General features: G+C 38.7%; 3 protein-coding genes across 14 annotated transcripts; 1 reads left to right on the top strand and 2 right to left on the bottom strand.

Annotated features, from left to right (window-relative positions):
* Positions 1 to 3,079: 3,079 nt before the first annotated feature.
* LOC130705018 (zinc finger protein 33B-like) lies at positions 3,080 to 15,396 on the bottom strand. Its single transcript, XM_057530612.1, has 5 exons — positions 15,382 to 15,396; positions 9,998 to 10,124; positions 9,636 to 9,731; positions 4,808 to 5,376; positions 3,080 to 4,654 (listed from the first exon to the last, which is right to left on the bottom strand). The coding sequence occupies exons 1-5, from the start codon at positions 15,394 to 15,396 to the stop codon at positions 3,527 to 3,529; spliced, it is 1,935 nt and encodes a 644-aa protein (XP_057386595.1). The 3' UTR covers positions 3,080 to 3,526.
* A 23,854-nt stretch (positions 15,397 to 39,250) lies between these two features.
* On the bottom strand, positions 39,251 to 61,159 carry ZNF248 (zinc finger protein 248). 6 transcript variants are annotated; one of them, XM_057531286.1, is made up of 7 exons: positions 61,065 to 61,155; positions 60,128 to 60,181; positions 59,290 to 59,391; positions 59,156 to 59,197; positions 50,700 to 50,826; positions 50,325 to 50,420; positions 39,251 to 45,676 (listed from the first exon to the last, which is right to left on the bottom strand). In XM_057531286.1, the coding sequence occupies exons 4-7, from the start codon at positions 59,168 to 59,170 to the stop codon at positions 44,187 to 44,189; spliced, it is 1,728 nt and encodes a 575-aa protein (XP_057387269.1). In that variant the 5' UTR covers positions 59,171 to 59,197; positions 59,290 to 59,391; positions 60,128 to 60,181; positions 61,065 to 61,155; the 3' UTR covers positions 39,251 to 44,186. The 6 variants fall into 6 exon arrangements, with proteins under 6 accessions (XP_057387269.1, XP_057387270.1, XP_057387268.1 ...); XM_057531287.1 differs by lacking the exon at positions 60,128 to 60,181 and having other exon boundaries at positions 61,065 to 61,159; XM_057531285.1 differs by lacking the exon at positions 61,065 to 61,155 and having other exon boundaries at positions 60,128 to 60,838.
* LOC103005219 (zinc finger protein 33B-like) lies at positions 60,844 to 126,419 on the top strand. 7 transcript variants are annotated; one of them, XM_057531281.1, is made up of 6 exons: positions 81,975 to 82,058; positions 83,103 to 83,255; positions 84,546 to 84,604; positions 103,631 to 103,757; positions 104,014 to 104,109; positions 122,363 to 126,419. In XM_057531281.1, exons 3-6 carry the CDS (start codon positions 84,590 to 84,592, stop codon positions 124,573 to 124,575), a joined length of 2,451 nt encoding a protein of 816 aa, XP_057387264.1. In that variant the 5' UTR covers positions 81,975 to 82,058; positions 83,103 to 83,255; positions 84,546 to 84,589; the 3' UTR covers positions 124,576 to 126,419. The 7 variants fall into 7 exon arrangements, with proteins under 7 accessions (XP_057387263.1, XP_057387262.1, XP_057387265.1 ...); XM_028163638.2 differs by lacking the exon at positions 81,975 to 82,058 and adding an exon at positions 82,142 to 82,286; XM_057531282.1 differs by lacking the exons at positions 81,975 to 82,058; positions 83,103 to 83,255 and adding an exon at positions 61,166 to 61,289.
* The last annotated feature ends 17,760 nt before the right edge of the window (positions 126,420 to 144,179 follow it).

Below are 144,179 nucleotides of genomic sequence, written 5' to 3'. Positions count from 1 at the left end.
AACAATCAGAAAAAATCTCAATTTTGGAATGATCTATAATAAAATGACCTGAATTTTTCAAAAATGTCAATGTTATGATATACAAAATATAGTGGGGGATTGTGCTAGATTAAAGGAGTGCGTGTCCTTTTTTGATATCACCTTCTTAGTACTTGCAAGGGACAGGACAATGAAGATCTCTTTCTCTCTTAACTAAGATGCAAACATAATTACAGAACACTGGGTAATTTATTAGACTATTTATTTCTTGCACTAGAGCATTAAGAGTGGAAAATCTAAAAATGTACCCAAGTACACAAAGCTGATGATACTTAGACTCTCTCTGATTCCTTTACTGTAAAAAATTTCCTCTAAGAAAATCTTAAAATAATCTTTTGGATAATGCCATATGCATATATCCCTTTGGCAATTTTATTAGGCAATCTTAGCATGGAGCAGCTCAAACATACCAGGACTCTATAACCAGTAGTGTTGAGTTAGGACCCTATAGGAACAGGCTATCAGCCTATATTCATCTCTTTACAGGTAGATGTTGACAAATTTTATGCAGATGGTGAGAGGAGTTATATATTTCTTAATAAACAAATATTTGCTGTAGACTGGAACAAAGAACAAATTTCTCAGCTTAATTCATTAAAAATACATAAAGTTCTAGGACACTTCAGCATTTAAACTACTATAATAGGAAGTGGATGAATGGACCATGAGCTTTATCTTTTTTTTTTTTCCTATTGTGCTTAAAAGCTGCCTTGACCAATAGAAGAAAAGTGTGGAAGGCAGATATATAGTTTAGTATATTTGGGTATCACTAATTTTCTCCCCTTCAGAGAGCTCTTGAAAATGTACAGTATATTTTAGCTCTAACAAAAATATCCCTTGGGCCTGAAAAGTGGCCTATGTATTTGTTTCTCTTGTACTTTGCTGTTTCTTTCCATACTATGTCAGTGGTCATTTATTATATTAAATGTAAATGCACTGATACAAGAATTTGAGCAAATGTCTAGCAGGTTCAGCACAATAACAGCTTCAGGTATACACATATCTGTCTCTTATGTGTGGGCTGCTTTTTTTTTTTGCATACACTAATTGAAGAGGTGGAGATCAGCCTCTGTCTTCTCTGCTGAACTTGAAATAGCTACCCATCAATGGAGGTGAGACAGATGGATTTCAATGGGATGTTGTCATTATGAAAAGCACACACCCTTTCCCAAATAATTAAAATCAGTTAAAAAAGACAAGAAAAACCAACCATCTGAATGAAAATTAATTTTACAAATGCAACATTTTAAGTCCATTAAAATAAAACAAGTAACAATGACAACAAAAGGATGGGAGCATGTCAAAAGGGCACAGGAACCAACCTGAAAGAGCTCTGTCAGGCAGTCTCTAAACAGCTGTGAGTACCTCGGCTGTTCGGTGGGCTTTCCCTGTGCCACAGATTTGTCTGGTAAGGTCACAGCAAGCACAGATGGACTGAGACTGCTGTTACCTACACAAGATCACCATGGTGTCAGCTGTCTGCGCCTCCTCTCCCAAAGGATGGTGGCAGAGCAAATAGGGCCATAGAATGGGCATCATGAATGGCTGGGGTACTCTCTTACAGAGGAGCCAGTGCTAGACTGTAGCTCTACCCAAGGGAGAAGGGAACAAGTTGCGAAGTCCCATAACTAACTGGAACTAGAGAGGCAGATGAGAAACTGTCTCATGGAAGCTTCCCACATAATAGGAGGTGAAAGAGAAGCAGTCTCGTGACAGCTCCCCATAAAATGCGTATCTGCCAAGACTCAGGTCAACATGCAATTGAGTCTGGACTACGAGGCCTACACGGAGACACGCAAGATTTCCAGAGTACTGTGGTATAGATGTTCCCCTATAAGCTTCCAATGGTCAAAGCCAGAACAGTTTGAACAACAAAAGGAATAACCCAGAGAATAAAGTAAATATCCATGAGGCCATAATGGTATAAATGATTGGATAAATAAATGAGAAAGAATAAACTTTCCTTTTATAAGATTCCAAATAATTTATGCATACTCCCCCCACCTTCCAGGAGATGGAGCTTAGTTCCCCACCCCTTGAGTGTGGGCTTAGTGATTCACTTCCAAAGAGAAGAGTATAGAAAGGGAAACACAGTAACTTTATAGTGAGAAATCTGGCAGACACCACCTTAACCATGTGATCAAGGGTAACATCACCAGGGAATAGTCAGGTTTCTATCTTTACACCCTCACCCGATGCAATGAGGGTGCCTCATCTCTGTGGTATTCTTCCCCCAAATTCATAACCCCAGTATAATTATGAGAAAACCTGAGATATTCCAGAAAATATTTGACAAGTATTCTTCCTAAGTGTCAAGGTCATAAATAAGAAGGAAAGACTGAAAAACTGTCACAGACCAGAGGAGACTAAGGAAACATAAAAACTAAATGCAGTGTAGTATCCTGGACTGGATCCTAGAACAGAAAAAGACCGTTAGTGGAAACTGGTGAAATCAAATAAAGCCTTTAGTTACTAATATTGCACCAATGTTAATATCTTAGTTTTGACATATATACCAAGGTTACGTAAGATGATAACATTACGGGAAACTGGGTGATAGTCTCTGGACTGTCTTTGCAATTTTCTAAGTTTAAAATTATTCGAAGATAAAAACGTTATTTAAAAAAGCATGTGAATGCTGCGTGGTGTAGAAAAAAAAAAAAAAGCTACACTAACAGTTCTGATGCATCATTTGGGCCAGTACCCCCTCCTCTACCCATTTAAAAAAAAAAAAAAAGCATGTGGAATCATAAACCTCTTTATTAAAAATATTGTTCAATAACAATGACAAATACCATATAATGAGGTCAGCAAAATGTTGGAGAAAAGGAATTAAAGTATAATATTTAAAATTTGCCAAATATAATAAATATATAGTGTGTTGAAAGGTATTAAGGCAAAATGATGTGGAGAACTCAGTGGGAATAATTCTTACTATCCTAAGGGTATATAAAGTCTATACCCACTTATTCTAGAATTGCATATGCAAATCCAATACATGTATCATTCCTGCGATGAAGCATATGCATACATCAGCTCAGTTTATATATGCTTAATTCTATGCCTTGATCATTTAACTTATTCAAATTTTAAAGGACTTCCTATTTTTCAACATTCCCATATACATATCAGAATATTGGCTTATATTCTATAAAATATTTCACATTACATCTGATATTAAAACTGTGATGATATATTATTTCTTTGTATATAGTTTTTCATGTTAAGATTCCTCTAAATGGATTCTCTGATGTAAAATTTTTTGAAATCTCGTCAAATGCTAAAACATATTCAAACTGTCTACAAAGCTTCAATCATAGACTAATAATCTGATGTACAATTAGTTATAGCTACTTATAGAAGTGGATTTTTTAATGTATTTCATTATATGATTCTTTGATGATCAATGTTTCACCTCATCAGTTCTTTGCCATACCATGAATTTGATTCATGAACTTGATTTTGGGGTTTTTGAGATTTAAAATATTTAAAGACTTCTTCTCCCAGGTGTGCTATCTGATGTACTATGGAGTTTGCCTTCTAGCAAGAAAGATTTCTTATATAGATTATACTCATAGTTCTTCTTTCCTTTTGGAATTCTCTGGTATTTAGTAAGGACCAAATTGTGGCAGAATGATGTACCACATTTATCACATTCACAGGGCTTCTGTCCACTGTGTCTTCTGCAATGTTCATTAAGACTTGATTTGTGACTGTAGGTTTTCCCACAGTCAGTACATTCATAGGGCTTCTCTCCTGTGTGTGTTCTCTGATGTACTTTGAAATTTGAATTGCTACTGAAGGTTTTTCCACACTCAGTACATTCATAGGGTTTCTCCCCAGTGTGTGTTCTCTGATGTTCAACAAGGGAAGACTTGTGGCTGAATGTTTTCCCACATTCTGTACATTCAAAGGGCTTCTCTCCTGTATGTTTTCTCTGATGTACTGTGAGGTGTGAGTTACCACTGAAGGTTTTCCCACATTCAATACATTCATAAGGTTTCTCCCCAGTGTGTATTCTCTGATGTACAGTCAGTTTTGACTTTACACAGAAGGTTTTCCCACATTCAGTACACACATAGGGTTTCTCTCCTGTGTGTGTTCTCTGATGTTCAGTGAGTGTCGACTTGTGACTGAAGGTTATCCCACATTCAGTACATTCATAAGGTTTCTCCCCTGTGTGTGTTCTCTGATGCACGGTAAGTGTTGACTTCACACAGAAAGTTTTCCCACATTCAGAACATTCATAGGGTTTCTCCCCTGTGTGTATTCTCTGATGTCTAGTGAGGTGTGCCTTGTTGTAAAAGGCTTTGCCACATTCATTACATTCATAGGGTTTCTCCCCTGTGTGTATCCTCTGATGTTTTGTGAGGTGTGCTTTTCTGTTGAAGGTTCTGCAACAGTGATTACATTCATAGGATTTCTCTATGTGAGTTCTCTGAATATGGCTGAAATGAGACTTCTTGTATAAGGCATTCCTACACTCAGTAAACTCATAAAGTTTCTTCACTGTGTCAATTCTCTTATATTTAAAGTTCGAAATCTTAAATGCTTGTTCACATTCATTATATTCACTGGATTCCTGTCCTGTATGAGCTCTCTGATGTTCAGTGAGCTGTGCTGTCTGGATTACAGCATTCATATTTTGAGGATACTCATGGGCTGTCTCCTTTGATTGATTTCTTTGATGTACAATAATGGTTGATGAGTAACCAAATGAATCACATCCAAAGGGCTTCTCTCTTGTATGTGCTCTGTGATTTAAAACTTTTGACACTGTGCAGGATTGCCCATGTTCATTGCTTCCAAAGGGCTTTTGTATATGAGTTTTCTCATATATACTGATGACTGACTTTTGGATGAAAGTGTTTTCATATTCATTACTGGGTTTTTTTCCACCATGGGATCTCTTTTGGCTATCAGAGACTGCCTTGTAAAAGTGTTTTCCAGATTCATTAAATCCACAGTCTGGCTCCAAAGTTTGAAGCTGAACAAGGTATTCATTATGACTGATATCCTTCTCATTTTTATCATATTCATTAATTTCAGCAGACAATTCTTCAAGCTTAGTATTGAAACGTGACTTCCCACATACATTACCTTCATCAGTCAACTTTCTTACACAGTTTCTATTACTGATCATTAATTCTGAAATATATTTCAAACTTTTCTTATATGAATCACATTTAGAGTTCACTTTTCTTGAACCTACAGGATTTATACCCATAGTAAATGCTTTTGCACATGAAATATTTTTCTCATTAATCAGTGTTTTGTTTTTGATTAATAACTGACTGGATTGTTGGTCTTGGATGTTCTGGCCTCTCCAGACTTTTTCTAGAACAGAGGAAAATTAATCACATCTGATGAATCTTAAATTGGTTATGAATTGGCTCTACAATTGTACTTAAATATGATTAAGTTTTGGCTTCAGGCCTAGTCTCCCAGGAAGAAAATGCAAATGCCTCTTAATTAGTTGTGTTCTGTCTATCTACCTATCTATCTATCTATCTATCTATCTATCTATCTACATCAAAAACCCTTTTGTAGTATTAAAAGAGGGGAGAAAATAGACACTAAATACAAGTATTTGGTTTCTCCAAATGTGACCTTTAATGCTAGGTAAGAAATAAGCAGACCAAGTGGTGATCCTTGCAACAAGATCAAATATTTAATAGCTTTATTTTGAATGCTGATACAGTCATTTCAGTCTATCAGAGTTGTTTAATACTAAACATGTGCTAATCATGAATTCCCATTTTTTTTCCAATTTCAATATTCTAACTTACCTTTTTATGCAAAGAAGTCTTACTCCTGCAATAGTGTTACTTCTTAACTCAATTTTATATCTTGGTTAACACATCTCTGATTTTTATGAATTTTAGTAGGGCAAAAAAAGGTTTCTTTCTCAACTGACTCCTCTATCAATCAATTATATAATCATCGAATATATAGTTCTGTTACACAAGAACATTAGGAAGAGAAAAATAGACGCACTTATCTAGTATGATTATAAGCAAGGTAAGAAAAAGAAACTCATAAATCAACATATGTAACTTTTAGTAGACCTCCTAAGTGCAAATGGAAGACAAGAAGTGAAAGAACAATAACAACATCTAATACAAATTAACACATAACCTATTTAATTCTCACAACCTTTGAGATCAGTTCTATGTCATCCCCATTTTACAAATGAGGAAACTAAGGTATATAAAGATTAAGTAACTCGTCTAAAGTCATACAGCTAGAGTAGTAAAGAACAGTCCCTTGAAAGCAATTAAAACTTGAACTCAAAATTAAAGATTTAACAAAACTATTAATACAGTGAAGAACCACCTCACACCGGTCAGAATGGTCATATTAAAAAATCTACAAATAACAAATGCTAGAGAGGGTGTGGAAAAAAGGGAGCCCTCCTACATTGTTGGTGGGAATGTAAATTGGTGCAGCTACTATGGAAAACAGTATGGAGGTTCCTCAAAAAACTAAAAATAGAGTTGCCATATGATCCAGCAATCCCATTCCTGGAACTATATCCAGACAAAACTATAATTCAAAAAGACACATGCACCCCTATGTTCATAGCAGCACTATTCACAATTGCCAAGACATGGAAACAACCTAAATGTCCATTGACAGATGAATGGATAAAGATGATGTGGTACATATATAAAATGGAATACTACTTAGCCATAAAAAAGAATAAAATAATGCCATTTGCAGCAACATGGATGAACCTAGAGATTATCATACTAAGAGAAGTCAGTCAGAAAGTGAAAGACAAATACCATATGATACCACTTATGTGTGGAATCTAAAATATGACACAAATGAACTTATCTACAAAACAGACAAAGACTCACAGACATAGAGAACAGACTTGTGGTTGCCAAGGGGGAGAGGGGGTAGGAGAAGGATGGGTTGGGAGTTTAGGATTAGCAGATGCAAACTATTATATATAGAATGGATACACAATAAGATCCTACTGTATAGCACAGGGAACTATATTCAGTGTCCTGTGATAAACTGTAATGGAAAAGAATATGAAAAAGGATGTATATATATGATAACTGAATCACTGTACTGTACAACAGAAATTAACAGAACATTGTAAATCAACTATACTTCAATAAAATAAATTTTTTTAAAAAATTAAAGATTTAAGGTTTCTGGGGAGGCAAAAAAAACTTTAATAAAAGATGTAGGGACTTTCCTAGTGGTCCAGTGGCTAAGACTCCACGCTCCCAATGCAGGGGGCCCAGCTTTGATCCCTGGTCAGGGAACTAGATCCCACATGTCACAACAAAGAGTTCACATTCCGCAACTAAAGATCTCACGTGCTGCAACTAAGACCCAGTGTAGCCAAATAAATAAATATTTTTAAAAAAGATCTAGATATATATCAGGATATTTAAGAATATGGATCAGATGGAATTTAGCATGAGTTTTGGGCAAATAGAGAAAAATAAAATTAGATTAGGAAACACAGGACCATAATGATAGTCCTTATAAAAAAGAGAATTATAAATTTTGGAAATTATAGTAAGCATATTTATCTTCTTAGGCTAGTATCAAGATAAATTAGACAATTTTGGTAATCGAATCTGACAAATGAAATAAGAACCCGGGTATGTGATAATATGGTTCTGGTTTTGGTTAAAATTCATGACAACTGAGCACACTGAGGGAACTTAGGGGAATAAGAACAAATAACAGATAATGAAATAAAATTTATAAGAGAGAATGGCAGAGATGGAAGTTTCAAGATGACTCCATACCTGCAAACAGGAGGATAACAGCCTAATGAATAAAGGGGGAATATGGAAAATGAGTAGACATTATAAAGTAAAATATAAAATGGAATATAAATGACTTTAGTCTCTGACATTCTGAAAATCAATGAAGTGGTCTACTAGAGCTGATCTTCAAACAGGTAAAATGTTGATTTAAAAGGCAGAAGCAAGATAAGGCAGATAAGAGGCAGCACAGAATAGCTGTAAAGAGTACAGTCTCTGGAGCCAACCTTCTTGGGTATGAAATCTAGATGTACCACTTATTAACTGGAGGACGTTGGGCATGTTACTTAATCTCTTTGGACTTCAGTCTGTTTACCTGGAAAAATAGTAACAGTATTTATACCAGGGGATTGTTGTGAGGAGTAGATGAATTAATATGTATAAACTGCTTAGAACGGTGCATATTGTAGGCTATAATACAAGTGTTGATTATGGTGATTATATCACCATCAACTTTGGAGTCATTAACCTAAGAGAAGCTTAAGCCTTGAAGATGGATTAATCACTTAAAAACATCTGAGAAGAGCAGAAGGTATAAAACAGAGCCTTTACAGACATCTTGAATAGAACAAATGATTGCATAAATAAAAATGTACTGATTTAATTAATGTTTACTGTATGCTGTATGATGAGCACTGGTGTTGGCTGGTAAACTAGACAGACAACAGAAGGGTAAATATTTAGGAAAGGTGAGTGTGATCAAATTAGTTCTGCTCACCAAAGGCAAGTTTAGGGGTATTTTAGAAAGGGTTTTGCGTGCTATCAAATAAAGCACAAAGGTACAGAAGGTAACTATCAATTTGGGCACACACACACAAAAAATAGCAATGAAATCTTAACAGCAGGTATAAAAGAGAAAATGAACTGTGAGTCAGGATACAGAAAAATATAAGGCATTTTACCACAAAAGGAAAGAGGGAATGATTAGGGAAACTTGAAGGAGCACAAAAATCATAGATGTTTAGTAATTTCTAAAGAAGATATCTAAAAATGATGAAAGTCAAAAGGAGTATATGAAAATAAGAGGAAATCTGGCAACTGAAAGTGCTACAGAAAGAGAGGAATTGTGAAGAAGTAAAGATTCAAGATGCAGTAACCTAGAATTAGATTTGTGTAACGTCAGAGTGCAAAGTTTCTCTATAAACATTAAGCATAGAATGAACACACCCTGTGAGAAGGGTGATATTTCAAGGTGTTAATTTAAGTATTTTAGCAATGATGGCTGGATAATCCTCAAATTTTGAAAAGGTATGAAGTCTCTAAAAAGAGATTTCCAAAAATGTTTCAAAGATCTTATACTGGGTTGACTAATGTCTCCCCCAATTTCATGTCCACCCAGGATCTCAGAATATGACCTTATTTGGAATGAGGGTCTTGGCAGATGTAATTAGTTAGGATGAGGTCATACTGGATTAGGGTGGGCCCTAAACTCAGTATGGCTGGTGTCCTTATAAGAAGATGACACACAGAAGGCAGGCCACGTGACAATGGAAGCAGGGATTGGAGTGATACAGCTATACGTCAAGGAGTGACAAGGATTGCCGAAACCACCAGAAGCTAGGAGGAGGCAGAAAGGACCCTCTCCTAGAGTCGTTGGAGGGAGCATGGCCCTGCGGACACGATTTTTTACTTGTAGCTTCCAGAACTGTGAGAAAATAAATTTCTGTTGTTTTAAGGCACCCAGTTTGTGGTGCTTTGTTACCACAGCCCTAAGAAACTAATGCAGATGTTAAACAACTCACTGTCCATTTGAGATCTAATTTCCACTAGCTTCCATCCCTTTGGTACACAATAACTCACCTGGAAGGCTCTGGTTTGAGAACTCTACCTCTGTTATCCACGGCTCTTCTCCTTGCTCCAACTGGGAGATCACATCTGGTTTGGGTATAAGACACCCTGTCAATGGGAAATGACACAGGACTCTTATCTAGACACTTGAGCTTCATGGAGCCTAAAGACGGTCATGCATGATGAGGGTGCTTATTTCAACCTTGGCAGGGTAGCACCTCTCACCAGAGGCGAAGACGCTGACATCCTTTCTAGAGCCCCAAAGCAATTAAGAATTTTTGAACCCAAACCCTTAACACTAAAAACAATTCAGCTCTTCAGAGGTTTGACATGTTTCACCAACTCCAGGAACTTACACGGGAAGCTCCGCTTACCCACTGAGACCAGGTTGCTGTAGTTCTCCAGCATCACATCCCTATACAGGATCTTCTGAGCTGAGTCCAGCCACTGCCACTCTGCCTGGGTGAAGTTGATTGACACATCCTTGAATGATACAAGTCCCTGTAACAGTATATTTTGTTCAGTCTGAATTGTTAACAATTGGAGAATGTGAAAAATATGTGTGAGGAATAAAACTTAAAAAAATATTTGATGCATACTATATATGCTGTTTTCATTTTTATGGGAGAAATAGATACCTTATCAACATGGTGATTAATTGCTGAATAAAAAAAGCTTCTATTGAGCTAACTACTCTGTACATGGAAACATTCTAATTGCTCAGAAAAATCAAGAACAATAAGCTTATATTCTAGTGGTAAAGTAGATATACAAACATCTATTTACAATAAGGTATTAAAAGAGCTATGTTAGAAATGCTTACAAAGTATAAAGTATAGGGTCTTCCCTGGTGGTGCAGTGGTTAAGAATCCACCTGTCAATGCAGGGGACACGGGTTCGAGCCCTGGTCCCGGAAGATCCCACATGCTGCTGAGCAACTAAGCCCGTGCACCACAACTACTGAGCCTGCACTCTAGAGCCCGCGAGTCACAACTACCGAAGCCCGTGTGCCTAGAGCCCGTGCTCTGCAACAAGAGAGGCCACTGCAATAAGAAGCCTGCGCACCGCAACGAAGAGTAGCCCCTGCTCACCGCAACTAGAGAAAGCCTATGCACAGCAACGAGGACCCAACACAGCCAAAAATAAATAAATAAAATAAGTAAATTTATAAAAACAAAAAAGTATAAAGTATAGTGTAGACATAAAGGAAGGAAAAATTAGTTCCATCTGTTATTATGTGGCTGTTATGAGGCTGAAAATCTTTGAGTAGTTGTATTATGCAAAAATATGCATTAGCCTCCACATGGTCAAATGCATTTTGTGTGCATTTAAAATGTATTTTAAAAGTTAAGTCCAGGGGAAAGCAACTAGCATAGTTTGCTAGGTCAACAGGGTGAGGGGATATCGTAAGATAAAGTACTCAACAGGTGTTCAAGGGCCAGACATGGAATAATTTTGAACCAGTTCCTATAAATCCAAACATCCTTTGATCACCACTCCATCATGTGAACTGATACTGTTTGTACATATTGTACATAAGTACATGTAATGACAATCCAAGTATTTAATGAAGCTTAATCACGTTCTCAATTTTAGATAAAAATTTAATATAAATTGTAATATCTTCTTCAGAGACCCTGATGGATAGTCTTGCATATCTCCTGGGATGTCCACCTTCCATTCTGAAGACCCCCACTCCAGAAAATGTGAAAACAGTAAAAAGATGTGAATAAGCCCTGGCCTTACATAATTTCAGATTTAACATTCTAGAATGGTGGTTCTCAACTCTGGCTGCACATCTGAATCACCTTAGAAAATATATAAACCAGACTCTATAATGCTATTTTTTAAAAGAAAAGTTTGAAAGTTGTCAAACACACAGAAAGACTGCAAAAATAAAATGTGTACAAAGAACACTCGCATACCCAGATTCACTTGTTAACGTTTAACCCCACTTATTTTATCATTAGCATGTATTCTCTCTTCCTCTTTACCTATAAACACACGTTTGCTAACACACACTCACATTTTTTTTCTGTACTATTTGAAGGTAAGTTACATACATCATGGCCGTAAATATTTCAGTATGAATTTGCTAATAGGGATATTCTCCTATATAACCATGGTACTGCTATCAAATTCAGTATATTTAACATTGGCATGGTACTTTTATCTAAGTTACCTTTCTTATGTCAGTTCTGTTAATTGACACAATAACCTCTTTTATAGCACCTCCCCCTTCCAAAACAGATCCAGTCTAGGGCAAAGTATTGCATTTAGTTGTCATGTCTCTTTAGCCTCTCTTGTTCTGGAACATTTCCACAGCTTTTGCCTTTTATGACATTGGCGTCTTTGAAAAATACGGTTCCCCACTCTTTCTAAAAATGAGAATGTTCATTTTCGACTTGTCTGATCTTTCCTTGTGGTTAGATTCACGTTACTTGATCTAGGTTGGAAAGTGCATAGGTGATGTTGTTCCCTTCACAGGTATCCTATCTACAGCATATGCTGCCACTGTCCCTCAGTGGAAATGCTAATTCTGCCCACCCGGGTAAAGGGTCGTTCGATTTCTCCACTGTATAATTACTGCCTTTTTACCTCCCTTGGAACTAATAAGCAATCTTTGGGGAGATTTTAAGACCATGAAAATCCCCCAATCCTCATCAGACTGTCCGCTAGATTTAGCATGAATTGATGATTCTTGCCTGATATGATCTTCACTATGATAGATGCAAAATGCTGCTTTTCCAGCTTCTGTACTCCTTCCACATTTACCAATTTGCCCTTAATCTACCATAAGCAAGAAACCTCCTTTCTGCCAATTTATTATAAGTATAGACTCACAAATTCCTATTTTTCCCAGTGAGTTATAATTCATTATTGTACTTAATTATTTTGGTGTTCAACTATCCCAGAAGCCCCTTCAAGCTGACATGCCCTGTGATTACTTTGAATACTTCCTTACTTTAGGGCATAACATGATGTCCCAAGCTCATCTTACACCCATCCTGCCCCAGCTCTGGAATCAGCCATTTCTCCAACGAGTCCTGGTTCCTTTCAGTGGGGAATGGTATTAGACACCAAGCTCTGGATGCTAGGTATGTGCCACAATGCTGTTTTTTATCCCTAACTTTTTCATTTGGATTTTCAAATTTAAAGAAAAATTGAAAAAACATAAAATGAACACTTGAATAATCACCTAAATCCTTTTTGCAATATTTGCTGTATCTCTTTCTACATATAATTATACCTTTCGCTGAATCACCTGAAATTTGCAATGATTGTGAGATTTCATCCTTCTATACATCAGCATGTATGTTCCCATACATCACATTCACACTTAAGGAGATTAAGTTAATTCAATAATATAATCTAACACACAATCCTAAATTAAACTACTCAATTGTTTCAAAATATTTCCCCAATCTAGAATTCAATCCAGTCTCACATATTACACTTAGTTGTTATGCCTATTTTATCTTCTCTAATCCAGAAAACCAGACTCCCTATCTTTTTTCATTTGTATTGATTTTTTAAAAGAATCCAGGCCAGTTGTCTTGTAAAATATCCCATATTCTGGGTTTGTCAGATTGTCTCCTTATAGTTAAATGCAGATCAGCTTTTCATATTTTGGACAAAAACATAACAGGGGTTATCACATACCTCTTATTGAAACATACAGGGGAACTAAACACCAGATTGTCCCTCTATTGGTGAAACTGAGTATGATTATTTAGTTAAAGTGGTGATCACCAGCAATCTCCATTGTAAAGGTACAGTTTCTCTTGTAATTGATAAGTAATCTGGGGAGAGTGAGAGGAAGCAACACTTTAAGACCATATAATTAATTAGCCTGTTCACCTTCAACCATTCAGTCACTGGTTTTAGTACCAATGGATGATTCTTGCCAAATCAATTATTACTGTAGGGCTTGTAAAATGGTGATTTTCTTATTCTCATTCCTTCTGTATTTGCTAGCTGGCATTTTTTCCATAAAGAAGAGCTTTCTTTCTTCTATGCGTCTTCTGTATCACTAGGAACTCATGAAATTTTTTGGTTGTTGTGTAATAATCCATTAAGAGTTATTCTTTTCGATGTTAAGCTGTCTCAGTATGGTCAATGGTGGCCTTCTATGTCCTTTTATCAAGCATTTCAGTACATTCTTTTTTTTTTTTTTTTAGTACATTCTTGTTTCTAGTATAAAATGATTTTCCAGAATGACTTTATACTTCCCATGTCCCAGAGTTAGGTTTCTTTTAGTGGGGAAGAGTATTTGGAAATCAAGATCTAGCCACTAGGTGTGCAAAAGATGGGTTACTACTCCTAGGCCCTTTCAGAAGCTACAGCAGGAAAATATTTATTATTATTATTATTTTTTTTTAAATCATGCATTCATATTGAGTCCTCCAATTTAAATCCAGTAACAATTTCCCCATTCCATATGTGTAATTTCCCTCTAATAGAACCCTGGTTCTCAACTACTTCAATATATTTACCCATTCATTTGATACAAAATAGTTTTAGAATTATAATACCAATACCAGATCTACTAAGTAAAGTTAAAGATTTCTTTGCAGTTTTTAACTTATTTTAAAATAATTCTAGACTTAGAGACAAGTTGCAAAAACAGTACAGTGAGTTCCCGTATACTCTTCATCCAGTTTCTCCTAATATTAAGATCTTAATTAACAAAGTACAATGATCAAAATTAAGAAATTAACATTGGGGGAATTCCCTGGCGGTCCAGTGGTTAGGATGCCATGTTCTCACTGCCAAGGATCCGGGTTCAATCCCTGGTCAGGGAACTAAGATTGAGCAAGCTGCGTGGTGTGGTCAAAAAAGAAAAATAAAAAGAAATTAATATTGGTATGCTATTAACCTATAGCAAACTATAGTCTTAATTTAGATTTCACCAGTTTTTCCATTGATATCCTTTTTTTTGTTCCAGAATCTAATCCAGGATTCCACACTCCAAGCAGTTCCTTGTTTTTTCTTGTCTTCCATGACCTTGACACTTTTGAACAGCTGGTGACTATGGTTCCCACTACTGGGTGCATAATGGGCATTGATAATTTGGCCATGTGCAGTACTGAACACCATCACCACTTAAAGGGGTATGCACCCTAACAAAGTCAGATTTAAGCCATTATGGAAGGCTGGTGCATTCCTGACTGCCTCCAGGGTTGCCCAACCCATGGCACACTGTCCAGCAGAAAGCATACTGCATACTAGGTGGGGAAAAAGACATTATTTTGTTAATTGAGGACCTGCTGCAGACAGAAACGTTATAAACCACTCTTTCACAATTTAAAAGCCTGGTTTGAATGGTCAAAAAAGCCTCTGGGGCATGGAGACTGACAGTGGATTATCACAGGCTGAATGCCATGCCAGATATCATCACTGTCCCTGAGACAGTGGCAGCCCATACCAGAGAACCGTACACTGTTATTCTCAGTCCTCATGTGGGATGAGGATAAGGACCATTTATATTCACATGGAACAGCCTACAGTATATCTTCACCATGCTTCTGTAGGGATACCTCAATTGCCATTCTATACGCTCCACTGGGGGATGCTTGATGTTCAACAAGCCCAAGTTCCCACAGAAGTTTTATTTATATATTTTTGTTAGTTTTGGGGGTTTAAAATTTTTTCCAGCTTTCAGGTATAATTGATAAATGAAAATTGTATATATTTTTTGATATACATATACATTGTGAATGATTCCTACAATCAAGCTAATTATCACATTCATTACCTTGAATACAGTCATCCCTCAGTATCTGTGAGGATTGGTTCCAGGACCCACCCCCCGTACCGAAATCTGTGGATGCTCAAGTTCCTTATATAAAATGGCATAGTATTTGCATGTAACCTATGCACATCCTTCTGCATACTTTAAATCATCTCTAGATTACTTATGATACCCAATACAATGTAAATGCTATGTAAAGGTTGCCAGTGTGCAGCAAATTCAAGTTTTGCTTTTTGGAAATTTCTGCAATTTTTTAAAAAATTTATTTATTTTATTTTATTTATTTTATTTTTGGCTGCGTTGGGTCTTCGTTGCTGCACGTGGGCTTTCTCTAGTTGTGGCGAGTGGGGGCTACTCTTCGTTGCAGTGCGCAGGCTTCTCATTGTGGTGGCTTCTCTTGTTGTGGAGCACGGGCTCTAGGCACGTGGGCTTCAGTAGTTGTGGTGCACGGGCTTCAGTAGTTGTGGCTCGCAGGCTCTAGAGCACAGGCTCAGTAGTTGTGGCGCACGGGCTTAGTTGCTCCGCGGCATGTGAGATCATCCCAGACCAGGCCTCGAACCCGTGTCCCCTGCATTGGCAGGCGATTCTTAACCACTGAGCCACCAGGGAAGCCCTCTTCAATTTTTAAAAGAATATCTTCAACCCACGGTTGGTTGAATCCACAGATGTGGAACCCATACTTACAGAGGGCTGACTCTGTAGTTACCTTTTTTGTGTAGCGAGAACACTTAAGATCTACTATCTTAGCAAATTTCAAGTGTATATTACCATATTATTAACTATAGCAACCATGCTGTACGTTAGACTTCCAGAACTTACATATCCTGCATAAATGAAACTTTATATCCTTTGACCAAGATATCATTTCTCCTAAACCCCAATCCCTGGCAACCAACTTTTTTCTCTCTGCTTCTATGAGTTTAACTTTCTATCTATCTAGAGTTTAACTTTCTATGAGTTTAACTTCCTATCTATCTATCTATTACACTTAGCATAATGTCCACTAGCTCCATCCATGTTGTCACAAATGGCAGGATTTCCTTCTTTTTTAAAAAGCTGAATAATATTCTGTTGTATATGGAATTTCTTTATTCATTCATCTGTTGATGGACACTTAGATTGCTTCAATATCTTGAATGTTATGAATAATGCTTCAATAAACATGGGGCACAGATTTCTCTTTCAGGTACTGATTTAATTTCTCTGGGCCAGAAGAGGGATTGCTAGACAAGACGTATGGTTTGCAAATATTTTATCCCATTCCATGGGTTGCCTTTTCATTTTGTTGTTTCCTTTGCTGTGCAGAAGTGCTTTTTAGTTTGATGCACTCCCACTTGTCTACTTAGGCTTTTGTTGCCTGTGTTTTGGGGGTCATATTAAAAGAATCATTGCTCAGACCAATGTCAAAAAATGCATGGAATCTATAGATTCCTTTGGGTAGTATAGACATGTTAACAATATTATTCTATTAATCTATGAACACAGAATATCTTTCCATTTATTTGCATGTTCTTCAGTTTCCTTCAGCATTTTACAGCTTTCAGTGTACAGAACTTTCACCTCCTCGGTTACATTTATTCTTAAGTATTTTATTCTTTTTAATGCAATTGTACATTGTTTTCTTAATTTACATTTTCAGATTCAGTGTATAGAAATGCATATAATTTTTTTAAAATTATTTATTTATTTATTTATTTTTGGCTGTGTTGGGTCTTCATTGCTGTGCGCGGGCTTCCTCTAGTTGCAGCAAGTGGGGGCTACTCTTCGTTGCAGTGCACGGGCTTCTCATTGCGGTGGCTTCTCTTGTTGCGGAGCACAGGCTCTAGGCGTGCAGGCTTCAGTAGTTGTGGCACGTGGGCTCAGTAGTTGTGGCTCGCGGGCTCTAGAGCACAGGCTCAGCTGTTGTGGCGCACGGGCTTAGTTGCTCCGTGGCATGTGGGATCTTCCTGGACCAGGGCTCGAGCCCATGTCCCCTGCATTGGCAGGCGGATTCTTAACCACTGCACCACCAGGGAAGCCCACATATAATATTTATGTTGATTTTGTGTCTTGCAACTTTCCTGAATTTAGTTCCAACACTGTTTTGGTGGGGTCTTTAGGGTTTTCTATATGTAACATAATGTCATTTGCAAACAGAAAATTTTATTTCTTCCTTTCTGATTTGGATGTCTTTTATCTCTTTTTCTTGCCTGATTTCTATGGCTAGGACTTCCAGTACTATATTGAATAGAAATGGCAAAAGTGGTCATCCTTGTCTTGTTCCTGATCTTAGAGGAAAAGCTTTACCCTTAACAACACTGAATATGAGGGTAGCAGTGGGCTTGTCATATATGGCTTTTATTATGTTGAGGTACATTCCCTCTCTACCTAATTTGTTGAGAGGTGTGTTTTGTTTTTTTTTAAAATCAAGTAAGGGTGTTGAACTTTGTCAAATGCCTTTTCTGCATCTATTGAAATGATCATATGACTTTTTTGTTCATGTTGTTAATGTGGTACACCACATTGAGTTACATATGTTAAGCCACCCTTGCATCCCAGGGATAAATCCCACCTGATCATGGTGTATGATCCTTTTAATGTGATATTGAATTCAATTTGCTAGTATTCTGTTGAGGATTTTTGCATCTGTGTTCATCAAGGATATTAACCTATTGTTTCCTTTTCTTGTAGTGTTCTTGTCTGGCTTCAGTATCAGGGTAACACTGGCCTCGTAAAATGAGTTTGGAATTGTTCCTTCCTCTTCAATATTTGGTAAGAGTTTAAGAAGAACTGGCACTAATTTTTCTTTAAATGTTTGGTAGAATTCACCAGGGAAACCATGAAGCCCTAGGCTTTGTTGGGAGGTTTTTTATTACTGTTTCAATCTCCTTATTCATTATGGATCTGTTTAGATTTTCCATTACTTCATGATTCATTCTTGGTATAGTGTGCTTCTAGGTATTTATCCATTTCCTCTATCTAATTTGTTGGTATATAACTGTTCATAGTAGTCTCTTACAATCCTTTGTATTTCTGTGGTATCCATTGTAATGCCTCTTGTGACAGTTTCTGACTTAAAGCCTATTTTCTCTGATATAAGTATAGCCACTCCAGTTCTTTTCTGGTTACCATTTTCATGGATTTTTTCTCCCATCCCTTCACTTTTAGCCTATATGTGTCCTTAAAGCTAAAATGAAGTCTCTTGTTGGTAGCATATTGCTAGATCTTGTTTTTTAAAATTCCATTCAGTTATTTGGTGTCTTTTGATTGGAGAATTTAATCCATTTACCTTTAAAGCAGTTATTGATAGGTAAGGACTTACTATTGCCATTTTGTTAATTGTTTTCTGACTGTTTTGTATTTCCTTTGTTCCTTTCTTACTCTCTTGCTGACTTGATTTTTTTTTTTTTTTGTAGTGCTATGCTTTGAGTCCTTTGCCTTTTGTCTATCTACTAGAGATTTTTCTTTATGGTTAACATAAGGTCTACATTAAACATCTTATAGTTAAGATAGTCTACTTTAAGCTAAGAACTTAACTTCAATCACATACAAACTGTAACGCATGTAGGGTCAAACAAAAGTAGCAATGGATCCCCACAGAAGTAGTAAACATGAGCAAATCCAGTCTCAGAAGACTGACAGAGTGGGAGGGGGATCGGAACATTAAACTTTCTTCTTTTCATTCCTTTGCTTTTCCTAGATGACAACACCCTGAAAAGAATTAGCACAGCTGTGGCAAGAGGAGGCAAACTTAAACCGTGGTAGATTTATCATCCCAGAATAAAGTCTCTTTCAACTTGCAATTCCACTGTAATGGCCTGGCCAATGCATAATAACTTGGACCTTCTTCAAGCTATCATTGGGTCAAATCACTCGGTGACTCCCTTGATACAGGTCCAGATGCAGGCACGCTCTTGAGTCCCTTGCTTTAATATTACCTACATTGTGGCAGGAAAAGATCCCCATACCAGAATGGGTAATACTGATCTGCAATGGCACAATGGACCAACAATTTTCCCTTCCTGAAACCAAATGGCAAAAGTAGATTGAGACAGTATATAACTGGACTAGTCAGCATTATGACAACAAATCCTCATAGGTGTCATCTGCACCCCTCCAGGTTATGTATTATTTTGTGGACCCCCAAAGGCAATAAAATGTCTGCTCCTGGTGGGAAAGATCGTGTTGCCTCAGAGTCTTAGGGCCCACCGTCCACGTCAGCAATCACATAGAGGGCTAGAGGGGACTCACTCTGCTAACCCACTGCATAGTGGCTAATGGCACCTTCCCAGGACCACAAACACTTAGTTCCATTCTGCTCTTCATGCCCTCATACCTGGCATAGGCATAAATGGAAAAATGGTATACAACTTGCCATTGACTACTGCAGAGACAGCTAATGCTATAAAACGAGCAAAGAGATTTGAATAGACATTTCTCAAAAGAGGGTACTAATAACAAGCACATGTAAAGACGTTCAACTGCATTAGTCATTCAGGAAATCACGTCAAAACCACAATGAAGGGGCTTCCCTGGTGGCGCAGTGGTTGAGAGTCTGCCTGCCCATGCAGGGGACACGGGTTTGAGCCCTGGTCTGGGAAGATCCCACATGCCGCGGAGCAACTAGGCAAGTGAGCCACAACTACTGAGCCTGTGCGTCTGCAGCCTGTGCTCCACAACAAGAGAGGCCACGATAGTGAGAGGCCTGCGCACCGTGATGAAGAGTGGTCCCTGCTTGCCGCAACTAGAGAAAGCCCTCGCACAGAAAGGAAGACCCAACACAGCCAAAAATAAAAAAATTAATTAAAAAAAAAAAACACAATGAAATCCCATTTCATACCCACTGGGATGGCTGTAATCAAAAAGATGGACAATAACAAGTGTTGTTGAGGACGTAAGAAATTGGAACCCTTGCGCATTGTTGGTCATAATGCAAAGTTGTACAGCCCGTCTATTGAACAGTTTGGTAGTTCCTCAAAAATTTAACCATAAAGTTACTATATGACCCAGCAATTCCATTCCTACTCCTAAGTATATACCCACAGAACTGAAACCATATGTTCATGCAAAAACTTGTACATAAATGTTCACAGCAGCGTTATTCATAACAGTGAAAAGGTGGAAACAACCCAACCTAAATGTCCATCAACTAATACTGATTAACTAAATTTGATATATCTGTACAATGAAATGTAAGAGCCATAAAAAGGAATGAAGTACTGATACAGGCTACAGTAATGATGATTCTTGAAAACTTTATGCTAAGTGAAAGATGCCAGACACAAAAGACCACACATGGTATGATTCCACCTATATGAAAAATCTATACAGACAAAAAGTCAATTAGTGGTTGCCTAGGACTGGGGGGTTGAGGAAAAATAGGAAAGTAATTGCTTATGGGTGTTTCTTTTTGGGGTGATGAAAATGTTTTGAAATTAGATAGTGGTGATGGCTGCACAACTATGTGAATGTACTAACAACCACTGGATTTAACACTTTAAAAAGGTAAATTAAAAAAAAAAAGGTAAATTTTACAGTCTGTGAATTCCACCTCAAAAATTATTTTTAAAAAAACAATGTAAGTTTTCCTACATACTAATTTGGAAAGATCTCCAGTATATGTTTACATGTAAAAATTAAGGTAAAGAACAAGGTATTATATAGTGTGTGTGTATCCTTTCGGGTAAGATGGGTGTACAAATAAATACACATACGTCAAGTTGGTGGAAGCCCTTTGTGCTGAACACCAAATCATCCTAGTTAAGGTTGATGACAACAGGAAACTAGGGGAATGGGTAGGCCTCTGTAAAATTGACAGAAAACCCCATAAAGCTGGTTGTAGTTATGTGGTGACTGAGAACAAGGATGTCCTCAAAGAGTACTTCAGATTCAAGAAATGAACAAATAAAAAACTTGGCTCTTGTTCCTCAGAAAAAAAATAAACCCATCATATACGCACACACATACATATATACGCATATTTACACGTGTATATGTATTCACACATATATACATACAAATACACATAAGAATAGAAATATACATTTATGTATATATATTTATCTATCTAGATATAAAATCATATTTACTTGTCTCTGCACTTTAATAAAAATGGAAAAATACACATACAAAAATTTCTTCCCTATAACTAGAAGGGGTTATAGGGACGGGGTTGCAGGGATAGGGACAGACACACGAGGGAGAATCCACCTTGTGTATCTATATATATTGTTTATATTGTATTGATTTTTCCAGTGTGAATACATTACCTAATCCATACACACACAGAAAAAAATACATATAAAGAAAAAAAAGCCCATGATAGCTTGGTATACAGCAATGGCTGGCATCACTACAGCAAATGTACGTGTCCTCTTCTCGCAGAGTATCTGGAGAACACTATCTCCATTTGAAAATATCAATCCTAGATCCACATGCTGAAATTTTAGGTTTTCAGATATTTGACTAGCCAGAACACAGTCTTTCTGTTTGTAATCATCAGCTTCTATATTATATACAATTTAATAACTGATAAAATTGGAATTAAAATTATCATTAAATATTTTAAAAATCGTAAGTCTTTTAAACACACTGATGCAAATAAATTTGAAAACTTAAATATACAATTTTTAAAATAAATATGCATCAAAAATTGAACCAAAAAGTTTAGAAAACCGGAAAAAAACAGTAAACCATTTAAGAAATAAAATTAGTAATCAAAATCTATCCTTAAGAGGTGTAGAAAAAAACACTGGGTATAATGGACACTCAAAACTTAGGGCATAGGAAGGAACTTACCTAATGGGATAATGGGTGTATACCAAAAACCTACAGAGAGTATCTTAATGTTTGCTAACAATTCCTGAGTTATCTCTGAAAATCAGGCATAAGGTAAGGATGTCAGCTATCAGGCAGTAAGACCAGAAAAATGGTAAGAAAGGACAAGATGAACTTAAAAAAAAAAGGAATTAAACACTAACGGAGTAAATTAGAATGCCCAGAAATAGATGTATGCAGACATGGTAATACACTGAATGATAGCTGTGGCATTATAATTCAATGGGGAAAAGATTAATAATGAGTTGGTGCAACTGGCTTTATGTGTTAAAAGGTAAAGCTGGATTCCTTCCACATCTATCTACAATAATGAATTCCAGATTGATTCAAGGCTTAAATATTTTTAAAAATAGTATTAATATTAATTAAATAAAAATAAAGAAAAATAACATTATCTTGGGTTAGAGAAGAATTTTAAAATAAAATTCAAAAGGAAAAAAATCAAATGGAAAAGATCAAAAGATCAGCCTACATAAAAATATAACTCTCATAATGCCAAAGCCACTGTAGATATAAACGTCAAGGGACAGACTTAGAGAAAATATTCACACAAAAAAATAATAGACAGGGCTTCCCTGGTGGCGCAGTGGTTGAGAATCTGCCTACCAATGCAGGGGACACGGGTTCGAGCCCTGGTCTGGGAAGATCCCACATGCCATGGAGCAACTAGGCCCGTGAGCCACAACTACTGAGCCTGCGCGTCTGGAGTTGCGCTCCGCAACAAGAGAGGCCGCGACAGTGAGAGGCCCGTGCACCGCGATGAAGAGTGGCCCCCACTCACCGCAACTAGAGAAAGCCCACGCACGGAAACGAAGACCCAACACAGCCAAAAATAAATAAATAAATAAATAAAGTGTAAAATTAAAAAAAAAAAAATAATAATAGACAAAGAATTACTGTCTAAAATACACAAATTTATTAAAAATTAATAAATATAGAAAAATATAATTAAAAAATGAAGTCATTCACAAAAGCAATGAAAAGCCAATAAAATATGTGATATACAAGCTCGTCAGTAATCTCAGAAATGCAAATTAAAATGATGAGCTTTTCTTAGAAATTAGATTGGCAGTAAGTCTAAAGTCTGACAACACCAAGTGCTGGCAAAGAAGCAGGGTAAGTGGCAGTCTTATGTACAGTGCCATAGTCTAGCTGAGGGAAATATTAATGCAAAGCCATTTTAAGGGCACGTAGATCATTTAGCCTTCTTCCAGATATTCTAGGTCTTACTGCTGGACCAAGCAAGACCATTGGAAAACTGTCTATTCAAACTCTGTAATGGACTGAATGTTTGTGTCCCACTCCCACCCCCAATTCATATGTTGAAACCCTAATCCCCAACATGATGGTATTTGGAGATGGGGCCTCTGGGAGGTAACTGGGTCCTTAAGTGTTGAGCGCTCATGATGAAATTAGTGCCTTTAGAAGAAAAGACGCAGGAGAGCTTGCCCCTCTCTGCCCCCTCTCTCCACCATGTGAGGATACAAAGATAAGGTAGCCATCTGCAAACTGGAGGAAGGCCCTCATCAACCAACCAAATCTGATGGCACCTTGACCTTGGACTTCCCAGACTCCACAACTATGAGGAATAAGTGTTGCTTAAGCCACCAGTCTATGATGATTTGTTACAGCAGTGCCAATGTTTTAGTACTCTAAAAGACTCCTCTCTGGGTTCTCTTTTGCTGTCAGAAAGATCAGAGGCCAATTTGCAGCTCGACTTTGATAACCCTGGTACATTATGGGACCTGCATATATCATCTATACACTGACTTTGCTCAGCTATTGACCTGATACTCTGTAGTTTCTCTGATGTTGATTTTCACGTATTTCAATCTTTCTATTTTAATTCCTGTTCTTTTACAAATTGCACAAAGTCCATTGTAAAAGAAAGTGGGAATAAACAACTCACCTGTGATTTGTTCATTTCCTGCTGCTCTTGGAAAAGTGAAAAGAACTGTAAAGGTACAGATGGGGAAAAAGGAGAGAGAATGAGGTCCTATGCAACCCAGGCTGCTGCGCAGCTCTCAGAGTCAGCTGCCTATGATGCTTCACACAGCAGCTGCCTACAAGGCTCCTGTCCCTTTAACCCTAAGGAGCGCAGGACAGACCCTGTGGAAGACCCATATGTCTACGCTGACTCTGACAGGTCACAGAGAGCTTAGAATGTGATTTTTCATTGGATGAATGTATACATTTCTTACTACTTTATACAGAATTCATCTTTCCCTCCCACTGACTGAAAGAAAAATTAATAACAACAAAGTGCAATACAGAGAAGACTGTGCCTTCACTAGAACTAACACTGCAAAAATAACTAACTAAATAAAATCAGGCAAGCAAGCAAGCAAGCCCTGGCTATATTGTTTTTCTGCATTCTTAGTGACAGTGTTTGGCCCTTAAGTTAGAAAATCCTCATCAACATCTTCTGGAAAGGGACAGGGTACTTTGTTTACTCTAACTTGGTTTATCAAAAGGATCTTTTAATAAAAAAAACTTGATGTGACTTAATTGTTAAGAGCGGACAGAAGTGAGTTCTTTGGGCATGCCACTAATAAATTGTGACACTACACAAGTCACTTATTCTCTAGGACCTTTTTTTTTTCACTTCTCAAATAAAGGCAAAACAAAAAAATCTTCAAACTCTCTGTACATTAACTATTTGATTTTTTTACCATCAGAATTAAAAGAGCAATGGTGCATCTCTGTAGATTGTGTAGAGAGTAAACACAGAGTGAAGGGAGTGGGCTGATTAGGGTGGGCAAGAGGGGCAATTTCCCCTTCTATGGGCAGTGATTCCTTTCCCTGGACTGTGCCCTCACAAAGCCTCCTCTGAGGTGCCCTCAGCTGTGCTGCCTGCCCCATGCTCATGCTGCCAGCCTCATCTCAGTTCTGAAAGCTGCTCACTGGACAGTATGCAATGGCTTCTGAAGTAACGACATCACCCAAGCCTTGCTCATTCTGTGTAGGAGGACCAAGAATTACTTCTGCCCAGGAAGTTCTAGGATATAGTCTTTCTTGGGCCTCTTCAGCCTCTGTTCTGAGCCTCTGGTGAGAGGTCTCAGATGGAGGGTTAATCTTCCAGGCAGGGTTTCTGGGTATTGTTCCTTCTCATCTCAAGAGCTGCTTTGTTCCAAGAAAGCTGGCACCAAGACCAAAGCGACAAGTTAAATTTAGTTGAAGCTTTCAAACAGGCCCCCAATCTGACCCTTATGGAACATACATACTTTCTCCAAGATTCATGGGCTGGGTCATGTACAGACTCAAAGGCCTCCAAGAAAAAAGGCTAAACAAGGCAGACCTGGCTCAAAACCTCAATTGGGCTGCCTGGTCCAAGGGCTCAAAAGAGTCATGAAGAATCCCCAAAACACAAGGGCCAAGTAATGATTTAGTCCACATGTATTTCACAATTATTTCCTTGGGATCTATAAAGACACATCAGGGCCCAATGCTATGAATAATGATGCTGGGTTTTAGGCAGGGTGGTTTATTAGAAAGAACATGAGATGAGCAGAAAAAAACAGTTGAAAAATCAAAAGCTAGATTCCCACCGCTGCTGGCTGTGTGATCTTGGGTAAGTCATTTCACCTCACCAAGCCTCAGTAGTCCCCTCTCTTAACATGAAGACAGTTAAGCCTACCTCAAAGATGGTTGTTAGAAATGAAAAGATATCTTATGGAAAAAAGCAACGTGTGTGTGTGTGTGTGGTATATACACTACATTTACAGCGCAGAACTGCATGAGTCAGGTATTACTAATATTCTCGTTTTGCAGAAGACAAAACTGAACCTCCTGCAGTTAACTGTCATTCCCAGGGTTGCTCAGTGACAGCGCTGGGACTTGAACCTCGCTCCCATTACTCCAGCCAGCGCCCCCCTCCCGTAGCCGCACGTTCACGCACGTACTCTGCAGCCTGCTCGGGGCCCGGGCCCCCGCGTCCGTATTGCAGAGGCCGGCCCCTTCCACTGACAGAGGAGCCCCCGCCCAGCCGTCCCTCCTCCCGGCCAAGGCCGCCCCGACCCGCCCCCTGGAACTCACGTGCCAGAGGTCCCGCCGCTGGGTCCGCTGGACTCCTTCGCACCGCCGCCTCCGCCCGCCCCTCAGCCGCTCGGGCACCCCTCGGCCCTCGCCCAACCCTTCCGGGCTCACCCTCCGCTCCCTCGTCGGGCTGCACAGGCCCCTGAAGAGCGCAGAGACTCGGCAGCGCCGGAACCGCCTCCCGAGCGAGGTTGTAGCCTGAGGAAAGACAACTTACAGCTACAAGCGGAAGTACGCATGTGCTAAAGGAGACTCGAAGTCCAATTCCAGGGTAAAAACTGCACTTCCCATAATTCCTTGCTCCCGCATCTTTGGGCAATATGAGAGTTTCTCTTTAAAAGGCTCTTGTTACCTGGCGCCCAGGTTTTCTAAGCACCGCCAGGTTATAGATTAGAACGTGACTTTACTGACATAACACCCAGGTGCAGTGCATGGTTCTTGATTGGATCTGGCTTAGACTGGATCTGGCTTAAATCAGCTGCAAGAGACATTTTGGGAACAAATAAGGGTAATTTTTACTTATTAAAATTGAACTGTTTATCAGTGATACTAAGGAATTATTGTTATTTTTAGATAGTCTAATAGTATGCATTGTGGTTCTGTAGGAAATGTAATTTTTAGAGATGTAATATTTAAGTATTTAAAATATTGTGTATAAAAAGTTATGAAGAGCAAATATAGCAAAATCCTCAGTGCTTAATATAGGTAATGAATCTAGATATTCATTTTATTATTCTTACTACTTTAACAAAAAACAAACAAAAAAAACTGGGTTCTACCTACAACCAGTATATGTGTGTGAATAACCACATATTTTAGAACTAGTTTTTCCCATGAAAAGAATTATACATTTGACTGGATGTATTCTTAACATAAATCTACAACCATTGTAGCATATTTATTCTTTAATGCTGATTTTTTGCTTCTTGCATTAACTTGTATATTTTAAATTCACTGTACATTCCATGATGGTGGTGGTATTATTATCTATCTTGTTATGACATCAGACTTCTGTTCCTAAGTTATGGATTCTCTGCTTTTAATTTCATTGATTTCTGCTTTTATCTTTTTTTTTTAATTTGTTTATTTTATTTATTTTATTTTTGGCTGCGTTGGGTCTTCGTTGCTGCGTGCGGGCTTTTCTCTGGTTGCGGTGAGCGGGGGCTACTCTTCCTTGCGGTGCGCAGGCTTCTCATTGCGGTGGCTTCTCTTGTTGTGGAGCATGGGCTCTAGGCGCGTGCTTCAGTAGTTGTGGCACAGGGGCTCAGTAGTTGTGGCTTGCAGGCTGCAGAGAGCAGGCTCAGTAACTCAGTAGTTGTGGCGCACAGGCTTAGTTGCTCCGCGGCATGTGGGATCTTCCCGGACCAGGGCTCGAACCCATGTCCCCTGCATTGGCAGGCAGATTCTTAACCACTGTGCCACCAGGGAAGCCCTCTGCTCTTATCTTTATTTTCTTTTTTCTACATGCTTAGGTTTTATTTTGTTGTTCTTTTTCTAGTTTAAGATGGAAACTTTATTTTCTAATATGAATATTTACTGTTGTAAAATTCCTCCTAAGTGCTCTTTACCTATATACCAAAAATGTTGCCATGTTATATTTTCGTTTTTGTTCTACTCAAAATATTTTCTGATTTCTTTTGATAGTTCTCTTTGAGCTGTGGATTATTAAGAAGTATTTGTTTAATTTCCAAGTGCTTGGAGACTTACCTGTTATCTTTTTATCATTAACTTCTGGTTTAATTCCATAATGGTCTGAGAACATACTTTGTGTGACTTCAGTTCTTTTAAATGTAATATTTGTTTTATATTGGTGAATATTCTGTGCAGACTTGGAAAAATGTTTATTCAATTGTTGAGTTTAGTGTTCTGTAAATCTTATCTAGTTTGTTGATGGTGTTATGCAGTTCTTCTATGTCCTTGCTGATTTTTTTGTGTACTATTGATAAAGAAACATTCATGGGGCTTCCCTGGTGGCGCAGTGGTTGAGAGTCTGCCTGCCGATGCAGAGGACACGGGTTCGAGCCCTGGTCTGGGAAGATCCCACATGCCGCGGAGCAACTAGGCCCGTGAGCCACAATTGCTGAGCCTGCGCGTCTGGAGCCTGTGCTCCGCAACAAGAGAGGCCCGCGCACCGCGATGAAGAGTGGCCCCCGCTTGCCGCAACTAGAGAAAGCCCTCGCACAGAAACGAAGATCTAACACAGCCATAAATCAATCAATCAATAAATAAATAAATAAATTAAAAAAAAAAAAAAAAAAAAAAAGAAACATTCATGGTGTGAGCCAGCTCTGTTCCCTCCATGTGTGCACACTGTCATTGGCAACAGTAGCCTCCACCTTATGCTGGGAAGCAGCACCAGAGCAAGAGTGGCTGGAGCAAGAGCCTGGTGTGGGCTGGGAGGTGCCCTGGGCTGGTCCTGGCAAGCCGGCCAGAGCCCCAGGCAGTTTTCAATCTACTGCCTCTGTGCTGTGACCAGGAGTAAGCAAGACTGTGTGCACACTCCTCAAACCAGCTAAGGGGGCTCATCTTTTCTGGTGTCAGACGCCAGGTCTGAGGTGCCTAATGTGTAGCTTAAACCCCTCACTCCTCAGGGAAGATCCCCGAGCCTGTGATATCCCACTCCTCTTCTGTGTCGCCCACTAGGGGTGTGGGTCCCAACCAGGTTGCGCCTTCTCCCTTCCTACCAGACTCTGCGGATCTTTCATTACAACCTTACTTGCAGAAGAGCTGTTCTGCTAGTCCCCCGGTTGATTTGAGCAAGAGTCGCTCTCTATGTAGTTGTAGTTTTGATGTGTTCATGAGGGGAGGTGGGCTCAGCATCCTCCTACTCTGTCATCTTTATCTCCTTCCCTCAGATTTTCTATTTCTTCACAAGTCAATCTTGGTAGGTCTTGTGTTTCTAGGAATCTGTTTCATCTATGTTATGCAATTTGTCAGAATAAATTGCTCATAGTACTTTCTTTTAATTATTTTTATTTCTGTAGAATGAGTAGTAATGTCCCCACTTTCGTGGGTTTTTTTGTTTGTTTTTTGCCATGTGGTGTGCCACGTGGGATCTTAGTTCCCTGACCACGGATTGAACCCGTGCCCCCTGCAGTGGAAGTGTGGAATCTTAACCACTGGACCACCAGGGAAGCCCCAGCCCACTTTCATTTCTGATTTTAGTAATTTGAGCCTTCTCTTTTTTTCCTTGGTCAAGCAAATTTAAGTTCTGTCAATTTCATTCATCGTTTCAAAGAACCAATTCTTGGGCTTGTTGATTTTTTTCTGCTGTTTTTCTATTCTCTATTTAGTTTTCTCCGCTCTAACATTTATTATTCTGTTTTGGTTGTTTTGAGCTCCTTTTTATTTTTAGATGTAATCATTGATAGGCATTAATGTCCCACTTTGTACTGCTTTCACAGTATCACATATGTTTTAGTATACTGTTTTTGCTTTCATTTGTCTCTAAGTATTTTCTAATATCCCTTGTGATTTGTTCTTTGACCCATTGGTTTTTTAACAGTGTGTCTTGTGATTTCCACAAATTTGTGTATTTCTAGCTTTTCTTCTGTTACTGATTTCTAACTTCATCCTGGTGTTGTCAGAGAAGATACTTCATATGACATCTATCTTTTTTAATCTATTGAGAGTTAACTCGTGGACTAACATCGTCTATCCTAGAGAATGCCCCCTGTGCACTTTAAAAGAATGTATATTCTCCTGTTGTTTGGTAGAGTCTTCTGTATACATCTGTTACATCTAGTTGGTTTAAGGTGGGGGCTTATTTCTGGTTTTTTTTTTTTTTCTTTTTGGCAGCGTTGGGTCTTTGTTGCTGCATGCGGGCTTTCTCTAGTTGTGGGCGAACAGGAGCTACTCTTCATTGCAGTGCCTGAGCTTCTCATTGCAGTGGCTTCTCTTGTTGCGGAGCACGGGCTCTAGGCGTGCAGGCTCAGTAGTTGTGGCTTGTGGGCTCAGTAGTTGTGCCTCATGGCTCTAGAGCACAGGCTCAGTAGTTGTGGCACAGGGGCTTAGTTGCTCCATGGCAGGTGGGGTCTTCCCGGACCAGGGATCAAACCCATGTCCCCTGCATTGGCAGGCGGATTCTTAACCACTGCACCACCAGGGAAGTCCTCTTCAATATTTTTTATTTTTGCTCCCAGACTCTCTAATTTCAGTGTACCTATCTTCAATTACTATTTTTTCTTCTGCTTGGTCAAACCTGTCTTTGACTTCTTCTAGTACATTTTTCATTTCAGTTATTGTACTTTTCAGCACCAGAATTTTTTCCTTTTTGCTCTTTTAACCTCTTTACTGGTATTTCAATTTTGTTTATACATTGTTTTCTTGACTTTGTCCATATCATCTTTTAGGTCTTAGAGCATGTTTCAGACAGTTTTAAAGTCTTTATTTACTACGCCCACCATCTGGTGTTTCTCAGAGACATTTTCTTTAAATTCTTTTTACCTCTTTCTTTGTATGCCTCGTGGTTTTTTTCTTGTTTTTTGGTTTTTTTCTTGAAACCTGGACATTTGAATTGTACAACGTCGTGTCTCTGAAGATCAGATTTTCTCCCTTCCCTGGCTTTTAAGTGTGTTATTTGTTTGTTTAATTGTTATAGGATGTCTTTGGGCTGGGATCAGTCTGAGGTGAAAACTTAAGGTCTTCTCAAGTCTTTTCTGAGCCTGCACCTCTCCTTGGGCATGTGTGGTACTTTCTAAATTTTCCTGTATTTGTGGTTGCTTTTGAATGTCCTCGTCTTTAAATGTATGACTCCCAAAGGGTGAAAAAGAGAAAAATGAAGGAGGAAAGAGTGCCAGCCCTTTAAATCCTAATAAGTCACTTTATTCAGAGGGGGAGTGGCTTACAGCAGTGGTATGGGGGGTGCCACAATGGCTGCCTGCCTCTGTGTCTGCCTGTCCACAATCAGAAGCAGCAGTGAGCAAACAGAGCACAAATCCCTGATATTTAGAGGACAGGGTTCTTAATGTCCACCCTGGCTCCTGCAAGCTGCATGCAAGGTGCTCCAGGAACATGTGAATAGCTGACTGCCACAGGACTAGGAAGTGGGGAATGGGTAACCACTACTATGCTAATAACTAAAATTGACTTAAATTAACTGCAATTTACTACCCAAGCCTTTCTGTGAAAAGTTTCTGAGGTATTTGGGGCTCATTTTGATCTCAGGTAGACTCTTACTCGTCTTTTCCTGGCTTCTCTCTAGTAAACTACCTGTTCTGTGGTTTAGCCTAGATCTCTCATGAAACTACCAGCCTCTTTTTAATTGCTTTTCACCATACCTTCACTGATTTTTGAGTGCCTTTAGGCTTAACCATCCTGTACACTCTTTTAAATAAAGTCAGTTCCTTGGTGAGAGCTTTGGACCTCTTGATTCTATGACCTGCCTTTCCCCCTTGGCAAAAATCTCTGAGCCATGCCCCAGATACAGGAGTGGACACAGCGGCATTCTTCTCTCTGTGACACCGGTATTTTAGGAGCATAGTGCTGTATGGGCATAGTAGCCTGTGGTATTCTCATTTTCCCTTTTGGCCTGGAACCTCTACCCTACTTAGTCAAAATGAGGGTGATTGGGGCCTCAGTATTCTCGGCATGGTACACCTGAAACAGGAGTGGGGTCTGGAGGAATAGGAGCTCTTGACTTCTCTTTAAATGGCACTCACCTACAATGCAGCCTCTAAAAGAGGTTGCTGGAGAAATACAGGAAACACTGGGAGCCTGCCCCTCCCAGATAGATGCCATTGCATGTGACTGGGAGCTGGGAGGCAAGACAGCTGTTCTTTTGGCTGCACCTGACTGGAGTTACTGTCACACTGAGCTGGGGGGCAGGGGAGCTAGTTGAGGTTCAAATATGACAAACTCTTGCTGTTCTTAATGAGTTTTAAGTAGATTTTCTTGAATGTTTCTTTTTTGCCATATGCCTTTAGGACAATTTCCAGAGACTTTTCTTTTTTTAAAAAAATAATTTTCTTCAGTTTTGCTTGCTTCATGTGGGAGTGGATCTGTGGAGTGAGTCATAAGTACCTGTTTGTACTTTTGTTGTCCCCATTAGAAAATAAGCTCTATAAGAAGACAGAGGTTTTTCCGAGCTTTATTGAGATATAATTGACATATAACATTGTGTAAGATTAAGGTGTACAATGTGATGATTTGCTACACTTGTATATTACAAAATGTATACCACAGTAAGGTTCGTTAACACATTCTTCACTTAACATTAATTATCATTTTGTTGTTATGGTGAGAACAATGAAGCTATGCTCTCATAGCAACTTTCAATTATAGAGTACAATATTGTTGACTATATAGTCCCCATGCTCTTCCTTAGATTCATGGAACTTACTCATCTTATGAATGAGTTTGTACCCTTTGCCCAACATCTCCCCATTTTCCCCACCTTTCAGCCCCTGGCAACCACCATTCTACACTGTTTCTGTGAGTTTTTAGATTCCACATATAGGTGAGAACATACAGTATTTGTCCTTCACTGTCGACTTATTTCACTTAACCTAATGCCCTGAAGGTCTATCAGTGTTTTTTCAATGGCAGGATTTTCTTCTTTTTTAATGGTTGAATAATACTTCATTATATATATATATAATTTCTATATTTTCTCTTTATTCATCTGTCAGTGGACACCTAGGTTGTTTGTGTATTTTGGCTATTGTGAATAATGCTGCAACAAACATGGGACTGCAGGTATCTCTTTGAGATAGTGATTTCATTTCCTCTGGATATATGAGTGGGGTTGCTGGATCATATGGTATTTCTATTTTTAACACTTTGAGGAATCTCTGTACTGTTTTCCTTAGTAGCCTTACCAATTCATATTCCCACCAGCAGTGCACCAGACTACCCTTTTCTCCACATCCTCACCAGCATCATTTGTTAACTGTCTTTTTGATAAGATTCATTCTAACAAGTGTGAGGTGATATGCCATTGTCTTTTTGACTTGATTTTCCCTGATGATTAGTGATGCTGAGCACCTTTTTGACATCATTTGTATGTCTTTTTTGGAGAAATGTCTATTCAGTTCCTCTGCCCATTTTAAAATCAAATTGTTTGGGGTTTTTTTTGTTTTGTTTTGTTTTTTGGCCATTGTGTTGTGTGAGTTCCTAATATATTTTGGATATGAACCCCTTACCAGATATATGATTTGCAAATATTTCCCCCCATTCCATAGTTTGCTGGTTCATTTTGTTTCTTTGGTTGTGCAGAAGCTTTTTAGCTTGATGCAGTCCTACTTGTTGATTTTTGCTTTTGTTGCTTGTGCTTCAGGTGTCTTATCCAAAGAATCATTGCCAGTGCCAAGGAGCTCTTTCTCTATGCATTCACCTGGGAGTTTTACAGTTTCAGGTCTTATGTTTAAGACTTTAATCCATTCTTATTTTTGTGAGTGATGTAAGATAGGGGTCTAGTTTCATTCTTTTGCATATACACAGTCCAATTTCATTCTTTTGCATAAAGTATACTTTGATTCCCTTTTCTTTATCTTGAATGTATCTACTATAGGTTTCTGTTTTGTGGTTACCATGAGGCTTACTTGAAACATTTTATTGACATGACAGTTTACTTTAAGCTCAAAACAACTTAACTTCGATCGCATACAAAAAGCTATACTTCTTTATTCGTCCCATTTTATGTTGTTGTCAACTTACACTTTTGTACTGTATATCCATTTACTATTATAGCTATTTTTAATGCTGTTGTCCTTTAAGCTTTATACTAGAGTTAAATGTTTAACACACCACCATATTATAGTGTTAGAGTATTCTAAGTCTGACTTAGAATACTTATATTTACCAGTGTGTTGTATATTTTCATGTTATTAATTAGCACCTTTTGTTTGTACTTGAATAACTCCTTCTAGTGGTAATGAATTCCCTCAGCTTTTGTTTGGGAGAGTATCGTGCCTTCATTTCTGAAGGACAGTTTTGCTGGGTAAAGTATTCCTGATTGGCAGGGTTTTTTTCCAGCGCTTGAAGTGTATCATCCTACTCAGTCCTGGCTTGCAAGGTTTCTGTTGAAAGATCCACTGATAGCTTTACGATGGTTTCCTTGTATGAGAGAAAATTTTTTTCTTTTGTTGCTTTTTAAATTATCTCTTTGGCTTTGATTTTTGGCAGTTTTATTATAATGTGTCTTGGAAAAGATTATTTTGGATTGAAATTATGGGGTGATCTATTAGCTTCATGTACCTGGCTGTCCACATCTCTCTCTTGGTTTGGGAAGTTTCCAGCCATTATTTCTTTTTTTAAAAAAATAAAAAAATAAATAAATGTATTTATTTATTTATTTATTTATATTTGGCTGCATGGGGTCTTCGTTGCTGCACGTGGGTTTTCTCTAGTCGCGGCGAGCGGGGGCTACTCTTCATTGTGGTACGTGGTTTTCTCATTGCGGTGGCTTCTCTTGCTGCAGAGGACAGGCTCTAGACATGTGGGCTTCAGTAGTTGTGGCTAGCAGGCTCCAGAGCACAGCTCAGTAGTTGTGGCGCATGGGCTTCATTGCTCTGCAGCATGTGGGATCTTCCCGGACCAGGGATCAAACCCGTGTCGCCTGCATTGCAGGTAGATTCTTTTTTTTTAAATATTGCTTTCCCTCTTTTTTTTTTTTTTTTTTAAATAGGGAGCATTTTCTTTTTTTAAATTTTATTTATTTATTTTATTTATGGCTGTGTTGGGTCTTCGTTTCTGTGCGAGGGCTTTCTCTAGTTGTGGCAAGCGGGGGCCACTCTTCATCGCGGTGCACGGGCCTCTCACTATCGCGGCCTCTCTTGTTGCAGAGCACAGGCTCCAGACGTGCAGGCTCAGTAATTGTGGCTCACGGGCCCAGTTGCTCCGTGGCATGTGGGATCTTCCCAGACCAGGACTCGAACCCGTGTGCCCTGCATTGGCAGGCAGATTCTCAACCACTGCGCCACCAGGGAAGCCCGCCAGGTAGATTCTTAACCGCTGCACCACCAGGGAAGTCCTATTATTTCTTTAAATAAGCTTTCTGTCTCTTTCTCCCTCTTCTCCTGGGTCTCCAGTGATGTATACATTGTTTCACTTAATGGTGTCCCATTAGTCCCATAGTCTTTCTTCACTTTTTTTTTTTTAAGTAAGAATTTTCTTTTTATTTATATTTATTTATTTATTTATGGCTGTGTTGGGTCTTCGTTTCTGTGCGAGGGCTTTCTCTAGTTGTGGCGAGCGGGGGCCACTCTTCATCGCGGTGCGCGGGCCTCTCACTATCACGGCCTCTCTTGTTGCGGAGCACAGGCTCCAGATGCGCAGGCTCAGTAATTGTGGCTCACGGGCCTAGCTGCTCCGCGGCATGTGGGATCCTCCTAGACCAGGGCTCGAACCCATGTCCCATGCATTGGCAGACAGACTCTCAACCACTGCGCCACCAGGGAAACCCCTTCACTTTTTTTTTCTCCTCTGACTGGATAAATTACAAGTGATCTTTCTTCTTTTTGGGGGGTTCACTTATTCTTTCTTCTTTAAAGTCCAGTCTGCTGGTGAAGCTATCAATTCTTCAGTCATTGTGTTGTTCAACTAAAATCTTGTTGTGGTTTTTTTTAATGTTTTCTCTTCATTGAACTTCTCAATTTGTTTTTGTACTATTTTCCTGATTTCATTAAATTCTTAATCTGTGTTCTCTTATAGCTCTCTGAGCATATTTAGAACAATTATTTTGAATAATCAAGCAATTCATGAATCTCTATTTGTTTGGGGTCGGTTACTGTAAGTTTACTGTGTTCCTTTGGTATTGTCATATTTCCCTAATTTTTCCTGATCCCTGTATCCTTGCATAGGTGTTTGTACATATGAACAAGCAGTCACCTCTTGCAGACGTTATGGACTGACTTTAGTAAGGAAAGACTATCACCTGTGAGTGGGGACATGCCAGAATGTTCTGTGATGCAGGTTTACTGGTGCAGGGTGCCAAGTGCTAGAGTGGGTGGCAGCTCTGGCTTGGTAGAGGGGAGGTGTGATGTCTCACTGCCTCAGGCCACTGGGGTCAGGGCATTGGCAACTATGTGGCCCTTGGTGAGTGCTGTGGGGGTCCCCAGTGGCTGCAAGGACTGATAGGGCTCTCAGCAGCACCTCCAGGTCCAGCAGCTAAGGATCAGGGCAGGCAGCAGTGGTGGCCAGAGCCAGTGGCATGCATACACTCAGCTCCAGGGCTGGCCACAGTTGCTGTGAAGTGGCAGGGGTTGGTTGCAGACACAGAGTGGTGAGGACCAGGGCCAGCAACAAGGACCTCGGCCAACTGTGGGCACACTGGCTGCCGTGGGGCCCCTGGCTGTTGGTGTGCACTCCTGGGGCTGCAGCGTGTCTCCACAGGCACTTGCATGGCAGTGAGGCCAATGAAGGGAGTCACGCCAGGAGCGTGCAGGTGCACAGCTGCAGGGGTAGCTGCAGGTGAGCCCAGTGGTGCAGACCAGTGGCGAGAGAGGGCCGAGTCTGGGCCCCAATGCAGTTAATGGGGCCCTGTTGCCGTGCACTCCTGTGGCTGTAAGGTATTGCCACAGGCACACAGTAGTGGATGTTAGTGACAAAGTTCAGGCCAGGGAAGTGCAGGTGCACAGCTGGCAGTGGGCCTAGCTGCCTGTGAGCCCAGTGGTGCAGGCCAGTGACTTGAGATACGGCTGAATCCAGGCCCACCAGCATTTATGGGGACCTTGGCTGACAACATGCACTTCCATGGCCGCGGGACAGCACACCAGGTGTGCACATGGCAATGGAAGTTTGTGACAAGAGTCAGGCTGGCAGCATGCAAATGCACAGCTGGAGGAGGTAACCCCAAGGGTGCATATGGTGGTGGGGGTTAGCTGTGAGGGCTAGGCTGGTGCCTTGCACTCCTGCAGCCGCGGAGGCCTTGACTAGCTGCCACTGTGGATCCCAGGCTCTGGTGACCGAGGGTGGGGCAGAAGGGCCTAGAGGCGGACTCAGGCAGCTGGTGTCTGTAAATGCAAATACCTGTTGGGCAAAAACTGGTGAAACCTGCAGGGAGTCTGTGGCTGTGCTGCCTATTGGTTTCTTCAGTGGGAAAGCTGCTGGGATCCTCTGCAGAACAGGTCACTGGGAACCGTGGTTGCTACTGCTGTGTGGGTGATACTGGTAGCCTCTGTTCTTCTTCCGTGTTCCTAGCTACCTCTATACATCTCACCTGTGCCAGTCTCTGGGTGGAGTGAAACTGAAGTGGGTCCTTCCTCTGGTGCCCTGAAAGGCTGGGGAGGCTGGTTGCTCGCCTGCTCCTCCTTTTCCAGTGAGAGCTCTTCCTAGCTGGGTTGGTCCGTCTATGGCATTGAGCAGCGCAGGCCAGCGGGGTGGGACGATGCAGGCAAAATGAAGCGGCTCTTCCTTCCCTTTTTGAGTAGTTCTTCTCAGGTTTTTTGTTCTACTCTGTTGCTGAAGTTTGTTAAGTGGATTCCTGAGCTCTCCCAGAGCTGTTTTTATTCCTGGATAACTAATTGTTGACCTTTGTTGGGGAAGGCTGGGGTCTCCTACTTCGCCGTCTTGGTGATGTAACTCTCCACAGTTTTTTCTGTTTGATTTTCAAATAACTCATCAACTGTGAAACTGACTCAAATCTATTGATTGAATGAATATATTTAGAATTTACTTGCTTATCTTATTTAAGTCCTACAACTCTATAAAGTGGGTACCACCGTCATTCACATTTTAGACAGGGATAAACTAAGGTTTTCAGTGGTTAAACCTCCTATCTAGACTCACAAATGTATTAAGTAATAGAATATGGACATGTATGCAGACTAACTCCAAAGTACATGCTCTTGAACCGTGTGCTTTACTACAGACCACTAACACCCCACAGCCCCAGCTCTTAACTGGACAGCCTTTAACAAGCCTCCTCAATCACACTCATGGACCTCATGCCCTGGCATACACAGCTTCAGAAAGATCTTCTGGAATCGAGACGTATACATTTTACTGCACACATCTGGCCACCGACATAGGGAGCTTTCCTCAAAGAAAGTAACACATGCAACCACAGCTGATCCCCTGCTCAATTCCAGTCCTCATCCTCTCTCCTCTGCACCCTCCCCTTCACTCTAAAACACAGACCCTAGAGCATAGCCTATCCTCAAAGGCCTTTATCTGAAGGTAAGGCCAAGGCAGGCACAAAAATATTATGGACACGAATTAAAACATTAATGGGCCCAATTCAGAGGCATTTGGAGAAATTTTGGATCCTACCCACTGTAAGCTAATCTCAACTCCTTTTCTCTCTGCCAAATTCCACAGAACCCAAAAGTGCACAAACTTCCTTTCCCATTCTCTGTCCTGAACCAAGTCTCCAGAAGACAAAGGCTGGAGCCTTAGGAGGCTGGAGACAGTGAACTGCACATGTGCTGAGCAAACGGCTGCACCTTCCTTCCCCAGTGTCATCAGAGGCCCAATATGTCACATTTCTGAATTCAGCATCCATTAGCCTCAATGGTCCCTCCTTTAGTGCTCCCCAAAATAATCTCTTCTCTCTGGAGGTATTGCTCTTTTACAATCCCAAGGACATAGTTTAAAAATGGACTATAATCACACCCTGACTCTATACTAATATAAAACTACCACAAATATATGCCACAAATATATCCATTTCAATTATGGATATATGTAAAACATTTAAATAAAGCTGAAAACAGAGGCCAACCATTAAAAAGTGTCATATCCATGATCATCAGGGTTTCTCCTGGGTTGCAAAATATGTTAGATTCGAAAAATTACACAATTATTAAACAAAAATGGAAGAAAATCCAAAAAAGAAATACAATCCAAAAGAAGACCCCTGCTCTCAAAGTTAACTTTAAGCACCAACTCTGACTTTTTTACAAAGAGTATAATGCTGTGTGACTGTCTTTTCATTAAATATATAGTGAAAATCTTTATTGGTAAATATATTTTAAGAATATAAAGTGTCCCCCTTCTGTCCATGATGATAATATAGTCAAGAGGTATACAAGTTCAAAGAAAAAAATATCTAGACATAAATAAAAATTATGCAGAGTCTATATGAAGGAAACGAACTTTACTGAACAATAGTTTAAAAGATTTGAGTAATAAGAGGTACAAATCATTTTCCTGAATACAAAATGAAGTATGTTACGGCACAACATTCCAAACAAAATCTCAACGAAGTTATGTATTTTCACATTTTTTTTGTTCCATTGCTAGAACAAATGTAAATTTTATGTGGAATAATGGGAAGAGCCAAACATTTTGTGAAAATAAAGACTAACGCTTATCTGAAGATGTGTCTTTAATGGCTATAACAATCTAAATATTTTAGTTTTGAGTCGGGGGAAAAAACATGTGAAGTCCTAAGATTGTCGTAAGAATTCAGTATATGATATCGGTAGTGTTTTTTAAAAAGTGAAGAGAAATGGGCCTATTTAATAAATGGTGTTGGGGTGGCAGAAGATTAAGTGAAAATAACAGGGATTCAACAGGATAAGCCTTCCCCAGAAAAACACAGATAAAGGGGTAGGTTCAGGGCAACTACAGCTGCAGTCTCCAACTGGGGGCAATAAACAGGGGTAGTGGCTGAGGACATCTAGGATACCCATGAATTAAACCCTCCCAGAGGCTACGGCTCCACCTTTCCCTGCCAACCATAGGCATGATGATAGCTCATACCAAGCAAGGGGAGGTCAAGTTCAAGACAGAAAATGGGCCCAATTAAAAAAAAAAAAAAAAAAGCAGGTTACACATGTGTATGTATTACACGCACACACAACTTCCTCCAGAGATCCAAATGCCTCTTTCCCTCCACTTTGGCCTCCCCAATGAGGTCTTTCCCTCTCCGCACTACGTAAAATCAAACCATCTTTCTGACAACTTTTCCCATTTTATTTTTATAACACTTGTCACCATCATCTTCTCCCTTGCAGATATATTTTCTTGATATGGCTGCTGGTAGCAAGAAGGACACAAACTATCTGGTCACGATGACTTCTCAATAAAAATATTCTAGGATGGGTTCTCATTGGCCTATTTTAACATAGGATCATTCCTGGCTGAATACAGACGTGGAGCCAGGAATAGATGGTACCATCTGGAGTAAATGCCAACTCCATGCTCACAAGAATAGGTTACATTACTAGAAGAACGTAGAAAAGTGGCAATAGCCACTACATAATCTTGAGGAACTGACGTCTACTCTTAGACACCACTGTTTGACAGCAAGTTCCCCTCAGATGCTTGAGGAGGTAGAGAAGTAATGCTTAATATCTTGCATGCCCCACCTTGAGCATGTCTGGAGTCCACAGGATGGAATGGTTGATGCTCTCTGGGCTCAGTATCCTCATCTACAAAATAGGGGTAGTTATCCCTATGTGAAAGAGTAGATCTTACCCTGAACTTACTTCCAATAACACACAGCCAAAAATTCTCAGTTGTCTAACCTGCCGAAAAGAAGCCCAAGTCCTTAAAGAATAAGACGGGGTTCAGAATTCCTTGAAGCCCCTTGTGAAGACATGCTCTGCTCTTGTCAGTCTTTAATCACATTCCTTAAAATAAAAGAGGAACTTGGAGAAGCATGGCGGCCATGACTGGTGCCCAAGGAGGTAGCGAAATTTCCTAAGGTTTCCTAGGACTGTGCTGATTAATCAGGGCCCATATTGGGAGAAGAGGGCATAAATACTCTTTGGAGTATAACAGATGACTATGCTTCAGTCTCTACCCCAACAGTTACCTCCCCTGAAGTAACTATTGGCTTTTAGTTCAGCAGGTATCCTGGGCCTTTTGCCATGTATTTTAATCCATATATATCTACCTATAGAGAATTTATAATACACTGGAGTCTTATTTTATGGGCATTTAAATTTTGCCAATCAGAAATACTGTCAAAATATTATATTTCAATTAAAAATCCACACAAAAATGTACTCATTATAATATGTGAGGTAAACACCTACTCTTATTATGCTCTCGAGGTGGGTAACCAGTTATCCCAACTGGTCATATCAAGCCAACAAGAAAAAGGATGAATTAATCAAACAGTGCAGAGAGGACTGGCTATTTGGAAGAACAGAGAGCTGCTAACCTCACACCACATATGACAAGAAACACCAGGTAGGGCTATATGAATAATCAATTTAACATGTCTGCTTCACATATGCCAAAGAAGAGACATACCTGCCACAGTGCTCAGTTCCAAAAGGAATTTACTTTATGACAACGTAACAGCACAATGAGGCAGAAACACTTAACTTTCAACTAGTAGAATAACTTTATTTCTAACACTGAGCCTTTATATAGGAATTTACAGGAATAAAAAACACTGTGCTGCTTATTCTCCAATAGCTCCACCCAGACCTTCCCTTCTACATTCTCTGTGCCCACCTGTGCTCACCTGCAGGTGGCATCTGAGGGTTCTGGGGATTTGGTGCCAAAATTTTGGTAGTGACAGTATCTCCTATGAGGAGGTCCCTCCTCCATAAGAGCAGCTCTTATTGGGCTCTGGTAACACTTGCTTCTATCCTTTTCCCCTTAAGGACTTAGAATGGTAATGGCTTCCTGGTGACATTAGTCTCTAGGTGCTTCAATATCCCTTGTTTTTGGCCCAAACTACTGTACTGTAATAAGTCTGCCATTGAAGTCTTCTTAGTTGAAGCAGAATTCTGTTTTTCACCAGAACCATGGCTGATACTAACAGCCATCCTATACTAACTTGTCAAAAGAAGTAATTCTTCCCTAAAATTGCTGTATAGAACATTAACACTTAGAAAAGAATTCATCTGTATCAGGGGACTGCCTTCAGGTCTAAATAACAGACATCCCTGAGAATAAATAAGAAGCCACTATTGCCACAGTAATACAAACTCCTAGTAGAGAGCAGGTCCAAAAAGAGTTGTGCAGCTTAGTGACGTCACCTCTGAGCCAGGCTTTTCCCATCTTGTGTACTGTTATCTTCAGGCTATTGTCCTTCAGGGTCACAACTATAATCTAGTGTAACATACAGACATGAAAATGTCCAGCAGAAGAGAGACAACCTCTTCCCATGTCATGACAATATTTTATCACTGAGATCTTTCCCCAAAGCACTGCAGAATATTTTCCAAATATCTCACTGCTCACATGTCCATCCCAACAAAATCAATAGAATAGAATCTTCATGATTAACTTAGACTAATGTGGATTTCCCCCTAAATCATCTGGGGGAAGGACGGACAAAGAGACAAAACAGCCCAGCAAGTAAGAAGCAGGGATTGGCTGCTGGGTGGGCAGTATCTCTTGGAACTGCTTTCAATGTGTTCCAAGGAAGCAAAGGTAACAGTAGGACAAAGGAGAGAGAGACAGTATATTACAGTCTATTAAATTAAATACAAATACATAGTTCCTTTGTTACATACAACTCAGGTTACACACATCATGCCTAAATAGATACAGCAACGAAGCACCAAGAATATGACAGAGGCATTTCATTATACACCACTACTTTTTATTTGTAGAATGCAGTGAGCATTACTGTTCATAACTGATGTTAACCTTTGCGAAATTTATGTAAATATCGTTATTAATAGCATTTACATTATTGACTGACCCAAGGCAGCTGAGTAACCTCAGAAAAATATTGTTTGGCTCTTTTATGGAAGTGGAAGCTCAGTAAAAATGGCCATACTCATTCACATATGCCAGCAAAGTCAGAAGAAAGGTAAGCAATATGGTTGTAAAATAGCATATACTGGCCATACTACAGAGAGACTCTGGTAGTATTTAGAATAGGATTGATGCAGAGGTAGTTAAAAACCTCACAAAAACATATTTTGGCTTCTCTATTGAAGAGGCCATTCAGCAATAATGGCCATAGCCATTTATTTATATCAGGAAATGGAAAAAGGGGTATGTGGCTTGTACTTTAAATTTTCCAAATGTATTTTCACAAATACACAGTGATGTGCTACTGTAAATATGTGACTACAGGTTCTCTGAGAAAACAAAACCCTGATTTGTAGAGTTTGCCAATTATCATGGTGTAAATACTCCCACTAAAGCCAAGCTACCAACATGATGGCACTGAATGTAGAGCTGGGAAGAGATATCCAGTAGCACATCATTATACAGTATTCACCATGCAGATTCAACAATACAAATAACCTAAAGAACAAAGATAACAGCAAAATACTGTAAAGTAATTAGGAAGTGATGAATGTTGAATACTTATTACCCTTGCTTTTTAAATATTTAACTGTAAGTTTATATAGTTTAATTTTTAAATAATGACTCTGTTTAACAACTGGCTCACAAAATTCCTGAAAATTTAACAATCAGCAGTACTTGCAAGCCAGTATAAGCTTACTGCAGTACACCACTGTGTGTTGGTATGTGTGTATAAACATATTTACATATACATATGTACATAATTGTGTCAACCTATAAAGACGCTGATGGTATCTAGTGTGGGAAATATTAATATAGACCATAATAGTTACTTAACTAAGGGTTCAGAGTTTCTCTTCACAAGCATGTTGGGCTCTAATATACATATCAAGAATACCTCAAATTTCTATGATATTAGCATACTCACATAAGGCCTGCAAACATCAAGGACTCTTCGCATAAATGTTTAATGCTGTTGTCATTTAACTTTTTTAAACTTCAGATTCTGTGAGTATGACTGTAAATGAGTATCATCCATTATATTTACAATAAAATTTCGGCATCACATCCAGAATATGGCACTACACAACATAAATTCTAGATAAAGGTTTTTGCCATATTATTTAAATGAATTTCCCCTCAATATAAATTTTCTGATGGAAAGTTTTAATTTTTCTTGAAAGCTTTCACATATTCAAAACATTATAAGGTTTTATTCTAGTACTAATTATCTGAAGTACAACAAAACCTCACTTTCTAATAATTTGTGGCATTCTTTGGGTTTCATTAATCTCATTTTAAAAACCTGTATAACGAATTTGAAAGAGTGGATAAAGGCTTCAGAACGTTCAGGATGCTGAAAGAGCTTTCACCCTTGTGTGAATTCTCTGATGTTTAGTGAGTACTGACCTCTGACTAAAGGTTTTCCCACATCCATTACACTCATAGGGTTTCTCCCCTGTGTGAGTCCTCTGATGTTTAGTGAGAGCTGATTTCTCACAGAAAGTTTTCCCACATTCATTACATTTATAAGGTTTCTCTCCTGTGTGAGTTCTTTGATGTACAATGAGGTTTGATTTCACACAGAAGGATTTCCCACATTCATTACATATAAAGGGTTTCTCTCCTGTGTGTGTTCTCTGATGCACAGTTAGGGCTGACCTGTGGCAGAAGGATTTTCCACATGCATTACATTCATAGGGTTTCTCCCCTGTGTGTGTTCTCTGATGTTCAGTGAGATTTGACTTCACACAGAACGTTTTTCCACATTGCTTACATTCATAGGGTTTTTCTCCTGTATGTGTTCGCTGATGGTTGGTAAGATGTGGTTTCTGACAAAAGGACTTCCCACATTCAGTACATTCATAGGGTTTCTCTCCTGTGTGTGTTCTCTGATGTTGAGTGAGGTTTGACTTCTCCCAGAATGTTTTCCCACATTCACCACATTCGAAGGTTTTTTCTCCTGAGTGAGCTCTTCGAAGTTGGGTGAGATGTGACTTCTTGTTGAAAGTATTTCCATTTTCATTGTGCTCATAAGGTTTTTCCCCCATGTGTACTATCTGATGTCTAAAGAGGGTTGACTTTTCCCACATTTTGTGACTTACTTTATATTCATGGGGGATCTTTCTTGTGTAATTTCCCTGATGGATAATGAAAGCTGAACTGTCATAGAAAATCTGCCCATATTCATTATAAGGATTTTCCCCTGTAAGAGCTCTCTGATGCCCCAATCTTAAATCCATATAGAAGGACTTCCCACAAATACTGCATTCATATGGCTCCATTTCCAAATGAGTTCTCTGAGATAAACTGAGCTTTAAACTTTGGATGAAAGTTCTTCCACATTCATTATATTTACAGTGTGCCTCTCCTATCTGAGCTTTCTTGTTTGTGAAAAAGTCTGCCTCCCCATGGCAGCCTTGTCCATTTTCATTATACTCAAAAGGTGGGTCAAAAATTGGCTGAGTGAGATCCTGGCTACGATTGAGGACATTCTTTTTTTGATTATATTTGTAAGATTTCCCTCCAGTAGGAGTTTTCTCATGCCGAATATCAAGGAGCAATTTCTCATATACATTAAACTCATCAGGCTTCTTTCCAGAATAGTTCTTTCTATTAATAATTAAGCCTGAAATATTTTTCAAACTCATTTCACATGTGTCACATATCTTATACAGAAAATTTCTTGAAGGAACAGAGTCTGTACCTAGATTTAAAGTTTTCCTTACTCTGTCACCACTATCTGTACTTAAAGTTTGGTTGGTGAAAGCAAGTTGCCAAAAAAGTTCATCTTCATTTTCCTGGCTGCTCTCTATCAGGTCATCAACTTTCCAGTCTTCTAGAAATGAGAAAAATAACCACATCTTATAAATCCTAGTACATTTATAATGGAATTGGACTTTTATACTAATGCCCTATTACACAGTCAATTCTTTTGTTTTAGGCTCAGTTTTCTGGTGTAAACTAAATCCAAGTATACATTTCCTTTACCCTTCTGGTTTGAGTGGAAAATAAATACATACTGCAGTGGAATACTTTATTAATATAACGTTTAAAACTGGACAGAAAAAGGTGAAATAAATTCAAAGCGCAGGGAACCGGTGAGTGGCTGATTCAGAAATCAGGAAGCTCAAGAGAATGGAGTAAGCCCAACAGCGACGTTGAACACTGAATAAAGTGATGTTGAAGATTAGTAGACAAGGGCTTTCAGGGGATGAACTATGTTTGGTGGAGACAGACAGTCTAGTCCTAATCCCCTCAGACACTGATTGCTGGGTGGGATTCCTACTAGAGTACTTGCTTCTACTCTACACATCAACACCAGACTAAAGTTCTGAAGACACCAACTTCCTCAGGTTCAGAAGAATTGTCCGCTAGCCCAGGATCTAGTTTTTCCTTTAATTCACAAGGAATAATTATTTTTTTAAATGCTGTAAGAGCAGCAGGCTAGAGAAGGTGAAATGAACTCAAGACATGGTGAGCAAGGGATGGAGATTTTCTGAGCATTGTTCATGTAGGGAGCAGGAAACTCCGAGAACTGGATGAGTTCAACAAAGGAGGTTTTTTGTTTTTGTTTTGTTTTTTTAAAGGAAAATAGACTGTCTGAGAAACATATTAGAGGAAGTACTCAGTTTGACAGAGACAGATTATGGTTTCTTGTCCTTATCGTCCCACAGCTTGATTACTGTGGTAGGATCCTCACTAATATGCATGTTGCCATTCCTCTTTTTCCCATTTGATATAGCAACATCAAAATAAATTTCTGAAAGCACCTATTTCCTCATGTTTTAAGGGACAGTGCTTTAACCCAGACTCTATCTAGCTGTGATTCACAACAACACAAATGCCCAACAGGAAATACAAAATAGAGGAGGGGCAGACCATCTCTGCAAAACGACCAGGTTCATTTGGTTTTCTCACAGCTGTTAATGAAGTTATCCCAACCATCAAGTCATATGTTTCTTTACTTCAGTCTGCTGGTCTACTTTTCCTCAAAACAATTTTGTTTCTAAAGCAATACTGATTTTTAAGTCTGCTTTTATATCTAGGTTTATCTTTTACAGTGAGGTTTTCTGCTTTCATATCTAGCCTCATCTGTGGCTTTTACTTACTGGTGAGACCCATAATGATCACAATTGTCTATATGGTTCTGAGACCTTCAACAAACTTTATCATAAAAATTCTTGTCTATACTTTACTGTTGGTACCCAATGCAACAATGTTAATTACGTGTTTAAAAAAAAAATCTAGAACAGTCTTGAGCCCACTGCTCCAAAGACTAACTGATAATAGTTTTTATCCTGGCAAACACAAATCAAAACAAAAACTAGATTCACAGTAAGAGTTCAAATCACAATTCCACAAATCCATTAAAAAATATCTGTGCAACTCTAGCTGGAGTGCTCATAAACTGTTCATTCCCAACAACACACATTTCACTTAATTAGCTACATTCCAGCCTTGGCTCTCCTTGGGACCTGGACATCCTTCAGGAAATGTTACTTACTTTAATTTAAAATAACAAACCACAAAAATATTAATAAAAGAACAAAAGCCAACAAACTCTACAACATCCCTACCATGTTTAGCTTCCACTTGCTGCCTTAGAAGAGGTTACTGTCTGTTTAATTCACTGTAAAATAAAACAAATCCAGTGCTCAATGCTAAATCCTTTGTCATGACCACAGTCTAGCTCTTGACAGGTGTTACCAAAATCCTGTTTCCTCTGACTTCATTGAGGATACACATTAATCCTTCTTAGAAAGTAATGTGCATATGAATTATTTCCAACCTGTACATGAGGACAAAATAAGGAAATGTGCATTTAGGAAGAGTACTATAGAATGCTTTCTGAATGGATGAAAAAGAGTGATCTCTTCTAAACTTGGCTCAACAAAGTAATTATTAAAATATCAGAATCAGGAAAAATATGAAAGGGCCTTCTCTTTGGGAAAACAAAATCTCAACAATGATAGAAACCCCAAGCAGCAGTCATATGATCAGGTCTGAGTTTTTGGGATACAGATACTAGTGGGTTAGGGTTACAAAATATGGACTATTTAAGTTGCAGCAAAAAATTGATCTCTAACTTAAAATAAGTGAAATAATAACAAGCCATTACTATATACCATGCAATGTTTAAACACTTTACATTTACAATTTTAATTTTCTGAAAAGGCAAAATAAACAAAAGTAAAAGTTATAGAAAAAAGATAAAATATTTATAAGTGAAATTTAAGACATAAGATAGTATGAGGTTTAGTATAAACTCTAAAGAGTAGAAAGAAAGACTCTGAGATATATAGAACAGGACCACATTGTGACAGTCAATGGAAGGAGACTGTAAATTCATTTATTAATAAGGAGCAACTTTGTTAGGCTAGTGAAAGATAAATTGGATGCTTTAGGTAAAAAAATAAAAACCAACTAGGAATTAGATCAAGTCAGGAATGACAGAACAGAGACACAGTTATGGTTTTGAGTGACATCAGTGAAAAGTGAGAAAATGAAGAGATGAAGAAGACGGAAAGGAAAACAATATCAGGAGTATTTGAAAAAACTAGTAATAGGGGATAACGGGTTCCATACACTGATCCCATGGTTGCCATTTAAGGCAGTAATGGATGGTTGAATGTTCCTTATTTGACCCCTGGGAAACCAGGCTTTCTAATTTTCTTGTACCTCAGACTGTTCGTCTCAGTCTCCTCTAATGACGAGATTTAATGGATTTACACACCTTGTAAAAGTGGTACCATCCCAGGACTACCTCTCTCATTTACAATCACTCTCTAGAAAAGGAGACAGCAAACTATGACTGCAAGGCAGTGGTCCTAGAACTAAGGATGTTTTTTATGTTTTTAGAGGGAAAACAACAGAAGAGGCAGCAGGGAGGAGTGAGGAGGAAGAGGAAGAGGTAAGAGGAGGAGGAGGAAGAGCAGCAGCAGCAACTGAGACCATGTGTGGCCCAGGAAGCCTAAAATATTTACTGTCTGGTTTTTTACAAAAAAGTTTGCCAATCTCTAATCTAAAAGTCTTCATCTAGCCCCAACCTTTAACACCACCTAAAGCTGATGCCTTTCGAATGGATACTTCTAGGTCTGGCCTCATTATGCACTTCATATGATATATATATGAAATCTCCTTTTCAATCCCAGAGTCTAACAATTACCTCAGCTTCTTGTGTCCAAATGTAAAATCTATAGTAACTCCCCTATAATCTCTCCTCCAAATTTTCTCTATCTCAGTAAATGGTACCCTAAGTTATCAGGTGCTTGAGACAAATCACTGGAATCATGCTCAACTCCTCTCTCTCTCACACTCTGTATCCAACCCAATAGCAAATCCTCTTGGCCTCATCTCCAAGATATATGTACAAATCCACCATTTCTCAGCACTTCCAACATAGCCTTAGCCACTAGCCTCTCTCCTCCTGAGTACATAGTAGTGTCCTGTTATTCCTTCCTTGCTCGTGCCTAAGCATCATCTACCCACCACATATTCACCACACAGAAGTCAGAGAGATCCTTTTAAATTGTAAATCCAATCTTATAGCTTAATCTGATTTATGTTTACTCAAAAAAGCCTGAGGATTTCCCACATCACTCAAAATAAAATTAATGGGTCTCCCATGATACATGCTACTTATGACATCATCTCCTACCAATCTCCCCCAGGCCTTCTCACCTCCAGCCACACTGACATCCTTGCCATTCCTCAAACACCCTAAGAGCACACCTGTCTGAGAAGTTCAGCATCTGATGTTCCCTCTGTCTGGAATACTCAGAATCCACAGAGCTCACACTTTAATTTATTAGAGACTTGTCTATTGTGGACCTCATCAAAAAGGTTTTCTCTTGACTTCCATACCAAATAGCACATGCCATCATTCTCCAACCCCCTTTCCAGTGCTTTAACTCTCTACAGTATTTATCACCACCCAACACCATGTGTATGTATACAAGCATGTATAACTCCATACACACACAAACCTACGCTTTTCTGTCCCTCACTGTAATAGACACTCTGTGATAATAGGGACATTCTTTTAATTACCTATAAACATAGTTGGGTCATATTGGGTGCTCAGCATATATTTGTTAAATGAATATATGGAAGTATTGCATGAATACATACTACCTAACAAGAGATGTCCAAAGACAATACAGAGAAGGTGAACAATTTTAAAAGATAAAGTAACCAAGAAAAACTATCTCAGATGAAGCCAAATGAGTTTGGATTATGGATATAGGTAAATCACTCTAAAATGTCAAAGAACAAAGGGAAGCATTTATGAGTGAAAGTGACATATGGAGGAATGTGATTAAGGTAACAAAGGGATGTGGGCCAACTGTCCTTAATTACTTCCAAAGGTCTGGGGCTAAAAAATGTTTTTTTGGAAAAACAGTTCAAAGTTGATAAACCATAAACCAATGCCCTAAGATCTCATTTCCTCTGGCTTCCATCTGCCTGTGAACTCACTAACTCACCTGAGCGGCACTGTTTTGGGAATCTTTCCTCTAATATCCAAGGTTCTTCTCCTTGCTCGATCTTGAAGATCACTTCTGGCTTAGTAATGCAATTCCCTGTAAAGAAAATAACACAGGACTATGACTGAACAGCCTGGCTTCAGGGACTCTGAAAAAATGATGGGGAAGAAATGCATAGCTTCAGGAGCTACCTAAAAGAGGTGCCTAAATGAACCAATCCTTAAAGAGGTAAGAACATAGCATTCTTTATAGTGGCCAAAAGGGATCAGTCATCTGATCCCTTGAATCTCCAACAGAAAATTCCATAGGGAGTTCTTATGTTTCATCAACTAAGAAATGCATGTTGCTCATTCACATGGAGAAAAAAATTCTTACCTACTGAGACAAGGTGGCTGTAATTTTCCAGGATCACGTCTCTGTATAGTATCTTCTGAGCAGGATCCAGCAGGTACCACTCTTCCTGGGTGAAGTCCACACACACATCTTTGAATGACACTTGTTCCTGTAACAGTATATTCCTTTTCTATATGAAATTGTCAGAGCTCTATGAGTGGTAAATATTTAAAAGAACTAATCTCTTCAGAGTTTACTAAAAATTGGTATATAGGATTGACTTCTTTTATGCTATCCTATGTAGGAAAAAAGTAATATCTTGTACAAATTGAGTTTCCACTAAGGGGGTGGAACTAGTTGCTACAAATGTTATTCCTGATAAGGAGACATACACGTTAACATTTATTAAATTAGAAATTGTAGGAGCTAGCATTATGCACAAAGTAGACTGGGGTTACCAAGAAAAAGTTCTTTCATATTATCTTTTATATTATAAAGTTAACTGTCACTAAGGAAGTAAAACTTTCAGTTGTTAAAATGAACAGAGGGATTAAAATTAATGCAGTACAGGCCCTAACCAAGCTCAACCCATGACTGATTAAAGTGACCAGTCCTGTACTCTACCTGCCCAACAGAGAAACAGATGAATCCTCTCCGCTAAAAGAGATCATTTTCTGGAGCCTCTACCAATATTTGTGTTGTTAAATACAATGTTCAGCATCCAATAAAAAATTTCATGTTATATGAAGAGACAAAGACCAAGGAAAAAAAGAAAATAAAAGCATACCCATAGGACACTCAGATATTGGAACAAACAAGAACTTCAAAATGAGTTATGATTAATATGTTCAATAAAATAGAGGAAAATATGAACAAAATAAATGAAAGGATGGGAGAAGTTCAACAGATATATGGTATGTGTGTTGTGGAGAAAGAATTAACAGAGCAGGCCTGACACTGCTATCCTCTGAAAGATCTGCTACAAGGGTGTTCCTTGGCTGGCATCTGGGAACTTGGATTTCAGGAGGGTTCTCACCAGTCCTTGATAAGAATGGTTCACTGAGCCTAAACTGTTTGTGTAAACAATATGGTTTATGCTGCACACATACATTCCTTCTGGAGTTTGGAATTTTGTTATATGCTAAGCAGAAAGCACTTATGTGTCTAGCCCCTGATAAACATGCTGAACACTGAGTGTCTGTTGAGCTTCCCTGGCAGACATTTCACATCTGTTGCCACATCTCACTGCTAGAGGACTTAAGTGTGTCCTGGGAGAAGACTCTTAGAAGCTTGCGCCTGGTGTCCTCTGGACTATGCCCCATGTGCCTTTTCCCTTTGCTGATTGTGCTTTGTATCCTTTCACTTCAATAAGTGACAGCACTAAGTACAACTACATACTCAGTCATCTTAGCAAATCACTGAACCTGGTGATGGTCTTGGGGACCTCTGATACATGTGTATACAAACACACACAGATACATACATACTTGCATAAAATGGGCATTCCAAAGTTGAAAATTACAATATCTGAAATTAAGAACCATTAGACAGGTTCAAATCATATTAGAGAAAGAAGACACAATCTGAAACATATTCATCTAACAAAAGAGTATCAAAATACATACAGCAAAAACTGATAGAACTGAAAGGAGAAATACGACAAATCTATAACCATAGTTGGAGTCTTCTATCTTGAGCGATTAAGCAGGCAGAAAATCAGTAAGTATACAGATGACCTGCACAGCACTATCAATCAACATGATTTAACTGGCATCTGTAGAATATTCCATCCAAAAAAATAAAACACACATTCTATCATTCTATTCTAGCTCATATGGACCATTCACCTAGATAGACCATAGTCCTGGCCACAAAACACACCTTAACAAATTTAAAACAATAGCTATCATACAAAATATGTTCTCAGACCACAATGGAATTAAATAGAAATCAATAAGCAAGAGATAGCTGAAAAATCCCAAATAGTTGAAAATTAAACAACGTACTTATAAATAACCTATAAGTCAAACCTATAACCTGTAAGTTTTAAATAACCTATAAGTCAACCTATAATAACCTATAAGTCAAAGAAGTCTCAAAAGAAATTTTAAAATATTTTAAATGAAATAAAAATGAAAATACCATGTATCAAAATTTGTGCGATGCAGTGAAAGCAGTGCACAGAGGGACATTTATAGCATCAAATGTATATATTAGAAAAGATTTAAAATAAAAAACCTAAGCTTCTATCTTAGTAAACTAGAGAAAAAAGGCAAATTAAGCCTAAACCAAGCAAAATAAAGGAAATAATAAAAATTAGAATAAATCAATTAAATTTAAAATGTGAAAAAAATACAAAAATCCAATGAAACCCAAAGTCGCTTCTTTGAAAAGATCAATAAAATTAATAAACCTCCAATCTAACCAAGAAAAAAAGAAAAAAGAGGCAAATTGGAAATCTCAGAAATGAAAGACAGGTTGACACTATTAAGCCTAATGACATTAAAAAAATAATAAGAGAATACTACAAATAATTCTATTCCTGAAAAATTGGTAACGTAGATGAAATTGACAAATTCCTTAAAAGACACAGCTACCAAATTCACACAAGGAGATACAGATAACCTGCATAGACTCGTTTCTGTTAAAAAAAAATTGAATCAATAATTAAAACACTTCCAAAATAGAAAGAACCAAACCCAGATGGCATCACTGTTGAAATCTACTATACATTTAAGTAAAAAATAGTAACAATTCTCCATAATCTCCTCTGGTAAATAACACCTCCAAACTCATTACATGAGGCCAACATTACCCTAATACCAAAACTAGATAAAGACATTATGAGAAAAATAAACACTAATGTCTCTCAATAACATAGATGCAAAAATTCTCAAATATTGGTAAATCAAATCTGACAATGTATAAAAAGAAATACAAACCACAACCAAGTGGAATTTATTGCAGGTATGGAAGGCTGGGTCAGCATTAAAAAAAAATCAATCAATATAATCCAACATATCAATAAGCCAAAGAAGAAAAATTACATGATCATATCAATTAATGAAGAAAAAGCATTTGACAGAATCCAACAGTCATTCATGATAAAAACTCTCAGCAAACTAGGAATAGAGGGGAACTTTCCCGACTTGATGAAGAAGCTAACATCATACTTAATGTTACGAGACTGGACACTTTTCCCCTAAGTGCAGGAACAGGCCAAGGATGTCCTGTCTTAATACTCCTATTCAAGTCCTAGCTAGTGCAGAAAGACCTACAACAAGACAAAACAAACAAAAAAACTGAAATAAAATTAAAAACCGAAATATGATTAGAAAGAAAAAATAAAACTGTCTTTATTTGAAGTCAACATTGTCTATGTAGAAAGTCCCAAAGAATCTACAAAAAGAAAAAGAAAAAAAATCCTGAAGTAATAAGCAAATATAGCAACATCATAGGATACAAGGTTAATATTAAAAAGTCAACTGTTTTCCCATATCATAATAAACAATTGGAATTTCAAATTTTTGAATGAAAAAAATACCATTTACAACACCACTACCAAAAAAAAAGTATTCAAATATAAATCTAAGACAATATATTACAGGGATATGCAGAAAAACAAAAACTGATGAAAGAAATCAAAGATCTAAGTAAATGGAGAGATATTCCATATTCATCAATCAGAAGACTCAGTATTGTTAAGATGTCAATTCCTTCCAACTTAATCTATAAATTCAGTGCAATTCAAATAAAAATCCCAGCTATTTTGTAGACACTGAAAAAACGATTCTAAAATTTATATAGGAAGGTAAAGGACCTAGAATAGCCAACATAATATGGAAGAAGGAAAAAGAGGATATACATTACCTGATTTCAAGACATATAAAGCTACAAGTAACCAAGACAGTGTGTTATTGGTGAAAGAGACACATAGATCAGTGAAACAGAACAGAGGTCCCAGGAACAGATCCATTGATATACAGTGAACTGATTTTTTTTTTTTTTTTGTAATTGAGGTATAGCTGATGTACAATACTATATAAGTTTTACATGTACAACATAGTGATTCACAATTTGTAAAGATTATATTCCATTTATAGTTATTATATAATATTGGCTATATTTCCTGTGTTGTACAGTGTATCTTTGTAGCTTATTTATTTTATACATAGTAGTTTCTACTTCTTAATTCCCTAACCCATCTTGCCCCTCCTCCTTCCCTCTCTCCACTGGTAACCACTAGTTTGTTCTCTATATCTGTGAGTCTGTTTCTTTTTCGTTATATTCGCTGGTTTGTTTTATATAGTCAACTGATTTTTGACAAAGGCACAATGGCATTTAAATGGAGAAAAGGTAGTCTTTCAACAAATGATTCTTCAACAACTGTACATCTATGCAAAAAAATGAACCTAGACACAGACCTTACACCTTATACAAATATTAACTAAAAATGAATCACTGACCTAGAAGTAAAATGCAAAACTATTAAATTTCTAGAAGACAATATAGAACATAGGAAATCTATGTGATCTTGGATTTGGTGATGAGTTTTTAAATACAACAGAAAAAAGCACATTCCATTTAAAAAATACATGGGTTGGGTTTCATTTAAAATAAAATATTTTGCCCTGCAAAAGCCATTTGTAAGAAAATGAAAGGACAAGCTACAGACTGGGAGAAAATATTTGCAACATATATATCTAATAAAGAAGTTGCATTCAAAATATGCAAAAGAACTCTGAAAACTCAACAGTAAGAAAACAAATCACCTACTAGAAAAATGGACCAAAGATATGAATAAACATGTCAAGCAAAGACATATGGATAGCAGATAAATTTATGAACAAATGCTCAATATCATCTGTCATTAGGGAAATATAAATTAAAACAAAAATGAGATACCATGACACATCTACTGGAACAGTTAAATCCAAAACAATGACAACATCAATTTCAGTTCCAGATGCAGAACAAGAGGAATTCTGATTCACAGTTGGTAGGAATGTAAAATGATGCAGCACTTTTGTAAAATTGGTTGGCAGTTTCTTACAAAGCTAAACAGTCTTAACATACGATCAAGTAGTTTCACACCCTAGCTATTTAAAAATGTATGTCTATGTAAAAACCTACATGTTTCTAGCAGCTTAATTCATAATGACCAAAAACTGGAAGGAACCAAGAGTCCATGGGTTAATGACTCAGAAATCACTTATACATGTATGCTGGAATTGAACAATTAAGTAAATGAAATGCAGATGGTGGTAGCCAGATTGCTAGAGTGGGAGTTACAGACAAGCAAGGAGAGAAGACTAGAATGTTCCATGTGATAATGATTACAGCAGAGGACATCAGTGTGAAATAATACTTAGCTTAATGCAAACACAGACGGTTACATACTGAAATATTTATAGATATGTGTATATATGTGAGTTAGTATACATATGTATTTTCTTGTTCAGTCAGCTGAGAGGGTCTCTAAGGAATTAGAAACCAGTAGCAATCCAGCCCCCCAATCTTGGTTTCTAATACCATGCTCCAATAAAAGGAACCAGAGCTCTTCAGGGAAAAATGGCTAATTCTAGGGCAGGAAATATAAGATGAGCCTGGAATATCTTCTACTACCAGAAAGTATAGAAGAAGTACTCAAACAAAAACACAATAATGGGGTGCATCAGAAGGACACAGGAACCAGCTGAAAGTGCTCTATTTAATAACCAAGCTGAAACAATTTGAGCAACAAAATGAACAAGGTAGTACTGGACTATAAACAAGGTAAAAAATAACTAGCCGTGAGTTCATATTGATATTAAACACTGACTGAGTTAATAAATACACAAATCTCCTGTACAAAACTCCTAATAACTTATGTGGATACTCCACCATGAAGGAGGTGTAGCATAACTCCCCACTTTCTTCCAAAGGGTACAGTATGAAAAGAGAGGAAAAAAGAATAACTTTGCAGTGGAGAAAGTTGACCACATGACCTCAGCCACGTGATCAAAAGTGATTCATCATCTGTGGAAAAGCGAAAAGTCACATGGAGGGCATTTACCCTGATAAGATGTTACCAAATGGCACTCTACCTCTGTGGTCTTTCTCCAAGAAAACAATTACCCCAATATAACCACGAGAAAAACAGCAGCCAATTCCCAAGTGAGGGACATTCTACAAAACACCTGTCTTGTACTCCTCAAAACCGACAAGGTCATCAAAAACAAGGAAAGTCTGAGAAACTGTCACAGCCAAGTGGAGCCTAAGGAAACATGATGACTAAGTGAAATGTGGTATCCTGAAGCAGAATACCTGCATGGGGAAAAAAAACCATGAACAATCATCAAAAGACAAATGATATACCAGAAAATAACTCATATAAAAGACAAGCATTAGTATCCCTAATATACAAAGAGCTAACCAGACATTGAAAAAAAGAAAAAAGCCAGAAACCTAAGAGCAAAATGGGCAAAAGATATGAACAGATAGTTCACAGAAATATAAAAACAAGACACCTTTTAGATGCATGAAAAAAATCTTCAACCTCTCTCATAGTTAAGATAATTACAGATGTAAACTACATAAAATACTAATTTTTACCTATCAGTTGCCAAAATCCAAAAGTGAACCACATATTTCTATGGGAGAAGCTATGGAGAAAAAGCACTCTCATGCAGTACCAATGGAAATACAAAATGATACTATCTATAATCCCACCAAAAGGATCAAGTTTATCAATTGTATTCAACCCTCCGACCTGGCAATCTCACTTCTGGGAATTTATCTGATAGAATAAACCTACATGTACCAGGCTATTCATTAAAACATGGTTTGTAGTAGCAAAAGGTTGGAAATAGTTAATAACTAGTTTAATAAACTATGGAAACTTCGCAATTGAATTACCATGTGATTGTTAACAAAGAAAGATGTTCTGTTACAGAAAGATCCCTGGAACAGGCTGAAAAAAGAAGTGAAAAAAGGAAAAAAAAAAAAAAAAAAAGAAGAAGAAGAATGGGAAATAGTGTATATACTCACTACTCAGTGTGCTTCCCTGAGCAGCAGAATCAACTCCATCTGGGAGCTGATTAGAAATGCAGACTCCAGGGCCCCACCCAGATCTACTAAATCAAAATCTGCATTTTAACACGTTGCCAGGGATGTACAGATGCATCTAAATTTAAGAAGCCCTAATAATAGATTCCCTTTTAAATAAAGACCGGGAGCACATATTTTCTTTCAACTGAATAAAGAAACACTGGGAGGACAAACAAGAAATAGAAATAGGGGCTTCCCTGGTGGCGCAGTGGTTGAGAGTCTGCCTGCCGATGCAGGGGACACGGGTTCGAGCCCTGGTCTGGGAAGATCCCACATGCCGCGGAGCAACTAGGCTCGTGAGCCACAACTACTGAGCCTGCGCGTGTGGAGCCTGTGCTCCGCAACAAGAGAGGCCGCGACAGTGAGAGGCCCGTGCACGGCGATGAAGAGTGGCCCCCGCTTGCCGCAGCTGGAGAAAGCCCTCGCACAGAAATGAAGACCCAACACAGCCAGAAATAAATAAATAATTAAAAAAAAAAAAAAAAGAAATAGAAATAATGTATACCTATAGTAGGGTGACAATACACTGCAGTTCGTCTGGGACTGTCCCAATATATGCCAGCTGTCTCAGCATAATTGTTAATAAAACCTCTTTCACTCTCAGTGAAAATGTCACAGTTTAGATGAGAAATAAATCTCACCCTACCTGGAGGAAGCGTCAGGTACAGAAAGGATGGGGTGTGAATTTTTATTTTTTTATTTTTTATTTTTTTAATGTTTTAGCCGTGCCAAGCGGCATGCGGATCTCAGCTCCCCGACCAGGGATCGAACCCACATCCCCCCGCAGTGGAAGCACAGAGTCTTAACCACTGGACCACCAGGGAAGTCCCTTTACTTACTTTTTTTGTATCACTTACTTTTTTTTTAACCATGTTAATATACTAACAATTTTTAATTATTTCATTTTTTTAAAAAGGACAAAAACAGTCAGGAAAAATAGGTATACTGGGAAGGGCAGTTGGCTAAGGATAGATAAGCAGGGGATAAGCAATAAACCCAGGGATAAGCAATGTTGGGGCAAAAGGCAAAGCCAACTTCATGAGGGGCAGAAGTTAGGAAAATGAGAGCTAGGAGGGTAGTGTCATAGACAACAACAGAGACTTTCAAAACAAAGAGACTATGGATAATAGTACCAAATGTGGCAAAAGGGTCAAGTAAGACAGACAAAAACTGGATTTGATTACAATTTGGTGGTCTTTTCCAGAACTGATTCAGGTGAGTGGTGGTGAAGAAGCAAGACTGCATGTATTAGGTTGAAAGGGAAATGGAAATGCAGAAACAAAAGCCAGGACTACCTGATACTCAAGCTAGAAATACAAATGAGCTGACATAAGGTTTTATAAACCTTTAGAAACTTTAGAAAACGCATTTTAAGACAAAATGGCAATAAACAAACAAAAAAAACTCACCTGGGGTTTGTTCATTTTTCACTCTTAGTGGAGGAGGGAGAGCTGAGGGAGAAGGAAGAAGGAAGTAAGAACTTGGCCTGCCTTGTAGTTCCTGGATTCACCTGCCTACACAGCTCCACACACAAGATACTTACTTGTCCATGTGTGGCTCCGATTTATGTTGAGCTTAGACATGATACTTTTCACTGAGTGAATGTAAACATTTGTTTCTTACTGATTTATTACCAATTTAGGTTCTGTGACACAGAAAAATTAAAAACATGAGAAGATGAGTTTAACATTGAACAATAATCTAAAGGAGGGAACACTATGGATTTGCCAAAACTGATGTTGTAGGGGGAGAAAAACACCTCAAACCATATTGTTTATCTGATTATCTGCTAACACCATTAATCCTATGAGGTCAGATAATCCAAGAAACCTCTGAAAAAAGGGATGGGAGTGTTTAAGGCAAGATTCATTATTTTTTTTTAAATGTTCTCACCTGCTTACAATTTTCAGAAGGATCTTTTAATAAAAAACTAACTTTGACCTAACAGTCACAAAATGAGCAGTGGCCCACGAATCTGCAGACCTGACTTTCAACCTCGATTCTACCACTAACAAATTGCATGACCTGAGCCACTCACTTTCTCAGGCTCAATTTTTTTTTTTTTTCATTTTTCAAATAAGCAACAGATAACTCAAAAAGGACATGCCTGCACTACCATCCTGCGCGTCTATCCGGCCGGGGAAGCAGGAACCTCAGCATTTCTCTAGATGCCATGAAAAATGGGACATTGAGGGCAGCTCACCTCAGGAAAGAGTGACTGGAGAATGAGGGGAGGAGGAGGTGTTAGGGACAGATAATGACAGAATTTCCTAAGCTATGGCTGGTGAGCCTTTCAACCCCGACCATGCCTTCACAAACTCTCCAAACAGGTGACATTTCCTGTGCAGCCTGTGTGCCCACCCATCTCAGCTCCAGCTCACCTCTCTCTTCTTAAATTTGTCTCAGACCTTCCACCGTCACACAGCCTTCGATGGCTTCAGGATACCGTGTCATAATTATACATAACAAATAACAAATGAATACATAATAAATAATAACTTGGGATCTGGGTGATGTTAGAGCCAGGAAAAGGCCTTGGTGGCTAGCTGGTCCAGCCCCCTACAATCCCATTTCGCAAACGAATTAACTGAGGAATGGAGGCCCTAGAGACTCATCCAAGCTCCAGCCGCCTGCATTACATACAAAACAATTAAATACAACAGCAGCTAACAAAACGTGAGCGCTCAAAACAACACAAAAAATGCGGCAAGCACTCTAGATATCCGCATTTCACAGCTAAGCAAGACAAATCTCCCAGCGGCTATTTGGTCCAGGAAATTCATGTATTTCCGAGCCCCCTTCCTGGGGCAGTCGTTCTCTCCCACAGCCTCCCAGCGCCCCGTAATCCCAGCGCACAAGGAACGCACACGCACACGTCACTACGTGAAGCGCACACACATGTCGCGCACGCGCACTCGCTCTTCCCCGCATTCCTCGCCCCTCCCAGCAGGCCTAGATCACACGTCACGCACGCGCTCTCCCCTTGACAACCCCGCTCCCTCCCCGCGGGCCTAGCGCACACGTCACGCACGCGTACTCCCCACCCGCGGCCACACGACGGCGCCGCCCGCTCAGCTCAAGGGCTTAACAGCTGAGGACTGAGCGAGCCCGAGAGTCCGCGTTCCGGCGCGGGACTCCGGCCTCTCCAGGCAGAGGCGCCGCCGCCTGCAGTCCCTTCAATTCTGCAGGCGCCGCAGACTCCTGGGGTCCTGCCGATGTTCGCGGGGCTCCAACCTACCACCCGGCACCGCTGCCTCCGCCGGCTCCCCGAGCCGCGCGGGGTTCCCTCGGCCCTCGCCCCCACCCTCTGGGGCTCACCCGCAGCTCCCTCGCCGCGTAGACCTGGAGGCCAGGGATTGTTTCCCACGAGGGGCTGGAAGCCGGGGAAGGACGAGCCGGGAGGAGAAGGCGGGGATGCACATGCGCAGAGGAAGGGAGCGGCGTGGCGCGGTGGCGGCGAGCTGGAAGTTGGCTCCTGGCAGCTTGGGTTGGAAAAGTGGCTCTACCTTTAGAAGCAATGCCTCACTCCCACATTGTACGAAAGTAAGCTAATAGTACAGTACCTAGCTAACGGTATTTATGAAGGTTAAGGGCGTTTACATTGTAAAAGCACTTAGGATGGCGTCTGGCACATAAATGTTCAGTACGTTTCTTAAGATTACCTTGCCCAGTATACACCGTGCCCACTCCTTTAGAAATCAGCTGGAGAGCTTCTGCCTTGTTGACTGAATTGAGAGATTACTATCTGATATATTCACTCCTGCTACCCGGACCCTGGATTCTGTCCGTGTCCCAGAGATGTATGTCAAAGCAGTATGCGTTTTCGACTAGACACAAACCAAGAGAAGCAAAGTGGTACATGAATTTCATTTATGAACGTGGACAGATGTTATTTTAGTTTTGATAAATTTATCTTCTATAATTTAGACAATAAATCTATGTAAACTAAAATAATATCTGTGAGCAGCCTAGTTATTCACCGGAATGAGGAAAAAAGCAACCTAGCAATTCAGTATTAATAATAAAAACTGTTCCTGTGTAAGAAACTTAAACTTAAACTTAAGAAGAAAGCACTTTATCATCTCTCAGAAATGCTTTACCTGGAACCAAATATACATTCTCTTATGTGGGCATCCTCATGACATTTTTAGCACAGTATGATCATATGGGTGTATTATTTTATGATGAACTTTTCATAAAAGAATATGTAGTTAACTCTTTTTGATCAATGTCATTTAACTTTTTTTTTAATAACTTCAGATTTACAGAAGAGTTGCAAAGATAGTTCCCGTATACTCTTCACCCAGTTTCACCTAATTGTTAACATTTATTTATTTATTTTTATTTGTCTGCATCAGGTCTTAGTTGCGGCACATGGGACCTTCGTTGCAGCGTGAGGATTTCTCTAGTTGCCCACACACGCGGGCTCAGTTGCCCTGTGGCATGTGGGATCTCAGTTCCCCCACCAGGGATCAAACCCAAGTCCCCTACACTGGAATGCGTATTCTTAACCACTGGACCACCAGGGAAGTCCCGCTAATTGTTAAGATTTTACATAACCATGGTACATTTACCAAAACTAAGAAAGTGATACGGGTACAATTGTATCAACTAAACTACAGAGTTTATCCACAGTTCATCAGTTTTTCCAGTAATGCGCTTTTACTGATCCAGGATTCAATCCAGGATACCACAGTACATTTAATCATCAAGTCTGTTTGGTCTCGTCCCATCTGCAATAGTTTCGTGGTCTTTCCTTGTCTTTCATTACCTTCAGATGTTTGAAGAATAGTGGTCAGATATTATGAAGAATGTCCCTGACTTTGAGTTTGTCTGATGTTTTCTCCTGATCAGACTGAGGTTATAAATTTTTAGAAAGAATACCACAGAGAGGATGTGTCCTACCTATATATGAGGGGACACATGGTATCAACACAACTTATATTAACCTTGGTTACTTGGTGAAGGTGGTGTTTGACAGGTTTCTCCACTATATCTTTAGGATTTTTCCCTTTCCAATCTATGCTTAGAGGTGGGTTACTAAGTCCAGTGCACTCAGTGGGAGCGGAAATAAGCTCCATCTCAAATTTAGGGTCATATTTTTAAATCACCACATTTAGTAGTAAATTTGGGGGGAGAACCTTTAAGACTATGCAAATATACTATTCCTACTTAGAGTTTTGGCCACTAATTTTAGCTTTCGTTGGTGGATCTTGCCTGCAACAGTTATTACTGTGGTGTTCCAATTGGTGATTTTATATTTCACCTCTTTCTTCTATATTTATTAATTGGGGATCCCCTGTAAGGGAAAACTTTCATTTCCAGCATTTATTTATTACATCATTTATTTATATCAGTATGGATATTTATTTTATTCCCAACTATGGTTATTCAACCCACCTTCTCACTCAACCATTGGCACTCTCTGATCTGTCTTCTGTTCTATAATTTTACCGTTTTCAGAATGTCAAATGGAATTATATGTCTCTCCTGGGTTTGGCTTAGCAAAATTCATTTAAGATTCATTCATGTTGTTGCTCCCTTTTTTTTTTTAGGTCAGTTCCTTTTCCCTCACTCTTTTAATTTCATCCAATACTATTATGTTATTATGTTGCTCAGATTGTTCTGTGTTTGGGCATTGAGAGCTATCGTAGGTTAGCTTTTGGATCCTCTTAAAGTATTCTTATCATTTTTAAGAAATAACAGTTTTATTGAGATACAATTCATATAACATACAACTCACTCATTTAAAGTGTACAATTCAGTCGTTTTCAGTGTATCACAGATAAGAGTGATCATCACCACAGTCAGTTTTAGAGCACTTTCATCAACTCAAAAGAAACCCCATACGCTTTAGCTATCATCCCCCTATACCTTCATCTCCCCAATGCCATGCAACTACTAATCTACTGTTGTCTCCATATAAATGGAATCAAACAATATGTGACTTCTTGTGACTGATTTCTTTCACTTTACATAATGTTTTTCAAAGTTCTTCCATGGGCTTCCCTGGTGGCGCAGTGGTTAAGAGTCTGCCTGCTAGTGCAGAGGACACGGGTTTGAGGCTTGGTCCAGGAAGATCCCACATGCTGCGGAGCAGCTAAGCCTGTGCACCACACCTACTGAGCCTGTGCTCTAAAGCCCACAAGCCACAACTACTGAGACCGTGCGCCACAACTGCTGAAGCCGGCACACCTAGAGCCTGTGCTTCGCAACAAGAAAAGCCACCGCGATGAGAAGCCCACGCATCACAACGTAGCCCCCGCTCACTGCAACTAGAGAAAGCCTGCGCGCAGCAACGAAGACCCAATGCTGCCAAATATAAATAAATGAAATAAATTTATAAAAAAAAGTTCTTCCATGTTTTAGCATGTATTAATACTTCATTCTTTTTTATGACTGAATAATATTCCCTTGTATAGAATATTTTTGTTTTGTACCACATTTTCTTTATCCCTTCATCAGGTGATAGACATTGGATTGTTTCCACCTTTTAGATATTGTGAATAATGTTGCTATAAACATTCATGTATAACTTTTGCTTGGACATGTTTTCGTTACTCTTGGATATTTACCTAGGAATTAAATTGGTAATTCACATGGTAACTCTATGTTTAATATTTTGAAGAACTTCCAGACTTTTTTCCACAGTAGCTTCACAATTTTTCATCCTCACCAGCAGTGTATGATGGTTCCTATTTTTCCACATCCTTACACACACTTTTTTTTTTGGCCATGCCACGTGGCTTACAGGAGCTCAGTTCCCCGACCAGGGATTGAACCCAGGCCACGGCAGTGAAAGTGCCAAATCCTAACCACTAGACCACTTGGGAACTCCCCTACACAGACTTGCTTTTATCTGATTTTTTATTCTAGTCATCCTAGTGTGTATGAACTACAACTGCACTGTAGTCTTGATTTGCATTTCCCTGATGAATAATGAGGATAAACCTCTTTTCATAAGTTTATAGGCCATTTATATATCTTCTCAGGAGAAATTTCTATTCAGATCAGTTGCCCGTTTTAAAATTGTGTTATTTTATTGTCCTTTTAGTATTGAGATGTAAAAGTTTTTGGTGTAGTCTAGATGCAAGTGTCTTATCAGATATATGATTTGGAAATATGTAATCCAAATCTTTTTTTTTTAAACTGATCAAGGCAAATATTTGTTTATTTATTGGCTGTGTTGGGTCTTAGTTGCAGGACATGGGATTTTTCATTGTGGTACGCAGGCTTCTCTCTAGTTGTCGTGGCGGGTTTTCTCTCTCTAGCTGTGGCACGCAGGCTCTCTAGTTGGCGTGCAAGCTCAGTAGTTGTGGCACGCGGGCTTAGTTGCCCCGTGGCATGTGGGATCTTAGTTCCCTTACCAGGGATCAAACCCGCATCCTCTGCATCGTAAGGTGGATTCTTTACCACTGGACGACCAGGGAAGTCCTTGTAATCCTGTTCTGTGGGTTGTCTTTTCACTCTCTTGATACTGTCCTTTCAAGCACAAAAGTTTTGCATTTCAATGAAGTACAGTTTATATTTTGCTTTGTAGCTTGTATTTTTGGTGTCATATCTAAGAATTCATTGCCAAATCTAAGGTCATGCAGATATACCCCTATGTTTTCTTCTAAGAATTTTATACTTTTAGCTCTTACATTTAGGTCTTTGATCTGTTTTGAGTTAACCTTTTCCTATAGTATGAAATAAGGGTTTAACTTTATTCATTTGTAAGTGGCTATCTGGTTGTACTAGCACCATTTTTTTTAAACTTTATTGGAGTATAATTGCTTTACAATGTTGTGTTAGTTTCTGCTGTATAACAAAGTGAATCAGCTATACGTATACATATATCTCCATATCCCCTCCCTCTTGCCTCTCCCTCCCACCCTCCCTACCCCACCCCTCTAGGTGGTCACAAAGCACGGAGCTGATCTCCCTGTGCTATGCAGCTGCTTCCCACTAGCTATCTATTTTACATTTGCTAGTGTATATATGTCAATGCCACTCTCTCACTTCGTCGCAGCTTACCCTTCCCCCTCCCCGTGTCCTCACATCCATTCTCTATGTCTACATCTTTATTCCCATCCTTCCTCTAGCATCTTCAGAACCATATATATTTTTTAGATTCCATATATATGTGTTAGCATATGGTATTTGTTTTTCTCTTTCTGACTTACTTCACTCTGTATGACAGACTCTAAGTCCGTCCACCTCACTACAAATAACTCAATTTTGTTTCTTTTCATGGCTGAGTAATATTCCATTGTATATATGTGCCACATCTTCTTTATCCATTCGTCTGTCGATGGACATGTAGGCTGCTTCCATGTCCTAGCTATTGTAAATAGTGCTGCAGTGAACATTGTGGTACATGACTCTTTTTGAATTATGGTTTCCTCAGGGTATATGCCCAGTAGTGGGATTGCTGGGTCGTATAGTAGTTCTATTTTTAGTTTTTTAAGGAACCTCCATACTGTCTTCCATAGTGGCTGTTTCAATTTACATTCCTACCAACAGCCAGCACCATTTTTTTAAGAAATTATTCTTTCCCTATTGAATATTCTTGGCACACTTGCCAAAAATCAGTTGCCCACAGATGTATGAGTTTATTTCTGGACTCTTAATTCTATTCTGTTGATCTGTATTTCTATACTTATGTCCATACTGCACTGTCTTGATGCTGCTTCTCTACAGTAAGTTTTAAAATTCATAAGTGTGAATCTTCCAACTTGTTTTCTTCTTCGAGATTGTTATGGCTGTTCTGTGTCCCTTGTTAATCTTTATAAATTTTAGAATCAATTGTCAATTTTTATGAAGAAGCCAGCTGGGATTATGATAGGAATTGCATCAAATCTGTAGACTAATTTGGGGAGTATTGACATCTTAACAATACTAAGACCTGTGATCTAAAACTTTGGGTTTTTTTGGAACTTCCCTGGTGGTCCAGTGGTTAAGACTCCACACTTCCCCTGCAGGGGTCACAGGTTCAATCGCTGATCGGGAACTAAGATCCCACATGCTCCGTGGCCAAAAAAATAAAATAGAATAGTTTTTTTTCATTTAATTAGATTTTTATTTCCTTTGATCAGTGTCTTGAAGTTTTTAAGTGCAAGTTTTGTAATTCTTTTGTTAAAGTTATCCCTAAGTATTCTATTCTTTTGGTACTATTGTTAAGTAGTATTGTTTCTTTAATTTGTTTTTAGATTGTTCATTACAAGTGTATAGAAATAGAATTGATTTTTTTATATTGACCTATTATCCTGGCACCTGGTTGAACTCAAGTATTCTTTAGGATTTTATATATACAGGATAATGTCATCTGCAAATAGAGATTTACTTCTTCCTTTCTTTTCCTCTCTTTTCTTTATTTTTTTTTTTGACCACACCCCTTGGCTTATGGGATTTTAGTTCCCCTACCGGGGATCAAATCTGGGGCCCTAGCAGTGAGAGTGCTAAGTCCTAACCACTGGACCGCCAAGGAATTCCTACTTCTTCCTTTCTAATCAGTATGATTTTTATTTATTTTTCTTGCCTAATTGCCCTGGCTAAAGCCTCTAGTATGGCCCCAGGCCACGGACTGGTACTGGTCCACGGCCTGTTAGGAACTGGGCTGCACAGCAGGAGGTGAGTGGTGTGCGAGCGAGCGAAGCTTCATCTGCTGCTCCACGTCACTCGCATTACCACCTGAACCATCCCTCCCCACCCCCCCACCATCTGTGGAAAAATTTTCTTCCATGAAACCGGTCCCTGGTGCCAAAAACGTTGGGCACCACTGCTCTAGTACACAGTTGAATAAAAGTGGAAATAATTGGCATCCTTGAATTATTATTGATCCTAGGGGGAAAGCATCCAGTGTTTCATCATTAAGTATGGTATTAGCTGTAGGTTTACATAGATGATCTTTACCAGGTTGAGGAAGTTTCCTTTTATTCCTAACTTGCTGAGAGCTTTTATTATAAAAGGGTGTTGAATTTTGTCAAGTGCTTTTTCTGTGTCTGCTGAGATGGTCATGTGGTTTTTATTTTTATATTATTGATATGATATATGACATAGATTATTAAATGTTAAACCAACCTTGCCTTCCTGGGGAAAATTTCATCATGATTTATAATTTTTTTGTATGTTATGTAAGATTTAGTTTGCTATTCTTTTGTTGGGGATTATTGTGCCTATATTCATAGGAGATACTTGTCTCTTGTTTTTATTTTTATTTTTTGTCATGCCTTTGGTTTTGTTTTCAGCATAATACTGACCTCACAGAATGAGTTGGGAAATGTACCATCCTCTTCTATTTTTTTGGAAGTGTTTGTGAAGAATTGTTATTGAGTCTTCTATAAATGTTTGGTAGAATTCATAGTGAAACCACCTGGGCCTAGGCTTTTCTTGCTGGTAATTATTGATTAGTGACTTGATCTCTTTACATGTCGTAGGTCTGTTCAGATTGTCCATTTATTCTTCAGTCAGTTTGGATCCTTTGTGTCTTTCTAGGAATTTTTCCATTTGTAGTAAGATACCTAATTTACTGGCATACAATTGTTCATAGTATTTCTTATAATCTTTTTTTATTTGTTTCTGTAAGGTGGATAGTAAATTCCTCTTTTTTATTTCTGATTCTAGTAATCTGAGTCTCCCGTCTCTCGGTTCCTCCCTCCTTCCCTCATCCCCCCATCTATCTAGCTAAGGGTTTCTCAGTTTTATTGATCTTTTCAAAGAACTGGCTTTTTGTTTCATTGATTTTTCTCTATGATTTTTCTATTCTGTTTTGTTAATTTGTGCTCTAATCTTTTATTATCAGTTCTTTCTACTTGCTTCAAGTTTATTTTGCTTTTGCCTTTTAAATGTCTTAATTTGGAAGGTTGGGTTACTGATTTTACACCCATTGAGGAGCCCATGGAGGAACCAACACAGAGTCGCCTCATCAGAACAAAAGGAAATATCACCCAGGAAATTCCCAGAGTTTCAGAAGCACCGTGTCAGGAACCAGGGTCAAAGACGAAATATTAGAAGAGAAATGCTTCTGGTGTTCTTATCACTTAGGAATTTTCAAGTGTTTTAGGAGCCCTGTGCCAGGAACTGGGGGCAGAGACCAAAATATATTTTGCATTATCTCACAGGCCCAAATAAATAAGTCTCATGATGCAGCCCAAGAGATCTTGATAAATTAAGCTAATTGACTCTCCTCTTCCTGCCTTCAACTAGAACTTTAATTTAGTTACCTCCAGATTTATGAGCACTTCTTCTGTGTGGAAGGGTTGTTATGGAAAAATTTTGTATGTATATATATATATTTTTTTATAAATGTATTTATTTATTTATTTATTTTTGGCTGCATTGGGTCTTCGTCGCTGTGCATGGGCTTTCTCTACTTGCAGTGAGCAGGGGCTACTCTTCGTTGTGGTTCATGGTCTTCTAATTGCGGTGGCTTCTCTTGTTGCAGAGCACGGGCTCTAGGCACGTGGGCTTCAGTAGTTGTGGCATGTGGGCTCAGTAGTTGTGGCTCGCCGGCTCTAGAGCACAGGCTCAGTAGTTGTGGCGCACAGGCTTAGTTGCTCCGCGGCACGTGGGATCTTCCCAGACCAGGGCTCGAACCCATGTCCCCTGCACTGGCAGGCAGATTCTTAACTGCTGCGCCACCAGGGAAGTCCCTGTATGTATATATTTTTGAATTTTTCAAATATATTGAGCCTAGAATAGGGGTAAAGAGAGAAAGGATAAGGTCCCGGATTGTTCTTGAAACCCAGGTTGCTGTCTTGTGCTCAAGTAGGTCAACTTGGTGACCTCCAGGATGAACCCTTAGGGCTATAGTAACCTGCTATCCTAAGGGAGAGGCTCATAACATTGTGTGAGTGACCATCACAACTATATTCAACATGAGCCACGACATAATTAAAAACACTGTTGTTGAGGATATTTGTAAATATATGCATGTGAATCAAGAATGGCACCACCTTGGCCCTACTGCTCCTACTACATTTGCTTTAAGGGGGAAAACTTGTATGGGCCCTGAGGCCTAGAGTCTCCTCAGGCTTGAGGATTCCCTGAGTTCCTAAGACCCCTGAGGCCCCAAAATCGTGTTGACTAGGCGTGTGAGGGTATATTAAAAACTCTCTCATTGATTTGGTAGTACCAAGAATGCTCCATAGCTGCTGGGAGCCTAGCAACCATGGGGAAAGGGGCAGTGGCTTATGCTTACTTAAAAGCATATGCTACATTCCCGAAGACACTGTCTATCCTCTCAGGATACTGTCTTCCAATTGGTAACATAATTGAGTCTTTAGTAAGCCATTCCACCTTTCAAGTTAGGCCAGCTCCTTCTGGGTAATAGAGTATGTTGTAAGACCAGTTAATTCCATGGGCATGAGCCTTTGCTGTGAAGTGAGTTTCTTGACCAGATGCAATGCTATGGGGACTACTATGAGGTTGATAAGACATTTTTTGAGACCACAAGGGGTGATGCTGACAGAAGCATTACAGGTAGGGAAGGCAAATCCATATCCAGAATGTGTATCTATTCCAGTAAGAATGAATCTCTGCCCCCTCCATAATGGAAGAGGTCAAATATAATCAACCTGCCAGGAGTTAGCTTGCTGGTCCTCCCAGATAACGGTGCCACATCAGGAGCTAGTGTTGATGTCTGTTGTTGATGACTGATTAGGCACTTAGCAGTAGCATTAGCCAAGTCAGCCTTGGTAAGGGGAAGTCCATGTTGTTGAGCCCATGTATAGTGTCTCTCCCTGCCACCACGGCCACTTTATTCATGGGCTTACTGAGGCCACAATCACTGTGGTAGATGGGGAAAGAGACTTGCAGACATCCACAGAGCATACTATTTTGTCCACCTGATTGAGTGCCTTTTATAGCAGGTGGCCTTTGGTGGACATTCACTATTAATCCACAAACTATGAAGGATCTGAGATTTTCATCTTACTTGCAAGCTAACAAGTTAGCCTGCCATATATATAAAACTGTGACAGGCTAACATATTAGCTGCAAGAAGGGTAAAATTGCAGATACACACTTACACACACACACACACACACACACAGAGAGAGAGAGAGAGAGAGCGAGAGAAAACTCAAGGTCTCTGGGTCAGAGATAAAGGCAGTTTACTACTCCCTGCTTTTGCTGGGAGCTAGAGTAACTTCATAGCACTGATTCCCTGAACTCCAGTTCCCATGGGGCAACACAGTGAAGGCCAGTTGGTGCCTATATATGCAGCGTAGTGCATTACAAGGGAGAAATACTGAAATTAGAAACTGATTTTGTATAGGACAACTCGTGTCTTTCGGGGGTGCAGGGGAAGTGTCTTTGCTCTGGAATGTAAGCACATCTTCTCTGGGAGGGGAAGGAGAAGTCTTTTTCCTTATTACCATGGATTTTCTCCAGGGAGGGAGGTGTTACTAAGCCTTACAATCCTGAAATTTCTCCTTAAACAGACATTGTTAATTGGTTGTAAATGCCTTTGCTCAGAGGATCCAGACCATGCAGAAATGTGATATTCATGGAGAACTGCCTCCCCTAAAGTCTACCCCTTGTTTCTTCAGAGTTTTAGACCCTGGTGCATTTTCCCATGTGAATTTCACTCTTATTAATCTGGCCAGTACTAGCTGGGACCAAATCTGTTCAGTGTTTCTCATGAACACATAATTAAGATTATTGTCAATGGGACTCCAAGCAGCAAGATGAGGACAATCTGTAGTATTGGCCTCAGCCATGCTCCTAAAGGTCATGATTCTAGCCACCTTCACAAATCTCATGAGCCTTCAGGGTCTACCTTCAAACCAGGTTCGAAGGAAAGATTCTGTATTGAACTTTATAGTTGGCCCAAGGCATTAACCCAGGATGTGTTAGCAATCACACAGACACTACCTTGGTCTGCAAGGAGGTCTGGGTTGAGTCTGTCATTCATAATAACCCTGTTCAGTAATGAGGCTAACCTGAATGCCTTCCAAGTCCAAACTGGTGTCATTGATTATTTCACATTTTGTAGCGGAATTATTCCCATTGTAGGTAATACTGCCCATATTGTACGCAAGAGTAATGAGCCAGTTAACCCTCTGAGAATCTCACCCAAATAATCAAAGGTAACTTGGTTCTCCACAGTCATCCGAGACCTACATGATCTACTGGAGGTATTTTCTCAAACACTTGAAGGTATCTTATAACTACCTCTAAGGCGCAAGTCACTGTGTTTTGAGGAGGGAGGCAAGCCAATGCTTATCTCCACAGAGGAAGTAAAACCCAGAGGGCTTACATGATGCCTTGGAAACAACTTTTGTTTACAATTCTTGGGACCTCCCCAGGTGGGACATATATCAATCAGGGTGCATTGATTGACAGTGCCTCCAGTGTGGCCTTAGGATCAGAGTTGAGTTCAGTCCTTGTTTTTAGGAGGATCACCTGAGAGCAGTCTGTTCACTGCTCTCAGGTGAAGCAGACAAGTTCACTCTGTCTTGTTTATTCACACCACCAGCTGGGTGGCATTCATCCACTCAGTGGAATCGCTAAGAATTGAGATAGGGATAACATTCATAAGCGTTAACAAGTGTTTTACATGGAGTTTTAGGAGATGGGCCATCACCTGCTGACTTGTACTCAGAGCTGTGGGGTGGAAGCTGGCAAGCTCAAGCATTCAGTTCAAACATAAGGCACTTTCAACAGTTTTGGGTAGTTGCACCAAGGAATTTTCTTTTCTTTTTTTCTTTTTTCTCAAAGAAGTCTCTTAGTTCAGTTCTGAAAGACTAATGAAAGATCATTAATGGCTCTCCCAACCTTGTACCTCATAGGATCTAAGATATTCCCTCTCCAGGTGCCTGAGATTTTGCTCTTCCTCCACTGCCACGAAATCTGTGTCTTATTCTAGTAGCTATAAACACTTTTTTCCCCAGTCATCCTCTGCTTGCATCTTGACCTTTCATACAGAAAGTTTAAATGAAAGGTGGACAAAAGCATCTTCATAGAAGTTAACAGAATTAAGTTTGAACCCTCTAGGCTTCATTTTGGCCAAGCTGTCACTAAGAGGACGTGCCAACCAGGCTGGCCTGGGGTTGCTAGCAGGAGAGATAACAAGACATTGTGCGCAGAGTGGTCAGGTCAGAACCCTGAATTTTCAAAATAGGTCTACATAGTCTCCTAGGATTCCCTACTCCTTTCACCTTGATCATTATGCAACAAGTGGCCAAGAGGACCAACCTACCATACTTACTGTGTGAGTCAATAAGAGATGAGGGAGATAAAGTCAGATTAGCACTCTGTGTTGAGTACCTTTTGCCATAAAAAGGTGCAGATTGTCAAACTGGAAATAGTCCAGAAAGCCAAATACATGAAATGGATTCATGCGGCTGGAGTCAGTTGATCAATAACCTGAAAAAATGTCAACAGTGGTAAGGTTCCAGATAGCCCCCAGAAGAGGTCAAATGTTGAAGTAGGCATCTGCCAGGAGTGGGCAGGGAGGCCATGCTCCATGCGATGTGGGCCCAGGTCAAATGTTGAAGTAGGCATCTGCCAGGAGTGGGCAGGGAGGCCATGCTCCATGCGATGTGGGCTCAGCACCGAGAGACAAGTGAGTCATCTTTTGGCAGGAGTCACAAGTGTGGCATGCAGCAGTAGCTTCTGCATCAGAAACAGCCTTTTCCTTTGTGCCCAGTCTGTGGAGGTGGACACGTTGCCATGTTCAGAAAGGCGATGAATCCAGGCAACGATTGTCGCAACCTGGGTGCTGTGGGCCGATCCAGTTGGTTTTGTCAGAGAGCGAGCTCTTCTTGTGGGCATTTACATGAGTGATTCAAACAGTTCCATCATCACCCACAATTTCTTTCCAATTTCATGGCCCCAAAAAGCATTTTCTTTACTCTGTAATAGTAAAAAAAAAAAAAAAAAAAAAGTCTATGTTCGGCCCACAGTATGAGCAACCGTAAGCCCTTTCGGTCTGCATAGCTGGTTAAGCTGACTCTGAGGCTGCCAGTGGACACTGCTGAGTTTCAGTCTAGCTGGAGCATTAGTAAACCGAGCCCAAGCAGTCAGAGAACCATCTGTGGAATGAGAGCCCTGAAGAGCTAGTGACTTCGGTTTTGTCTGAGGCAGCACAGGGGGAGATAGTATTTCCTCCACAGGGGTAGCTGCAACTTACATAAAGCTGAGATGCAGCTGCATTTTCCAATATACATGTCCATGTGACAAACGAGGGTTTTTTTCGGTCCCTTCCCACCTTATCAGTCATGGACTTCAAGCTTACTCATCCCCAAAATGGACATATGAGGCTGGAGAATCACCAGGTCTCTAAGGATCAGGCATTCAGTTTTGACACACAGCTCAGTAACAAGGTAATACCTGTAGTAGCCACGCCAAAACCTCAAGTCCAAAACCATAAGGAATATCAATCCCTTCACCAGAGGCCCCAATAGGCAAAGTTATCAGTGTCAGAGACTTGTTCTGTCTCCAATTTCCAAAGAATGCAATAAGGTGATGGGAACTCATGCTAAATCATGACCTAATCACTGGCGGCTAATAGCAGGCGAGTCGGTCCCACTAACATTCTTCTCTAGCCACAGCTCTTCACCCATGGGATAATGCCCTCTGGTACGTATGAGACAGGGAATTACAGCTTATGCTATCCTACTATAATTCAAGTGCAAAAACAATAGTAAAAATGTACATCGAATCAGTCCAACTGGCCCCACCCACAAAGTCACTTTTACATTTTTTTCTTCGAACTGCCTCAGTTGAACTCAGGTGGGTTTTTTTCTACAGGAGCTTGATATCTACGTGTCACAGGCTTTAGCAGCTTCCAGATCTTGCTACCTCTTGGTTGGGAGTTTGAAGAAGAGGCTTGAGGGTTGGAGGGTATTGAATGCTAGGTTGAGGAGATGGCTGAAGCACTTGAGGAGGCTTAATTTTTCTCTTTGGTGCGTATCCCAGGGCTCATCTCCTCCTCTGTGCACCTCCCAGCATCCGGGGAGTGCTGGGCTCAGGGGCTTTTTCTTTATGCCCCCTCACCTGAAACCACAGCTCTGCCCTATATTCCATGGCACCTTCTGCCACCTGCGTCCAGTGCCTCTTTCCCCCAAGGAACCAGGTAGGATGGTGACTAGGCTGCCTGTGTCTAATACAGCTGTAAAAGCATAAGACCCTTCCTTGCCTGAAGTCTCCCAGCATATTCAGATATATCTATAGGGCCTTTGATCCCCTTAGGGACAGGGAGACCTCGGCCCCAGTTTGAAGCAGCTGAGTTTAGGGTAGACGGAGGATGAGGGATCAGTGAGGCATGCAGAAAGTATCTCCGCACCAGCGAGACACATTTACTTTCAGGTTTGAGCAGTGCAGCTCACTCCACCCAAATCCCTCCACCCAAATCCCTCCACCAGCTCTAGAGACTCCTTAACTCTTCTTCCTTGTCCCACCTGAAGGAGAGAACAGATAACAAAATCATAAGTCAAGATGCTTGTTTCAGTCCTAATTCCTGGTACTTAGTCAGCAACCACTTTCCCTGTGTTCAGCCTTCTAATCTATTAACATGGTATGTCTTTCCATTTATTTTGATCTTCTTTGGTTTTTTTAATTAAAATTTTGTAATTTTCAGGATAAGTTGCTGGGTTTGTTATGTTTACACCTAAATATTTCATGTTCTATGGAGTAATTGTAAATGGTATTGTGTTTTTCAGTTCAGTTTCCACATGTTCCTTTTTAGTATATGGAAATGTGATAGGTTTTTGTATCCCGTGATCTTTTTTTGTTTGTTTGTTTAATATTTATTTATTTTTGGCTGTGTCAGGACTTAGTTGCAGCACATGGCATCTTTCACTGCAGTGCACGGGCTCTTCCTTGTGGCACGCGGGCTTCTCTCTAGTTGTGGCGTGTGGGCTCAGTAGTTGTGGCGCACAGGCTTAGTTGCCCCATGGCATGTGGGATCTTAGTTCCCTGACCAGGGATCGAACCTGTGCCCTCTGCAGTGGAAGTGCAGAGACTTAGCCACTGGACTGCCAGGGAAGTCCTTGTATTTGCTTATTAATTCTCTAAAGATTTTTGTAGATCCTTGGGATTTTCTACATAGACAATCTACAATATACAATGCCATTTGCAAACAGGGATAAATTTATTTCTTTTTTTCCCCCCAAACTGTATGCCTTTTATTGCTTGTGTGTCTGTATGTATGCCTTATTGTACCATCTAGTATCGATACTTCCAGTATTATGTTGAATAAGCATGGTGAATGATATCCTTGCCTTGTTCCTGATTTTAGGGGGAAAGCATTCAGTCCTTCAACACTAACTGTAATGTTAAATGTAGGATTTTTGTAGATAATTTTAATCAGGATGAGGCAGTTCCCCTCTATTCCTAGTTTTCTGAGAGTTTTTTAAATCATGAATAGTTGTTGGATTTGATCAACTGCTTTTTCTGAATCAACAGATATGATCATATGACTTTTCTTCTTTAGCCTGTTGATATGGTGGATTACACTGATCGATTTTTGATTTGAACCAGCCTTGCATACCTAGAATAAACTCCACTTGGTTATGGTGTATAATTCTTTTTATACATCATTGGATTCATTTTGCTAGTATTTTGTTAAGGATTTTTGCATCTAAGTTCATGAGAAATACTTGTCTATAGTTTTATTTTTGTACTGTCTTGATTTGATATTTGATATCAGGATAATACAGATCTCATAAAATGAGGTGGGAAGTGTTCTCTTCTGTTTTCTGGACAAGAATGTGTATAATTGATATAAATTTTTCTTTAAATTTTTTGTAGAATTCTCCAGTGAAATCATCTGGGTCTGGAGTTTTCTTTTTTAAGGGGATTTTTAAAGGACAAATTCAATTTTTTTTAATGATTGTAGGACTATTTAGATGTCTATTTCATCTTGGTTGAGTTTTGGAAGTTTGTAGTTTTTAAGAAATTGATCAATTTTTTTCTAAGTTGTTGAATTTGTGCTTATAAAGTTGTTCACAGTATTCCCTTATTATCATTTTAATGGATAAAATGAGCTATAGTGATATTCCCTGTTTCTTTAATCACATTGATGATTTGTATCTATTTTTAGATTTGTTAGTCTTGTTAGAGGTTTACCAGTTCTATGGATTTTTTCTTTTTTTTTTTGAGGAACCAACTTTTTCTTTCATTGATTTTCTCTATTGTTTTCCAGTTTTCAATTTCATTGATTTCTGCCCTGTCTATAGTATTTCCTTTGTCTGCTTGCTTTGGGCCTATTTTGCTCTCAAATTTTTATTTTTTTAAGTTTCTTGGAGTAGAAACTTAGATAATTGATTTCAGATCTTGCCTTGTTTCTAATATAAGCATTTAATGCTATAAATTTCTCTCAATCCTGCTTTAACTATCTCACATATTTTGGTAGGCTGTATTTTCATTTTCATTCAGTTCTATATATTTTTAAAATTTCCTTTGAGACTACCATTTTTATCAACTGATTATTTAGATATGTTGTTAAATTTTCAAGTGTTCAGAGATTTTCCTATTGTCTTTCTGTTACTGATTTCAAGTTTTATTACATTATGATCAGAGAAGATATCTGTATAATTTTAGTCATTTTAAATTTGATGAGGCTTATTTTATGACTCAGTATGGTCTCTCATAGTGAATGTTTCATTGGTACTTGAAAAAATATATATATTCTGTTGATTTTGGGTGGAGTGTTATATATATGTCACTTAGGTCCTGTTAGTTGATTGTCATTCAGTTCTGTATTCTTACTGATTTACTGTTTAGTAGTTCTAAGAGTAGGTCTAAGAGTTGAAGTCTTGAGCTATAATTGTGGATTTGTCTGTTTCTCCTTTCATCTCTATTATTTGTGGGGAATATCAATTCAAATGACAGTAAATTTCCCAGTATCTTTTCTCTCTGCTTTCAAGATTTTTTTCTTTGTCTTTAGTTTTTAGAAGTTTAATTGTGATGTAACTTGGTATTGATTTCTTTGGGCTTATTTTATCTGGGATTTGCTCAGCTTCTTGTATGTTTATGGTTTAAAATTTCTTTTTGCCAAATCTGTGAAAGTTTCAGCCATTATTTCTTCAAATACTTTTTCAGTTCCTCTCTCCTCTCCTTCAGGTATGTTAGCTCTTTTATTGTTATCTCACAGATTCCTGAGACTGTTCATTTTTTTAAAAGTCAATTTCCTCTCTGTTGTTTGAACTGAGTAAGTTTTATTGATCTGCTGTCGAATTCACTGATTCTGTCTTTTTCATTTCCACTCTACTATTGATCCCACCCAGCCATTTGAAAAACATAGTTATTGAGTTTTTTCAGTTCTCTACTTTCCATTTGTTCCCTCTCTCTCTCTCTCTCTCGCCCTCCCTCCCCTCTCTCTAACATATCTGTTTGCTGAGATTTTTCTATTTTTTCATTGGGTTTCAGGCATATTTGTAATTTTGATGATAGTTGCTTTAAAATCCCAATCAGACCATTCCAACATTTAATTCATCTCAATGTTGGTTTCTGTCTTTTTTCATTCAAGTTTTTATTGTCCTAGATTTTGTTATGATGAGTGTTTTGTAATTGTATCCTGGAAAATCTGGATATTATATTTCAGGACTCTGGAACCTATTTAATTTCCTTTTTTAACAGGCAGTCCCCTTGTTTAGTTGTAGCATGAAGTGCAGGTTGGGAGTGTCTGTTGTACTTCTTGCTGGGCTTTGCTGATACTACCCTGGAAAAAGTGGAGTTCTGACACCCATTGCCTTGTTGTAGATGGGTGGGGTACATGGTCAGCCCCGGCCTCAGTCTCACTGACATCCTCCTTGTAAAAGTGGGGCACTGACTCACACAATCTCATTGTCTCCAGTTGAGCATGTAAGCTCAGCTCCCTGCTGGGCCTTGCTGATACCAGGGGAGCAAGGAAGCTCAGTACCTGCCTTCCACACATAGTTCTGCTTCTCTGATGCTGAGCTGTGGAGGCTCAGCTTCTACTGTGCCACCTGACACTAAAGAGGTGGGAAGTGGAGTGTTGACTAGTTGTCCCTTGCATAGCCTTGCTCTGCCTCATTGTTGCCCGTGGGGGTAGAACCTTAGCTGCTCACTGAGCTCCCCTGACATTAGGCGGTTGGAGGCACCAAATTGCTGACCAGCCCTTCTTTATATTGCCTTATTTAATCTCATTGCTGCCAGGTAGCTAAGTAGGTTCAGCTACCCACTGGGCCTCACTGACACCAACGATGGAAAGAAAGTGGAGTGCTGAGTTGAATTGCCTTGTTCAGTCTCATGGATGGCAGTTACGGGTGGAGGCTTAGCTCACCACTGGAGTCCTCTGTCGTTACCCTGGCAGGGGAATCAAAACACCACTTGCTTTCACTAGGTGAGAGATGAAAAAATCAGCTCCTGGCTCAGTCCCATTGACACTACTGTGGTAGGTTAATCAGAGCACCTTCTGCTTCTTGTTGAGGGGGGGATGGAAGAGCAACTCCCTGCTTGTGTTGTCAATATCACTGAGCAGGGGAATTTGAAACACTGCCTGCTTCCACCAGGAAGGGAATGGGGGATTAGTGGGGAATCAGAGCACCACCATCTGCTACCACACAGCAGGGGGTGGGTGAGTGGATTCTGTTAGACCACTCTTTTCTTGGTCCTTTGGCTAGAGGGAAAAGGCTTGGTTTTTGTTTTGTTTTGTTTATGGTCTTTTGTGGGCTTCTGCAGTACCCTGTCTGAGATATATGGGAGGTAATAAGAAAACCAATGGAAATCACCACCATTGCTCTAGAGGTACTAGATGCCTTGGTAGGCCCATAGGCAGTTTGTCTTCTTTCCACCTTTCAGAGTCTTTCTATGGTTGCTTGGTATGTTATGTCCAGCATACATGATAGTTTGATTAATTGTGATGTTTCTGCATGTCATGGATTACAAACATCCCATTTACCACTGGCAAGGAGAGCAGCATTGCACTCAAACAGACAGGCACAGCCAAACCGATACTAAAATGCCATCTTTGCATGGGTATCTCCCGAGATCACTCCTGGTACCAAGTCTGTATTGATCAGAGCCAAATCACAGTACTTAGTAATTAGTAATTTGAGCTGGGAAGTTTTAATATAAGGAATTATTAATTATAACAGCAGATTGCAGTATTGAAGGATTCACTAGTAAGAAATAATGAGAACTCTAAAGAATAGGATTTGCCTGTAATAATTGTAAAAAATATTGGAACTATGCTTTACATATTCTTGTGAACTACAATTTTTATTAAAAAACGTGCCATGTAAACCACTCCCACTTGTGAGTTAGTATATATACATTATTACTTTCATTTACTATCTGCTGTTCCTTGTTATGCATTAACACAGTTTATTTTTAAGTTGCTTTCAACTGTTTATTGTGAACTAATTTGCAAAGCACATGTGATGGCTAATTTTATGTGATAGCAACTCTTTTTGTATGTTAAACCACTCTCGCATTCCTGGAATAAATGCCACTTGGTCATGGTGTATAATCTTTTTTTAAAATATGCTGTTTAATTTAGTTTGCTAGTATTTTGTTGAGGATTTTTCCATCTATAGTGATAAGGAATTTACATGCGAAGTTGTTTTTGTGACGTCGTCTTTTTTTTTAAACAAGGATAATGCTAGCATCATAGAATGAGTTAAGTAGTGATCTCTCCTTTGCTATTTTATGAAAGTTTGGGAAATTCTTTAAATATTTGGTAGAATTCACCGATGAAGCCATCTGATTCTAGACTTTCCTTTGTTGGGGGTAGGGGTTTGATTACTAATTCAATCTCTTGTTATGGATCTGTTCAGATTTCTATTTCTTCTTGAGCCAGTTTTGGTAATTTGTGTGATTCTTAGAATTAACATTGTCTTATGATTACTGTTGGTGCATTTGTCTTTTAAATTACATGAGAAACAAAAAGAGGAGTTACTTTTTTTTTTTTCTTTTCCCTCCTCTTTTTTACTATTGTGGTACTGTTGCACCTTCTGGTTGTTGATTCATCTATATTTTTATTTTTATAGTCTTTCTAACATATCTGTTAGTTTTCTAGTCTAATTTTATTTTTTAGTTCCTTATTGTTCTCTTTTTTTTTTTGCCACCCCACGCAGCTTGCAGGATCTTGGTTCACGAGCCGGGTCAGGCTGAAGCTCCTGCGATGGGAGCTCCGAGTCCAAACCACTGGACTAACAACAGTGAACCTCAGACCCCAGGGAATATTCATCAGAGTGAGGTGTCACGGAGGTCCTCATCTCAGCACCACCAGTGAGACAGGAACGCAATCCCACTCATAAAAAAGGAGGAGTTACTAACAAAGAAACACAACAGCACTTGTTTTTATATTTGCCTATGTAGTTATCTTTACTGGTATTCTTTATTTGTTAATATGGCTTTAAGTTACTGTCTAGTGTTGAGTATCCTGCTTTTTCAGGCTAACAGACTTAGTTTAGAATTTCTTGTAGGGTAGGTCTACACTGACTTAGCTTGGACCAAACTTTAATCAGGCTTCTCTCGCCCTCACAAGCCCCTGAACTTTGGCTGTCCCCCAGTGTGACCAGGCACAGAAATACAGAATATATCCTCCCATCCCTTAACAGCTCATTCCAAAAAGGGCTTAACAGAGTCAGACAAATTTCCAGTCAGACTACCCCATCACGCTGTTTGTTCACCTCCTCCACTCACTCAATTTCCTCTCGAGCTCCCACTAATCCTTCTTATTCCTCCCTAGAAAAGAAAAGCCTTTTTCTATTTAATTTTGAGACGCTTTCCGATCCTTAAGTCAGGGCATTATTTCTATTGCAGTTGTCTTTTTTAGAAGCGTCTCTTTACCCGAAGCCTGGATTTATTTTTGATATCCAACGCGCCGTCTTGCTTATCTTTTTCACTGCTGAGAGAAATGCTACCATTTACTGTTTACTTTTAAACAGTATCATCTTATTGCTAGTATTTCCTAGTATTTAATTTATTTAATTTCTTAGTATTTAAAGTAACTTTCCTGTTCATATTCATAATTCACATTGATTTACAACTTTGCTTCCTTGGGTAGCCTGGTGTTTAAAAGGCACACTGGCTGTGAGACTGTTTTTCTGAGGTACTAAAAGAACTCAGGGCTGCATACAGTAGAAGTGATAACCCTAGCCCACAATCTCTGAATTGCTAAGGAACAAAAATGTTACCGAAATTCTTTCAAGGTACTGGGCGAGCAGGCTTCTGGGAAATGGAGTCTGGAAGTTCGTGAGCTCACCGCGCATGGTCATGGGAACCGCTCTCTTTTTTTTTGCGGCTCCTTCTGCGCATGTGTAATAGCCTGGAGGCTCTGCCTCTAGAAAGCCTCGGGGCGACTGTGGCAGAAAGTCACGGAGCGTCCGGGTCTGCGCGCCGCTCAGGGAGCTGGTGCGGCCCTAGTGGGAGTGGCGGGCGAGGCAGAAGGGTTGGGCGAGGGCCGGGGGGAGGGGGTCGGCCCTGCGCGGCTCCAGGGAGTAGGCGGGGGGCTGCGGTGCCGGACAGTGGGGAGGGACAGGACCCGCGGCGTAAGAACCTGAGAGGGCAGGTGGCGGCGGCCTTGGCGGAGTTTCTGGCCGGAGAAGTCGCCGGCGTCGGGCGTGGGGACGCCAGACCTCGGTGAGGCTGCAGATTCCGCGACGCAGGCCGCCTGGTCTCTGCGGCCACGGGAGTGGGGCACGTGCACATGCGTGATGGGTGCGCCGTGACCGCGAGTGGGGGGCGACTTTGAGGGTGGCTTGGGTGCAGGGCAGAGCTAGGTATAAAGGAATTATCTGGGAAAGTTACCTACGTGAGACTTCATTTTCTCGTCTGTAAAACTCAAGATATTAATAACAGGTGCCTCGTGGGGTTGTTCAGAGGATTAAATACCATAGCACAGTGGCTGGCAGTAAATGTTAGCTACCGTGGTTCATAGAAATAATTCTTCTTCTTACTCGTTACTTTATGGCTCACGACCTCTCACTTAGGTCAGTATAACTAACTCTCCCCACTGTAGCAGATTAGAACACTGAGACGGAGAGGACAGTTATATAGACAAAGCCACAAAACTATCAGATAACAAACTAGAAGACAAACTCAGATTTTCTCCACATGTCATGATCTTTCGCATTTACTATCTTGGTTATAAAAGCCAGCACTGCATCCTCCCCAGAACTTACCAAAAATAATTTGACGTGTGAAGAAATAATTTGAACGGTTGAGTATTACCATGTAGCAGCTCTGTTTCTGGGATTTCTAGATGTCTTCGGAGTCCTTGGGACAGACAGCATAATTGTTTCTGAGTTAGTTCTGTAACAGTCTAGTTTTGTGTTCTGAGCAGGCTTGGTTTGAGTTTATTGAAGGTCCGACCTGAGATTCTATGGAATAATGGATACTAAGAGTTGAACTGCGGGCCTGGGTGAAGGTTCCAATTAAAATGAATTTGTTCCTTAGGTGCATTTCTCATCTACCTTGGAATAAAGCACCTTTTGTGAAGTAAGAAGGAGGAGTCTCTAGGAACAGAATCCGACGTGGGAGAGAAGCACTCCACCATTTGAGCAAGTGTCTTAGCAGAGGCAGTAGTTCCTAGAAAGGAGCAGATCCCAGGTTTGCACCGCCTGCTCAGAATGAGTGAGATTTGGATGATGTTGGCACATTCAGAAGTTGTCACAGGCTGCCTAATGGAGGAAAGTCTGGACCAGTTTTCAGAAGGCAGGGGAACTGGGCTGAGAGGAATGAAGGAGGGTTAGGCTACTCAGGAAATATAACTTCATTGGAGAGCTTCTGAGGGCATGGTGTGAGGAAAGGAGCTTTACAGCTAGATTGGAATGAATTCTGTTTTAGCAATCCCTGTTTGACCCCCACTCTCTATTTTTCTTTCACTCGCTCATCCCAGATTCTGAGCTCTTAGCACAGTGAATCTGGCATCTAAAAATATGCTGATGATTTTCTTATACACAACAGTATAAGAGGAACTTTCTATTTGTCTTGTTAAAAGTTGGGAAAAATTGGTCCTGAGGGTGTAAATGAATTTCCCTGGCTTTGTGTTAGTGGCAGAGCCAAGAGTAGATGTTGAGTCTCCTGATACTCAGGCCAGTTGCTGCTGCATCATCATTGGTAAAATGTTTCTTAAAAGGCAGTCTTTTGAGGATCTATATATACTTTTTTTTAAAAACTTTTATCCATATTAAAAAATTTTTTTTTAGTTGATTTTTAAAATTGAAGTATCATTGACTTACAGTGTTTCAGGTGTACAGCAAAGTGATTTGGTTACACATATATATTCTTTTTCAGATTCTTTTCCATTATAGATTATTACAAGATATTGAATAGCTTTATATATATAACTATATTTTATAGTTCCCTGTGCTATACAGTAGGTCCTTGTTGTTTATCTATACATATACTTTAGGAAAACACTTAAAAAGTAATCTTAAAGTGCCTCCTTCCCTTTTTCCATAGCTTTGGGTGAATTCTCTACCTCAAGCAGTAAATAAGAAAATATACATGTACATTACAACATTGGCTGTATAACTTAATGAAAGCTTAGTGTTCCTTCATTTAGGGTATTGTTATTTGACCAATTTCCTTGTAATTTTTAAATTTCTTTGAAATAAAGGGGTACATATATTGTTAAAAAAAAAGTAGGAAATAATTACATTCACCTAATGAAAAATTGCATACCCAAGCTCTGCATGACCATATCACAGTCACACATAGACATGTGAGTACTTTTTTTCATATGTCTCTTCCTGCCCCTTCTCCAGGATGAAAAGGATATTCTCCCACGGAGAAGCATTTTACCCAGGCTATTTTTGTAGCCATTTAAATAGGCAAATCCAGGAGTTTCAGGCAGTCTGTATCTCTAATGACTTTATTCCTCTCTTTCTATACCAGCTATACCTTCAGAGATTTCAACATTTTTCCAAGACCAGCAAAATATGAAGAAATCTTATGTGAGTTGTTAAAGTCTTTCTACACTATTTAACAATGTATTTTATGAGGTTAATGACTCCTATACTTGAAATGGAAAAGTAGAAATAGATAAAATGAACCTGAGGGAAACAGCATAACATAATGGTTCTCAAACTTTAATGTGCATTAAAATCACCTGGAAAGTTTGCAAAACATGGAATGGGGCCTGAGATTGCAGGTGATGGTGATATTGAGGTCTACAGGCCAGTAGCATTGGAATAGCAGGTCACTACAGCAGAGTTGGCAAGGAGACACGTACAGATCATAAGAAATTATGTGGTTATCAGATTCAAGCTGCAAATATTTATTTAAAAATTAATTTTTATTGGAGTATAGTTGCTTTATGATGTGTTCATTTTTTTTTAAAACATCTTTATTGAAGTATAATTGCTTTACAATGGTGTGTTAGTTTCTGCTTTATAACAAAGTGAATCAGTTATACATATACATATGTTCCCATATCTCTTCCCTCTTGCATCTCCCTCCCTCCCACCCTCCCCATCCCACCCCTCTAGGTGGTCACAAAGCACCGAGCTCATCTCCCTGTGCTATGCGGCTGCTTCCCACTAGCTATCTATTTTACATTTGGTAGTGTATATATGTCCATGACACTCTCTCACCCTGTCACATCTCACCCCTCCCCCTCCCCATATCCTCAAGTCCATTCTCTACTAGGTCTGTGTCTGTATTCCTGTCTTGCCACTAGGTTCTTCATGGCCTTTTTTTTTTCCCTTAGATTCCATATATATGTGTTAGCATACTGTATTTGTTTTTCGCTTTCTGCCGTACTTCACTCTGTATGACAGACTCTAACTCCATCCACCTCACTACAAATACCTCCATTTCATTTCTTTTTATGGCTGAGTAATATTCCATTGTATATATGTGCCACATCTTCTTTATCCATTCATCCGATGATGGACACTTAGGTTGCTTCCATGTCCTGGCTATTGTAAATAGAGCTGCAATGAACATTTTGGTACATGATTCTTTTTGAACTATGGTTTTCTCAGGGTATATGCCCAGTAGTGGGATTGCTGGGTCGTATGGTAGTTCTATTTGTAGTTTTTTAAGGAACCTCCATACTGTTCTCCATAGTGGCTGTATCAATTTACATTCCCACCAACAGTGCAAGAGTGTTCCCTTTCCTCCACACCCTCTCCAGCATTTATTGTTTCTAGATTTTTTGATGATGGCCATTCTGACCGGTGTGAGATGATATCTCATTGTAGTTTTGATTTGCATTTTTCTAATGATTAAGGATGTTGAGCATTCTTTCATGTGTCTGTTGGCAATCTGTATATCTTCTTTGGAGAAATGTCTATTTAGGTCTTCTGCCCATTTTTGGATTGGGTTGTTCGTTTTTTTGTTATTGAGCTGCATGAGCTGCTTGTAGATCTTGGAGATTAATCCTTTGTCAGTTGCTTCATTTGCAAATATTTTCTCCCATTCTGATGGTTGTCTTTTGGTCTTGTTTATGGTTTCCTTTGCTGTGCAAAAGCTCTTAAGTTTCATTAGGTCCCATTTGTTTATTTGTGTTTTTATTTCCATTTCTCTAGGAGCTGGGTCAAAAAGAATCTTGCTGTGATGTATGTCATAGAGTGTTCTGCCTATGTTTTCCTCTAAGAGTTTGATAGTGTCTGGCCTTACACTTAGGTCTTTAATCCATTTTGAGTTTATTTTTGTGCATGGTGTCAGGGAGTGTTCTAATTTCATACTTTTACATGTTCCTGTCCAATTTTCCCAGCACCACTTATTGAAGAGGCTGTCTCTTCTCCACTGTATATGCTTGCCTCCTTTATCAAAGATAAGGTGACCCTATGTGCGTGGGTTTATCTCTGGGCTTTCTCTCCTGTTCCATTGATCTATATTTCTGTTTTTGTGCCAGTACCAAACTGTCTTGATTACTGTAGCTTTGTAATATAGTCTGAAGTCAGGGAGCCTGATTCCCCCAGCTCCATTTTTCGTTCTCAAGATAGCTTTGGCTATTCGGGGTCTTTTGTGTTTCCATACAAATTGTGAAATTTTTTGTTCTAGTTCTGTGAAAAATGCCAGTGGTAGTTTGATAGGGATTGCATTGAATCTGTAGATTGCTTTGGGTAGTAGAGTCATTTTCACAATGTTGATTCTTCCAATCCAAGAACATGGTATATCTCTCCATCTATTTGTATCATCTTTAATTTCTTTCATCAGTGTCTTATAATTTTCTGCATACAGGTCTTTTGTCTCCTTAGGTAGGTTTATTCCTAGATATTTTATTCTTTTTGTTGCAATGGTAAACGGGAGTGTTTTCTTAATTTCACTTTCAGATTTTTCGTCATTAGTGTATAGAAATGCAAGAGATTTCTGTGCATTAATTTTGTATCCTGCTACTTTACCAAATTCAATGATTAGCTCTAGGAGTTTTCTGGTAGCATCTTTAGGATTCTCTATGTATAGTATCATGTCATCTGCAAACAGTGACAGCTTTACTTCTTCTTTTCCGATTTGGATTCCTTTTATTTCTTTGTCTTCTCTGATTGCTGTGGCTAACACTTCCAAAACTATGTTGAATAACAGTGGTGAGAGTGGGCAACCTTGTCTTGTTCCTGATCTTAGTGGAAATGGTTTCAGTTTTTCACCATTGAGGACAATGTTGGCTGTGGGTTTGTCATATATGGCCTTTATTATGTTGAGGAAAGTTGCCTCTATGCCTACTTTCTGCAGGGCTTTTATCATAAATGGGTGTTGAATTTTGTCGAAAGCTTTCTCTGCATCTATTGAGATGATCATATGGTTTTTCTCCTTCAATTTGTTAATATGGTGTATCATGTTGATTGATTTGCGTATATTGAAGAATCCTTGCATTCCTGGGATAAACCCCACTTGATCATGGTGTATGATCCTTTGAATGTGCTGTTGGATTCTGTTTGCTAGTATTTTGTTGAGGATTTTTGCATCTATGTTCATCAGTGATATTGGCCTGTAGTTTTCTTTCTTTGTGACATATTTGTCTGGTTTTGGTATCAGGGTGATGGTGGCCTCGTAGAATGAGTTTGGGAGTGTTCCTCCCTCTGCAATATTTTGGAAGAGTTTGAGAAGGATAGGTGTTAGCTCTTCTCTAAATGTTTGATAGAATTCACCTGTGAAGCCATCTGGTCCTGGGCTTTTGTTTGTTGGAAGGTTTTTAATCACAGTTTCAATTTCAGTGCTTGTGATTGGTCTGTTCATATTTTCTATTTCTTCCTGGTTCAGTCTCGGCAGGTTGTGCATTTCTAAGAATCTGTCCATTTTTTCCAGGTTGTCCATTTTATTGGCATAGAGTTGCTTGTAGTAATCTCTCATGATCTTTTGTATTTCTGCAGTGTCAGTGGTTACTTCTCCTTTTTCATTTCTAATTCTATTGATCTGAGTCTTCTCCCTTTTTCTCTTGATGAGTCTGGCTAATGGTTTATCAATTTTGTTTATCTTCTCAAAGAACCAGCTTTTAGTTTCATTGATTTTTGCTATTGTTTCCTTCATTTCTTTTTCATTTATTTCTGACCTGATCTTTATAATTTCTTTCCTTCTGCTGGCTTTGGGGTTTTTTTGTTCTTCTTTCTCTAATTGCTTCAGGTGCAAGGTTAGGTTGTTTATTCGAGATGTTTCCTGTTTCTTGAGGTAGGCTTGTATTGCTATAAACTTCCCTCTTAGCACTGCTTTTGCTGTGTCCCATAGGTTTTGGGTCGTCGTGTCTCCATTGTCATTTGTTTCTAGGTATTTTTTGATTTCCCCTTTGATTTCTTCAGTGATCACTTCGTTATTAAGTAGTGTATTGTGTAGCCTCCATGTGTTTGTATTTTTTACAGATCTTTTCCTGTAATTGATATCTAGTCTCATAGCGTTGTGGTCAGAAAAGATACTTGATACGATTTCAATTTTCTTAAATTTACCAAGGCTTGATTTGTGACCCAAGATATGATCTATCCTGGAGAATGTTCCATGAGCACTTGAGAAAAATGTGTATTCTGTTGTTTTGGGGTGGAATGTCCTATAAATATCAATTAAGTCCATCTTGTTTAATGTATCATTTAAAGCTTGTGTTTCCTTATTTATTTTCATTTTGGATGATCTGTCCATTGGTGAAAGTGGGGTTTTAAAGTCCCCTACTATGATTGTGTTGCTGTCGATTTCCCCTTTTATGGCTGTTAGTATTTGCCTTATGTATTGAGGTGCTCCTATGTTGGGTGCATAAATATTTACAATTGTTATACCTTCCTCTTGGATTGATCCCTTGATCATTATATAGTGTCCTTCTTTGTCTCTTGTAATAGTCTTTATTTTAAAGTCTATTTTGACTGATATGAGAATTGCTACTCCAGCTTTCTTTTGATTTCCATTTGCATGGAATATCTTTTTCCATCCCCTCACTTTCAGTCTGTATGTGTCTCTAGGTCTGAAGTGGGTCTCTTGTAGACAGCATATATATGGGTCTTGTTTTTGTATCCATTCAGCCAGTCTGTGTCTTTTGGTGGGAGCATTTAATCCATTTACATTTAAGGTAATTATCGATATGCATGTTCCTATTCCCATTTTCTTAAATGTTTTGGGTTTGTTATCGTAGGTGTTTCCCTCCTCTTGTGTTTCTTGCCTAGAGAAATTCCTTTAGCATTTGTTGTAAAGCTGGTTTGGTGGTGCTGAACTCTCTCAGCTTTTGCTTGTCTGTAAAGGTTTTAATTTCTCCATCAAATCTGAATGAGATCCTTGCTGGGTAGATTAGTCTTGGTTGTAGGTTTTTCTCCTTCATGACTTTAAGTATATCCTGCCACTCCCTTCTGGCTTGCAGAGTTTCTGCTGAAAGATCAGCTGTTAACCTAATGGGGATTCCCTTATGTGTTATTTGTTGTTTTTCCCTTGCTGCTTTTAATATGTTTTCTTTATATTTAATTTTTGACAGTTTGATTAATATGTGTCTTGGCGTGTTCCTCCTTGGATTTATCCTGTATGGGACTCTCTGTGCTTCCAGGACTTGATTAACTATTTCCTTTCCCATATTAGGGAAGTTTTCAACTATAATCTCTTCAAATATTTTCTCAGTCCCTTTCTTTTTCTCTTCTTCTTCTGGGACCCCTATAATTCGAATGTTGGTGCGTTTAATGTTGTCCCAGAGGTCTCTGAGACTGTCCTCAGTTCTTTTCATTCTTTTTTCTTTATCCTGCTCTGCAGTAGTTATTTCCACCATTTTATCTTCCAGGTCACTTATCCTTTCTTCTGCCTCAGTTATTCTGCTATTGATCCCATCTAGAGTATTTTTAATTTCATTTATTGTGTTTCTCATCATTGCTTGGTTCCTCTTTAGTTCTTCTACGTCCTTGTTAAATGTTTCTTGCATTTTGTCTATTCTATTTCCAAGATTTTGGATCATCCTTACTATCATTATTCTGAATTCTTTTTCAGGTAGACTACCTATTTCCTCTTCATTTGTTAGGTCTGGTGTGTTTTGACCCTGCTCCTTCATCTGCTGTGTGTTTTTCTGTCATCTCATTTTGCTTATCTTACTGTGTTTGGGGTCTCCTTTTCACAGGCTGCAGGTTCGTAGTTCCCATTGTTTTTGGTATCTGTCCCCAGTGGCTAAGGTTGGTTCAGTGGGTTGTGTATGCTTCCTGGTGGAGGGAACTAGTGCCTGTGTTCTGGTGGATGAGGCTGGATCTTGTCTTTCTGGTGGGCACGTCCACGTCTGGTGGTGTGTTTTGGGGTGTCTGTGGCCTTACTGTGATTTTAGGCAGCCTCTCTGCTAATGGATGGGGCTGTGTTCCTGTCTTGCTAGTTGTTTGGCATAGGGTGTCCAGCACTGTAGCTTGCTGGTCGTTGAGTGAAGCTGGGTCTTGATGTTGAGATGGAGATCTCTGAGAGATTTTCGCCATTTGGTATTACGTGGAGCTGGGAGGTCTCTTGTGGACCAGTGTCCTGAAGTTGGCTCTCCCACCTCAGAGGCACAGCCCTGATGCCTGGCTGGAGCACCAAGAGCCTTTCATCCACACGGCTCAGAGTAAAAGGGATAAAAAATAGAAAGAAAGAAAGAAAGAGGATATAATATAGTGAAGTAAAGTAAAGCTATTATAAAGCAAAGCTATACAGACAAAATCTCACCCAGAAGCGTATACATATACACTCACAAAAAAAGGAAAGTGGAAAAATTAATATATCCTGCTCCCAAAGTCCACCTCCTGAATTTGGGATGGTTTGTTGTCTATTCAGGTATTCAACAGATGCAGGCACATCAAGTTGTTTGTGGAGTTTTAATCCGCTGCTTCTGAGGCTGCTGGGAGAGATTTCCCCTTCTCTTCCCTGTTCGCACAGCTCCTGGGGTTCAGCTTTGGATTTGGACCCGCCTCTGTGTGTAGGTCGCCTGAGGGCGTCTGTTCCCCATCCAGACAGAATGGGATTAAAGGAGCAGCTGCTTCGGGGGCTCTGGCTCACTCAGGCCGGGGGGAGGGAGGGGTACGGAGGAGGCGGGGTGAGCCTGTGGCGGCAGAGGCCGGCGTGACGTTGCACCAGCGTGAGGCGCGCCGTGCGTTCTCCCGGGAAAGTTGTCCCCGGATCACGGGACCCTGGCAGTGGCGGGCTGCACCTGTTCCCGGGAGGGGTGGTGTGGAGAGTGACCCGTGCTCGCACACAGGCTTTTTGGTGGCGGCAGCAGCACCCTTAGCGTCTCATGCCCGTCTCTGGGGCCCGCGCTGATCGCCGCGGCTCGCGCCCGTCTCTGGAGTTTGTTTAGGCGGCGCTCTGAATCCCCTCTCCTTGCGCACCGCGAAACAAAGAGGCAAGAAAAAGTCTCTTGCCTCTTCGGCAGCTGCAGACTTTTTCCTGGACTTCCTCCCAGCCAGCTGTGGTGCGCTAGCCCCTTCAGGCTGTGTTCACGCCGCCAACCCCAGTCCTCTCCCTGCGATCCGACCAAAGCCCGAGCCTCAGCTCCCAGCCCTGCCCGCCCCGGCGGGTGAGCAGACAAGCCTCTCGGGCTGGTGAGTGCTGCTCAGCGCCGAGCCTCTGTGCGGGAGTCTCTCCGCTTTGCCCTCCGCACCCCTGTGGCTGTGCTCTCCTCCGTGGCTCCGAAGCTTCGCCCCTGCCACCCGCAGTCTCCGCCCGCGAAGGTGCTTCCTAGTGCGTGGAAACCTTTCCTCCTTCACGGCTCCCTCCCACTGGTGCAGGTCCCGTCCCTATTCTTTTGTCTCTGTTATTTCTTTTTTCTTTTGCCCTACCCAAGTACGTGGGGAGTTTCTTGCCTTTTGGGAGGTCTGACGTCTTCTGCCAGCTTTCAGTGGGTGTTCTGTAGGAGAAGTTCCACGTGTAGATGTATTTCTAATGTATCTGTGGGAAGGAAGGTGATCTCCACGTCTTACTCTTGCGCCATCTTCTCTCCCCCTCTGGCAATCCTTTCCGGCCGCCCTTTTTCTCTGAATTCTTCTGGTTCTGAGCGTCTGAAGAAGCGATGTGTTCATTTCTACAGTACAGCAAAGTGAATCAGTTATATGTATACCTGGTCGTATATCCCCTCTTTTTTTTTGGATTTCCTTTCCATTTAGGTCACCACAGAGCATTGAGTAGAGTTCCCTGAGCTATAGAGTAGGTTCTCATTAGAGCTGCAAATATTTCTGACCATTCTGGTAGTCATGGCCAAAAAAAAGACTCTATGTTACATGGCTTTCATTGATCCTGTGAATAAAGCTGCCTAATTCCTTTTGGAGCCAAAAGATTTTCTGGCATTGAAAGCTGAAAGAAGAAAAAACAAAAAAACCTTTTGTTTCTTTTCTGGTAAACGATGAAAACCTTTTGGTGGCAACCATGAAATAAATGCCTGTAATTATTCTTCAGTGGATGCAAAAGATGGTACCAAGCAAAACCAAGTTAAAGAGATTTTTCAGGAAGCCATATCACTGATTCTCATGTAGACTGCTTTCTGATGATCTTCGTTTTTTTTTTTTTTTTTTTTGGTCCCACCCCTGGATAAAACTAGAACATCTACAGAATAAATTGACTGCATGTCCTTAAAATAAATTTCTAAAATTCTTTGTCTTGCTCAGTATGTAGAGTGTTCAGTTAAGAGAAGATTTTCTGGCAGAAGTTTCTGCACCTAATCAAATTTCAATCTACTTCATGCAGAACGGATTCTGCCTCATCATTTGCTGGAATTTGGTCAGTGAAAGTCACCAATAATATATATTGTTTACACGTAAACAATTAACCATTTTAAAGTGTACATTTCAGTGGCGTTTAATACATTCACAGTATTGTGCAACCATCATCGCTATCTAGTTCCAGAACACTTCCATCATCCCAAAATAAAATCTAATACCCTTTAAAGTCATTCTCTCAAAAAAAAAGAAAAAAAAAAAAAAAAAAAAAAGTCATTCTCTCTTCCCCTTTTACCCCAGTCCCTGGCAACTACTAATTTACTTTTTGACTCTAAGAACTTGCTTCTTGTAGATATTTTACATAAATGTAATTATACAGTATGTGTTTTTCTGTGTCTTTCACTTAGTATGTTTTCAAATTTCATCCATATTGCAGCATGTATCAGACTTCATTCCTTCCCTACCCCCCACCTTTATTAAGGTATAATTGGCAAAACTGTAAGATATTTAAAGTACATATCATGACAATTTGATATACATATATGTTATGAAAGGATTCCTCCCATCTAGTAAATTAACACATCCACCACCTCACATATTTTTCTCTTTTTTTGTGAGACATTTAAGTTCTCAGCAGATTTCAATTATACAACCAATACAATGTTATCAGTGTAGTCACCATGTTATACATTAGGTCCTCAGAGCTTTTTCATTTTATAGCTGAAAGTTTGTACCCTTTTACTGAGATTTCATTTCTTTTCATGACTCAATATTCCACTGTATGGATGTACCACATTTTGTTTATGCAGGTATCAATTGATGGACATCTTTGTTGTTTCCACCTTACAGCTATTGTGAATAGTGCCACTGTCAACATTTGTGCACATTTTTGTTTGAAAACTTGTTTTCTGCCTGTATCACTGCATCTTTTCCAGTCTTGAATAGTCTCATTAAATAATTGTATTTCATTTAAAAAAAAAGAAAACCTGTTTTCAATTATGGGTATATACCTAGAAGTGGAAATGCTGGGTCCTATGTTAATTATTTTTAACTTAATGAGGAACCACCAAACTTTTTCACAATGGCTGCACAATTTTACATTTTCACCAGCAATATATGAGAGTTCCGGGTTTTCCTCATCCTCAGCAACACTTGTTAACGTCTATATTTTTTTTATTATAGCCATCCTAGTGTGTGCGAAGTCGTACCTCATTATGGTTTTGATTTGCTTTTCCCTAATGACAAATGAGCACCCTTTTGTGTGCTTCTCGGACATTTCTGTATCTACTTTGCAGACCTATCTATTCATGTCCTTTGTCCATTTTTAAATTGGGTTGTTTATTATAAGAGTATTTCGGGTACTAGGCTTCTATCAGATGTATGATTTTCAAATATTTCCTCCCATTCTTTGAGTTGTCTTTTCATTCTTTGGATAGTATATACTTTGAATCAAAAAGGGTTTTAATTTTTTTTTAATAAATTAGTTTAGTGGTGCTTCTTTTTTTTTATATAAATTTATTTTATTTATTTTATATTTGGCTGCGTTGGGTCTTTGTTGCTGCGTGCAGGCTTTCTCTAGTTGCAGCGAGCAGGGGCTACTCTTCGTTGCGGTGTGTGGACTTCTCATTGCGGTGGCTTCTCTTGTTGTGGAGCACAGGCTCTAGGCACGCAGGCTTCAGTAGTTGTGGCTCGTGGGCTCAGTAGTTGCGGCTCATGGGATCTAGAACGCAGGCTCAGTAGTTGTGGCGCACGGGCTTAGTTGCTCCGTGGCATGTGAGATCTTCCCAGACCAGGGCGCAAACCCGTGTCCCCTGTATTGGCAGGAGGATTCTTAACCACTGCACCACCAGGGAAGCCCAAGGGTTTTAATTTTGATGAGTTTGGTTTATCTATTTTTCTTCTGTTGTATGTGCTTTTGATGTCATATCTAAGAATTCATTGCCAAACCAAGATCATGAAGATTTACTATGTTTTCTCCTAAGAGTGTTACAGTTTTAGCTCTTACATTTAGGTCTTTGGTCTATTTTGAGTTAATTTTTGCATATATAACATGAGGAAGGGGTCCAGTTTCATATATTTGTATGTGGATATCCAATTGTCCCAACACCGTTTGTTGAAGAGACTGTTTTTTTCACATTGAGTGGTCTTGGTACTCTTGATGAGAAATAGTTCACCAGAGATGTGTAGGTTTATTTCCAGACTTTCAGTTCTGTTCACTTGATCTATATGTGTATCCTTATGCCAGTTCCATACTGTTTTGATTCTCTAGCTTTGTGGCAAGTTTTGAAGTCAGAACACGTGAGTCCTCTGATTTGTTCTTCTTTGTTAAGGTTGTTTTGGCTATTCAAGGTTCCTTGCAATTCCACGTGAATTTAAAGATCATGTCCATTTCTGCAAAAAAGGCTGTTGGATTTTTCATCGAATTTGTGGAACACTGGGGAGTATTCTTATCTTGACTATATTAAGTATTTTATTCCACGAACAAGGAGTGTCCTTCCATTATTTAGGTCTTTAATTTCTTTCAGCAAAGTTTTGTAGTTTTCAGTGTATACAAGTCTTGGACCTCCTTGGTTAACTCTTTTCCAAAGTATTTTATTCTTTTTGATGGTATTGTAAGTAGAGTTGTTTTCTTACTTTACTTTTGGATTGTTCATTAAACTGAGATTTTGTGTGTTAATCTTGTGTTCTACAATTTTATTGAATTTATTAGCTCTAATAGTTTTTTGATGGATATTTTAGGATTTTCTGTATATAAGATCATGTCATCTAAAGATAGAGGTAGTTTTACTTCACTGTTTCTAATTTGGATGCCTTTACTTCTTTTTATTGCCTGGTTTCTCTGGCTGGGACTTCTTTTACAGTGTTGAATAGAAGTGACCAAGGTGGGTATTCTTGTCTTGTTCTGCATTTTAGTGGGAAAGCTTTCAGTCTTTTACCATTAAATACGTTAGCTGTGGGTTTTTCGTAAAAGCCTTTTTATCACGTTGGGAAGTTCACTTCTATTCCTAGTTTATTGAGTGATTTTATCCTGAAAAGGTTTTGGATGTAGTCAAGTGCTTTTTCTGCTTCACTTGAGCATCATGTGGGGATTTTTCATCTTCATTTGGTATATTAAATTGATTTTCTCATGTTGAACTGCTCTTGCATTCCTGGTATAAATTCTACTTTGTCATGATTCTTGATCTGTTTATTTGTTTGTTTATTCATTCATTCATTCATGCTGCACCATGCAGCTTGCGGGATCTTAGTTCCCCGACCAGGGATGGAACCCTTGCCCCCAGCAGTGGAAGTATGGAGTCCTAACTACTGGACCGCCAGGGAATTACCCATGATCCTTTTAATATGTTGTTTGGACTCAATTTTGTAGTATTTTGTTGAGGATATTACATTTATATTCATAAGGCATATTGGCCTGTAATTTCATTTTATTGTGATGCCTTTATCTAACTTAGATATTAGGGTAATTAATGCTGGCCTCATTGAATTAGTTAAGAAGTACAGTTTACCCTTGAACTACAAAGGTTTAAACCGCATGGGTCCTCTTATATGCAGAGTTTTTTCAATACTAGATATTACAGTACTACACAATCCACGGATGGTTGAATCTGCAGGTGCAGAACCGCAGATAAGGAGGGATAGCTCCGAAGTTATACTCGGATTTTCAACCGCACTGAGGTCATCACCCCTAACCCCTGCGTTTTTCAGGGGTATGAAAAACGTTTTTCAGGGTTTTTCTTCCTTTTTTTTGGAAGAGTTTGGGAAGGATTTGTGTTAATTCTTCTTTAAATGTTTGTTAAAATTCACCAGTGAAGTCATCTGGTTCTGGACTTTTCTTTGTTGAGAAGTTTTTGATTACTGATTTGATCTCTTTGCTTGCTATTCACATTTTGTATTTCTTCCTGAGTCAGTTGGTTATTTGTGTGTTTCTAGGAATTTATTCTTTTAATCTAAGTTTCTAATTTTTTGACGTAAATTGTTTTTAGTATTGTCTTATAACCCTTTTTATTTCTGTTAGGTTGGTAGTAATGTCTCCATTTCTGATTTTAATATTTTGAGTCTTTTTTTCTTTGTCAGTCTAGCTAGAGGTTTGTCAGTTTTGTTGATTGTTTTTTAGAGAAGCACTTTTGGTTTTGTTCATTCTATTTTTTTATTCCACTTATTTGTCTCTCCTCTAATCTTTATTTTTTCCTTCCTTCTGCCAGAGACAAAGACCAAAATATATATATATTCCTTACTGTATCACAGTATCAGAAGGATAGAGACAAACAGGGAGAACAGCATGTGATGACAGAAGCAGAGATTGGAGTAATGCAGCTTCAGTCCAGAGAATGTCAAGTATTGCTGGCCACCATCGGAAACGAGGGGGAGGCAAGGAAAGTTTCTGTTTAGAGTCCCAGAGGGAGCATGGCCTTGCTAACACCTTGCTTTTGGACGTCTAGACTCTAGAACTATGAGAGGATAAATTTCTCATTACAAACCACCAGTTTGTGGGAATTTGTTATAGCAGCCCTAGGAATCTAATCCATGTGCCATAGATTTGTAATTATTGTTTTATGCTTTTGTCTTTTAAGTCAGATAGGGAAAAAAAGGAGTTATTAACCCCAAATATAATAATATTGGCGTTCATATATACCTTTATAGTTTTAAAAATTATTTATTTATTTATTTGTTTGTTTGGGCTGTGCTGGGTCTTAGTTGCAGCATGTGGGCATGCGGGACCTTTAGTGGTGGCATGTGAACTTCTTAGTTGTGGCATGCAGTCTTCTTAGTTGTGGCATGTGGGCTCTTAGTTGCAGCATGTATGTGGGATCTAGTTCCCCAACCAAGGATCAAACCTGGGCCCCCTGCATTGGGAGCACGGAGTCTTACCCACTGGACCACCAGGGAAGTCCCTACCTTTACAGTTTAATGGTGTTCTTTATTTCTTTAACTAGCTTTGAGTTAGTGTCTTCCATTCATTTTAGCCTGAAGGACTCTTTAGGTTTTCTTGAAGGACAAGTCTATTAGCAACAAACTCCCTCGGCTTTTGTTTATCTGAGAATGGCTTAATTTCTCTTTGTTGGGAAGAACAGTATTTTTGAATATAGAATTCTTCATTGAAAGTTTTTTCTTTCAGCACTTTAATATGTCATGCCACTGCCTCTTGTCCTCCATGGTTTCTGATGAGAAATTGGATATTCCTTTTCAGGATCTCCTGTACATGATGAGTCACTTCTCTCTTATTTCTTTCAAGATTCTCTTATCTTTGACAATTGATTATACTGTGTTTTAGTGGGTCTCTTTGTGCGTATCTTACTTGAAGGTCCTTGGTCTTTTTGGATGTGTAGGTTCATGTCTTTCATCAAATTTGGGAGGTTTTCGGCTTTTATTTTTTCAAATATTTTTTCTGTCTTTTACTTTCCTTCTGGTACTCCCAATATGCAAATGTTGGTGTGCTTGATGGTGTCCCACAGGTCTCTTAGTCTCTGTTTATCTTTCTTTATTCTTTTTTCTTTCTGCCTCTCAAACTGTATAATTTCAGTTTACCTGTCTTCTAGTTTGCTGATTCTTTTTTCCATCTGTTCACATCCGCTGTTGAATCCTCTAGTGAATTTTTTATTTCAATTTTTGTACTTTTCAACTTCAGGATTTCTATTTGTTGATATTCTCTTTGGTGGAACATCATTCTTCTGGTTTCCTTTAATTCCCCCCCCCCCATGGTTTCCTTTACTTCTTTAACCTTATTTAAGACAATTGATTTATAATCTTTGTTTAGTAAATCCAAAGATTAGGCCTCCTCAGGGAAGGTGTCTGTGAATTTTTTTCTTGTGAAAGGGCTATACTTTCTCATTTAAATGCCTTATAATTTTTTGGTGAAACTGGACATTTTGAATATTAAAATGTGTTAATTCAGAGATCAGATGTCCTCCCCAACCCTCAGAGTTGTTACTGTTGTGTGAGGCATAGTTTTTTGTTTGGTAAATTTCTAAACTATTTTTGTAAAGACTGTCTTCTTTGTTGCATGTCATTACTGAAATCTCTGTCCCGTTTACATAGTGCTCAACTAGTGATTTAACAGAGATTTCCTTAAGTGCCTGGAGTCAACAAAACCCAAAATCTCCCCAGACCTTACTGTGGGATTTGTGTGTATTGAAGCATATCCTCAACACCACACTGGGCAGTTTACAACTCTTCCCTCACCCTCACTTCTTATTTGTACAGAGCTTGATAGTCACCCAGAGTTGAGAGCTTAGGATCTTGTCATGTCTTTTTTGAACATGTGCCTCATCCTAGATATGTGTGGGTCTTTTAGATTTCCAGGAATATATGGAAACTTTTCAAAGCCCCAAAGCATTTCACTCCCCAGCTTTTCTTCACAGACTTTTTTGACATATCTTTTGTTTGCTCCAGCTGACATCCTTTGCCCCAGTGGCAGCAGCTGTTTCATTTGCCTTTAAATGTTTTCAGTAAATGCCTTTCGCGTAGTCATTTCTCTGATGTGAGAGGTTCTGAGCATTCTGCTGTAGTCTTTTCAGGTCTCCACCAGACAGGTCAAAACAAACAACCCCAATTGTTTGAGAAACAGCTCCATTCTGCTCTCTCTGGCACCAGGAATCTACACCAAGAATATTGGAGTCCATCTTCAAGACCACTGCTGAGCCAATGTTACTAGTTGAATTGTCTCCTGAAAATTTATTTGTTAAAGTCCTAATCATTGGTATCTCAGAATATGACCTTATTGGGAGAAAGGGTCTTTACAGAGGTAATCAAGTTAAAGTGAGGTCATTAGAGTGGGCCCTAATCCAATACTAGTGTCCTTATAAAAGGGAAATTTGGACACAGAGCTACATATAGCAGGAAGACGTTGTAGAGTTACAGGGAGAAGACAGCCAGCTGAAAGCCAAGGAGAAAGGCTTTGAATAGATTCTTATCTCACAGCCCTCAGAAGGAACCAGCCCTGCTGATACCTTAATCTTGGACTTCTAGCCTCCAGGTCTATGAGATAATAAATTTCTGTTGTTTAAGCCACTCAGTCTGTATACTTTGTTATGGCAACCATAGCAAGCTGATACAGCCTGAGAGGGTGAGATGGAGCAAGGGTAAGTTAAAACAACACAAGGTCCCTCCTACCAGGTTTCAGTTGCATTTTTCTTGATTAATCATTCTCTTGATTGTTGTAACCTTTGTCCATTTTCCAGAGTTCTGCTAAAGTTGATTCTGATAGTTTTTGCCAGGTTTTTAGGTGTTCCTTTGGAGGGATATGGCCCTGAGAGTTCTATGCTCTGCTGTTTTCCCTGGCCAGAGTCTGTTACCAATGACATGTTGCAGTTTTGGAGTTACTTGATCTCTCTGAGGCATTTGACCCCCCTGCCTGCTCCCCTGCAAAGCCTCTACTAGCAGCTCCTATAACTTCATACAACCCTCTTTCTACCCCTCTAGTGATGTCTCCTTCAGAACAATTAAGGACTTTGACTCCTGGCAATGAATGTATCCCTGTATATTAGTTTCCTGTTACAGCTGTAACAAATTGCCACAGATTTAATGGTTTAAACCAACACAAAGTTAGAGGGAAGTCCAAATTAATCTTACAAGGTGATGACAGGACTTGTACCTTCTGGGCTCTGATGGGAGAATCTGTTTCCTTGCTTTTTTCAGCTGTTGTGGCACCTTCGTCCATTTTCAAGGCATATCACATCAGTCTCAACTCTTTCTTTACATTGCCTTCTCCTCTTCTGTAGTCACATCTCTTTCTGGCTCCTTCTTATTTATTAGGACACTTGTGATTATCCTTAGGATCCACCTGGATAATCCAGGGTGCTCTCTTTTCAGGATTCTTAGCTAATCACATCTACAAAGGCCCTCTTGCCATATACAGTAATATTCACATGTTCCAGGGATTAGGACATGAATATCCTTAGGCCATTATTCAGCCTACCACAGCTGGGTTTTCATCCTTGACTCACTGTTCATATACATGTTTATATATTTATATATATACATTAATTTCTCATTCTATTTGGGTAAGTAGACAGAAATGTATGTATCATGGAAGAATATATATTTTGTTTTATATGCTTCTTAGAATTATGTCAGTTATCTCATTTGATATGTAGGTTACTGTACCTCCTTTTTAAAAATTTTAATATTGTACTTAAGATTGGTCCAAATTGGTTAATACTTTATTCTTTTTAATGTTATATAATATTTTATTATGAGACCATACCACATTTTAGTTTTCCATTTCTTTACTGAAAGACGCTTGTCATTTCCATTTTTCGTTGTCATGTGTAATACAAGCATACCTTGTTTTATTGTGCTTTGCTTTACTGCACTTCACAGATACTGTATTTTTTTTTTTTTTTTTTTACAAATTGAAGGTTTGTGGTAACTCTGCATCGAGTCTTTTGGCACATTGTTCCAAAAGCATTTGCTCACTTCATGTCTGTTGTCATATTTTAGTAATTTTCACAATATTTCAAACTTTTTCATTATTATTATACTTGTTATAGTGATCTGTGATCAGTGATCTTTGATGTTACTATTGTAATTGTTTTGGGGCACCACAAACCACACCCATATAAGACAGTGAACTTAAATGTTGTATGTGTTCTGACGGCTCCACCAACCAGCTGTTCCCCAGTCTCTTTCCCTCTCCTTGGGCCTTTGTATTCCCTGAGACACAGAAGTATTGCAATTAGGCAAACTAATAACTCTACAATGGCCTTTAAGTGTTCAAGTGAAAGGAAGAATCGCACATCTCTCACTTTAAATCAAAAGCTAGATTAAACTTAGTGAGGAAAGCATGCCGAAAGCCTAGATAGACCAAAAGCTAGGCCTCTTGCACCAAACTGTTAGTCAAGTTGTGAATGCAAAGGAAAAGTTCTTGAAGGAAATTAAAAGTGCTACTCCACTAAACACACAAATGATAAGAAGGTGAAACAGCCTTATTGCTGATATGGAGAAAGTTTTAGTGGTCTGGATAGAAGATGAAAGCAGCTACAACATTCCCTTAACCAAAGCCTAATCCAGAGCAAGGACCTAATTCTCTTTTCTTCAATTCCATGTAAGGCTGAGAGAGGTGAGGAAAGCTGCAGAAGAAACATCTGAAACTAGCAGAGGCTAGTTCATGAGGTTTAAGGAAAGAAGACGTCTCCATAACATCAAAGTGCAAGGTGAAGCAGCAAGTGCTGATGTAGAAACTATAGCAAGTTGTCCAGAAGATCTAGCTAAGATAATTAGTGAAGGTGGCTACACTAAACAACACATTTTCAATGTAGACAAAACAGCCTTAAATTGGAAGAAGATGCCATCTAGGACTTGCATGGCTAGAGAGGAGAAGTCAGTGCCTGGCTTCAAAGGACAGGCTGATTCTCTTGTTAGGGGCTAATGCAGCTGTTGACTTTAAGTTGAAGCCAGTGCTCATTTACCATTTGGAAAGTCCTAGGACCCTTAAGAATTATGCTAAATCTACTCTGCCTGTGCTCTATAAATGGAACAACAGAGCCTGGATGACAGCACATCAGTTTATAACATGGTTTGATGAATATTCTAAACTACTATTGAGACTTACTGCTCAGAAAAAAAGATTCCTCTCAAAATACTAATATTCGTTGACAGTGCACCTGGTCACCCAAGAGCTCTGATGGAGATGTATGATGAGATTAATATTGTTTTCATGCCTGCTAACACAGCATCTGCAGCCCATGGGTCAAGGAGTGATTTTGATGTTCAAGTCTTGTTATTTAAAAAATACATTTCACAACGCTATAGCTGTCATAGACAGTGATTTCTCGGATGGATCTGGCAAAGTAAATTAAAAACCTTCTGGAAAGGATTCACCATTCTAGAAGCCATTAGGAATGTTTGTGATTCATCGGAAGAGGTCTACATATCAACATTAACAGGCATTTGGAAGAAGTTGATTTCAGCCCTCATGGATGACTTTGAGGAGTTTGAGACTTCAGTGGAGGAAGTAATTGCAGGTATGGTAGAAATAGCAAGAGAACTAGAACTAGAAGTGGAGCCTGAAGATATTACTGAATTACTCCAATCTCTTGATAAAACTTTAACGGTTGAGGAGGTGCTTCTTCTAGATGAGCAAAGAAAGTGGTTTCTTGAGATAGAATCTACTCTTGGTGAAGATTGTATGAGACTGTTCAGTTATGGGAAGAAAATACTCAGGTGCCTACCTACATTTTTTTTAATCTAAAAAAATAAGAATGAAATTTTATATATAGATTGACAATATAAGTTTACAGTTTATAAATAAATAGAAAGGTTTCCCAGAAGGAAGAGTAAGCAGATATTTTGGACACCCCTATTCTACAGGAGTTATATCCAAAATTATTCAATAACTCACTCCCTGAATAACTCTGTAGCTCTTTATCTTATCATAGTCCCAAATGGTACTCTCTTATGTGCTAATTGTTTTTCCTTTAACTACGTTTTTTAGAGGTATCCATGGTTATGCTGTTGCCCCAGGTTCATGTATGTTACTCTAATGTTGTTTAACCACTCAGAATTTTACTTCCTCAGTGAAACCCACCCTACTAGCAGGAATAGAACTTTTGTCCCCTTTGTAACCGCAATCAACTTTGCTCATCTTTTCACAATAGTAACATCTTATTGTAGTTATATGCTTGTATGTCTGTCTGTTTTTCAGATTATATGCTTCTTGATAACAGTAACATTGCTTTGTCTTCAGATTCCCCCAAAGTAAGATAGTTTTTATGGCATGCAGGCATCGATAACTTATACCAGTAGTAGGGAATATCTGTTATGATTTCTCCCTCTCCAACCAAGTACAGTGCAGAAGTAGACATCCCAAAACATATTTTGATTGACTCTGAATAGTGAACAGTATAACCATTCTCATGTAGCTTCTCCATGTCTTCCAATTCTGATTACTTAAATTTGAACACAAATGTCCTATTTCAGGAATCCTTATCATTTGCGGATGTGACTTTGGGCTTCACCCAGGAGGAATGGCAGCAGCTGGACCCTGATCAAAGGACACTGTACAGGGATGTGATGCTGGAGAACTATAGTCACCTCGTCTCAGTGGGTAAGGATTGTTTTCCATGTAGATTCCTAGTATGCATGTCCTTTCTTGGTTGCTGACATCTGTGGAAATTTTTTGAGTTTGAAGATATTTAGGCTTGAGATCCAGGGTGACAAGAAGGACTGTTGAAACACCATAAAGAATTTTTTTTCCCCAATAATAGATTGAAATTGGTCCCTGAAGCTTCATTTTCTGTTTTCTTCAGGAGCCCTAAAGCCCATGAGCCTAGCGCAATTCCCATGTCATTTCCCATTCACAGGGTATTGCATCCCTAAACCAGAACTGATCTTCAGGTTGGAACAAGGAGAGCAACCATGGGTATTAGAGGAAGAGTCCCCAAGCCAGAGCTACCCAGGTGAGTTAGGGTGTATTAAACAGAAGGACACCTGGTGATAGGTACGAATTCTTTTTAATCTTAAGTGTTGCTCATGTGTTCATTTTTTCTTTTAACATCTTTATTGGAGTATAATTGCTTTACAGTGTTGTGTTAGTTTCTGCTATGTGACAAAGTGAATCAGCTATATGCATACATATATCCCCATATTCCCTCCCTCTTGCATTTCTCTCCCACCTTCCTTATCCCACCCCTCTAGGTGGTTGCAAAGCACTGAGCTGATCTCCCTGTGCCATGCAACTGCTTCCCACTAGCTATCTATTTTACATTTGGTAGTGTATATATGTCAGTGCTACTCTCTTACTTCGTCCCAGGTTACCCTTCACCCTCCCTGGGTCCTCAAGTCCATTCTCTACGGCTGTGTCTTTATTCCTGTCCTGCCCCTAGGTTCATCAGAACCTTTTTTTTTTCTTTTAGATTCCATATATACATGTTAGTACATGGTATTTATTTTTCTCTTTCTGACTTACTTCACTCTGTATGACAGACTCTAGGTCCATCCACCTCACTACAAATAACTCAGTTTTGTTTCTTTTTTATGGCTGAGTAATACTCCATTGTATATATGTACCACATCTTCTTTTACATTCGTCTGTTGATGGGCATTTAGGTTGCTTCCATGTCCTGGCTATTGTAAATAGTGCTGCAATGAATATTGTGGTACAAGACTCTTTTTGAATTATGGTTTTCTCATGGTATATGCCCAGTAGTGGGATTGCTGGGTCATATGGTAGTTCTGTTTTTAATTTTTTAAGGAGCCTCCATACTGTTCTCCATAGTGGCTGTACCAATTTACATTCCCACCAACAATGTAAGAGTCTTCCCTCTTCTCCACACCCTCTCCAGCATTTATAGTTTGTAGATTTTTTGATGATGGCCATTCTGACCAGTGTGAGGTGATACCTCACTGTAGTTTTGATTTGCATTTCTCTAATGATTAGTGATGTTGAGCATCTTTTCATGTGTTTCTTGGCAATCTGTATATCTTCTTTGGAGAAATGTCTATTTAGGTCTTCTGCCCATTTTTGGATTGAGTTGTTTGTTTTTTTGATATTGAGCTGCATGAGCTGCTTGTATATTTTGGAGATTAATCCTTTGTCAGTTGCTTCGTTTGCAAATATTTTCTCCCATTCTGAGGGTTGTCTTTTCATCTTGTTTATGGTTTCCTTTGCTGTGCAAAAGCTTTGAAGTTTCATTAGGTCCCATTTGTTTATTTTTGTTTTTATTTCCATTTCTCTAGGAGGTGGGTCAAAAAGGATCTTGCTGTGATTTATGTCATAGAGTGTGCTGCCTATGTTTTCCTCTAAGAGTTTTATAGTATCTGGCCTTACATTTAGGTCTTTAATCCATTTTGAGTGTATTTTTGTGTGTAGTGTTAGGAAGTGTTCTAATTTCATTCTTTTACCTGTAGCTGTCCATTTTTCCCAGCACCACTTACTGAAGAGGCTGTCTTTTCTCCGTTGTGTATTCTGGCCTTTTATCAAAGATAAGGTGACCATATGTGCATGGGTTTATCTCTGGGCTTTCTATCCTGTTCCATTGATCTATATTTCTGTTTTTGTGCCAGTACCATACTGTCTTGATTACTGTAGCTTTGTAGTATAGTCTGAAGTCCAGGAGCCTGATTCCTCCAGCTCCATTTTTCTTCTCAAGATTGTTTTGGCTACTCAGGGTCTTTTGTGTTTCCATACACATTGTGAAATTTTTTGTTCTAGTTCTGTGAAAAATGCCAGTGGTAGTTTGATAGGGATTGCATTGAATCTGTAGATTGCTTTGGGTCGTATAGTCATTTTCACAATGTTGATTCTTCCAATCCAAGAACAAAGTATATCTCTCCATCTGTTTGTATCATCTTTAATTTCTTTCATCAGTATCTTACAGTTTTCTGCATACAGGTGTTTTGTGTCCTTAGGTAGGTTTATTCCTAGGTATTTTATTCTTTTTATTGCAGTGGTAAATGGGAGTATTTCCTTAATTTCACTTTCAGATTTTTCATCATTACTGTATAGGAATGCAAGAGATTTCTGTGCATTAATTTTGTATCCTGCTACTTTACCAAATTCATTGATTAGCTCTAGTAATTTTCTGGTAGCATCTTTAGGGTTCTTTATGTATAGTATCATGTCATCTGCAAACAGTGACAGTTTTACTTCTTCTTTTCCGATTTGGATTCCTTTTATTTCTTTTTATTCTTTGATTGCTGTGGCTATAACTTCTAAAACTATGTTGAATAATAGTGGTGAGAGTGGGCAACCTTGTCTTGTTCCTGATCTTAGCGGAAATTATTTCAGCTTTTCACCATTGAGAACGATGTTGGCTGTGGGTTTGTCATATACGGCCTTTATTATGTTGAGGTAGGTTCCCTCTATGCCTACTTTCTGGAGGGTTTTTAACATAAATGGGTGTTGAAGTTTGTCAAAAGCTTTTTCTGCATCTATTGAGATGATCATATGGTTTTTATCCTTCAATTTGTTAATATGGTGTATCGCATTGATTGATTTGCGTATATTGAAGAATCCTTGCATTCCTGGGATAAACCCCACTTGATCATGGTGTATGATCCTTTGAATGTGCTGTTGGATTCTGTTTGCTAGTATTTTGTTGAGGATTTTTACATCTTTGTTCATCAGTGATATTGGCCTATAGTTTTCTTTTTTTGTGACATCTTTGTCTGGTTTTGGTATCAGGGTGATGGTGGCCTCGTAGAATGAGTTTGGGAGTATTCCTCCCTCTGCTATATTTTGGAAGAGTTTGAGAAGGATAGGTATTAGCTCTTCTCTAAATGTTTGATAGAATTCACCTGTGAAGCCATCTGGTCCTGGGCTTTTGTTTGTTGGAAGATATTTTTTTAAAGTTTCAATTTCAGTGCTTGTGATTGGTTTATATTTTCTATTTCTTCCTGGTTCAGTCTCAGAAGGTTGTGCTTTTCTAAGAATTTGTCCATTTCTTCCAGGTTGTCCATTTTATTAGCATATAGTTGCTTGTACTAATCTCTCATGACCCTTTGTATTTCTGCAGTGTCAATTGTTACTTCTCCTTTTTCATTTCAAATTCTGTTGATTTGAGTCTTGTCCCTTTTTTTCTTGATGAGTCTGGCTAATGGTTTATCAATTTTGTTTATCTTCTCAAAGAACCACTTTTAGTTTTATTGATCTTTGCTATCATTTCCTTCATTTCTTTTTCATTTATTTGTGGTCTGATCTTTATGATTACTTTCCTTCTGCTAACTTGGTTTTTTTTTCTTCTTCTTTCTCTAATTGCTTTAGGTGTAAGGTTAGGTTGTTTATTTGAGATTTTTCTTTCCTCTTGGGGTAGGATTGTATTGCTATAAACTTCCCTCATAGAACTGCTTTTGCTGTATCCCATAGGTTTTGGGTCGTCGTGTTTTCATTGTCATTTGTTTTTAGGTATTTTTTGATTTCCTCTTTGATTTCTTCAGTGATCTCTTGGTTATTTAGTAGCATATTGTTTAGCCTCCATGTGTTTGTATTTTTTAATTAATTAATTAATCTATTTATTTATTTTTGGCTGCATTGGGTCTTCATTGCTGCGCGGGCTTTCTCTTGTTGCGGCGAGAGGGGGCTACTCTTCATTGCAGTTCACGGGCTTTTCATTGCGGTGGCTTCTCTTGCTGCAGAGCACAGGCTCTAGGTGCGTGGGCTTCAGTAGTTGTGGTTTGCGGGCTGTAGAGCGCCAGCTCAGTAGTTGTGGTGCACAGGCTTAGGTGTTCCATGGCATTTGGGATTTTCCCGGACCAGGGCTCGAACCCGTGTCCCCTGCATTGGCAGGCAGATTCTTAACCACTGCACCACCAGGGAACCCCATATGTTTGTATTTTTTACAGTTTTTTTCCTGTAATTGATATTTAGTCTCATAGCATTGTGGTCGGAAAAGATACTTGATACGATTTCAATTTTCTTAAATTTACCAAGACTTGATTTGTGACCCAAGATATGGTCTATCCTGGAGAATATTCCCTGAGCACTTGAGAAGAAAGTGTATTCTGTTGTTTTTGGATGGAATGTCCTATAAGTATCAATTAAGTCTATCTTTTAATGTGTCATTTAAGGCTTGTGTTTCCTTATTTATTTTCATTTTAGACGATCTGTCCATTGGGGAAAGTGGGGTGTTAAAGTCCCCTAGTATTATTGTGTTACTGTCCATTTCCCCTTTTATGGCTGTTCGCATTTGCCTGATGTATTGAGGTGCTCCTATGTTGGGTGCATAAATATTTATAATTGTTATATCTTCTTCTTGGATTGATCCCTTGATCATTATGTAGTGTCCTTGTCTCTTGTAATAGTCTTTATTTTAAAGTCTATTTTGTCTGATATGAGAATTGCTACTCCAGCTTTCTTTTGATTTCCATTTGCATGGAATGTCTTTTTCCATCCCCTCACTTTCAGTCTGTATGTGTCCGTAGGTCTGAAATGGGTCTCTTGTAGACAGCATATATACTGGTCTTGTTTTTGTAGCCATTCAGCCAGTCTGTGTCTTTTGGTTGGAGCATTTAATCCATTTATATTTAAGGTAATTATCGATATGCATGTTCCTATTACCATTTTCATAATTGTTTTGGGTTTGTTATTGTAGATCTTTTCGTTCTCTTGTGTTTCCTGCCTAGAGAAGTTTCTTTAGCATTTGTTGTAAAGGTGGTTTGGTGGTGCTGAATTCTCTTAACTTATGCTCATCTGTAAAGGTTTTAATTTCTCCATCAAATCTGAATGAGATCCTTGCTGGGTAGAGTAATCTTGGTTGTTGGTTTTTCCCTTTCATCACTTTATATATGTTCTGCCACTCCCTTCTGGCTTGCAGAGTTTCTGCTGAAAAATCAGCTGTTAACCTTATGGAGATTCCCTTGTATGTTATTTGTTGCTTTTCACTTGCTGCTTTAATATTTTTTCTTTGTATTTAATTATTGATAGTTTGATTAATGTGTGTCTCGGCATGTTTCTCTTTGGGTTTATCCTGTATGGTACTCTCTGTGCTTCCTGGACTTGATGGACTATTTCCTTTCCCATGTTAAGGAAGTTTTCGACTATAATCTCTTCAAATATTTTCTCAGACCCTTTCTTTTTCTCTTCTTCTTCTGGGACCCGTAAAATTCTAATGTTGGTGCGTTTAGTGTTGTCCCAGAGGTCTCTGAGACTGTCCTCAATTCTTTTCATTCTTTTTTCTTTATTCTGCTCCCTGGCAGTTATTTCCACCATTTTATCTTCCAGCTGACTTATCCATTATTTTGTCTCAGGTGTTCTGTTATTGATTCCTTCTAGAGTATTTTTAACTTCAGTAATTGTGTTGTTCATTACTGTTTGTTTGCTTTTTAGTTCTTCTAGATCCTTGTGAAATGTATCTTGTATTTTCTCCATTCTGTTTCTGGGATTCTGGATCATCTTTACTATCATTAGTCTGAATTCTTTTTTAGGTAGGTTGCCTATTTCATCTTCATTTATTTGGTCTTGTAGGTTTTTACCTTGCTCCTTCGTCTGTAACACATTTTTTTGTTGTTTCATTTTTCTTTTTTTGATGGGTGGTGCTGTATTCCTGTCTTACTGGTTGTTTGGCCTGAGACGCCCAGCAGTGGAATTTGCAGGCAGTTGGATAGAGCTGGGTCTTGGTGCTGAGATGAGGACCTCCAGGAGGCCTCACTCTGATTGATATTCCCTGGGGTCTGAGGTTCGCTGTTAGTCAAGTAGTTTGGACTCGGAGCTCCCACCACAGGAGCTCAGGCCCGACCTCCGGACTGGGAACCAAGATCCCACAAGCTTTGTGGCGCGGTTAAAAAAAAAAGGAAGAAAGAAAGAAAAAAAGGAGAAGTATAATATCGAAGAATAAAAAACAAAATAAAATTAGAAAGGTGAAACATATATTAGGAAAAATAAAACTGTAATTGAAACATCTGCAACAAGGTAAAATAAAACCAAAAGAAAAAAAAGAAAAAAAGAAAAAAAAAGGGTGGGTGGGGAGCAAGCCAAAAGGAGAGATCACTAACAAAGTATAAAAAAATAAAATTAGAAAAATAAAAGATTTATTAGGAAAAATAAAAATATAAAAGACTCAACAACAGTGAATCAACAAGGTAAAACAGAACCCCAATCTAAAAGAGGAAAAAAGAAAAGAAAAAAAAAGCCTTGGCTCTGGGGGCGGAGTTTAGGCAGGGGTTGTAACTTAGGCAGGGGTTGGATTTTGGGTAGGGCAGGACGTAGGCGGGTGGGGGAGTGACGTTTGAGCATGGGGTGGGGTCTAGGCGGGGCGACGTTCAAGTGTGGGGCGGGGCATAGGTGGGGTGACATTTGAGTGTGGGGCGGGGCCTTTGCTTAGGACCTGTGCAGAAGGGGAGAGGCAGCACATGGAAAGGAGGGCCTCCGGAGTGTAGAGTTCCGGAGTTTGGAGGCAGGGCCATGAGTGAGGGTGTGTGGGTGGGGTTTAGGCCCAGCCTGTTGGAGGGGGTCTCAGAGGGGGTCTCCAAGTGCAGAGGTGGGGCCCCGGGTGGGGGTGCAGGAGCGGGGCTTGGGCTCTGCATGGCAGGAAGGAGGCTCCGAGAGCAGAGGATTAGGCCCTGGAGCCCAACAAGCTCCCCCGTGCCTAAGTGGACAGGGGAAGTGCTGGCCCCATTCCCCTCCGTTTCTTCGTGCCCCTCCCCCACCGTCTCCCCCAGGCTCTCCCCCTTAGCCACTGGACCCCTAAGTGTGGGTGGGTCCCACTGGGTGTAGGAACTCCTTCCCTCCCCCAGCCACCCTTTGGGGGTGCCGGTCCCAGAGGTGCAGCCTTTACTTTTGCTCCCCCTTCCCCTACCCCCCACTCCCTCAGTACCTGGGCAGCTGGAGGAGGCCTGGGTGGGCAGAGGGTGAGGCCCGGGATCTCAGCAGGTTCTTGGGGGTCCAAGTGGGCAGGGGAAACCTGGCCACGCTCTCTTTTGATCCTCTGCCCTCCCAGTGGTTCCCCAAATTCCCCCTTCTGGCGTGGGATCCCTTCCCCTCCCCCAGCCACCCCTCAGGAGCTCCAGTCCCCTGCTGCCTCCACTTCTCCTCCCCCTGTACTCCCCCCAAGCCCCATGTCCCACCCAGTCGCTGGGGGTTACTCCCCTCCCCTTAGGTGTCTGCTGTCCCCCACTGGTGCCTGGTAGGTGCCCTAGTTGTGAGGAGACACGAATTCCGCATCCTCCTAGTATGCCATCTTGACTCCCCTGCTCTGCCCCCGTTTTTTCATTCAGCAGATATTGAGTACCTACGTTCATTACTCTGGTTTTAGGTGTTGGAAATATATCAGTGCACTAAATTTTGCCCCTGACCTCATGGAGCTTGCATTCTGGTAGGGAGAGAAGGATAAGAAACAAGCAATTACACATATATACACTTGAAATATGCCAGTAAATAGCTAGGAAATTAGAGAAGGTTAAGAATGATGGAGTGTTTTATTTTAGAAAGGAGGTCAAGAAGGCCTTTCTAATATTATCAACTTGAATAAAATGAGGATGAGAATCATGGGGAGTCTTGGAGGCAGAGGTGAGTGACATCAAATGTCAATCCACCAAGGCAGGGATGTACTTGGTGTTTTTGAGGACACACAAATATGACTATGGATTGGGGGAAAGGAGTGAGCGAAGAGTAGAAAGAGTTGGCATTGTAGAGGTAATGGGAGCTGAAATTATGTGGTGCCATTAAGGACTTTGATTTTATTCTGAGTGAGATGAGAAGCCATTGGTATAATTTAACCCAGTAAGCAACATATGCTTATGGGTTTTTTAAAATTGATTTCCCTGGCTGCTGAGCAAAGAAAATACTATTGAGGGCAGAGGGCTGAAAGCAGGAACATCAGTCAGAATAGTATTTTAATCTCTGTAAATGTGATGGTAGCTTACCCTTGGTTGGAAGTAGTGAGGAAGAAAAAAAGTGATTGACTTCTGGATTTATTTTGAAGGTGGAACCTATAAGATTTGCTGTTGAATTGGGCAAGGAATGTGAGAGAAAGAGACGAGTCAAGAAAGACTCCAGGGATTTCATCCAGAAAAATTGGATGAATGGGTACCAACTGCCAAGATTGGGAAAATTGGAGAGAAACAACTTGGGAGGAGTTATTAGGAGTTTAAATTGCACATACCAAATTTCAGGTGATTATAAAATATCCAAGTTTACTTGTGAATAAACATATGGGTATATAAGCAGAGGTTGATTAGGGGAGAGTCCAGGTTGGAGATATTTATTTGGAAATTATCAGCCATGGCAATATTTAAAGTTTTAAAATGCAGTATTTAAAGCTAAGGGATTACATAACATCTCTCCTTAGGAGAAGGAATGCACAGATTTGAGAGGTCTGAAGGCTGTACCCTGGGACACTACCTTTCAGAAGCCATGAGAATGAGATGACTCAGCAGAAAAAAGAAGCAGCAGTTTGGAGATTAGGGGGAAACAGAGGATGTGGGAATGTGGTATCCTGTAGCCAAGAGAAAACAGTGTTTAAAGGACAGAGTGAACTTCTTCAAAGAAGGATGTGTGAAGTCAGCATTGTCTCTATCCCTGCCTGCAAATCATCCAGAAACATTAAAGTAAATGAGCAATATAAACTCCATTTAATAACACTAGAGAACATCTAAAGTCCCAAATCAGTACAAATACAGAAGCTGCAAAATCACTGAAAAAATCAAGCAGGAGTGTATGTATCAGCAGATGGATAAAAAACAAAAGCATTTCTGACGCTAAAAGGAATTGGCAAAGTACTTAGCAGGGACAAAGTAAACGCTCTCAGGTGTGAAACCTAAATGTTTAGATTAACCACAATGTTGGGCACAGGATAGCTGGAGCCTTTTTGGATACAATTTGGTTCTGCAAATCAGACATAGTAGGGCTAAGTGTGGAAACAGACCCATAAGCCATGTTTTTCAGTAGCACTATTGTTTCTCTGACAAGTAAGAAAAGAGAGACTTTCCATCTGTGGGAAAAAAAACCCTCACAGACACCTATATGTGGGGAAATAAACATACATGTTATCTTAGTGGGTGATCCTAGAACACAGAATTTAAAGCAAAAACTTACCTGATAACAGTTAGTTAGGATGTGCAGACTTAACAGTTACAAATCTGAGCAACACAGAAAGACTGTATCTCTTGATAAGGGGAGGCTAAAAACATGGAAAGGAATATAGTAATATAGTGAATTCTGTTAAAACAGGACATGTGCATTCCTAAAAAATCATTGTTTTATGCAAAATAGTATATTAAAAATCATATGGCAGTGGGAAAATGGGGTTGGGGTATAACACTTAAAAGCTCTGTCAGTGACACATTGAGAGAGCAGTATTGAAGTCTCTAGCTATAATTTTGCATTTATTTATTTCTCCTTTTCAGTTCTTTTGGTTTTTGGTTTATGAATTTTGAAGAATTAATAGATGCATACATATTAGGATCTTTATGTCCTCTTGATGGATTGATCCCTTTATGATTATGTAATGTCTCTCTATCCCTGAGAGAACTCTCTATTTTAAAGTTTACTTTGATATTATTATAGCTACTCCAGCTTTCTTTTAGTTAATGTTTCCATGGTATACCTTTTCCCATTCTTTTATATTTAAAGTGGATTTCTTACAGATAGCATATGTTTGGGTCTTTTTTATCTAATGTGAAAACCTCTACTTTTTAATTGGAATATTTTGACCACTTAAATTTAACATAATTTTTGTATGTTTGGATTCAAATTTATTTCGTGATTGTTTCCTATTTGTCTCACCTGTTCTTTTCTCCCCCTTTTTTCCTTTTTAAAATCTCTTTTGGGGAATTCCTTGGCAGTCCAGTGGTTAGGATTCTGCACTTTCACTGCTGAGGGTCCAGGTTTGATCCCTGGTCGGGGAGCTAAGATTCCATGAGCCGCCTGGTGCAGCAAAAAAAAAATCTCTTTTGGATTGAGTTTTTTGTTTGTTTTAATCTCTACTATTTACTTATTAGTAATATCTCTGTCTTAATGTATCTTTTAAGTGGTTGCCCTGTGGTACACAGTATACATCTTCAGTTTATCACAGTCTAAGTATACTATGCTACATGTGGTCTTAGAGTCTTATAACAATATACTCCTGTCACCTTCTCCCACTTTATGTGATGTGGTAGCCATACATTTTTACTTAGAAACCCCACAATGTATAATTAATATTTTTGCTTGAGATAGTCATCTTTGAAAGTGATTAAAAAGTCTTTTATTTACCTTTTTTAAAACCATGTTCAGCACTCTATTTCTTTGTTTGTCTTACTCTCTCCAGTACTTCCTTTAGTACTACTTGTAACACAGGTCTGTTGGCATTTAGTTTTTTTTTTATAAATTTATTTATTTTATTTATTTTATTTTTGGCTGTGTTGGGTCTTCGTTGCTGCGCACAGGCTTTCTCTAGTTGCGGCAAGTGGGGGCTACTCTTCACTGTGGTGCACAGGCCTCTCACTGTGGTGGCTTCTCTTGTTGCGGAGCATGGGCTCTAGGCACGCGGGCTTCAGCAGTTGTGACACGCGGGCTCAGTAGTTGTGGCTCATGGACTCTGGAGTGCAGGCTCAGTAGTTGTGGTGCACGGGCTTAGTTGCTCCATGGCATGTGGGACCCGTGTTCGAACCTGTGTCCCCTGCATTGGCAGGCAGATTTTTAACCACTGCGCAACCAGGGAAGCCCTGTTGGCAGTTAATTTTCTCAGCTTTTATTTGTCTAAAAAGGCCTTTATTTAATCTTCATTTGTGAAGTATAGAATTTCTCTGAGTGCAGATTTCTGGATTGACACTTTTTTTTCTGTCCTTACTTTACAGAGCTGATCCACTGTCTTCTGGCTTACACTCTTACTTCCTCCTTTGTCCTTCTGTATTTAATGTTCTGTTTTTTCTAGCTGCCTCCAAGATTTTTTTTATCTTTGGTTTTCAGCTGTTTGACTCTGATGTTTCTAGGTTTAGCTTTGTTTTGTTTTGTCTGTATTTTTCTTTTTTGTTGTTTTCTCAGCTTCTCAAATACATGGTTTGATGTCTTTCATCTTTTCTACCTTTTTTTCTGCGACTCCAGTTACTTATATGTGGCTGTGTTTGATATTATTCCGTGGTTCTTAGATCTTTCACGTCAGGAGAATTTTCTCAGTATTTGTGCTCCATTTTCAGCTTTTAGCTGTCCTCCCAAAGCTGTATTACAGAGGTTTATCTTTCTGCTCTTGCTCTTCCTCTTCCTCCAGCAGTGGGCTGCTACTGCTTGTTACTTCATGCTACACTTCTGGTGGGGGCAAGGGTGTTCTTTGTTGTTCTGATCCAGCTTCAGTTTTAGGTGTGAGCCTGGGCCTCAGCAGTGGGGTTTCCTCAGCATACCTCCCTTTTCTTCAGTGGTAAGAGACTTCTACTTTTGTATCAGTTATGGATTTTGGGCCCAAGATGGGTTCTCTGCTCCTTCTCTGGGGATAGAGTATTTATCTTCTGCTCCTGTCCCCCTATACTCCCATACTAGGGGATCCAGATTGTTGGCTAAATTCATCTCAGATTGGTAGCTTGCTTTAAGCAAAAGAAAATGAGTTCTCTCTTAAGAACAAGCACCCTCAATACAGGACATTAGGATTCTCACTTATTAAATATGAGCTTAAAAAAAAGCTTAAAAAATATATTGTTCGTGAGATTAAGCAGAAATAACAAAATATATTTTCCAACACCTGTTAATTAAGATAATGGCTTTTTTAGATAGTTAAGTGTAAAGCATCCATTCAAAGAAATAAAAGATGAAATAAAATCAGTAAGGAAGAAAGAATGTCTAAATGGCTAGGCAGATTGTTGAATAACCCATTAGAATTTTTAGAACTAAAAATAAGTTGTTGAAATTCTAAAAAATGGATTAAGTACCAGATTAGATGCAGCTGAAGAGACTTCACTAGAAAATACCACTAAATAAATGACACAGTCCAGGTATAGGGTGACTGGAGAAGGAAAATAGGTCAATACATTCAAAGATGTATAGGATAGGAATGAGAAGACAGATATAACATGAATCATTGGATCACAAGAAGCAGAAAGAAGAATGGAGAAGCAATATTTGTAGGAATAATTGCTTAGAATTTTCCAGAAATCATTCAGTAAGACCACATATGTGGACACAAAATGCACACCAAGCAGGATAAATAAAAAGTAATATATATTTAAGTACTATTAGTATAACTGGAGAACACTGGATCTTAATAGCAGCCAGAGAGAAAATCAGGTTACCTCCTAAGGAAAGAGACATTGACAGAGACATCTAAATTGAAGCAAAAAATATTTGTCAATCTAGAATAATGAACTCAGGAAGCTATTTTTTAAAGGATGAGAGTTGTCAAAGAGAAATAAAGCCAGATACTAGTTAAAGGCACTATAGATTTTATTCAGTAACTATTGCAATAAAGGAACAAAGTTTCAGTAAAACTGAGCTCAACTCCAAATACAGCAAAGGCAGCTGGGGATTTGTAGCCAACAAGCAGAGTGAAGAGTTAAGTGAATAGAAAATTACTAAGAGGAGACCTCAAGGGTAGGGAGATTCTTGCTAAACTGGCGTAACAGAATTCTTGCTAAATGCAGGCCAAGGGTTTATAAATCATGGTTGGGGCATGAGGAACTTATGGGTGAGGAGATATCAAAGGTGGGTGAGGAGATTGTCACTAGACTGACAAGGATTCTTGCTAAGACTGCTCGGCAGAGACAGACATGAAAGGCCAAGGTCAAGACCTAGTCAAGAATAAGTCTCAGAGGAGCTTAACTAAAATTTAGTCAAGGAGAGAGTCTTTGTCAGAGTGTATGATTAAATTTGGATTGGTCCTGAAATAAATTATAGGAACAATATCTTTTATTGTATAATTTTGTTAGTAAAATTAAAATAGAAATACTACAGGAAGAGAGAAAATGAAACCCAGAGGAGTGCTTGAGATGAGAGGAGTGGTAAGTCATAAGAAATTAGGAAACTTATAGCTAAATCTAAACAACATGTGGATAGAATCATTATGATATCTAATTTGTAAGGCTAAAAAAGACACTATGATAAACTAAAAAATAGTTGCATAATTGAGTTGGGAGGTGATCAAATGGCATTTGATTCTTATTCAGAAAAAGAGGTTCAGGTTATAGAATCACTTTAGATTTTAAGTTAAATATTAATGACAAAATTTAATGGACAGCCACCTAAAGTGGAGAAACAGGTATGTATAACCTCCAAAGTTGTAAAGAGAAAAAAATGGAAAAGATTAAAAAAAAAATCAGTCTGAAACAAAGGAAGAAAGGTACAATAAAAGTAGTAGTAAAACTGTGACAAATATAAAGTAACAAGTAAAATGGAGACAACGTGACATATTTTAATAATCACCATAATTGTATATAAAAGGACTAAATTTAGCAGTCAAATTGTCAAATTGAATCTTCAAATAATAAAATAACCTATATCTAAGACATCAGGTTTTAGTAACTTTGTATCTTCAGCATCTTTTGTTCACTCAGCATTCTGTGTTTTATATGTCTGCAGAACATCTCTAACAGGATACTCCAATTCCTCTCATGTGGCAAGAGCTACTATTAAAATCATCATTCACAAATCACAATCTTCCCTACTTATCTTCATTTATTAGGTTCTGTGAACCTTCTACTCTTTTTTTTTTTTTTTTTGGCTGTGTTGGGTCTTTGTTTCTGTTCGAGGGCTTCCTCTAGCTGCGGCAAGTGGGGGCCACTCTTCATTGTGGTGCGCGGGCCTCTCACTATCGTGGCCTCTCTCTTGTTGCGGAGCACAGGCTCCAGACGCGCAGGCTCAGCAGTTGTGGCTCACGGGCCTAGTTGCTCCGTGGCATGTGGGATCCTTCCAGACCAGGGCTCGAACCCGTGTCCCCTGCACTAGCAGGCAGATTCCCAACCACTGCGCCACCAGGGAAGCCCAAACCTTCTACTCTTAACACTGACATAACAGCATTTTATTTATCTCTCTATCATCCTTTCTTACTGATATTAGATCACTATTATTGTTTTTTTTTAAATATTTATTTGGGTGCATCAGGTCTTAGTTGCAGCACACAGGATTGAGGCACGCAGGATTGCAACATGTGGGGTCTTTCGTTGTGGCGCACGGGCTCTTTGTTGCCATGCGTGGGATCTTTGTTGCGGCTTGGGCTTCTCTAGTTGTGGTGCATGGGCTCCAGAGCACATGGGCTCACTAGTTGCAGCACGCGGGCTTAGTTGCCCTGTGGTATGTGGGATCTTAGTTCCCCGACCAGGGATTGAACCTGCATCCCATGCACTGGAAGGTGAATTCCTAACCACTGGACCACCAGGGAGGCCCCTAGATCACTATTATTGTTATACTTTTGTAAAAGTGTTTAAAAAATATTTTTATTTTCTCATTTTCCACTGACACCACCCAAAACACTAACCATATTGTTTTAGTTTGTTCTAGTTTCTAAATGAAATTATACTTTTCCCCCCAAAACATCTAATTTATCATGTTGGTAACCTGAGTTACATTTTTCCCAATGTGTAATATATGAAATTTAAGTTTTTCTCTTTTAATGATGTTTTTAAAAAATATTTATTTATTTATTTATTTAGGCTGTGCTGGGTCTTAGTTGAGACGTGCGGGATCTTTTTTTTTTTAGTTGCGGCATGCAGGCTCATAATTGCAGCATGTGGACTTCTTAGTTGCATCATGCAGGCTCTTAGTTGCGGCATGCAGACTCTTAGTGGCGGCATGCATGCAGGATCTAGTTCCCCGACCAGGAATCAAACCTGGGCCCCTTGCATTGGGAGCGTGGAGTCTTACTCACTGGACCACCAGGAAAGTCCCTTAATAATGCTGGCACAAAACTGAGGGTGCTGAACTCCCATTTAATCCTTCCTAAATATCACCCATATATATGCTTTCCTTCCCTACAGCTCTATGTTTGATTTCTATGTACTCAGTGATTCTCATGAATTAATATGTGAAAAGTACATGGAACAGAGCCTGGCTCATGGAGATGGTTTGTTATTTTTCTTGTTGTTATTATCATTATTAATATTTTTAAGCATTTTTCTTTTTTTTTGTTTTTTTACTCTTATTTTTATATTATTTCTTGATTTTGTCAAACATCTGAGCCAAAGGAGAAAAATAATATATTTCCATAAATAATTTTTTGAGCAAAAAAGAGCACTCTGCGTAAAATTATATTTTCACAAAACAAGTAATATTTATAAGATGAAAAATACCCAAACTCATATTTAGAATTTAGAAATTATCCCCTCTACATATTAATGACTAAATTAGTCATAGTTCAGTATTTGTACAGCAGATTCATGTAATGCTTCATTTACCATGATAAAAATTATTAATATTCAGAGGGAGCTATACATTTTGCCATTTTGTTTGATTTTATGTATTTCAAAATATAGCACTAAAAAAAATTTGTTTTAAAATTTTTATATCCTTTGTAAGTCCAGAACAACAACAACAAAAAAATCTCTATCTACCCTTTCCTCTAAAAAGCCTTCATATATCCCCTCAAAAAAAAAAAACTCTACCTGTTCCCACTCTCATAATCCTTCATTTCTCTTTTATGTGTTTATTACATTCCACAATATAGTATAGCTGTATTTGTGCATCCACTTTCCACATTTCCTCTACTATGTACTAAGGTCCTGAGGTCAGGATTAAGGTTTATTCATTGACGTGCCCCTCCCAAAGAATTTGGTCTAATAGCTGGTATAAACTCAGTACTAGCATATTTGTTTTTAAATAATTAAGTCCTTTTTGGTTAGTGATCCAAAATGGGATGTTATTCCACTATATAGAATGCTATATTTATTAATTAGTTTTTTTTTTATACTCAGTGCTTGCCTTAAGGTGACCATCCACTGATTTTTATTTAAATACTTGTGGTTTTCTATTTCCTTTGTCTTTGTGCTTCAGATCCTGGCTTTACCATTCATGAAACAGAATAGAAACTATATCCATTAAAAATAAGTTTAGAATTTATTGATATAGAAGAGAAAGCTTGAAAGTCTCTGTATTTATGTGCTTTTTAACAGTGCTTTGAAATGAATTATTTGTTTTAAATATTGATGATACCCATTAATGAGATATTTGTACATTATTTTCATAATAAAAATTATAGATTTAATAAGCAGTTATTTTTAAGAGATATTTCCAACAAATCTTGGTATTTCCCATTAGCTTATAATATATATGTATACATGTTGCAACATGTATTCACTTTAGTTTATTTTTATTTTTTATTTTTATCCTTTGAAGTAAAAATATTTTGATAAATTTTAAAATTTAAGCTCAAGGTTCCCCAGCTTTTATGAAATGTTTCTTGCTTGTTTTGATACACATTATCTGCTGTAGATTCTAATTCTTGATAGTGTATGGATATTGAATGAGGCTGTTTTCTTATGTATATTATGCTTTCTCCAAAGAGAGCATATCTTATTTTGTTATATAACTTATAATGGATATTGGATCATTACTTAATTGTTACTCTTGATGAGTGAGAGGGCCTTTATATTGATTCATTCAGAAGACACTACAAGGAATTAACTTCTCAACGCACATATTGAGTTATAAACCTTTAGATTCTTGTTCAAAAATCACAGGTTTGAATAAAATTTGAGATTTGTGTTTTGAAAAGCACACTGCTTGTTAAGGACCATTAATTCCATATCCACTCAAGGTATTCAAAGGAAATCAGAGGTAAACACTTGTAAGACCATGGGTTATAGTTGGGAAGAGAAGGAAAAAAAAAAAAGACAACTGAGTATTTTAAATTTCAGCAGTTAATAGAGGATGTTTATGTTACAAAGGAGTATTGTCCAGTGTTGTGATAGAATGAGATGTACAGAAAGTAATGAATTTTAAATTTCAGTATAAATAGAACTTGAAATTGTAGAGATGTTTGTAAAGACATATTTGGAAGCAGATATGAGACAGTGTCATTTCCCTGATGTTTAATGTTTAAGTTCTAAGCAAAGCCAAAATGGGAATGTAAACCAGCTTAGTGACAATCTTGGTTGAACTTGAACAATTTCCGGCAAATTAATAGTCTGTCATTTCTAGAAAGAATACATTTATTATGGCCTTGTGGAGTGATAGTGTGGGTACCCAATATGAATATAGTTGGAAAAAGTATTTTTTTCCCCCACAATGGTAACTACAGTCTATTTTGTCTAATGATGCTTGGAGACAGTGGGCTCTGGACAGGTTTTTGAACAGGGTCATCATTGTTATATTGCAAATACTGAACAGGAAGATAACAAGATGAAGTCTAGCTGAGAATTCTTAGGATAAATAAATGTAAGTATCAGTGAATATTTTAGGTCAGGTCCTCCATGGTTTTAAATATAAATAAAACCCAGAAATGTAGAGATCTGGGTTTAAAAGCAAAAAAATACATTAACATATTAAATTTGTCACAGAAAATTTAAGATGAGGAAAAGTTAGCATTTGATGGTTGGATAGGTTAACTTTTGCAGAAACTCTTAGAGAATAACCTGAATATACTAAAACTAAAATCAAATGGATCTGGCCCTCTGGCAGTCTTTATTGTCTCTTTGATTTTACATTTCCTGGTAGACATTTGTATTCTTTGTAAGTCACATGAGTAGAGAATGAATAAGAAAGTAGGCTACAGGTCTCCTTAAGCAGGAACAAATTGGTGCTTTTCCATAAATTTAATTTGGTATTAACAGTATAATAAATTAGCAATATATAAGAGAAAATAAAAATAATTTTAAAAAGAGGAGAATTGAACTAGAAACATGTAAACCATAGAGATTTAGCTGCAGTATTTTAAGTATAAGGAAATCATGTAAAGTCTAATCTGTGTCCTTCAAAAGATCAAATCAGTCCTCTGATATTTCTCCAGGGTACTCTTACCTATTAATCCTTGCCTCTCTGGTTCTCTGCATTTCCCACACCTGGATCAGTAATTTTTTTTTCAAAGTCTGTCTTCGTTTATTCACTGTGATTTGTATTTATTTTTACCCTCTATATTAAGTCTTGAAGTACATATTTATAAATTGTCAAATGTAGATGGGTGCATTCTAAGTTTTTATCCCCCATTTCTGCTCTGTCAGGTTTTGTTTATTCTAAGCCAAAAGGATGAGGGACACGGACATCTTGGATTACTCTTATTTCAATAAACTGAGTCAATCATATAAAAGGGCATTTGTATGTAAGTGTAAGTTTATCATAATTGTAATAAAATTAATAACTTATATTGTTTTTTTTCTCTTTTCCAGAAGTCTGCAAAGTTGATAACCAGCTAGAGCAGAGTCAGGAAATCCAGGACAGACATTTCGGGCAAGCTCCATTTATCAACAACAAAACACTGACTATAGAGAGAGGTAATGTATTAGGAAAAATGTTTAATTTCAGCACATACCCAGTTTCTTCTGTAAAAATACCTTGTAAATGTGACACAAGTGGTATGAGTTTTAAATATATTTCAGAATTAATTATTGAGAAAAACTATTTAAGAAAGAAGTCTGATGATCTCAGCACATATGGAAAATTATTCCTTCATATTAACCATGAAAAAACTCATGTGGGGGAGATACCTTATGAATTCATTCAAAGTGGAAAGTACCTCAGTCATAATGAAGACTTTATTCCATATGAGAAAATTAAAAATGTAGAGCAGTCTTTTGACTACAAACAACGTGGGAAAGATTTCTGTGAGAAGACACTTTTCATCACATATAAACAAGCTCACAAGAGACAGAGTCCTTGTGAACATAGGGAATGTGATAAAACATTCTGTAATTATTCAACCCCCCAAAAAAGAGAAAGTCTTTATGAGTTTAATGAATATGGTAAAACCTCTGAGAAATTATCTCTCTTGAAACATAGAGTTCATTTGAAGGTGAAAGATTATGAACATATTGAAAAAGTGGATAATTTCAGCAGATCAAACTTTCCTGACACAGGAGAGAGAACATTTGAATGTAACAGCCTGGGGGAACCTTTCTGGGAGAAGTCAGTTCTTAATGTAACTCAGAGAACAGGCATAGGAGACAATGTCTATGAATGTAATGAATGTGAAAAAGCATTCTGTGAAAAATCAAAACTCACCAAACATCAGAGACTACATACAGGAGAGAAACCCTATGAATGTAACGAATGTGGGAAATGCTTCTCTAGGAAATCACTTCTCACTTTACATCAGAGAATCCACACTGGAGAGAAGCCCTATAAATGTAATGAATGTGGAAAATCCTTCTCTAGGAATTCACACCTCATAATTCATCAGAGAACTCACACAGGAGAGAAACCCTATGAATGTAAGGAATGTAGAAAAAGCTTCTACCATAAGTCATATCTCACAGTACACCAGAGAATTCACACAGGGGAGAAACCCTATGAATGTAATCAATGTGGAAAGACCTTCATAAGCAACTCAGTTCTCACAGTACATCAGAAAACACACACAGGTGAGAAACCCTATGAGTGTAGTCAATGTGGGAAATTCTTCTCCAGGAATTCATACCTTACAGTACATCAGAGAACTCACTCAGGTGAGAAACCATATGAATGTAAGGTATGTGGGAAAACCTTCTGTCATAAGTCAGATGTCACTAAACACCAGAAAACTCACATAGGGAGGAAGCCCTATAAATGTAATGAGTGCGAGAAAACCTTCAGTCGCAACTCAGGCCTAAAAGTACACCAGAGAACGCACACAAAGGAGAAACCCTATGAATGTAATGAGTGTGGGAAATCCTTCTCTGAGAAATCAGTCCTCACGGTACATCAGAGAATACACACAGGGGAAAAACCTTATAAGTGTAATGAATGTGGAAAAACCTTTTACAATAAGTCAGATCTCACTAAACACCAGAGAACTCACACAGGTGAGAAACCCTATGAATGTAAGGAATGTGGGAAATTCTTCTCTAGAAATTCATACCTTACAGTACACCAGAGAGCTCACACAGGGGAAAAACCCTATGTGTGTAAAAAATGTGGGAAAACCTTCTACTATAAGTCAGACTATACAGTACATAAGAGAACACACAGAGGGGAGAAGTCTTCTCACTGTGATCAGTGTGGGAAAACCTTCACTTGCAATTCAGTCCTCAGATCACATCAGAGAACTCACACAGGGGAGAAGCCCTATGAATGTAATGAGTGTGGGAAATCTTTCTCTGAGAAATCAGTCCTCACTGTACATCAGAGAATACACACAGGGGAAAAGCCTTATAAGTGTAATGAATGCGGGAAGCCCTTCTATCGTAAGTCAGATCTCACTAAACATCAGAGAACACACACAGGGGAGAAACCCTATGAATGCAGTCATTGTGGGAAAACCTTCAGTTGCAACTCAGGTCTCAAAGTACATCAGAGAAGACACATAAGGGAGAAACCCTATGAATGTATTGAGTGTGGGAAAACCTCTAAGAAATCAGTTCTCACAGTACATTCAAAATTACATACAGGGGAAAAAATCTTTTAAATTTAGCAATGAGAGAAATCTTAGTATCTAGCATTTCATACCTTGAAATACTATGGAGAATTCACACAGAACATGACCCCTATGAATGTAAAGTGGCAAATTTTTTATCCTAAGTCATATTCCAAAGTAAATGAAAGAGTAACCATAGGGGAAATTACTATGAATGTAATGAATATCTATTAATAAGACAACTAAAAAATGAATACATGTAGAAGAAACCCTACTAATGTATATAGGGAATGTGGAGAAATATTATAAGTTAGGGCTTGTTAAACAAATAACTTACGTAGGAGATAATCCTGTGAATCAAATGTATGTAGGAAAACGTTCTTCCAGAACTTGGCCATTTCTAACAGCCAGATAAACCACACCTGGGGAAAGCTGTCAACATCTTGTATTTTTTTGAAAACTTCATACACAAGTTGTACTTACTGTATGTCAGGGAAATAATAGGGAAGAGACCTGAAGAATACAGCAAATATAGTTGAGCCTATATCAAGAAATGTCATTTTACTGAACAAGACGATGTTGAGATGAAGTCTTAAAGATGTTTTGAATGTGAAAGCTTTAACAGAATTCAGACTTTATTATATCTGAAGATTGTATTGAAGGAAGTCTGTCAACTTGGGAAATACGGACAGAAATTTTCCTTTAGATATGATGTTATTCTAAAAGTTATGTTTTGCACTTATTTCAAATCTTTTAGTAGAAATAAAACTGAAAATAGACATTTATAAAAATATTAACTGGAATATGAAGCTTTTTTAAAAGCACAGATAAATTGAATAATCTTCTTAGTCTCTGATTCTACTTTTGGAGAAACATGTATCAGCCCATGGCCTTCCACATCATGAGCCATCACATGTTTTTGATGAGTCTGCACCCCAACTATGCTATTACCCATGCAAATACAGTTGGTCCTTCATGTCTGTGTTTTCCTATCTGCGGTTCTGTGGTTGGTTGAATCCACATATGCAGAACCGGAGAGTATGGAGGGCCTACTGTAAAGAACTTGAGCATCAGTTGATTTTGGTATTTGAAGAGGTGTCCTGGAACCAGTCCCCAGCAGATACTGAGGGATGACTGTACTGCCTAATTGTCTGGTTCATCCAGGGGCCTACCTCTAGGGGATCTCAGAATGGACTAGATCCCCAGAACAATTGCCAGGATCAGCCAGGGGCAGCATTGAGACAGCTTCTGCTTCCTCTTCTTAGGTTCAGTAACCGGAAACATTGAGTGTGAATGAAGCTAGAGTACTGGCTAGAATACTCTAGGACATAAGACCTCAGTGCTCCCATTTAAATTTACAGGAAGCTTTTCATAGCACATTCTACATCCTATAACTGTTACCACCTTCCACAGTATTCTAAATTTGGTTAATACTGATCTCACATGTCTCATTGCTTTTACAATAATACACATATATTGTGTGTATGTGTGTGATATAACATCGTTTTACAGGTATATCACTGGGAACATGTTCTGCAACTTTTGTCTTCAAATGCATGGTTTTGGTATTTATACATGTTGATATATTTTGCTTTAGTTGATTCATTTTAATAAAACGTAATATATGGGGTCTTCCGTGGCAGTCCAGTGGTTAAGACTTCACTTTCCAATGCAGGGGGTGTGGGTTTGATCCCTGGTCGGGAGCTAAGATCCCACATGCCTTGTGGCCAAAAAACCAAAACATAAAGCAGAAGCAATATTGTAACAAATTCAATAAAGACTTTAAAAATGGTCCATATCAAGAAAACTTTAAAAAAAAGCATAGTATATGACTATGTAACTATAACAATATTGTCCATTTTTCTGTTTATGATTTAAAATCTTTTCAGTTTCAATGTAAAGTATTAAGGTTTGAGTTTTTTTTAAATCAACTTTGAAGTATAATTTAAATGTGGTAAAATATACCCTATTTAAGTAGCTGATTTAATGAGTTTTAATAAGAGTATAACCATATGTAATCACTCCTGCAATTAAGAAAGACAGCATACCCATTATGCAGAAGGGTTCCTCATTCCCTTACCCAGTCCCTCCTGGGATGTCCCTCTCCTTTCTGGCCCCTGGCAAACCAATGATCTGCTTTCTAGCACTAGGTTAGATTGATTTTTTTAATTACATTTCACATAAATGGAATTATACAAGATGTCCTCTTGTTTGTCTTCTTTCATTCAGCATGATTTTGAGATTCATCCATGTTTTAGCATGTATCAGTAAATAACTTCATTTTTATTGCTGAGCGGTATTCCACTGTATGCATATATTACAGTTTTTTTATCCATTCACCTGTTGTTTGCAGTTTTTGATTGTTAAGAACATAGCTGTAATGAACTTAATGTGCATTTTTGTGTAGACAGGTGTTTTTATATCTCTTGGTTAAATACTTAAGAGTAAAATTTCTGGGTTGGTAGGGTTATTATGTGCAATATCAAACTTTTTTGAAGTGGTTGTTCCATCTTACATTTCCGTCAGCAGTGTGCAAGAGTTGCAGTTGTTCCACATTTTTGTCAATGCTTGGTATTGTCACTTTTTGATGTAGCCATTCTAAGGAGTGTATAGGTTTTTCATTGTGGTTTTCATTTATATCCCTGATGAATAATGACGTTAGGCATCTTTCACTTACTTACTGGCCATTTGTGTATCTTATTTTGTGAAGCATCTGTTCATATCATTTGCGTCTTCTTAGTTTGGGTTGTTTGTCTTCTTATTATTGAGTTATAAGAGTTCTTTGTTAATTGTGAATATTTTCCCCAGTCTGTGGTTTTTCACAAAAAGCTTTTCATTTTGATGAAGTTCAGCTTATCAGTTTTTTCTTTTCTAAGAAATCTTTGCAGATCCAATGGCATCGAAGATTTTTTTCCCGTTTTCTAAATGTTTTAACTCTCTATGTTTAGGTGTATGATCTATTTTGAGTACATTTTGTATGTGGTCTATGTTAAGGGTCTAGATTTATATTACTTCATTTGAATATTCAACTGTTTCAGCTCCATTTGTTGAAAAGACTACCCTTTCCCCACTGAATTAACTTGGCATCTTTTTAAAAATCATTTGGTTATTTGTTTGTGTGTGTGTGGGGTCTATCTATGGACCCTTTATTTTGTTCCTCTGACCTTTATATCTTCTTTACACTGTCTGTGTTTCCTTATCTTTATAGTAAATCTTTTTGGAAATAGTATAATTTCTCTAACTTTGTTCTCCTGTTTCAAAATTGTTTTGGTTATTCTAAGTCCTTTGCATTTTCACATACATTTTAGAATGAACTTGTCAATTTCTTTAAAAAAAAAAGACTGCTTTAATATTGTTTTATGCTTTCACTGACTCTATAAGTCAGTTTGGGGGACAATGGGCCTCTTAATAATATTGACTCTTCTGATCCATGAATATGATATATCTCACCATTCAATTGGTGTCTCGGTGAAAAGAGAAATCTTAGCCTGTGGAGGCAAAGAGGCTTCCTTGACAAGGTGCTTGTGCTGGTTGGGTCTCTCTTGTCATTTTGGCCCACCTACCTCTGTTTCTTGGTAGGGGAGGGGAGTGCCTCCCCAGGCTGCCTGTTGTTGGATGGGATCTTCTAGATCAGTACCCTTTGCCAGTGGTTCTGGCTTGCCTGGAGCTGTCAAAAGGACTCCCTTTTAATCTGGGGAGAAGAATGAGACTACCTACTTTCTGATGCTAGGTTGAGGGTTGGGAAACAGTGAGTCTGGATGGCCTTCTTCTGTTGAGTGGAGGGACGTGCTACAGTTGTTCCTCCAGTCCTGGGGTCATAAACCAATTTGCCTTTTTCTTAACACTTTACACAGTTCACTGTTGATTGTCTCATATAATTTCATAGGAAGAGTTTTACAGAGAGGAGCAGGGAGAAATGGCTCTACACCATATTGTATAAGCCAGTAGTTTGCTTTTGTTTTTTATTTATCTCATCTATACTTTTGGCCTCTTTTCCTCTCACCTTTTTGAATTTGAATATATTTTCCATATTCCATTTTATCAGTGCTATTGGCTTATTTACTATACCTCTTTTTAAAATTATCATGTAGATGTTTCTTTTAAATTTACAGTATGCTTCTTTAATTTGTCAAGTCTACTTTTAAGTAATAGATCATTTAACATTTAAAATACATGACTGTACTTAAATTTCTCCTATTATGCGCTGTTTTTATCACATTTTCCATTTCTTTGTTCATTATCAATCTCACGATATACTATTGTGCTTACTTTAAAATTTCTTTTTAAATAAATTTGCGTGAAAAGTATTTTATATTTGTCTCCTTATTTTACCATTTTTGATGTTTCTTACTACTTTGTGTGTATTCACATTTTCATCTGATATCATTTTGCTTTTGCCTAAGAGAACTTCATTTAACATTTCTTGTAATGCAGTACTTCTGGTAATGAATTTTCACAGGTTTTCGTTTCTTTATTTGGAGGGGAGTTATTTTGCCTTTTTGTGAAGGTTATTTTAGCTGGATATAGAATTGTACGTTGGTAGTTTGTTTTCTTCTAAGGCTTTAAAGATGTCATTTCATTGTCTTTTGCCTTAGTTTGTGATGAGAAGTCTGAGGAAATTTTTATCTTTGTTCCTCTGTACATGTTTGTTTTTTCCCCCCTCAGACTCATTTAAACTTTTTTTTTAAACTTTTTTGTTCATATCTTTTTCAGGAAATTGATTATGATGTTCCTTGGTTGGGTTTTTTTGTTGGTTTTTTTTGTTTTTTTTGTTTTTTGCATTTATCATGCTTAGGGTTCTTTGATCTTAGGGTTGTAGTTTTTGTCAGTATTGGAACCCATTTGCCTATTTATTTGAAAAATATTTTCCTGTCTCTCTTTTCTCTTTTTTTAATACTTTAGTTACATATATTTTAGACTAGTAGTAGGTATTGTGTCATGGACACTAAGCCTTTTATTTTATTTTATTTCATTTTATTTTGTTTTGTTTTTTCTGTTGCTGTATACCCCACAGATATTTTCCATTATTAATATGTTAATATGGTACATTTGTTATAATTAGTGAACCAATATTGACACCTTATTGTTAACTGAAGTTCATATCAGTACTTTAATATTTAGATATCCTTAATTTTTCGCTAATGTCCTTTTTCTTTTCAAGCATCCCATACCTATCAGCACTTAGTCCCAATTATACCCTCATCCTCATCCCTAACAACCACTAAATCCTCTTTCTGTCTCTATGGAGTTGCCTATTCTGAAGTTTTTATATATAAATGGAGTCATATACTATGTGGCCTTTTTTTGTCTGGTTTCTTTCACTTAGCATGATGTTTTCAAGGGTCGTCCTTGTTATAGCATGTAAGAATACTTCATTCCTTTTTATGACTGGATAATATTACATTGTAGAGTTACCATATTTTGTTTATCCATTCCTCAGTTCATGGACATTTGGATTGTTTCTGCTTTTTGACTACTATAAATAATGCTGCTATGAGCACATATATTACATGTTTTTGTGGGAATTGTTTTATAACTAGAAGTGGAATTACTAGGAACTTGCCAAACTTTTCCACAGCAGCTGCACCATTTTACATTCCCACCAGCAATGTATGAGGGTTCCAGTTTCGCTAATACTTACCAGCACTTGATATATTTTTTTTCTAATTTTTTTTTACAACTTTTAAATTTTATTTATTCATTTATTTATATATTTTTATTTATTTATGGCTGTGTTGGGTCTTCATTTCTGTGTGAGGGCTTTCTCTAATTGCAGCAAGCGGGGGCCACTCTTCATCGCAGTGCGCGGGCCTCTCACTATCGTGGCTTCTCTTGTTGTGGAGCACAGGCTCCAGACGCGCAGGCTCGGTAGTTGTGGCACACGGGCCCAGCTGCTCTGCGGCATGTGGGATCTTCCCAGACCAGGGCTCGAACCCGTGTCGCCTGCATTGGCAGGCAGATTCTCAACCACTGTGCCACCAGGGAAGCCCAGCACTTGATATTTTGTATTTAAAAAATTTTAGGCATCCTAATGGGTGTGAGTGGTATCTTATTGTGGTTTTGATTTGCATTTCCCTAATAACTAATGATATTGAGCATTTTTCATGAACTTCTTGGCCACTAGCATATCTTCTTTGGTGAAATGTCTATTCAGTAGATTATTTTCCCTTTTTTTTAAACTACTCAACTTATTTATTTATTTTTTTAAATTTATTTATTTACTTATTTATTTATTTATTGGCTGTGTTGGGTCTTTGTTTCTGTGTGAGGGCTTTCTCTAGTTGCAGCAAGCGGGGGCCACTCTTCATCGCGGTGCGCGGGCCTCTCACTATCGCGGCCTCTCTTGTTGCGGAGCACAGGCTCCAGACGTGCAGGCTCAGTAGTTGTGGCTCACAGACCTAGTTGTTCCACGGCATGTGGGGTCTTCCCAGACCAGGGCTCGAACCCGTGTCCCCTGCATAGGCAGGCATATTCTCAACCACTGCGCCACCAGGGAAGCCCAATTTTCCCATATTTTAATTGGAGTTTTTTGCTTGTATTTGAGATATAAGTGTTCTATATATATTCTGAGTTGTATACCTTTATCGGGTATATAATATGCAAATATTTTCTCTCATACTGAAGGTTGTCTTTTTACTCTTGATAATGTCCTTCCTTTGATGCAGAAATGTTTTAAATTTCAGTCAACTCCAATTTATCTTTTGTTGTTTGATTGTGTGTTTGGTTTCATATATAAGAAATTATCTAATTCAAGATTATGATTTTCACCTGTTTCCTTCTAACAGTTTCATATTTTTAGCTCTCACACTTAGGCCTTTGTCTATTTTGAGTTAATTTTTGTATACATTCTGAAGTAAATATCTAACTGCGTTCTTTTGCATGTCAATAACCAGTTGTCCCAGGACCATTTGCTGAAGAGACTATTGTTTTTCTATTGAATGATTTGGTACCCCTACCCCCATTGAACATTAATTGAGCATAGATGTATGGGTTTATTTCTGTACTCTAAATTCTATTTTATTGGTCTATATGTCTGTCCTTCTGTTAGTACCACACTGTTTTATTTTGTTTTTGTGGCCTCATCACATGGCATGTGGGATCTTAGTTCCCCAACCAGGGATCGAACCCACGCCCCATGAATTGGAAGCACAGGGCTTATCCACTGGACCACCAGGGAAGTCCCAGTACCACACTGTTTTGATTACTGTAGCTTTGTAATGAGTTCTGACATCAAAATATGTGAATCTTGCAACTTTGTTTTTCTTTTTCATTACTGTTTCTGCTGTTTGGGGTCCCTTGCAATTCCTTGTAAATTTGAGGATCACCTCTTCCATTTCTGCAAAAAAAAGCTGTTTGGATTTTGATAGGGATTACATTAAATCTGTAGATTGCCTTGGGTAATATTGTCATCTGAACCATATTAAGTCTTCCAGTCCAGGAACATGAGATGTCATTTCATTTATTTAGGTCTTTAATTCTTTCTGTGATGTTTTGTAGTCTCAGTGATTTTTGTGGATTAATCTTGTATAGTGCCACTTGATGAATTGTTTTGGATTTAATCCCTTTTTGTGTGAATTTATTGGGATTTTCTATTTGTAGCTTCACCTCAAATGCCATCCATCACCTTAGGCAACCTCAGTCTGTAAATATTTTTGACAGATGCCCCCCAGGAAGCAACTTTAGCACTGGGCCAGTTTTGAATTAGCTGAAAGAAGTACAAGGCCTTTGAGCTGTGCTATCAGACAGGTCAGATAAATAAATTGTAAGTGGTTGTGAGTGGGGTCTGTTGTGATTATTCTAATATTGGAAATGTGAGCTATTATTTTGACATTTTATTCCTAAGCTGGAGAGTGAGGACTGTGATGGGGGTGAATTAGGATGTCCCACAGTTTCACTGTTGTTACCAAAAATCAGCCATGTTCCTTGAATTTGCACTCTCTGACTTGGATGCAAGGCTTTAATTAAATTCCAGATTTCATAACGTTGATTCTGACAGTTTTTGCCCATATTTTTGTTGCTTTTATGGAGTTGCATAATTTTGAGTTTCTTACTCCACCATTTTTGCTGACACCACTGTGATCTATTTTGAGTTAACTTTTTGTTAAACTTGTAAGTCTGTGTCTGTGTTCATTTTTTTGGATATGGATTTCCAGTTGTTCACTCCCATTTGTTGACAAGACTATCCTTTCTCCATTGAATTCTGATAAGAATGACCTGGGTTCCTAGAGATGACTCTCTAAAGGCACAGAGAAAGAGTGTAAGTTCTGGGACTTCTCTGGTGGTGCAGTGGTTAAGACTCTGCGCTCCCAATGCAGGGGGTCCGGGTTCAATCCCTGGTCAGGGAACTAGGTCCCACATGTATGCTGCAACTAAGAAGCCCACATGCTGCAACTAAGTAGCTGGTGAGCTGCAACTAAGGAGCCTGTGAGCCACAACTAAGGAGCCCGCCTGCTTCAACTAAGACCCAGTTCAACCAAATAAATAATAGATAAATACATATTTTTTAAAAAAAGAGGGTCAACTCTTAAAATATCTATATCTATATCTATATCTATAAATAAAAGAATACAAATTCTACCAAGAAGGACTTTTGTTCCCTGAGTCCAGATGTTTTACAATATCTATAACACTTTTGAGATGAGTAGGGAATTTTTTGGGATTGGTAAAAAGGTTGGTGGGCTTTGAATTGCTTCTACAGCTGCATTTTTGTTCTTGCTAAGACTAAATTTGTAAGACAAGGACATTGTTCTTAATTCCTTAGAGAGTTGGGTTGCAACCTGAATGACATCAAGCAGCTAACCCACTCATCAGACAGTATTATCTTTAGCTTGCTCCTTTATGTTAGAGAGGAGATCCTCAACCAAGATGGAAATCAGAAGATTCCATTGGTCTTGATTTAGAGCTGTTTCCCTTTGGAATGCTTTTCTTTCCTCTGGGTACACAGTTTCATTTTAGCTTAGGGGAGAAGGCCTTTAAAAAGTTCCTGTGGGGCTCTGAATATCAGCTTCCAGTTTGGCCAACTTTTGACCATAGTGCCCCTTAAAAAATTTTTTTTTGTTTTTTTCCGATATCTTGTCAGGTTTCAGCTGAGACAAACAGTAAATATACCTGTCAGTATTGAATAACCTCTTGGACACAAGAGGCCTCCCAAAAAGCGGGTGCAAAAGCTACTGCCCTCCCAAGATGCAGAACCAGTCCCAAAGATAGCCAAAAGAAAGTAAGACAGTCTCTCTGGGAGCTAGCAATGGTTGATAGGATCCTAGCCACAAATGGGGTGCAACCCACATTTTCTGTCAGGCCACATTTTTTGGCCTCCAGCCTGACAGTTGAGCTGCCTGCATATGTAAGAACCAACAATTTGCATGTCCCAGGCACGCAGAAAACCAAGCCAGGTTCTCAGAACACAATACAAGACAAACAAGAAGGCAGTAGTTGTCCTTGGGAGAGAAAGGATGACAACCAATGGGTATCTAAAAACCAAATTCACAAGAATCTGAATTTGGAAAGAAAGGGACAATATGAAATTTTATCTTCCTTTCTCAACCAGGCACTACATAGATCTAGGACAGTTGACTCTGGTAAGAATTCTCACCCTTTGCTGGCTCTGCCAGTTTTCCTAGGATCCCATCTACAGGCTCTGGAGCAAGTTGGGTAGAGAGAGAGTTGCCCCAGAACCTACCATACTTTGGCAGAGTTTTCCACTAATTTTTACTTTTGTTGCAGGAGAGAGAAATGTCATGTCCTGGGACGTGTGAGTGAATCCCTGGGATGGACCACCAAGTGAGGGTCCTTGGCTTCAAGCAGGAAAGAATTCAAGAGCGAGCCAAAGTAAAGTGAAAGCAAGTTTATTTAGAGAGATACATGTTCCATAGGCAGAATGCAGACAGGCTCAGAGAGTGGCCCCAGGGTATAGGGTTGTTAGTTTTTATGAGCTGGGTAATTTAATACTATAATGAGTGGGAGAAATGTTTTAACTATTTTGGGGGAAAGGATGGAAATTTCCAGGAATTGGGCCACTGCCCACTTTTTGGCCTTTTATGGTCAGCCTCAGAACTGTCATGGTGCCTGTCGTGGCACTGGTGGGTGTCATTTAGCATGCTTATGTATTACAGTGAGCGTACAGTGAGGCATAAGGTCTACTGGAAATTAGATCTTCTGCCATCTTGGGCCTAGTTGGTTCTAATAAGTTTCTGTCATATTCTGTTTTTCTTAAAGGCCGTGTCCCCCTTCTCATACTTTTAGTGGTTGTGCCTTGCCCCCCTTCGTTCCTGTCTCAGTTTCTCTTAGCTGTTTAAGGGAATAATTGCTAGAAGTTTGCTGGAGGATTCCTCGGAGTCCTGTCAGCCCTGGGAGGGCCCCATATGGGTTCTGCTTTGGGGGTGAAAATGGGGGCATTCAAGTTTTTGTGGAAGGATTTGACAAAGGACAATCTTTTTTCCACTATCCCAGTTTATTACAGATGAGACACTAGTTTCTGGGCCGGTGTTTTGGTGATGGACGCCTAGGAGGGTGCAACAGGGGAGGCTCAGGTGTTCTAGGTTTCTGGCCTTGGAGCTGTTGCAGCTATAAGGCGACTAACTTGGTAGTCTTTTGTTTATAGCCTTACAATGTCTTCAGAGTGGAAAGGCAATTAAGATAGAGAGTTAGTAGACTGAGTACTCAGGTAAATGAGGGTAGAAGAAGAGTGGTTGGAGACACATCAGTCATTTAGTCTTTTGTTTTAGGTACCTTTTGTGTCTTTAATTTTTCATTAGCCTTTGTAATGAGTCTATCAGTGATGCTATTTTGGAATCTTGAAGTCTTTTGGAGGCTTCGGCATATAAAATAAGTATCCCATCCTGTTTGTTTGATTTGGGAGCCCTTGCTTTCAAGTGTACTTCTCAAATGAATGATCATATCTAATTGGAACATTCCCTATAGTGGCCATTGTAATTCTAGGTTATCTTAGTAAAATTTTGCCATTTTGGGGACTACAACTTTTAGGACCACAGTTCTTGAGGTGTGCTGGAAGGTGGCACACTCAATTCTTTGAAACTTGAAGATCCCATTTCTTTAACTAATCTTGGATCTCTCAGAACCATATTAATACCTAAGAGGGATGTGCCATTGGGTTGGGGATTTTGTGGTGCTTTACAGTGTACCTCATTGCAAGGAAATTTTCTCGAGGTTGACAGCTGACCTAGTGTCAATCTAACCCATTCCATGACTAGCTTATTCTAGCACAGGGGTCTTAAGAGTTAGGTGGCAAACACACCATTTAAGCGTTCAACCCATGCTCACCAATTTTGCAGGTTTGGTTTCTGAGTGAGATTCCCATTAATAACAGATCTGTTATTCCTTTACGTCATGTGTACATTAGCAGAAACCAACAGTAATCGAAGAAGCAGAACTATGGACACCAGCAGTAATCAAAGAAATGGTCCTTTGGAGTGGCCAAGAGAAGGCCTTAGGTGTACACCAACAAAACCAGCAGTTCTCAAAGTGGAACTATGGACTGATCCAGTAGAACCCAACAAAACAGGATTGTGGACTAACCACATTGAGGGTTAAATGTAAAATTGGGAAAAAATAATCTAAAAGAATTCATAAAAGAAGAGAAAAAGGAAGGGAATGGATAGGATAGGTAAAATTAATAGAAGGTACTGATAGAGTAGGTGGAATTTTAAATATATCAGTATTAATTACAGTAATTGTAAATTGACTAAATAGAGTACAGAATTTGACAGACCCCATTTAAAAATAGTATCTACATTTTATTTACAATAGATATAAAACATAGTGATATAGAATGAGTGAAAACAAAAGTATGGAAAACATTCTACAAACACACCAATAGAAAATTAAAGTAAAATTATCTCTATTCACAGGTGACATGATCTAATATAGAAAATCTTAATTCACTAAAACACAGAACTAATAAACCAGTTCAGCAAGTTTGCAGGATACATCAGTATACGAAAACTCAATTGTATTTTTACACATTTGCAAATAACAACTCAGAAATGAAATTTAAAAAGTCATTGTATTTACATAGCATCAAAAAAAATAAAATACTTAGGAGTAAATTTGACAAAAGAACTGCAAAACTTATAATCTGAAAAATGCAAAACATTGTTGAAAGAAACTTTGAAATGACCTTTAAGTACCTGGGAAAAACATCTCACATTCATAGATCAGAAGGATACAATGAAGATTACAGCTGAGATAAATAAAATAGAAAAACAAGACAAAATAAAAGAGTTAGTTCTTTGAAAAGATCAACAAAATTGGCGGACCTTTATTTAGCTAGATTGACTTTTAAAAAAGAATTCATATTACTAATATCAGAAATGAAAGTGGGGATATTACTAATGATTTTACAGAAATGAAAGGATTATCGAGAGTAGTATGAGCAGTTACATGACAACAATCTAGATGACCTAGATCAAATGGACAAACTGATGGACACACACAATAACCAAAACTGACTCAAGAATAAATAGAAAATCTGAGTAGATCTATAACTACTAAAGAGTCAATAATCAAAAGCCTCCCAACAAACGAAACCCAAGATCAGATGCCTTCACTGGTAAATTCTACCAAACATTTCAGAGAAAAAAAAATGACTGTTTGGAAAAAACAAACTGTGAAACTAGCAAGTGTTGGGGGAAGTAGAGAATTGGAATGCTGGTGCCTTGCTGATAGGAATGTAAAATGGTGCAGCTGTTTTGGACACCAATATGCTATTTCCTCAAAAATTTAATGATTGTTACCATATTATTCACCTGTATCACTTCTAGGTATATACCTGAAAGAACTGAAAGCAGGGACTCAGACACTTGCACATCACTGTTCATGGCAGCATTATTGACAACAGCCAAATGGATACAATCCATTGACAGTTAAATGGATAAACAAAATGAGGTATATACATACAAGGGAATATTGTTCACACTTTCAGGGAGTGAAAATCTGACACATGCTACAACACAGATAAACCTTGAAAACATTATGCTAAGTGAAATAAACCAGACGCAAAAGGACAAATATTCTATGATTCTATCTATACAAAGTACCTACAAGAGGCAAATTCATAGAGACAAAGTAGAATAAATAATTCCTAGGAGTTGGAGGCATGGGAGAATTGGGAGTTATTGTTTAATTGGTACACAGTTTATGTTTTGGGATGATGAAAAGTTCTGAAAATTGATATTTGTGATGGTTGCACAGCACTGTACTTAAAGTCACTGAACTGTACAATTAAAAATGGTTAAAATGGAAAATTTTAGGTTACATATATTTTACCACAATAAAAAAAAACCAATCAAAACAACAGAGGGAAAATAGACTAAATAAAATGATGTAGAGGCCTGTGGGACAAAAAAGATCTATCATTTGTATAATTGGAGTCTCATATGAAGATGAATTTATGCCTGAAAAAATATTTGAAGAAGTAATATTTGAAAATTTCTCAAATTTGGCAGAAAACATAAGTCTACAGAGGGAAGTAAACCATAAGAGGATAAATGAATAGAAATCCATGCAAAGACACATCTCAATCAACCTTCTACAAACTAATAATGAAGAAAAAGTTATTGAAAGAGTTTAGAGGAAAACTATTATCTATAGGAAACACCGATACAGATGACAAGAGATTTCTCATCTGAAAACTTGGAGACTAGGAGTATGTGGCAAGAAATTGTTCAAGTGATTAAAGTACATAATTGTCAACTGCAAATTCTTTATCTCTTGAAAACATGTTTTGGGAATGAAGGGGAATGTTTTCTCTGATAAAGGAGAAGTGAGAGTTTGTTACAAGGCGACCTACTTCAAACAGTGGCTAAAGTAGGTTTTTCAAGGAAATGATAACAGAAGGAGTCTTGGAAATTCAGAGAAGAAAGAAGGAAATGGATAAAAGTATGAGTAAATATAACAGTATCCTCCTAAGTTTCTTAAATCATATTTCATATTGGAAGCAAAAATAAATACATCTAATATATATAGAGAAACTTCTAAGAGCAATTGTATTTCAAAAGTGGAGCCTGCAGAGAACATACACAATACATTGTCCATTGGTATCCACGAGTTGTTGGTTCCAGGAGCCCCGAATGTTGGTTGAATCTGCGGATGTGAAACACATGGATATGGAGGACCAACTATAATTTTCTACACTTGATTTGAAGTGAAAAAACCACTGCCAACAGACTATGAGCAAACACTAAGAAAATGGTACAAAAAATATACTCAGTGTTAATTTTTCCAAGGTCAGCTTTCAACACGATCTATTCTGAGGTGCAACCTTTAGAGTTATTCTGAGATCCTTAGACGTGTTGGATACTTGTCCCCAGTGGCACTTTATTAACTTTCCCTCTTTTCCCATCAAATTCTCTCCATTCTCTCTACTTTCCCAAGATGACCTCCAAAATAAACTGCACCTAATTCCTTGCCTCAGCCTCTGCTTTTATGGGAACCCAAAGTAGTACTGTTGGTTCCAAAATTGACCCCAGAAATGAGAACTTCAGTTTTGGAATCTAGAACTAGATCACTTATGAATCAGATAACAAGACCACATTGCCAATGGTATGCGGTATAAGGATGATCCTTGTTATGCTGTAATATCACATTTAAAATTATTCTTGGGACTTCCCTGGTGGCACAGTGGTTAAGAATCTACCCGCCAATGCAGGGGATACAGGTTCGAGCCCTGGTCTGGGAAGATCCTACATACTGCTGAGCAACTAAGCCCGCAAGCCACAACTACTGAGCCTGCACTCTTAGCCCATGAGCTGCAACTACTGAGCCCACGTGTCACAACTACTAAGGACAGAATACTATACAGAGGACCTTTAGGGCAGTTCAACTATTCTATATAATGGTGGATACATGTCATTATACATTTGTCAAAACCCACAGAAGGTGCAACACCAGGAGTGAACCATAATGTAAACTGGACTTTGGGTGATAATGATGTGTCAGTGTATGTTCATCAGTTGTAAGAATTATAACAAATACAGCACTCTGTGCAGATGGGGGCTGGGAATGTTGATGGTGAGGGAGGCTGTATATATGTGGGGGCAGGCATATATGGGAAATACCTACTTTCTATTTATTTGTGCTGTTTACCTAAAATTGCCCTTAAAAAGTCAATACATTTTTAAAAATTAGGAAATCAATAAAAAATAGAAGTGTAATTGATATACGAAGAGAGGGGAGAAAATGGCATAATACAAAGTGCTCAATTAGGACCAGAGAAGACATGAAAAGAGTGGAAGACAAAAAATGAAAGAAAAAGGGTAAAGAATAAAAAACAGTTAAAAATGTGGTGGATATTACTTCAATTATATTAATAATAAGTTTAAATGTGAGTGGTCTAAATACACCAGTTAAAAGAGACTATCAGAGTAGATAATGCAAACAAGACCCAGCTATATGTTTTCTACAGACAGCCCATTTTCAAGGGGTGGAGAAAGATACACCATGCTAACACTAACCATAAGTAAGCTGGAGTAGCTATATTAATTGTTGTAGACTTCAACACCCCTCTATCAGTAATTAACAGTTTCAGTAGGCAGAAAATCAGTAAAGCTATTGTTGATCTATCTATCTAATTGACATTTGTAGAATACTTCATCTAATAGCAGCAGAATATACATTCTTCTCAAGCTTATATGGAACATTCACCAAGATAGATCACACTCTGGGCCATAAAATATACTTTAACAAATTTAAAGGAATAGATGTCAAAGTATGCTCCCAGAACACGGAATTAAACTAGAAATCATTAACAGAAAGATAGCTATAAAATTCTAAAACAGTTTGTGATTAAACAACATACTTCTAAGTATTACATGGATTAAGTCTCATGAGAAATTTTAAAATATTTTGAACTAAATGAAAATATAACCTATCAAAATTTGTGGGATAAACCCAATATGATGTCATATTTTTTGCTTTGAACAGTATGTGTATCTTCAAGAAATTAAGAGAAAAAAATGTCCTTTAATATTTATCCAAATATTTATGTTTCTAGTTCTCTATTTGTTTTTAAAAATCTGAGTTTATTTCTGGTATCATTTTCTTTCATCTATAAGAACTTCCTTTAGCATTTCTTATAGTTTAAGCCTGGTAGATATGAATTCTCTTTGTTTTCCTTTATCTGAAAATGTCTGGTTTTAGCCTTCGTTCTTTAAGGATACTTCTGCTGGATTGACCTTTTTTTTTAACACTTAAAAAGATGTTGCTCCCGTTTTCTGCCTGTGGTTTCTGATGAGAGTTCTTTGGTTCTTCAAATTATTGTTCCCCTGAGTGTAATATGTCTTTGGATATTTTAAATATTTTCATTTTATTCATGTTTTAGAAGTTTGGCTCTCATATGTCTAGACTTGGTTTTCTTCATACTTATCCCATATGGAATTAAATATTGTTTTTGTACAATTCTCCCTCTACTCTGCTTCTAGATTCCAGTTCCACATATGTTAGACCTTTTGATGTCATACAGGTCTAGTATGGTATTAGTTTTTTTCAGTATTTTTTCTGTCTCTTCTTTAAATACCACATTTTCATTGATTTTTCTCCAACGTTACTGATGCTTTCCTTTTCCATTTATTTCTATTAAGTCCATCCAGTGAATTTTTAATTTCAGATTTTGTATTTTAATGTTCTAAAATTTCCAATTTGTGCTTTTTCATAATTTCTATTTATATGCTAGGATTTCTTAATTTTTTTCACTCATCATGAGTGTATTTTCCTTTATGTCATTGAGTGTAGTTATAATGGATGCTTTAAAGTTCTTATCAGACAGTTCCAACACTGAGTGACCTTGGTGTTGGCCTGTGTTGGTCATCTCTTTCCTTGAGAATGAGTTACATTTTCTTGGTTCTTCATATGTTGAGTAATTTTATGTTGTATCCTGCACATTTAAAATGTTACTTTGTGGAGACTCTGGATTCTGTAATACTCCTCTAGATGATTTTGTTTTAGCAGGCGATTAACTTAGACTGAAACTGAAAACTTGTCTCATTTGCAAATGTAATAGTTCAAATCTAAGATCAGACGGTTTGCAGTCTGTCCTGTGCATGTGTGGATCGGGGGTCATTTAGAGCAGCGGTCCCCAGCCTTTTTGACACCAGCGACTGGTTTCGTGGAAGACAATTTTTCCATGGACGGAGGGGTGATGGTTCAGGCTGTAATACAAGCGATGGTTCAGGCAGTAATGCGAGCGATGTGGAGCGATGGGGAGCAGCAGATGAAGCTTCACTTGCTCATCCGCTGCTCACCTCCTGCTGTGTGGCCCTGCTCCTAACAGGCCATGGACCAGTACCGGCCCGGGGGTTGGGGACCCCTGATTTAGAGTCTTGGGAAGAGTTTATACACAGAATTTGGTGTTTCTCTTCTCTGACTTTCCCTTTTTTAGGATCCTCCTCTCATTCTCCATCAGTTCTTGTTGCTCTGGGCTCCAACCTGGTTCATACAGCCAGACAGATGGTGAATTTTCTATTGGAATTTTATCTGCCCACGCCAGGCTGTGAATGTGGCTTCCCTGTGGACCAAAACACAAAAATGGGAACCTCACCCCATGCTGAGTTTTTTGTGGGGAGATGGTTTTCATTGTTGTTGTTGTTGCTGGGGTTTTTTTGTTTTTGTTTTGTTTTGCTGAGTTTATAGTTATCTGTGCAGGGTCAAATTGTTAAGAGTGTACTTCTCTGAACTCCAAGCAGACTTCTTTTAATTGCCTTCAGACCGGTAACTAAGGTTAGTTCTCAGCATAGCCTAAAGTGAGGAAATACAGTCTGCTATAAACGTAACTTACTTACCAGAAGAGTTTTTAGATATGGCCAATAAGTACTAATTAGCGCCAGGGAAATCTGAGTAGGAGGGTATCTTGAGTGTATTTGGACAAGAGTGTAAAATAAGGGCGTAAGATCTAATACTGGATATGAGAGATTATATTTATATGGGCAGTCTCTCCTTTAACTTAGAATTTAATTTTTTTTAACCTGGACATCTGAAAATGGTCTTTATATACTGCTAGGTTGGCTTCTTGAAACTTGGATTTAATAATAGTCTACAGTGAGGTAGAAACTGTAGAGCTAGCTGCCTTAGATAAAGAGGGCATGAGGCTCAGGAATCTGGACATGGTAGAATAGATTTATTAAGAAAGACTGAAGAGCCAGTCCTTTGAACATGTTACCCAGGAGAGCTATATTTACTAAGGTAATAAGAAATACAGTAGTGATGGAAACACAAACATTGCTGAAAATCTCAGTGGTACCTGTTTTTTGTAGTCAGAGGTTAGCAATAGAATAGCTAAGAATCTGGCTTCATAATATCAATGAGAGATAAAATTCTATATATGAGAGTTCAGACTGTATCACCTAGGCAAGAGGGATGTAATTACTGTAATGGGTAGTGAGACAGGAGTGATGCCATGGTGCTTTGACCTTCAGATACATAGCAATGGCTAATAGAGCATGATATTGGTGTTTCTAGGGGTGAGATAGATTGACAGTGAACTAGAATATTACTTGGCATGTATAACCAGAAAAAAAGTCAAGAGTTGAAAAGGCTGATGTCAGACCCTGATGAAGAATTATTATCCTCATCCAGTTTTTATTTATGAGCCAGTTCTCAGTCCCCAATCCCATTGGTTGACAGTGTGGCCAGACCTAACTGAGGAAGAATCCTGCAGTGGCACCACAAGTATTTTCTACATACATTACTCCAATCCTTCTCCAAAGGATTTATAGTCATTTACAAGAGCAAATGAGCAGTGGGGAAAGGGCAGTATCCACACTCAGGGAACCATGGATTTCGTCTTATCTGACACTACCATGACTCCCAGTTAGAATAGGGTCTTAGGAAGACCAGTTGACACATGGAGTCTGTTAAAGATCATTTTACAGTTAGTTCAGTGGATTTAGAGATCCATGGTGTTAGTCATTTCCCCAATTCCCATGTGCATACTTGGGATGAACATAGTTGGAAGAACTCTCGTATTGGTACTCTGTCCTAGGAGTAAGAGTCATTATGGTAAGAAGGGTCAAGTAGAAGCCTCTGGACCTGTTCCCTGTCCAAGATTGGTAGAATTCTTGAAAATGTAACAGATTCAGTGCTGGTAGTCCACATTATATCATAACTCATTTTACTTGTTTGACCTCTTCAAAAACCAGATAGATTGTGGCAGATGATGGTAGACTACCATAAACTTAACCAAAATTACCCAATTTTAGAAATTTTGCTGCATGTCATCTCTACTAGAATAAACATATCCTCTAATTTATAAATCTGGGAAATGTGTTCTTTTTAAACCCATTAGTAAAAAGAATCACAGAAGGCATTTTGATTTTATTACATGGTGTGAGTAGCAGTATACATGTATAGTCTTGCTCCAGAGCCATGGTTACATACTTTCTCCCTGTCACAGTACAGTCTTTTGGGACCTTGATCATCTTTACATTCTGTAGAATAGTAAGCTAGTCCATCATCTTTATATCGTCATGCTAATCAAACCTGGTGAGCAGGAGGTAAGAAATACTTTGGATGCCTCAGTTAGACACATACGTGTCAAAGGATGAGAGGTAAACCTTACAAAATTTTAGAGATCTTCCAAATTGTTAAATTCTTTTTAGAAGTCTAACAGTCTTGGCAAGGCCAGACATAACTTTAAATAAGAAATT

This window comes from Balaenoptera acutorostrata, chromosome 16, assembly GCF_949987535.1.
Source record: "Balaenoptera acutorostrata chromosome 16, mBalAcu1.1, whole genome shotgun sequence".
In the NCBI taxonomy this organism is placed as follows: Eukaryota; Metazoa; Chordata; class Mammalia; order Artiodactyla; family Balaenopteridae; genus Balaenoptera; species Balaenoptera acutorostrata.
This window is presented reverse-complemented; position numbering and strand designations above follow the sequence as displayed.

Bases quoted from the DNA above. Each gene is read 5' to 3' on its own strand.
- LOC130705018 (XM_057530612.1), bottom strand. The intron at 9,732-9,997 runs GTAAGCGGAGCT...TCCCATTGACAG, and splicing joins CAGCAACCTGGTCTCAGTGG to GGTGTCTTATACCCAAACCA. The intron at 5,377-9,635 runs GTGAGTTATTGT...CCTCTGTTCTAG, and splicing joins CTCAAACCAGAGCCTTCCAG to AAAAAGTCTGGAGAGGCCAG.
- ZNF248 (XM_057531287.1), bottom strand. The intron at 50,421-50,699 runs GTAAGAATTTTT...TTTTCTTTACAG, and splicing joins CAGCCACCTTGTCTCAGTAG to GGAATTGCATTACTAAGCCA. The intron at 45,677-50,324 runs GTGAGTTAGTGA...TCTCATTTCTAG, and splicing joins CCCAAAACAGTGCCGCTCAG to AAGACTGGAAAGTTGATGAC.
- LOC103005219 (XM_057531279.1), top strand. From the start codon at position 61,161: ATGCACATGCGCAGAGGAAGGGAGCGGCGTGGCGCGGTGGCGGCGAGC. The intron at 103,758-104,013 runs GTAAGGATTGTT...TCCCATTCACAG, and splicing joins TAGTCACCTCGTCTCAGTGG to GGTATTGCATCCCTAAACCA. The intron at 104,110-122,362 runs GTGAGTTAGGGT...TCTCTTTTCCAG, and splicing joins CCCAAGCCAGAGCTACCCAG to AAGTCTGCAAAGTTGATAAC.